The sequence below is a fragment of the Salmo salar genome, chromosome ssa09 (genome assembly GCF_905237065.1).
Source record: "Salmo salar chromosome ssa09, Ssal_v3.1, whole genome shotgun sequence".
Lineage (NCBI taxonomy): Eukaryota > Metazoa > Chordata > Actinopteri > Salmoniformes > Salmonidae > Salmo > Salmo salar.
The window spans coordinates 87,228,025-87,372,203 of NC_059450.1; the positions used below are offsets into that span (position 1 = coordinate 87,228,025).

Here is a 144,179-nt window from a genome sequence, read left to right on the forward strand (position 1 = left end):
GCCATTTTTCTCGTAGAAAAGCGATAATATTCCGACAGGGAATCTCCTTTTCGGCAAACAGAGGGAAAAATCCCAAAGGCGGGGGCGGTCGGGTCACGCGCCTAAGCCCAGTGTCCCTTGATCGGCCACTTGAGAAAGGCGATAATGTGTTTCAGCCTGGGGCTGGAATGACGACATTCTGTTTTTTCCCGGGCTCTGAGCGCCTATGGACGACGTGGGAAGTGTCACGTTAGAGCAGAGATCCTTAGTAAATGATAGAGATGGAAAAGAAGTTAAAGAAATGGTCAGACAGGCCACTTCCTGTAAAGGAATCTCTCAGGTTTTGACCTGCCATTTGAGTTCTGTTATACTCACAGACACCATTCAAACAGTTTTAGAAAATTTAGGGTGTTTTCTATCCATATGTAATAAGTATATGCATATTCTAGTTACTGGGTAGGAGTGGTAACCAGATTAAATCGGGTATGTTTTTTATCCAGCCGTGTCAATACTGCCCCCTAGCCCTAACAGGCTAGCAGTGGGGGTTGTGGATCTAGCAGTGAGGGTTGTGGATCTAGCAGTGGGTGTTGTGGATCTAGCAGTGGGGGTTGTGGATCTAGCAGTGGGGGTTGTGGATCTAGCAGTGGGGGGGTGAAGACCTCGACACCTGGGGTTGCGCTTGGCTTCCAAATGTTATCATCCTCATCATCAACATCCTCTCTGGGGAAAAAAATAAATGGATATAGAGATATCAATACTGCTGTCAGATACACATCATTACAGTTGAGTCATTTTACTAAACTACATTACAGAAATATACTAGAAGATAACACCCAGCTTAAAATGTATGTTAAAACCTCTTCAGCGTCTGATCCCGTTAGCGGGATCAAAATCCAGCGAAAAATCATATCACCAATTAGCATAAAAAAAAATCATAATTAAAAATAAAAAAAATGAATACTTTTTTTTTTTTTTTTATAGATACACCTCTCCTGAATCGACCCACGTCGTCCGATTTCAAAAAGGTTTTACAGGAAAAGCAAATCATTAGATTATGTTAGATGAGTCCATCGTAAAAAGCAGCAACATAGCCATTTTCCGACCAACCACTTGCATCACAAATAACCAAAAAACAGCTAAATGCAGCGCTAACCTTTTACAAACTTCATCAGATGACACACCTAGGACATCATGTTATACAATGCATGCATTCTTTTGTTCAATAAAGGTCAGATTCATATATAAAAACAGCATTTTACATCGGCGCGTAACGTTGACTGACTATTTTCCCCTCAAATGCGTCCCGGGAAACAGCGCATAATTCCATTTATTACTATTCGAAAACGATTTTTTAAATTTATATTGTCAATCTAACATTTATAGATGAATATCTCTTGAGAACACCTGTCATACCAGATTTTAAATTAACTTTACTGGGTAATCACACTTTGCGATAAAAGGAGATGCGATACACAGAAAATGAGCTAATAAACCGAGCTCGGCGCCATCTTGGAACAATCGCATGTCACATCTCATCTTGTATCATATTGTCAATAATCGCCTACCTTTAGTTGTCTTCATCAGAAAGCACTTCCAGGAATCCCAGGTCCACAACAGATGTATTTTCGGTCCAAAAAGTCCATCATTTATGTTCCATTAGCTTTCTGTTGTTAGCGCGTCTGAATGCTGTATCCAAATACTCTGCGGGGCCGTTTCGAAATAAAACGTTTTTTTCCCATTTAGGTTCGTTCAAACATGTCAAACGTTGTAAAACATTAATCTTCAGGGCCTGTAACACCAAGAGAGCCAATAAGATTCGAGGGGGATGATTTCATTGTGTTTCAAACCGTTTACAAAGGTGGGGGTAGACATGGCTGCCGGCGTCATAATGGTGATGGCCCATCCCCTGTGACCAATTTCCAACGCGTCTCATTCACTGAGTTTCGACTGTATAAGGCTCAAACCACTGTGAAAAGACTGGCGACATCTAGTGGAAGCAATAGGAAGTGCTCACTGAACCATTGTTAACGGTGTGATTAATAGGGAAAGATGAGAAGTCGAGTCCACAATTCTGAATTCCACTTCCTGTTTCAATCGGTCTCGGGGTTTTGACTGCCATAGGAGTTCTGTTATACTCACAGACACCATTCAAACAGTTTTAGAAACTTTAGGGTGTTTTCTATCCATATATAATAAGTATATGCATGTCCTAGCTTCTGAGTTTGATTAGTAGGCCGTTGAAAATGGGAACGAATTTTTTTCAAAATGCGCTGTGGCGCCCCCTATCCTAGGGTATCCTCATTAACCTGTCTGGGCAAGGTGGGACATTTGCATCCCACCCTAGTCAACAGCCAGTGGAATCGCGTCGTGCGAAATACAAAACCTCATGAATGCTATAACTTCAATTTCTCAAACATATGACTATTTTACACCATTTTACAGATACACCTCTCCTGAATCGGACCACGTTGTCCAATTTCAAAAAGGCTTTACAGCAAAAGCAAAACATTACATTTACATTTAAGTCATTTAGCAGACGCTCTTATCCAAATCAAATAAAATCAAATTTATTTATATAGCCCTTCGTACATCAGCTGATATCTCAAAGTGCTGTACAGAAACCCAGCCTAAAACCCCAAACAGCAAGCAATGCATGTGAAAGAAGCACGGTGGCTAGGAAAAACTCCCTAGGAAAAACTCCCTAGAAAGGCCAGAAACCTAGGAAGAAAGCTAGAGAGGAACCAGGCTATGATGGGTGGCCAGTCCTCTTCTGGCTGTGCCGGGTGGATATTATAACAGAACATGGTCAAGATGTTAAAATGTTCATAAATGACCAGCATGGTCAAATAATAATAATCATAGTAGTTGTCGAGGGTGCAACAAGCACGTCCGGTGAACAGGTCAGGGTTCCATAGCCGCAGGTAGAACAGTTGAAACTGGAGCAGCAGCACGGCCAGGTGGACTGGGAACAGCAAGGAGTCATCATGCCAGGTAGTCCTGAGGCATGGTCCTAGGGCTCAGGTCCTCCGAGAGAGAGAAAGAGAGAAAGAAAGAAAGAAAGAAAGAAAGAAAGAAAGAAAGAAAGAAAGAAAGAAAGAAAGAGAGAATTAGAGAGAGCATTCTTAAATTCACACAGGACACCGGATAAGACAAGAGAAATACTCCAGATGTAACAGACTGACCCTAGCCCCCCGACACAAACTACTGCAGCATAAATACTGGAGGCTGAGACAGGAGGGATCAGAAGACACTGTGGCCCCATCCGATGATACCCCCGTACAGGGCCAAACAGGCAGGATATAACCCCACCCACTTTGCCAAAGCACAGCCCCCACACCACTAGAGGGATGTCTCCAACCACCAACTTACCGTCCTAAGACAAGGCCGAGTATAGCCCACAAAGATCTCCGCCATGGCACAACCCAAGGGGGGGGGGCAACCCAGACAGGAAGACCACGTCAGTGACTCAACCCACTCAAGTGACGCACCCCTCCCATGGACGGCATGGAAGAACACCAGTAAGCCAGTGACTCAGCCCCTGTAATAGGGTTAGAGGCAGAGAATCCCAGTGGAGAGAGGGGAACCGGCAAGGCAGAGACAGCAAGGGCGGTTCGTTGCTCCAGCCTTTCCGTTCACCTTCACACTCCTGGGCCAGACCATACTTAATCATAGGACCTACTGAAGAGATAAGTCTTCAGTAAAGACTTAAAGGTTGAGACTGAGTCTGCGTCTCTCACATGGGTAGGCAGACCATTCCATAAAAATTGAGCTCTATTGGAGAAAGCCCTACCTCCAGCCGTTTGCTTAGAAATTCTAGGGACAATTAGGAGGCCTGCGTCTTGTGACCGTAGCGTACGTGTAGGTATGTACAGCAGGACCAAATCGGAAAGATAGGTAGGAGCAAGCCCATGTAATGCTTTGTAGGTTAGCAGTAAAACCTTGAAATCAGCCCTTGCCTTAACAGGAAGCCAGTGTAGGGAGGCTAGCACTGGAGTAATATGATCAAATTTTTTGGTTCTAGTCAGGATTCTAGCAGCCGTATTTAGCACTAACTGAAGTTTGTTTAGTGCTTTATCCGGGTAGCCGGAAAGTAGAGCATTGCAGTAGTCCAGCCTAGAAGTAACAAAAGCATGGATTAATTTTTCTGTATCATTTTTGGACAGAAAGTTTCTGATTTTTGCAATGTTACGTAGATGGAAAAAAGCTGTCCTTGAAACAGTCTTGATATGTTCTTCAAAAGAGAGATCAGGGTCCAGAGTAACGCCGAGGTCCTTCACAGTTTTATTTGAGACGACTGTACAACCATCCAGATTAATTGTCAGATTCAACAGAAGATATCTTTGTTTCTTGGGACCTAGAACAAGCATCTCTGTTTTGTCCGAGTTTAAAAGTAGAAAGTTTGCAGCCATCCACTTCTTTATGTCTGAAACCCAGGCTTCTAGCGAGGGCAATTTTGGGGCTTCACCATGTTTCATTGAAATGTACAGCTGTGTGTCATCCGCATAGCAGTGAAATTTAACATTATGTTTTCGAATGACATCCCCAAGAGGTAAAATATATAGTGAAAACAATAGTGGTCCTAAAACGGAACCTTGAGGAACACCGAAATTTACAGTTGATTTGTCAGAAGACAAACCATTCACAGAGACAAACTGATATCTTTCCGACAGATAAGATCTAAACCAGGCCAGAACTTGTCCATGTAGACCAATTTGGGTTTACAATCTCTCCAAAAGAATGTGGTGATCGATGGTATGAAAAGCAGCACTAAGATCTAGGAGCACGAGGACAGATGCAGAGACTCGGTCTGACGTCATTAAAAGGTCATTTACCACCTTCACAAGTGCAGTCTCAGTGCTATGATGGGGTCTAAAACTAGACTGAAGCGTTTCGTATACATTGTTTGTCTTCAGGAAGGCAGTGAGTTGCTGCGCAACAGCTTTTTCAAAAATGTTTGAGAGGAATGGAAGATTTGATATAGGCCGATAGTTTTTTATAATTTCTGGGTCAAGATTCGGCTTTTTCAAGAGAGGCTTTATTACTGCCACTTTTAGTGAGCTTGGCACACATCCGGTGGATAGAGAGCCGTTTATTATGTTCAACATAGGAGGGCCAAGCACAGGAAGCAGCTCTTTCAGTAGTTTAGTTGGAATAGGGTCCAGTATGCAGCTTGAGGGTTTAGAGGCCATGATTATTTTCATCATTGTGTCAAGAGATATAGTGCTAAAACACCTTAGTATCTCCCTTGATCCTAGGTCCTGGCAGAGTTGTGCGGACAATGGAGCTTTGGAGGAATATACAGATTTAAAGAGGAGTCTGTAATTTGCTTTCTAATGATCATGATCTTTTCCTCAAAGAAGTTCATAAATTTATTACTGCTGAAGTGAAAGCCATCCTCCATTTGCGAATGCTGCTTTTTAGTTAGCTTTGCGACAGTATCAAAAAGACATTTCGGATTGTTCTTATTTTCCTCAATTAAGTTGGAGAAATAGGATGATCGAGCAGCAGTGAGGGCTCTTCGATACTGCACGGTACTGTCTTTCCAAGCTAGTCGGAAGACTTCCAGTTGGGTGTGGCGCCATTTCCGCTCCAATTTTCTGGAAGCTTGCTTCAGAACTCGTGTATTTTCTGTATACCAGGGAGCTAGTTTCTTATGACAGATGTTTTTAGTTTTTAGGGGTGCAACTGCATCTAGGGTATTGCGCAAGGTTAAATTGAGTTCCTCGGTTAGGTGGTTAACTGATTTTTGTCCTCTGACGTCCTTGGGTAGGCAGAGGGAGTCTGGAAGGGCATCAAGGAATCTTTGGGTTGTCTGAGAATTTATAGCACGACTTTTAATGCTCCTTGGTTGGGGTCTGAGCAGATTATTTGTTGCAATTGCAAACGCAATAAAATGGTGGTCTGATAATCCAGGATTATGAGGGAAAACATTAAGATCCACAACATTTATTCCATGGGACAAAACTAGGTCCAGAGTATGACTGTGGCAGTGAGTAGGTCCAGAGACATGTTGGACAAAACCCACTGAGTCGATGATGGCTCCGAAAGCCTTTTGGAGTGGGTCTGTGGACTTTTCCATGTGAATGTTAAAGTTACCAAAAATTTGAATATTATCTGCTATGACTACAAGATCCGATAGGAATTCAGGGAACTCAGTGAGAAACACTGCATATGGCCCAGGAGGCCTGTAAACAGTAGCTATAAAAAGTGATTGAGTAGGCTGCATAGATTTCATGACTAGAAGCTCAAAAGACGAAAACGTCATTGTTTTCTTTTTTTGTAAATTGAAATTTGCTATCATAAATGTTTGCAACACCTCCGCCTTTGCCGGATGCACGGGGGGTATGGTCACTAGTGTAACCAGGGGGTGAGGCCTCATTTAACACAGTAAATTCATCAGGCTTAACTTACAATGAAAATGACTTTCTGACAAAATTAGAAACAAAAAATATCTGAAAATGTAGCTAGACTTGAACCTATATACACAGATTAACGCTTTTCCCTCTCTCTCACGGATGCCATAGTTGACCTTAGTTTGAAGATGTAATCCGGAGACAAGTGTTTTATGCAACAGCCTTCTGTGTTCTCTTTTCGACTCTTCACGTTTGGCAAGCATCTCTCTGCTTCCACCGGGCATTCCACTGATTTCAAAACTCGGTGGACTTTTTCTGTTGCAACAACAATGCTGATCACCGTTTCTTCCCCATTCACTGACATCAGAAGACTTTACAATGTCTAGTTCAATTAAAATGTTTTTACCTATATCAGGGATTTCCTCACCATCTGATTCATTTTCAGTGTCAGAGAGAGTCAGCATGGCACAATCATCCTCCAGAAAGTAGTCCATCAAAAAGTAGTTCTGAGGCTAAACCAACTGAGCTTGTAAATTATCAATTTTGTTAGTATTTACAGATGGCATACGCGTTTGTTATTTAGGCACATTAAAGTTCACATGTTCCAGAAGGCATTTCTGCCAAAACAAAGCATTTTGATAAAAATAAAAAAAAGTTAAAATGCCGCTCTTCTGAAGTAGTGACATGCGCCTAGCTTCTTGAATCGGGTCACAGTGTTGTGTAAGATTTATGCAGTTTTAGCTTCTCCAACCTAACGGACAGTGAGTGGCAGCCATCTTGAAATGGACTCATGGGTGTGGCCTGCCCTTTTATGGCCGTATGCCCATATATGGTACAAAGACGCACCAAAGATCTCTAGCTTTAAGCACCAGCTGTCAGAGCAGCTCACAGATCACTGCACCTGTACATAGCCCATCTATAATTTAGCCCAAACAACTCCCCTCATCCCTACTGTATTTATTTATTTATTTTGCTCCTTTGCACCCCATTATTTCTACTTTGCACTTTCTTCTACTACAAATCTACCATTCCAGTGTTTTACTTGCTATATTGTATTTACTTTGCCACCATGTCCTTTTTTTGCCTTTACCTCCCTTATCTCACCTAATTTGCTCACATTGTATATAGACTTATTTTTCTACTGTATTATTGACTGTATGTTTGTTTTACTCCATGTGTAACTCTGTGTTGTTGTATGTTGTCGAACTGCTTGCTTTATCTTGGCCAGGTCGCAATTGTAAATGAGAACTTGTTCTCAACTTGCCTACCTGGTTAAATAAAGGTGAAATAAATAAAACATTTTTAAAAAAAGATTGTATAGTACGGCTGGAAAGCCAAGATCCCCAAGATCCCCCAGTATTCACGGATAGGGGCTACCGTTTTCATTTTTGAACACATTGAATTAAACATTTACATCAAAGGGTGACATTTAAGGGGTTTTAACAGGGATTTTATTATCATGGTTTAGTATTAGTATTGTAATTATTAACTCAAAAAAGTGAAACAAAGATGTTCTCCATCGATTTTTGAACTTTTACTGTTAAAAAGCGATGTCCCAAGTATAAATACAGTCAACACACACAAAAGCGTAAAGATTTTTTGTTGTTGTTGTAAAATGTGGTTTTTTAGAGAACTGTAAACTTCAAGGAGTAGGGCATGAACTTGAATCATGCTGCTTTGTTTCTAAACCAAACTGACTTAAAATACAATTAATGTAAAAATGTTCACATGCTTCCAAAACAGGTGTAGATTAACAGTGAAATGCTTACTTACAGGTCCTTCCCAACAACGCAGAATACTATAAAATAATAATAATATAAAAATAAACATTGAATCAGTGCTCACTGTCATGCCCTCCCTCTACCTCTCCCTCTCCTACTACTACTCCCTCTCCCTCTCCTACTACTCCCTCTCCCTCTCCTACTACTCCCTCTACCTCTCCCTCTCCTACTACTACTCCCTCTACCTCTCCTACTACTCCCTCTACCTCTCCCTCTCCTACTACTACTCCCTCTCCCTCTCCTACTACTCCCTCTACCTCTCCATCTCCTACTACTACTCCCTCTCCCTCTCCTACTACTCCCTCTACCTCTCCCTCTCCTACTACTACTCCCTCTCCCTCTCCTACTACTCCCTCTACCTCTCCCTCTCCTACTACTACTCCCTCTCCCTCTCCTACTACTCCCTCTCCCTCTCCTACTACTCCCTCTACCTCTCCATCTCCTACGACTACTCCCTCTACCTCTCCATCTCCTACTACTACTCCCTCTCCCTCTCCTACTACTCCCTCTCCCTCTCCTACTACTCCCTCTACCTCTCCATCTCCTACGACTACTCCCTCTACCTCTCCATCTCCTACTACTACTCCCTCTCCCTCTCCTACTACTCCTCTCTACCTCTCCATCTCCTACGACTACTCCCTCTACCTCTCCCTCTCCTACTACTACTCCATCTCCCTCTCCTACTACTCCCTCTACCTCTCCATCTCCTACTACTACTCCCTCTCCCTCTCCTACTACTCCCTCCCCCTCTCCCTCTCCTACTACTACTCCCTCTACCTCTCCCTCTCCTACTACTACTCCATCTCCCTCTCCTACTACTCCCTCTACCTCTCCCTCTCCTACTACTACTCCATCTCCCTCTCCTACTACTACTCCATCTCCCTCTCCTACTACTCCCTCTACCTCTCCATCTCCTACTACTACTCCATCTCCCTCTCCTACTACTCCCTCTACCTCTCCCTCTCCTACTACTACTCCATCTCCCTCTCCTACTACTCCCTCCCCCTCTCCCTCTCCCTCTCCTACTCCCTCTCCCTCCCCCTCTCCCTCTCCCTCTCCTACTACGACTCCCTCTCCTACTCCCTCTCCCTCTCCTACTACTACTCCCTCTACCTCTCCCTCTCTTACTACTACTCGCTCTCCCTCTCCTACTACTCCCTCTACCTCTGCCACTCCTACTACTACTCCCTCTACCTCTCCCTCTCCTACTACGACTCCCTCTCCTACTCCCGCCCCCTCTCCCTCTCCCACTACTACTCCCTCTCCCACTCCCTCTCCCTCTCCTACTCCTACTCCTACTCCTACTCCTACTCCTACTCCCTCTCCCTCTCCCTCTCCCTCTCCTATTCCCTCTCCCTCTCCCTCTCCCTCTACCTCTCCCTCTCCTACTACTACTCCCTCTCCCTCTCCCTCTCCTACTACTACTCCCTCTCCCTTTCCCTCTCCTACAACTACTCCCTCTCCCTCTCCCTCTCCCTCTCCTACAACTACTCCCTCTCCCTCTCCCTCTCCTACTACTACTCCCTCTCCCTCTCCCTCTCCCTCTCCTACTCCTACTCCTACTCCCACTCCTACTACTACTCCTACTCATACTCCCTCTCCCTCTCCCTCTCCCTCTACTTCTACTTCTCCCTCTCCTACTACTACTCCCTCTCCCTCTCCTACTACTACTCCCTCTCCCTCTCCCTCTCCCTCTCCTACTCCTACTCCTACTCCCACTCCTACTACTACTCCTACTCATACTCCCTCTCCCTCTCCCTCTCCCTCTCCTACTACTACTCCCTCTCCCTCTCCCTCTCCCTCTCCTACTCCTACTCCTACTCCCACTCCTACTACTACTCCTACTCATACTCCCTCTCCCTCTCCCTCTCCCTCTACTTCTACTTCTCCCTCTCCTACTTCTACTCCCTCTACCTCTCCCTCTCCCATTCCCTCTCCCTCTCCCTCCCCCCAGCGCTCAACGTCACCGGTCTACTAACCACTGGTCCTGGCAACCATCATTACGCTACACCTGCTCCCCATCATTACACACACCTGCTCCCCATCATTACACACACCTGCTCCCCATCATTACACACACCTGGTCCCCATCATTACACTCACCTGCTCCCCATCATTACACACACCTGCTCCCCATCATTACACACACCTGCTCCTCATCATTACACATGCCTGGTCATCATTACACACACCTGCTCCCCATCATTACACACACCTGGTCATCGTTACACACACCTGGTCTCCATTTTCTCTGTGATTACTCCCCCTTTATTTAGCCCTCAGTTGACACCAGTCATTTGGGTAGTATTGTTTTCTCTCATGTTTTGTTCATCTGCACTGATCCATTATTAAACTTACCTTCTGCGCCTGCTTCCTGACACCCGGCATATTACATTACATTACAGTTACTTTCAAGCGTTTTACTCTTTGTGCATAACTTTGAAGCTGAGCATCAGGCAGCCATAATCAGATTAGTCACATTTCTGTCGCTTGAATAATAATTTGGACTTAGTTATTGATGAAAATAGTGAGCCATTTTGGTCCACTAAATGTCCTTTAATTTTAGTCACATCACATTTGGATAACCTCATTAACCTATAGTAAACACTGCCCTCCATGTGCACAAACAGACCTAGCCTTTTCCTACCAACATCTATTTCTGCATAACACCCTACTGTCTTCCCAACACCTGCTTGTTGAACATCTCATTCCAAAATCATGGGCATTAATATGGAGTTGCCCCCGTTATTTCCAGAGGATCAGTTCTTGTGCTGACGTTACTTCCAGAGGATCCGTTCTTGTGCTGACGTTACTTCCAGAGGATCAGTTCTTGTGCTGACGTTACTTCCAGAGGATCAGTTCTTGTGCTGACGTTACTTCCAGAGGATCAGTTCTTGTGCTGACGTTACTTCCAGAGGATCAGTTCTTGTGCTGCCGTTACTTCCAGAGGATCAGTTCTTGTGCTGATGTTACTTCCAGAGGAGGCAGTTTGGAACTCGGTAGTGAGTGTTGCAATCGAGGACAGACCATTTTTACACGCAACCCTCTTCAGCACTCGGTGGTCCTGTTCTGTGAGCTTGTGTGGCCTACCACTTAGCTGCTGAGCCTCTCCTCTCCTCTCCTCTCCTCCCCACCACCTCTCCTCTCCTCCCCATCACCTCCTACTACAAAATATTATCAAACCTACTCATGTGAAGCTGGAGCTGCATCAATGGCCTGTGAATGCCTCTGCAGGGTCTTCTTATCTGTTCAGACACCTGCAATGTCTATTTATCTCCCAGACACCTGCAATGTCTTTTTAACTCCCAGACAACCAAACACTTCCTGTACTAAGTGACATGTCTGTCATGGAATAATTTCTTGGATTGCTCCTTTGTGGTTATTATGAATTATTATTCAAATTGAATTATGATGAAGCCAATGTGGTCTGAGTAGCTACAGGATGTAAAAATCACTTCTATTGCATTGCTCTTTTTCTCCTTTCTAGTTTAACGTTTCAAAATACATCTGAGACGTGCTCTTAGGAGATGTTCTTACGCAGTCATCCCAAACGGTTAGCAATTCAAAGGACTGACTGATGCTTTCTGAAATATTATTTAGTTTGCTTCAAGATAACTGTTGGAGAAGATTAACTCACCGTTAGATGTGTGTGTGTGTGTGTGTGTGTGTGTGTGTGTGTGTGTGTGTGTGTGTGTGTGTGTGTGCGTGTGTGTGCGTGTGTGTGCGTGTGTGTGCGTGTGTGTGCGTGTGTGTGTGTGTGTGTGTGTGTGTGTGTGTGTGTGTGTGTGTGTGTGTGTGTGTGCTTACGTGAGGCGTGTGTGTAGTGGAGAGGACCTAATTTTCTTATTTTGTCTTCTCTGTTTCAGTCTGCTACTCAGAGTGTGAGGTTGGACTGTTGTCTGAGTAGTTGTCTTGGGATCTAACCAGGCTGATGGAGGTCATGATAATTTTAGTGTACGTTCTCCTGCTTGGAATGTTCTGGAATCAGAATGTAACACAGTTGTGGGAGTTCCAGTTCTCTCCAGACTCCATCCCTGGCATGCAGGGTTAAAGTTATGCTGAATATACAATATATCTTTCACCAGAATAAATCAAATGTAACATGTATGTTATTTTGATGTTGATGGAATGTTATGGCAATGGTATACACCCCTACCATATCCAGAACATCCCCAGGATTTCTGTTGTAACTAAAATGTATCTATTTATAAACCTACTGTACACATCTCCCTCCTCTCCCTTCTCCCCCTCCTTTCTCCATCCATCCTTCACAGTCATAACCCTCTCTTTCTTCTCCCCCTCCTTTCTCCATCCATCCTTCACAGTCATAACCCTCTCTTTCTTCTCCCCCTCCTTTTTCCATCTATCCTTCACAGTCATAACCCTCTTTCTTCTCCCTCTCCTTTCTACATCCATCCTTCACAGTCATAACCCTCTTTCTTCTCCCCCTCCTTTCTCCATCCATCCTTCACAGTCATAACCCTCTTTCTTCTCCCCCTCCTTTCTCCATCCATCCTTCACAGTCATAACCCTCTTTCTTCTCCCCCTCCTTTCTCCATCCATCCTTCACAGTCATAACCCTCTTTCTTCTCCCTCTCCTTTCTACATCCATCCTTCACAGTCATAACCCTCTTTCTTCTCCCCCTCCTTTCTCCATCCATCCTTCACAGTCATAACCCTCTTTCTTCTCCCCCTCCTTTCTCCATCCATCCTTCACAGTCATAACCCTCTTTCTTCTCCCCCTCCTTTCTCCATCCATCCTTCACAGTCATAACCCTCTTTCTTCTCCCCCTCCTTTCTCCATCCATCCTTCACAGTCATAACCCTCTTTCTTCTCCCCCTCCTTTCTCCATCCATCCTTCACAGTCATAACCCTCTCTTTCTTCTCCCCAGGGGGCTTTTAGCCCACATGGATGTCATACGTTCTGGATATTTTAATGAAATGCTTTGGCCCAGGCATCACGGCTTCAGCAACGTCAATCCTGGTAGTCAAAGACAGACATTGAGGCATTGTGGGACTGCCAAAGCTCTTGTTACATGTATGTGTGTGTGTGTGTGTGTGTGTGTGTGTTAGCGTGCGTGTGTGCTTGTTTGTATAAATATACAGTATGTGTGTGTGTGTGTGTGTGTGTGTGTGTGTGTGTGTGTGTGTGTGTTAGTGTGCGTGCGGGCTTGTTTGTATAAATATACCGTGTGTGTGTGTGTGTGTGTGTGTGTGTGTGTGTGTGTGTGTGTGTGTGTGTGTGTGTGTGTGTGTGTGTGTGTGTGTGTGTGTGTGTGTGTGTTAGCGTGCGTGCGTGCTTGTTTGTATAAATATACAGTAGTGTGTGTGTGTGTGTGTGTGTGTGTGTGTGTGTGTGTGTGTGTGTGTTAGCGTGCGTGCGTGCTTGTTTGTATAAATATACAGTATGTGTGTGTGTGTGTGTGTGTGTGTGTGTGTGTGTGTGTGTGTGTGTGTGTGTGTGTGTGTGTGTGTGTGTAGTGTGCGTGCGGGCTTGTTTGTATAAATATACTGTGTGTGTGTGTGTGTGTGTGTGTGTGTGTGTGTGTGTGTGTGTGTGTGTGTGTGTGTGTGTGTGTGTGCACATACTGCATCAGGCCCTGACTCAATCAGCATATAGCAGGTATGTCTCTGTGGTTCTGTGAACTCCTGTAGATCAGAAGAAGCTCTGAATGTATCCCAAATGGAGCCCTATTTAATTTACAGTGCACTACTTTGGTCCTGGGCCCCTAGGGTTCTGTATAGGGAATAGGGTGCCATTTGGGACACAGTTTCTGAAATCTATTTCCTGTCCCTGTCCACCTTCCTCTGCATATAACCTCTGGTTGTACTCCCTGTCTGCATTCAGAGTGGCATGGCATTTAAAACGTGTTCTCATTTTTTGATCTCTCTCTGTCTCTGCCTCTCTCTCTCTGCCTCTCTCTCTGTCTGCCTGCCTCTCTCTCTCTCTCTCTCTCTCTCTCTCTCTCTGCCTCTCTCTCTCTGCCTCTCTCTCTCTCTACCTGCCTCTCTCTCTCTCTGCCTCTCTCTCTCACTGCCTCTCTCTCTGCCTCTCTCTCTCTGCCCCTCTCTCTCTGCCCCTCTCTCTCTCTATCTCTCTATCGCTCTCTGCTTCTCTCTCTCTCTGTGGGGTGTGTTTGTGTTTGTGAACAGAGCCCAGGACCAGCTTGCTTAGGGGACTCTTCTCCAGCTTTGCTTTATCTTGGCCAGGTCGCAATTGTAAATGAGAACTTGTTCTCAACTTGCCTACCTGGTTAAATAGAGGTGAAATAAAATAAATAAATAAATAAAATAAATAAATAAAATAAAGGTTCATCTCTCTGTAGGTGATGGCTTAGTTATGGAATGTTTGGGAATCGATTCCTTTTAGGTGGTTGTAGAATTTAATGTCTCTTTTCTGGATTTTGAAAATTAGCGGGTATCAGCCTAATTCTGCTCTGCATGCGTTATTTGGTGTTGTACGTTGTACACTGAGGATATTTTTGCAGAATTCATCAAGCAGAGTCTCAATTTGGTGTTTGTCCCATTTTGTGAATTCTTGGTTGGTGAGCGGACCCAGGACCTCACAAGCATAAAGGGCAATTGGTTCTATAGCTGATTCAACAATTTTTTTGCCAGATCCTAATTGGTATGTCCAATTTTATGTTCCTTTTGATGGCATATAAGGCCCTTCTTGCCTTGTCTCTCAGATAGTTCACAGCTTTGTGGAAGTTACTACCTGTGGCGCTGATGTTTAGGCCGAGGTATGTATAGTTTTTTGTGTGCTCTAGGGCAACGGTGTCCAGATGGAATTTGTATTCGTGGTCCTGGGAACTGGACCTTTTATGGAACACCATTATTTTTGTCTTACTGAGATGTACTGTCAGGGCCCAGGTCTGACTGAACCTGTGCAGATGATCTAGGTGCTGCTGTAACTCCTCCTTACTGGGAGACAGTCGCACCAGGTCATCTGCGTACAGCAGACCCTCCTTAGTGGGAGGGTCATTCATTCATGTTGATGTTAAATAGTGTTGGACTTACTGAGCAGCCCTCTTTCACTCCACGTCCCTGAGAGAAGAAGTCTGTTTGCTTGTTGCCAATTTTTACCTCTCTTTCTGTCACGCCCTGATCTGTTTCACCTGTCCTTGTGCTTGTCTCCACCCCCCTCCAGTTGTTGCCCATCTTCCTCATTATCCCCTGTGTCTTTATACCTGTGTAATCTGTCTGTCTGTTGCCAGTTCATCTTGTTTGTTCAAGCTTACCAGCGGTTTGTCTCAGCTCCTGGTTTTCCCTAGTCTCTCTTTTTCTCATCCTTCTGGTTTTTGACCTTTCCCTGTCCTGACCCTGTACCCGCCCACCTGCCAACTGTTTCTGACCCTGAGCCTACCGCCCTGTACTTTTGCTCCATCTCTGGATTACCGACCTCTGCCTGACCTGAGACTGCCTGCCGTCCCATACCTTGGCCTCTACTCTGGATAATCAACCTCTGCCTGACCTGAGCCTGCCTGCCTGCCTGCCGTCCTGTACCTTGGCCTCTACTCTGGATTATCGACCTCTGTCTGCCTTGACCTGTCGTTTGCCTGCCCCTGTGGTTACAATAAACATTGTTACTTCACACAGTCTGTCTTACCTTGATTCCTAATACTTTCCCTATTTCTCTCTCTTTTCTCTCTCGCTCTCTCTTTTCTCTTCCCTCCATTTCCCTATTTCTCTCTCTCTCTTTGCTCTTTCCCTATTTACCTCTCTCTCTCTTTTCATTACTCCACATCCTTGGCCATTCTGCCAATTTGCAGTGTTCCCCTTTTCTCCTTACTACTTCCTGTGCTATGACAGGAAGCCCTAACATTTAGATGTGGTCCATTTCATTAACATAGGCTCTGGTCAACACAGGCTCTGGTCACCACAGGCTCTGGTCAACATAGGCTCTGGTCAACACAGGCTCTGGTCAACACAGGCTCTGATCAACACAGGCTCTGGTCAACACAGGCTCTGGTCAACACAGGCTCTGGTCAACACAGGCTCTGATCAACACAGGCTCTGATCAACACAGGCTCTGGTCAACACAGGCTCTGGTCAACACAGGCTCTGGTCAACACAGGCTCTGATCAACACAGGCTCTGGTCAACACAGGCTCTGATCAACATAGGCTCTGGTCAACACAAGCTCTGGTCAACACAGGCTCTGGTCAACACAGGCTCTGGTCAACACAGGCTCTGGTCAACACAGGCTCTGGTCAACATAGGGAACTATATATTGAATAGGCTGTCATTTTAGATGCAACCAAAATATGACCGAATTTGTTGGGCAGACTCGTCATGTGCAGAATATGCAAAATATTAGTGAGGTGAGTGAAATGGCTTTTATGGTAATGAAGACACCGTTTCATAGTCATATGGGAGATTTATAACTATCACAGTACTTCCTGTCTGATTCTCTCTTCAGGTGGTGACTGAGCATGACTTCTGTAGAATCAATGCAGGTCGACTGGAGAGGCGCACACACACGCACGAATTCACTCATGTGTGCGCGCACACACACACACACACACACACACACACACACACACACACACACACACACAGTGATACACACAAACATGTAGGAATGAGAGTGCACACATACACACACACACACACACATGCAGGGACACACATACTTGCAGGGATGTACACACACATGTACACGCAAAGATACACACATACACATACAGTGATACACACAAACATGTAGGAATGAGAGTACACACACACACACACACACACACACACACACACACTACCCTTCAAAAGTTTGGGGTCATTTAGAAATGTCCTTAGGCGTACAGAGGCCCATTATCAGCAACCATCACTCCTGTGTTCCAATGGCACGTTGTGTTAGCTAATCCAAGTTTATCATTTTAAAAGGCTAATTGATCATTAGAAAACAATTTGCAATTATGTTAGCACAGCTGAAAACTTGTACTGATTAAAGAAGCAATAAAACTGGCCTTCTTTAGACTAGTTGAATATCTGGAGCATCAGCATTTGTGGGTTCGATTGCAGGCTCAAAACTTTCTTCTGAAACACGTCACTCTATTCTTGTTCTGAGAAATGAATGCTGTTCCATGCGAGAAATTGCCAAGAAACTGAAGATCTCATACAACGCTGTGTACTACTCAAATCAAATCAAATTTATTGATATAGCCCTTCTTACATCAGCTGATATCTCAAAGTGCTCTACAGAAACCCAGCCTAAAACCCCAAACAGCAAGCAATGCAGGTGTAGAAGCATGGTGGCTAGGAAAAACTCCCTAGAAAGGCCAAAACCTAGGAAAAAACCTAGAGAGGAACCAGGCTATGAGGGGTGGCCAGTCCTCTTCTGGCTGTGCCGGGTGGAGATTATAACAGCACATGGCCTAGATGTTCAAATGTTCATAAATGACCAGCATGGTCAAATAATAATAATCATAGTAGTTGTCGAGGGTGCAACAAGTCAGTAACACAAGAGTAAGTGTCAGTTGGCTTTTTCATAGCCGATCTTTGAGAGTATCTCTACCGCTCCTGCTGTCTCTAGAGAGTTGAAAACAGCAGGTCTGGGACAGGTAGCACATCCAGTGAATAGGTCAGGGTTCCAGCAGGTCTGGGACAGCAGGTCTGGGACAGGTAGCACGTCCGGCGAACAGGTCAGGGTTCCATAGCTTCAGGCAGAGCAGTTGGAACTGGAGTCATCAAGCCAGGTAGTCCTGAGGCATGGTCCTAGGGCTCCCGAGAGAGAGAAAGAAAGAAAGAGAAAGAGAGAATTATATCGTGACAAAAAATTTCAAAATATTCCATTACCATACTTCGAAGCATGTCAAACGCTGTTTAAAATCAATTTTTATGCGATTTTTCTCGGAAAATAGCGATAATATTCCGACCGGGAGACGTCGTTTTCGTTCAAAGACTGAAAATGTAAAATGGACTCTTCACGTGCAGGCGCGCGCCCATCTCATTGTTCTCAGATCGACCACTATCCAAATGCGCTACTGTTTTTCAGCCAGGGACTGCAGAGTCATCATTCAACGTTCTGGCGCCTTCTGAGAGCCTATGGGAGCCTTAGAAAGTGTCACGTTACAGCAGAGATCCTCTGTTTTCAATAAAGAGGCTAAAGAAGGCCAAGAAATGGTCAGAGAGGGCAGTTCCTGTTTGGAATCTTCTCAGGTTTTGGCCTGCCATATGAGTTCTGTTATACTCACAGACACCATTCAAACAGTTTTAGAAACTTTAGGGTATTTTCTATCCAAATCATATGCATATATATGCATATTCTAGTTTCTGGGCAGGAGTAATAAACAGATTAAATCGAGTACGTTTTTTATCCGTCCGTGAAAATACTGCCCCCTATCCATAACAGGTTAACTGCCTTGTTCAGAGGCAGAACGACAGGTTTTTACCTTCTCAGCTCGGGGATTCGGTCTTGCAACCTTTCGGATAGTAGTGCAATGCTCTAACCACTAGGCTACTTGCTGCCCCGTCTATGGAGATTGCATGGCTGTGTGCTCAATTTTATACACCTGTCAGCAACGGGTGTGACTGAATTAGCCGAATCCACTCATTTGAAAAGGTGTAAACATACTTTTGTCCACGTAGTGTATTACTGAGGGCTTTGTCTCACACCATAGGGGGGCTCTTGTCAAAAGTAGTGCACTATATAGGAAGTAGGGTGCCATTTGGGACACTTCCAGAGAGACAACCAATGAATAATGATGGTGTGACCTTGCTTTCATAAAGGTCCTCTCTCTCTGTAACCAGCATGCAGCTGAAACCCAATGGCATGTTACTGTGGGAATATAAAAGGCCACCCCCCTCCGCTTGTTTAAGAGAAATTGCCTTTCAAAGTTACATTGCAGACAGTTCGCTTTCGATTGAATTCAAGCCTCTACTCTTAGTTGTAGCCTCTATCTGGGGCACAGAGGTTTTCCTAATCAGGACAACCTCCTGTCTCTCATTGTGATGCCAGTCCACCACTGGAGAGAAGATGTGAATAAACTATCAGAGCAGAAAAGTGAGGTAAAGTCATATAATTCACCCTCTGGGTACCACTTCTCTCTAGCTGTATCCTACATGACTCCCTGTTCCCTTTATAGTGCACCCTGTTTGGCTAGAAAGTAGTGCACTTTAAAGGGAATAGGGTGCCATTCAGTGGGATCCTCCAGCTAGGAGACTGAAAACCATCCCTGTTAAATATTGATGCTTTCTGTGCTGCAGTGTCTTTGTCTTTGACCACACTGTTATGGCTTATTGTAATGCTACCATAGTCAGGTTTCAACCCAGAGGCCTTTACATTGTTAACAGCCCACAGTCACACACACACACACACACACACACACACACACACACACACACACACACACACACACACACACACACACACACACACACACTCCCACGTGTCAGTCAGTATAATCAGATACAGGAGTATTTTTGTCCCCGTCACGTTGTGTTTGAAGCTTGCGGCCGGCTGATGAGGACCACTGGTTGACTGCTCAGAGTTGAAGTTGACAGACGTTTTACACTGTTTCACTATGGTTTTACTCATCAATCTAGCCAGAGGGGAATATTTTATTATTAATGTATTAATGTAGTAGTGGTTCCCCTCCTAAAGCTATGACCTTTGGCTTTCACCTGGATTTGTTTATTCATGTCTGAGTAAACACCCATAAGATCTAGTACACTATAAAATGTATTAAAACATATACAACTATGATGATTTGATGGGGAAAAAAAGGTGAATGAATAAACCTTTTCATACTTTATAATATGTCCATATATAGTTATACTCTGATTTAGGAACATCTACCCAAACTATTTCACCTTCTTATTTACTTTACCAAACATATCATGGCATTAGTTGCAAGCATTGCTTGCTGTTTGGGGTTTTAGGCTGGGTTTCTGTACAGCACTTTGAGATATCAGCTGATGTAAGAAGGGCTATATAAATACATTTGATTTGATTAGTGATAGTCAAAATCTGTTCCATTTGTGACCATCAACAGATATTCCTCCTATAGACAAGAGGAGAAGGGCTTTGTAATGGGCTCCATTTTTTTGTTCTGAAAATATGCAATGTTTCTGCCTCTGATGTAAAACAAATGTTTGACTTCCACAGAAAATTACTTCTTTACTTATTTTAGGTTTAAGGAAGTGTGTAGGTCGCATTCTTTATCGTAGAGCTATGCAAGTTATGTATTTAGATCTGCATGCTCGAGACAAATCCAGGGATTACTTTGCCATGTCTGTTCCGTGAAGCAGTCATGCTGGATAAATGTTTTCTAAGGAACCGCCCCTGACGTAACGTTGCAGTGACGTGATATAAATGGATGTAATGACGCAGCCGACCACTAGAGGGTTTTTTTCGACAGAGGACGTTGACATGGTCCTCCTGTCGGTCTGGTTGGCTGTCTTCTGACTTCTGAAATGGTGGGAAATCAATAAAATAAGTTATGTAAACATACATTTTTTTTTTAGGTAATTTTAGTGCCCCGAGAGATTTAATGCACCTTTCAATCAAAGAGACTGCTGCTGTCGGTTCATGATAAAACAAGACAGGTTTAATAACGTATATCTTGGTACTGGAGACATTCTGTTTCACTGTCAGTTAAGGAAAGATACTAGTCTTCACTCAAAAAATGGTTTCCAACTGTATCAGAAGACCAAGTTAGTCCTTCATATCACTTTAACTGTAGGAACCAGTAGAGCAGTTCTTTCTAACCCAACACAAACTTCCCAACATATAGCTTACCTATAATCGTACTTTATTGTACAGTCATTTTGTATTGTGTCTAACTGCATCGGTATTACATACAAACTTTGACCTTCGTTTGGCCTGGTAAGTTATTTGAAACAGATTAGATTTCCCAACACCCATACAGCTTATTGAAACTCTTTATGTAATACAGGATCATCATGACAAAGTCATTATGTCCAGGATGAGTTGAGTTCCCCATCAGCACATTGCTATCTGCTACAGACATGTTTTCACGGCCCATTGAACTTTTCCCCCGGCTTGACAGGTTCAGCAATACACTGATGCTGCTGGGGTGAGCTGGCACACACACACACACACACACACACACACACACACACACACACACACACACACACACACACACACACACACACACACACACACACAGATACACGGATGCCCACAGACACATACACAGGCACATGCAGGCACATGTAGGCACACACACACACACACAGTGGTGTAAAGTACTTAAGTAAAAATACATTGAAGTAGTACTTAAGTGGGGTTTTTTTAGTATCTGTACTTTACTTTACTATTTATATTTTTGTACAACTTTTACTTTTAGTTCACTACGTTCCTAAAGAAATGGATGTACTTTTTACTCAATACATTTTTCCTGACACCCAAAAGTACTCGTTACATTTTGAATGCTGAGCAGGACAGGAAAATGTCCAATTCACAACTTATCAAGAAAACATCCCCAGTCATCTCTACTGCCTCTGATCTGGTGGACTCACTAAACAGAGAACATCCCCAGTCATCTCTACTGCCTCTGATCTGGTGGACTCACTAAACAGAGAACATCCCCAGTCATCTCTACTGCCTCTGATCTGGTGGACTCACTAAACAGAGAACATCCCTGGTCATCTCTACTGCCTCTGATCTGGTGGACTCACTAAACAGAGAACATCCCTGGTCATCTCTACTGCCTCTGATCTGGTGGATTCACTAAACAGAGAACATCCCTGGTAATCTCTACTGCCTCTGATCTGGTGGACTCACTAAACAGAGAACATCCCTGGTCATCTCTACTGCCTCTGATCTGGTGGACTCACTAAACACAAATGTTTCGCTTGTAAATTATGTCTGGGTGTTTGAATGTGCCTCTGGCTATTTGTAAAAAAAAACATTTTTTTTAAATGGTGCTGTCTGGTTTGCTTAATATAATGAATTTTAAATTATTTATATTTTTATTTTTGATACTTAAGGCATATTTTAGCAATTACATGTACTTTTATAGTTAAGTCCCGTATATTTCAAACCAAATACTTGTTGACTTTTACTCAAGTAGTATTTTACTGGGTGACTCACTTTTACTGGAGTCATTTTCCATTAAGGTATCTTTACTTTTACTCAAGTACAACAGTGGGGTATTTTTTCCTCAACTGCACACACACACACCCACACCCACACACACACACACACACACACACACACACACACACACACACACACACACACACACACACACACACACACACACACACACACACACAATCTAAACCCCTTGGGAGATCTGGGCGGAGCTGGGCTGAACCAGGCAGGTACGCATGACCTCACTGTGAACCATAGTAATTGGCAGCTGTAAATCCTACCTCTCCCTTTCCATCTCTCCATCTCCCTTTCTCTTTATCGCTCTCTCTCTCTTTCGCTCCCTCTCTCTCTCTCTCTCTCTCTCCTTCTCTCTCTCCATCTCTTTCCCCATCTCTTTCCCCATTTCTCTCTACCTCTCTCTCTCTCCTTCTCTCTCTCCATCTCTTTCCCATCTCTCTCTACCTCTCTCTCTCTCTCTCCTTCTCTCTCTCCATCTCTTTCCCCATCTCTCTCCATCTCTCTTTCTCTCTCTCCATCTCTTTCTACATCTCTCTTTCTCTCTCTCCGTTAAACGTAGACCACCGTGAAAAGCATCCTCTCTATTTTTTCTCCTCCAACCCTGTCTGACATTGAACCGCACCAAGTGCTGCTGGATGCGCGTGGCTCGGTGGTCCACTATGCTTTGGGAGGTAGATGGACGTGATGGTGGAAATGTCAGACCGGAACAAGGTTGTGCACTATATAACACACTACCAGGGCCCATAGGCTTCTGGTCAAACATAGTGTACTATATAGGGAATATGGTGCTATTTGGGATGCTCCCCTTGCTATCTTTGCAAGATAGATCTTCCATGGAAACACGACAACACTAAATAAATCACGAGCAATAATGTTTTGAGACATTTAGTGCAGTGTGTGCTCACAACCACACACACACACACAGACACAAAGAGACACACATGTACATACACATACACACGCACACACGCACACACACACACACACACACACACACACACACACACACACACACACACACACACACACACACACACACACACACACACACACACACACACACACACACACACACACACACACACACACACACACTCTCTCTCTCAAGTGTGCACATACACACAAGCCTGCACACTCCTACTGTCCTCACACAACCCCTACTCCCTGACACATTACAGCCCAGAGTATGCATGACCAGTGTTGCCATTAAGTCTGTGGCAGAGATGACCTGAGTGTCAGTGTCTTGTCAGGGGAGTAGAGATTACCCAACCCACAGACGTGCATGCACACATGCACACACACACTCTCATTCTCTCTCTCTTTCTCTCAGATGTGGTAGAGCTCAGATGGGTGCCCTGGAATGAGTGTTAAATTTAGCCTCTACTAAAATGACAGTGGTGACGGTGGTGGATGTGAGGAGGGGGAATTAGGCCCTGAGTTATAGCTCTGCATATCAGCTTTTTAAAATGTGATGTGTTATCTCACTGTTCAGACCGTTACCAAGGAGGCCCTATTATCTCCTCTAATGACCTCATCATTCAAACCAGAACCAGCTTTATTATCTCCCCTTCTGGTTGACACGGAACAAAAGGAACCCTCCACATGAGATGAACTGAAGAGCCTTAACGAGTGTATTGATTCAACCTTAGTTACTTCCTGAGAACAGTTGATATGGAGGCTGAAGAGGCTCGCTGCTCAGTTGCATAATCTGCTTCTTTGTTAGGTTACCTTAATGACGGCCTATTCTCCTAGGATACAAAAGATGGTTACCCAAGGAAAACACAGGAGAACAACCTTCCACAAGAGGAGAGTGAGATGCATGGCCTCCACAACAGAGGACAGTAAACGTAATTACGTTCGTAATAGACATCTTAAAAGTTAGTCGTCGTGACAACGCGAGGGGTCATGACTGTTACATTTTAGTCATTTAGCAGATGCTCTTCTACAGAAGAGTGACTTACAGTAGTGCCTGCAAACATGTTCATACTTAATTCATACTGGTCCCCTGTGCGAATCAAACCCACAACCCTGGTATTGCATGTGCCATTCTCTACCAACTGAGCCAAACAGAACTATGTTCGTTGTTCCCACATACAATATTTCCCTGCGTACTGTAGAGTCATGGAAAGTCTGCCTTGTAGCCAAGCTGAACATTTGAACCAAAGCAAACAGAGACAGATTGAAATGTTTTCTTTGTCATTTTTATAGTCTCAGAAAACCCGTTGAACTATCAACCTGCTCAAGATGCTCAACGCATTTTGTATTGTATGGAGGAAATTCACCTCATCCGCTCACAACGTGGCATAGGATCCACCTGCCTATTGGGGCCTTCTGCCATGGGGACAGATCCATAGGAAGAGATGAGGAAATGAGAATGAATGAAGGTAACATGTTTTTATGGGAATTTACTGGCAGACAGTTAGATGAAGGTAACATGTTTCTATGGTAATTTACTGGCAGACAGTTAGATTGAAGTTACGGTAAAATTCCAAAGAAACCTTGGTTTAATAGTACAGTAATGCATACTGTGGTAATTCATCTGGTTAGTGTCTGTTAGGAGCAGGTAGAATTATACTGTGGTAATTCATCTGGTTAGTGTCTGTTAGGAGCAGGTAGAATTATACTGTGGTAATTCATCTGGTTAGTGTCTGTTAGGAGCAGGTAGAATTATACTGTGGAAATTCATCTGTTTAGTGTCTGTTAGGAGCAGGTAGAATTATACTGTGGTAATTCATCAGGTTAGTGTCTGTTAGGAGCAGGTAGAATTATATTGTGGTAATTCATCTGGTTAGTGTCTGTTAGGAGCAGGTAGAATTATACTGTGGTAATTCATCTGGTTAGTGTCTGTTAGGAGCAGGTAGAATTATACTTTGGTAATTCATCTGTTTAGTGTCTGTTAGGAGCAGGTAGAATTATACTGTGGTAATTCATCTGGTTAGTGTGTGTTAGGAGCAGGTAGAGGTATACTGTGGTAATTAATCTGGTTAGTGTCTGTTTGGAGCAGGTAGAGGTATACTGTGGTAATTCATCTGGTTAGTGTCTGTTAGGAGCAGGTAGAGGTATACTGTGGTAATTCATCTGGTTAGTGTCTGTTTGGAGCAGGTAGAGGTATACTGTGGTAATTCATATGGTTAGTGTCTGTTAGGAGCTGGTAGAGCTATACTGTGGTAATTCATCTGGTTAGTGTCTGTTAGGAGCAGGTAGAATTATACTGTGGTAATTCATCTGGTTAGTGTCTGTTAGGAGCAGGTAGAATTATACTGTGGTAATTCATCTGTTTAGTGTCTGTTAGGAGCAGGTAGAATTATACTGTGGTAATTCATCTGGTTAGTGTCTGTTAGGAGCAGGTAGAGCTATACTGTGGTAATTAATCTAGTTAGTGTCTGTTAGGAGCAGGTAGAATTATACTGTGGCAATTCATCTGGTTAGTGTCTGTTAGGAGCAGGTAGAGGTATACTGTGGTAATTCATCTGGTTAGTGTCTGTTAGGAGCAGGTAGAGGTATACTGTGGTAATTCATCTGGTTAGTGTCTGTTAGGAGCAGGTAGAAGTATACTGTGGTAATTCATCTGGTTAGTGTCTGTTTGTCAGGAACAGGTAATTATGTTTTATTGTCTCATACACCGGATAGGTGCCGTGAAATGTGTTGTTTTAAACTGTTCGGTCAGCCATAGTACTACGGCACCCCTGGAGCAAATAATGGTTAAGTGCCTTGATCAAGAGAACATCGGCAGATTTTTCCACCTTGTCAGTTCGGGTATTCGATTCAGTGACCTTTCAGTTACTGGCCAAACGCTTTAACCGCTAGACTTCCTGCTGCCAGGTGTGTTAATTCATCTGGTTCGTGGTTGTCTGTCATGGTGTTCTTCCCTGCTGTGTGATATATGACATGACAGAGACACTGCAGGCCCTCACGTCTCTCCATTAATCATAATGGTTGGTATTTACACTGCGGGAGAACATTCACCTCCCTTAACACATCCGCTTAGAGGATAGAGGAGAGGAGAGAGACGAGAGAGAAGGTGAGGGGGTAAGAGGGAGAACATTCACCTCCCTTAACACATCCGCTTAGAGGATAGAGGAGAGGACTAGGGAAGAAGAGGGAGGAAGAGGGAGGAAGAGGGAGGAAGAGGGAGGAAGCTAAATTAATAGAATAGAGAGAAAGGTAGATGGAGAAAAAGATCATCATGGAGAGGGAGGGAGGGAGGTGGAGGGAGAGGGAGAGGGAGAGGGAGAGGGAGAGAGAGAGAGAGAGAGAGGGGGACGGACGGATGGACGGAGAAATATTAATTGCATTCAGATTTTCTTGGTGGGTCCAGTGTGTTCTGAGAGTTGAGGGACACACAGCTTGACAGACTTAAGACACACACACACACTGTTATGAAATCCCACCAACAGACCCTCCTGGTCTCAGTAAAATATACTCTATGGCCTGCTGGATTCACTAACAGGTTAATGAGCAACTGTGTTCAAACCCCTTTTCTGCCGTAAGCAGTCTTTATAGCTGCATGGTACTGGTATTAACACTCTGTGTTAGTTAAAGACATTAACATGGTTACATATTCTAGTACAATGACAGAGGTTAAGTATAAGTAGACCATCACTATAAGCCGCAGTAGAGCTTCAGCGGTGTTTGTGTGGTCTGGCCTGGTCACCGTGGGTTTAGGGTTGGCAGTGCCCGTGGTCGTAAGGACACCGAGGTCCGGACCTCATTTATTTTTTCTAATTCGATTTTTTTTTGTACACAATATATTTTTTTTATTAAGGGTGAACATCTAAATATTACTCCCAGCGTTGATCAAACGAGTGGAATCATGAACAGTGGTTTGTTGGTTATATCCGCCTCCTTCACCCAGATTTGCCTTTTTAGCAGCACATTCACCGCTCTCTCAAACAGCTAACTCCGCCCTCTCGCGGCGCAGGCCGAATGCCTGAGACGTGAAATGAACTACCCCATCTCACAGTCGTCTCAATAGGCAACTACAGAGTCAGAGACATGGATGGCAGTGTTTGCTAGATGCCGGACAAAAGGCCCTTTTTAAAACCGTCCTGGGACTGCTGCGGTATCAACAGACATCCCCAAACAAAACAAAAAATGACTCTCGGGAAAATGAGTCCTGACAAATAGTTGCTTATAGACATGTCAGTCAGTCAGGTGGCTAGCTGCCAGCAGAGACTTCTATTGCAGTAGCCTAACTTTTAAGGGCTCTGGCTAGCGGTGGTGGAGAAAGTACCCAATTATCATACTTGAGTAAAAGTCACCCAGTAAAATATCACTTTAGTAAAAGTCTAAAAGTATTTGGTTTTAAATATGCTTAAGTATCAAAAGTAAAAGTATAAATCATTTAGAATTCCTTATATTAACCAAACTAGACACATCATTTCCTAGTGTTTTATCAGTTTACAGATAGCCAGGGGCACACTCCAACACTCAGGCATCATTTACAGATAGCCAGGGGCACACTCCAACACTCAGACACCATTTAAAGATAGCCAGGGGCACACTCCAACACTCAGACATCATTTAAAGATAGCCAGGGGCACACTCCAACACTCAGACATCATTTAAAGATAGCCAGGGGCACACTCCAACACTCAGACATCATTTAAAGATAGCCAGGGGCACACTCCAACACTCAGACATCATTTACAAGCGAAGCATGTGTTTAGAGAATTTGCAAGATCAGATGCAGTAGGGATGACCAGGGATGTTCTGTTGATAAGTGCATGAATTGGACAATTGTCCTGTCCTGCTATGCATTAAAAATGTAATGAGTACTTTGGGTGTCAGGGGACATGTATGGAGTACAAAGTACAGTATTTTCAGTGCAGTAAAAGTAGAAGTTGTCCAAAATATAAATAGTAAAGTACAGATACCCCCCAAAACTACATAAGTAGTACTTTCAACTATTTTTGCTTAAGTACTTTAAACCACTGCTGGCTAGTATTACGTAGCCAGCTTGAAGGATGAAGTAAGAAGCTAATGTTAAACAGAGCATACCTCAGCAGGAGCGAAAAATATGCAATGTTCTCATCATAACTTTACTTTACAGAGAGTTGGCTACAGAGACAAACAGTGATGCGGCACTCACTAGCGAGGCTGAGGCAGGCTTCAATTTATGCAGGAGGAAGCAGCAGAGAGAGAGGTTAGTACAGTGGTTCCCAAATGGGTCTGGGCTCAATGTGGGTTCCCCTGACAAACTCTGTACTAATCTTATCAAACAAGTTAAAAACGTTTAAAAAATAAGATATGTTTCAATATGAACATCTCCACAGGACCTATCTTCCCTATAGGCCTACATTACAATACAACCACTGTATGTTTCAATGTGGATATCTCCACAGGACCTGTCTTCCCTAAAGGCCTACATTACAATACAACCACTGTATGTTTCAATATGGATAACTCCACAGGACCTGTCTTCCCTATAGGCCTACTTTACAATACAACCACTGTATGTTTCAATATGGATATCTCCACAGGACCTGTCTTCGCTATAGGCCTACTTTACAATACAACCACTGTATGTTTCAATATGGATATCTCCACAGGACCTATCTTCCCTATAGGCCTACATTACAATACAACAACTGTATGTTTCAATATGGATATCTCCAGAGGACCTATCTTCCCTATAGGCCTACATTACAATACAACCACTGTATGTTTCAATATGGATAACTCCACAGGACCTGTCTTCCCTATAGGTCTACATTACAATACAACCACTGTATGTTTCAATGTGGATATCTCCACATGACCTGTCTTCCCTATAGGCCTACATTACAATACAACCACTGTATGTTTCAATATGGATAACTCCACAGGACCTGTCTTCCCTATAGGCCTACTTTACAATACAACCACTGTATGTTTCAATATGGATATCTCCACAGGACCTGTCTTCCCTATAGGCCTACTTTACAATACAACCACTGTATGTTTCAATATGGATATCTCCACAGGACCTATCTTTTCTATAGGCCTACATTACAATACAACCACTGTATGTTTCAATATGGATATCTCCACAAGACCTATCTTCCCTATAGGCCTACATTACAATACAACAACTGTATGTTTCAATATGGATATCTCCACAGGACCTATCTTCCCTATAGGCCTACATTACAATACAACAACTGTATGTTTCAATATGGATATCTCCACAGGACCTATCTTCCCTATAGGCCTACATTACAATACAACAACTGTATGTTTCAATATGGATATCTCCACAGGACCTATCTTCCCTATAGGCCTACATTAAAATGCAAACAAAGCAGTTGTCACAAGTATCTTCGTCTTCTGACGATAATGCGAAATCGTCATCAAAAAAGGTAGACCAATACGCAGCAGGTGTGCAGTTGTTCATTTTGAACATTTAATTAAATCAACAGGAATACAAAAACAACAAACAAGAAAACGAACGATAAACTGACAATCTGCAAAGCATAGGCTCAACACAGAACAATCACCCACCCCGAACCACATAAAACAAATACCCTCTGCCACGTCCTGACCAAACTACAAAACAATTAACCTTATACTGGCCAGGACGTGACAGTACCCCCCCCCCTTAAAGGTGCTACCCCAGAAGCACCTTAACAAAAAATAACCCCAAGCAACACCAACAAAAATTCCCCTTTTCTAAAGGGAGGGAAGGGAGGGTGGCTGCCGTCAACGACGGCACTGTGCTACACCCCCCCTCCCCAACCCACCTATTTCTGGAGTTGGCTCCGGCTCAGGCCGTTCCAGGCTGTCGGGGCAGTCTGGCAGCTCGGGACAGTCTGGGCAGTCTGGCAGCTTGGGACAGTCTGGCAACTCGGGGCAGTCTGGCAACTCGGGGCAGTCTGGGCAGTCTGGCAACTCGGGACAGTCTGGGCAGTCTGGCAACTCGGGACAGTCTGGGCAGTCTGGCCACTCCAGCAGTTCAGGGCAGTCTGGCCACTCCGGCAGTTCAGCGCAGTCTGGCCACTCCGGCAGTTCAGCGCAGTCTGGCCACTCCGGCAGTTCAGCGCAGTCTGGCCACTCCGGCAGTTCAGCGCAGTCTGGCCACTCCGGCAGTTCAGCGCAGTCTGACCTCTCTGGCGACTGTTGACTGGCGGGCAGCTCTGACGACTGTTGACTGGCGGGCAGCTCTGACGACTGTTGACTGGCGGGCAGCTCTGATGACTGTTGACTGGCGGGCAGCTCTGACGACTGTTGACTGGCGGGCAGCTCTGGTGATGACTGTTGACTGGCGGGCAGCTCTGGTGACGACTGTTGACTGGCGGGCAGCTCTGGTGACGACTGTTGACTGGCGGGCAGCTCTGGTGACGACTGTTGACTGGTGGGCAGCTCTGGTGACGACTGTTGACTGGCGGGCAGCTCTGGTGACGACTGTTGACTGGCGGGCAGCTCTGGTGACTGTTGACTGGCGTGGCTGGGTTGACGCACTTGTAGCCTGGTGAGTGGTGCTGGTACTAGGCTTACCAGATTATGTACACGCACCTCCAGGCTAGTGCGGGGAGCGGGAACAGGACGAGTCGGACTGGGTTGACGCACTTCCGGGTCCGCACGAGAGACAGGAGCTGGAAACCCAGGGCTATGGAGGCGCACAGTCGGTCTCGATCTTACCTCCTGCACAACCCGTCTTGGCTGGATGGAACTAGTAGCCCTGTACGAGCGGGGTGCTCGTACAGGGCAGACTGGGCTGTGCAGGGGCCTGATGGTAGCCGTGCGTAGAGTGGGAGTTGGGTAGCCTGGTCCTCGGAGGCGTACCGGCGACCAGATGCACTGCGCAGGCATCCTCCTACCAGGCTGGATGCCCGCTCTAGCACGGCACCTGCGAGGGGCTGGAATAACGCGCACCGGACTGTGTGTGCGTATGGGTGAGATAGTGCGCTCCACAGCGAAACATAGCGCTCTCCACCCCATACGCTCCTCCATATAACCACGGGTAGCTGGCTTCCGGCTCTTCTTACGCCTAGCCAAACTACCCGTGTGCCCCCCCCAAAAAAATTATTGGGGGTGCCTCTCGTGCTTCTCCCTCAGCGCGTACTTGGCCTCGTACCTCCGCCTCTCTGCCTTGGCTGCCTCAATTTCCCACTGCGGCGGCGATAATCCTCAGCCTGGTGCCAAGGTCCGGCCCCGTCCAGAACTTCCTCCCAGGTCCACTTCTCCCGCCAGTCCAACTCGAATTCCCTCTGCTCCTTCCTCTGCTGCTTGGTCCTTGAGTGGTGGGTGATTCTGTCACAAGTATCTTCGTCTTCTGACGATAATGCGAAATCGTCATCAGAAAAGGTAGACCAATACGCAGCAGGTGTGCAGTTGTTCATTTTGAACATTTAATTAAATCAACACGAATACAAAAACAACAAACAAGAAAACGAACGATAAACTGACAGTCTGCAAAGCATAGGCTCAACACAGAACAATCACCCACCCCGAACCACATAAAACAAATACCCTCTGCCACGTCCTGACCAAACTACAAAACAATTAACCTTATACTGGCCAGGACGTGACAGCAGTTCTAAAAAGCCATACATTTTCATTTTGTCACTGATGCTGTTTGTGAATCATTTCTCATATTTCAAGGGTCGAGCATTACAGCTTTATAGCTAAAAGGCTAGCAGTCAAAGTCATAGCATTTTATATTGTTTAAATTGTTTAGAAATGCAGTATATGAGCTTCAACTTTCCCCAAAAGGTTCTGGGGGTACAAACATACCAGACATCACTACAAATCAAACCCTAGTTACTGTACTGGCAGTGCCCTCCTGCTCCGCTGGGCAGAGGGGCTGAGAGGTAGAGGGGGAGAAGGCATCCTGCTCCGCTGGGCAGAGGGGCTGAGAGGTAGAGGGGGAGAAGTCATCCTGCTCTGCTGGGTAGAGGGGCTGAGAGGTAGAGGGGTAGAAGGATGGCAGCTGGCGAGGGGTCAATATGTGAAAGGGGACAACAGATGTGTCAGCACAGGCCAGATGAGTTTCTTCTGTGGAAATGAGTCAAGAGTCTTTTGAGCTCGTCACTAACAGATGTGCAAGGTCCACCTATGGTTCCACACACACACACAAACACACACACACACACACACACACACACACACACACACACACACACACACACACACACACACACACACACACACACACACACACACACACACACACACACACACACACACACATTTAAATTAGCTTTCTGTCTAGAGTGTAAGTGTATTGGAACCTTCGGAGCTAAGATGGCATCCGGTCCAAAATGCAACACATTGATATATAATGTCAATCCATATACACTTCGAATTCCTTCCCATTCTTGTCTTGCTGGGTTCAACTGCAGACTGTATCATGACGCCAGCGAACCCCGGCACTCCTCTGCTGTCTGTCCACATCCACCACCTTCACATTGACTGCACTCAACATCTGACTACTGGTATTATCCACGGTGCAGAACACATAGCGCTAGCTGATGCAACAGTGGTTACTGTCCGTGGTGCTGAACACACGGCGCAAAGCTGATGCAACAGTGGTTACTGTCCGTGGTGCTGAACACATTAAGGAAGCTGATGCAACAGTGGTTACTGTCCGTGGTGCTGAACACATTAAGGAAGCTGATGCAACAGTGGTTACTGTCCGTGGTGCTGAACACATTAAGGAAGCTGGTGAAAAAGTGGTTACTGTCCGTGGTGCTGAACACATTATGGAAGCTGATGCAACAGTGGGTACTGTCTGTGAAACTGAACAGATAACGCCAGCTTCTGCCACAGTTGGTACTGTAATCCAATCTCTCTCACACACACACACACACACACACACACACACACACACACACACACACACACACACACACACACACACACACACACACACACACACACACACACTCAAAAAGAGAGATAAACAAATAAAAACCTATAAAAAACCCTCTGTCCATCTGTCCACCTGCCCTTCTTTCCACCTGCCCTTCTGTCCACTTTCCCCCTCTGTCCATCTATCCACCTGACCCCTGTCCAACTGTCAACCTGCCCTTCTGTCCACCTTCCCCATCTGTCCATCTGTCCACCTGCCCACCTGTCCATCTGTCCACCTGCCCCTCTGTCCATCTGTCCCTCTGTGCACCTTTCCCTTCTGTCCACCTGCCCCTCTGTCCATTTGTCTACCTGCCTACCTGTCCCTCTGTCCACCTGCCCCTCTGTCCATCTGTCTACCTGCCACCTGTCCCTCTGTCCCCCTGTCCATCTGTCCACGTGCCCCTTTGTCCATCTGTCCACCTGCCCCTCTGTGCACTTTCCCCATCTGTCCACCTGCCCCTCTGTCCAATTGCCACTCTGTCCACCTGTCCCTATGTCCACCTGTTCCTATGTCCATCTGAATCTCTGTCCATCTGCCTCCCTGTCCACCTGTCCCTCTGTCCAAATACCCCTCTGTTCACCTGCCCCTCTGCCCCTCTGTTCACCTGCCCCTCTGTCCATCTGTCCACCTGCCCCTCTGTGTACCTTCCCCTTCTGTCCACCTGCCCTTCTGTCCATCTGTCCATTTATCCTTCTGTCCACCTGCCCCTCTGTCCATCTGTCTACCTGACCACCTGTCCCTCTGTTCACCTGTTCCTATGTCCATCTGAATCTCTGTCCCTCTGTCCACCTGTCCCTCTGTCCACCTCCCTCTTCTGTCCACCTGCCCCTCTGTCAATTTGTCTACCTGCCCACCTGTCTCTCTGTTCACCTGTTCCTATGTCCATCTGAATCTATGTACTTCTACCCCTCTGCCCACCTGCCCCTCTGTCCAATAGCCCTTCTGCACACCTGCCCACCTGCCCCTCTGTGCACCTTCCCCCTCTGCCCACCTGCCCCTCTGTCCACCTGCCCCTTTGTCCATCTGTCTACCTGCCCCTCTGTGCACCTTCCCCTCTGTCCACCTGCCTCTCTGTCCAACTGCCCCTCTTTTTACCTGTCCTTCTGTCCACCTGCCTCTCTGTCCATCTGTCCATCTGCCCCTCTGTCCACCTGTTCCTCTGTCCATCTGTCCATTTGCGACTCTGTCCACCTGCCCCTCTGTCCATCTGCCTCTCTGTCCAATTGCCCCTCTGTCCACCTGTCCCTCTGTTCTCCTGCCCCTCTGTCCATCTGCCCCTCTGTCCAATAGCCCCTCAGTCCACCTGCCCCTCTTTCCATCTGTCTACATGCCCACCTGTCCCTCAGTCCACCTGCCCCTCTCTCCATCTGTCTATTTGCCCCTCTGTCCATCTGTCGACCTGCCCACCTGCCCCTCAGTCCACCTTCCCCTCTCTCCATCTGTCTACATGTTTACCTGTCCCTCAGTCCACCTGCCCCTCTCTCCATCTGTCTACATGTCCACCTGTCCCTCAGTCCACCTGCCCCTCTGTCCATCTGCCCACCTGCCCCTCTGTCCATCTGTCTACCTGGCCACCTGTCCCTCTGTCCATGTGCCCCTTTGTCCATCTGTCCACCTGCCCCTCTGTGCACTTTCCCCATCTGTCCACCTGCCCCTCTGTCCAATTGCCACTCTGTCCACCTGTCCCTCTGTCCACGTGCCCCTCTGTCCATCTGTCTACCTGCCCACCTGCCCCTCAGTCCACCTTCCCCTCTCTCCATCTGTCTACATGCCCACCTGCCCCTCAGTCCACCTTCCCCTCTCTTCATCTGTCTACATGGCCACCTGTCCCTCAGTCCACCTGCCCCTCTCTCCATCTGTCTACATGGCCACCTGTCCCTCAGTCCACCTGCCCCTCTGTCCATCTGCCCACCTGCCCCTCTGTCCATCTGTCTACCTGCTCACCTGCCCCTCTGTCCAATAGACCCTCTGCCCACCTGCCCCTCAGTCCACCTTCCCCTCTCTCCATCTGTCTACATGTCCACCTGTCCCTCAGTCCACCTGCCCCTCTCTCCATCTGTCTACATGTCCACCTGTCCCTCAGTCCACCTGCCCCTCTGTCCATCTGCCCACCTGCCCCTCTGTCCATCTGTCTACCTGCTCACCTGCCCCTCTGTCCAATAGACCCTCTGTCCACCTGTCCATCTGTTCTCCTGCCCCTCTGTCCATCTGCCCCTCTGTCCAATAGCCCCTCTGCCCACCTGCCCCTCAGTCCATCTGTCTACATGTCTACCTGTCCCTCAGTCCACCTGCCCCTCTCTCCATCTGTCTATTTGCCCCTCTGTCCACCTGCCTCTCTGTCCAACTGCCCCTCTGTCCATCTGCCCCTCTGTCCAATTGCCCCTCTTTCCACCTGTCCTTCTGTCCACCTGCCTCTCTGTCCATCTGTACACCTACCCCTCTGTGCATCTTCCCCTTCTGTCCACCTGCCTCTCTGTCCATCTGTCCATCTGCCCCTCTGTTCACCTGTTCTTCTGTCCATCTGTCCATTTGCGACTCTGTCCACCTGCCCCTCTGTCCATCTGCCTCTCTGTCCAATTGCCCCTCTGTCCACCTGTCCCTCTGTTCTCCTGACCCTCTGTCCATCTGCCCCTCTGTCCAATAGCCCCTCTGTCCACCTGTCCATCTGTTCTCCTGCCCCTCTATCCATCTGCCCCTCTGTCCAATAGCCCCTCTGCCCACCTGCCCCTCAGTCCACCTGCCCCTCTTTCCATCTGTCTACATATCACCTGTCCCTCAGTCCACCTGCCCCTCTCTTCATCTGTCTATTTGCTCCTCTGTCCATCTGTCTACCTGTCCACCTGCCCCTCAGTCCACCTTCCCCTCTCTCCATCTGTCTACATGTCCACCTGTCCCTCAGTCCACCTGCCCCTCTCTCCATCTGTCTACATGTCACCTGTCCCTCAGTCCACCTGCCCCTCTCTCCATCTGTCTACATGTCCACCTGTCCCTCAGTCCACCTGCCCCTCTCTTCATCTGTCTACATGTCCACCTGTCCCTCAGTCCACCTGCCCCTCTGTCCATCTGTCTACCTGCTCACCTGTCCCTCTGTCCACCTGTCCCTCTGTCCGTCTGTCTATTTTCCCCTCTGTCCACCTGCCCCTCTGTCCACCTGCCCCTCTGTCCATCTGTCCGTCTTACTGTCTGTCTGTCCGTCTGTCCATCAGTAGAGTGCAGTTGGCCAACAGAGGGCACTAACTGGCCCCCACTGACATGTCCATTGCCTGCTGGGCATGCATACTGTACACACACACACACACACACACACACACACACACACACACACACACACACACACACACACACACACACACACACACACACACACACACACACACACACACACACACACACACACACCATCTATGACGGTGCCAATTAAATGCTGGGTTCACACACAGAGCACACGGGTAAAACAACACACACACACACACAGGTACAGAGGGAAGAGAGGTAGTTAGCTGGAAGTCTGTGTGTTTTTTTGCATGTGTACACGTGAGAGAAAAAGTAGCTTGTGAACATCACCTGCATGTAAACAGCTCTATCAGTCTGCATCTAAACAGCTCCATCAGTCTGCATGTAAATGTCTCTATCAGTCTGCATGTAAACAGCTCTATCAGTCTGCATCTAAACAGCTCCATCAGTCTGCATGTAAATGTCTCTATCAGACTGCATCTAAACAGCTCTATCAGTCTGCATGTAAATGTCTCTATCAGTCTGCATGTAAACAGCTCTATCAGTCTGCATCTAAACAGCTCTATCAGTCTGCATGTAAATGTCTCTATCAGTCTGCATCTAAACAGCTCCATCAGTCTGCATGTAAACAGCTCTATCAGTCTGCATCTAAACAGCTCTATCAGTCTGCATGTAAATGTCTCTATCAGTCTGCATGTAAACAGCTCTATCAGTCTGCATCTAAACATCAGTCTGCATCTAAACAGCTCCATCAGTCTGCATGTAAATGTCTCTATCAGTCTGCATCTAAACAGCTCTATCAGTCTGCATGTAAATGTCTCTATCAGTCTGCATGTAAACAGCTCTATCAGTCTGCATCTAAACAGCTCTATCAGTCTGCATGTAAATGTCTCTATCAGTCTGCATCTAAACAGCTCCATCAGTCTGCATGTAAACAGCTCTATCAGTCTGCATCTAAACAGCTCTATCAGTCTGCATGTAAATGTCTCTATCAGTCTGCATGTAAACAGCTCTATCAGTCTGCATCTAAACAGCTATATCAGTCTGCATCTAAACAGCACTATCAGTCTGCCTGTAAATGTCTCTATCAGTCTGCATGTAAACAGTTATATCAGTCTGCATGTAAACAGCTCTATCAGTCTGCATCTAAACAGCACTATCAGTCTGCCTGTATATGTCTCTATCAGTCTGCATGTAAACAGCTCTATCAGTCTGCATGTAAACAGCTCTATCAGTCTGCATGTAAACAGCTCTATCAGTCTGCATGTAAATGTCTCTATCAGTCTGCATGTAAACAGCTCTATCAGTCTGCATCTAAACAGCACTATCAGTCTGCATCTAAACAGCACTATCAGTCTGCATGTAAATGTCTCTATCAGTCTGCATGTAAACAGTTCTATCAGTCTGCATGTAAACAGCTCTATCAGTCTTCATGTAAACAGCTCTATCAGTATGCATGTAAACAGCTCTATCAGTCTGCATGTAAACAGCTCTATCAGTCTGCATGTAAACAGCTCTATCAGTCTGCATCTAAACAGCTCTATCAGTCTGCTATGACATATTCTGTTCTCTCCTCCTCAACCTCCACCTTCCAGACAAATAAATATGACACATGATGGTCATGTGACAGATTGTATTTACTATCAGTACATATACACCCCTCTGTTTCTTTCCCCTGGCCCAGAGACGAGGGTATAACCCAGACAGGGCTGGGGCTGGGTTCATGATAAAACGCTGCAGGGCTCTGGACTAATGCCCATTCACATTCCCCTGCTCGTTATCTTACTATTCAACCCTACACGTCATAATCACATTACTGTCAAAGGCCGGCTTTGTGCCCCTCTCAGTCACATGTTCTCATTTATCTCTGACAATGAAGACGGCAGTGAAATGAGCCTCCTTCCTGGCTGGCTCAGAGGAGAGGACAGGAGAGGAGAGGAGAGGAGAGGAGAGGAGAGGAGAGGAGAGGAGAGGAGAGGAGAGGAGAGGAGAGGAGAGGAGAGGAGAGGAGAGGAGAGGAGACGGAAGAGAAGAGAAAACGTAACCGTACTTGTAGGTGTTTAACCTCCTGATTCATTTAAGGTGTCCGGATTGTGTACAGACATCATGATCCTAGACATTACTCTGACAACATAGTCTATTTATATATGTAACCATCTTCTACAGGGTACATCCACAGACACTTGACCAGACACACGGAAAAATGCTGCAGGTGCAGGACATGACAAAAGATAGTTATGTTGAGAGATGGGTCTTATTAGCACTGATGTTCTGTTGAGAGATGGGTCTTACTAACACTGATGTTCTGTTGAGAGATGGGTCTTATTAACGCTATGGCCTCTGTTCCACCTGAGCTCAAATAAGCTACAATAACATTGTCCTACGATCAATAGTTTTCCCCCTCTATACACAGGACTGATGGAGTGGGTGTCACTAACACTCTAAAACGCTCTAAAAACACACACACACACACACACACACACACACACACACACACACACACACACACACACACACATTACAATGCTTGGGGTGCTGCTCAATCAAACACCATATCCAGGTTTCTGGGGAAAGGTAAAAAAAACAACAGAGATCATGTAGAGGTAGTGGTAGAGATAGACGTAGCGGTAGAGGTAGTGGCAGTGGTTGAGATAGAGGTAGAGATATTGGTAGAGGTAGAGGTAGAGGTAGAGGTAGTGGTAAAGGTAGAGGTAGTGATAGTGGTAGTGGTAGTGGTAGAGGTAGTGGTAGTGGTAGTGGTAGAGGTAATGGTAGAGGTTGAGGTAGAGGTAGAGGTAGAGGTAGTGGTAGTGGTAGAGGTAGAGGTAGTGGTAGTGGTAGAGGTAGAGGTAGTGGTAGTGGTAGAGGTAGAGGTGGAGGTAGTGGTAGAGGTAGTGGTAGTGGTAGAGGTAGTGGTAGAGGTTGAGTTAGTGGTTAAGGTAGAGGTAGAGGTAGAGGTAGTGGTAGTGGTAGAGGTAGAGGTAGTGGTAGTGGTAGAGGTAGAGGTAGTGGTAGTGGTAGAGGTAGAAGTAGTGGTAGTGGTAGAGGTAGAGGTAGTGGTAGCGGTAGAGGTAGTGGTAGTGGTAGAGGCAGAGGTAGAGGTAGTGGTAGTGGTAGAGGTAGAGATATTGGTTGTGGTAGTGGTAGAGATAGTGGTAGTTTTAGAGGTAGAGGTAGTGGTAGTAGTAGAGGTAGAGGTAGGTGTAGAGGTAGAAGCAGTGGTAAAGGCAGTGGTAGTGGTAGTGGTAGAGGTGGTGGTAGAGGTGGAGGTAGTGGTAGTAGTAGAGGTAATGGTAGAGGTAGAGGTAGTGGTAGAGGTAGAGGTAGTGGTAGTTGTAGTGGTAATGGTAGAGGTAGAGGTAGAGGTAGTGGTAGTGGTAGAGGTAGAGGTAGTGGTAGTGGTAGAGGTAGAGGTAGTGGTTGAGGTAGTGGTAGAGGTAGAGGTAGTGGTAGTGGCAGAGGTAGTGGTAGAGGTAGTGGTAGTGGTAGTGGTAGAGGTAGAGGTGGAGGTAGTGGTAGTGGTAGAGGTAGAGGTAGAGGTAGTGGTAGTGGTAGAGGTAGAGGTAGTGGTAGTGGTAGAGGTAGTGGTAGTGGTAGTGGTAGAGGTAGAGGTAGTGGTAGTGGTAGAGGTAGAGGTAGTGGTAGTGGTAGAGGTAGAGGTAGAGGTAGTGGTAGAGGTGGAGGTAGAGATATTGGTTGTGGTTGTGGTAGTGGTAGAGATAGTGGTAGTTTTAGAGGTAGTGGTAGAGGTAGAGGTAGGTGTAGAGGTAGAAGCAGTGGTAAAGGCGGTGGTAGTGGTAGTGGTAGAGGTGGTGGTAGAGGTGGAGGTAGTGGTAGTAGTAGAGGTAATGGTAGAGGTAGAGATAGTGGTAGTTGTAGTGGTAGTGGTAGAGGTAGAGGTAGAGGTAGGGGTAGTGGTAGTGGTAGAGGTAGAGGTAGAGGTAGTGGTAAAGGTAGTGGTAGTGGTAGTGGTAGAGGTAGAGGTAGTGGTAGAGGTAGTGGTTGAGGTAGAGGTAGAGGTAGTGGTAGTGGTAGAGGTGGAGGTAGAGGTAGAGGTAGGGGTAGTGGTAGTGGTAGAGGTAGAGGTAGTGGTAGTGGTAGAGGTAGTGGTTGAGGTAGAGGTAGAGGTAGAGGTAGTGGTAGTGGTAGAGGTAGAGGTAGAGGTAGAGGTAGAGGTAGGGGTAGAGGTAGAGGTAGGGGTAGTGGTAGAGGTAGAGGTATTGGTAGATTTAGAGGTAGAGGTAGGGGTAGTGGTAGTGGTAGAGGTTGAGGTAGTGGTAGAGGTAGAGGTCGTTGTAGTGGTTGAGGTAGAGGTAATGGTGTATTTGGCTTCAGAAAGGAAACGTTTTGCTGTTTTATTGCATTCTCCAGGGAGATGTCATGTTTCTGTGTTTGAGAGAGAGAGGAGAGAGAGAGAGAGAGAGAGAGAGAGAGAGAGAGAGAGAGGTCATCCAAATAGGGTAGGCAGCGGAGGGTCAAAGTGTTAGATGTGACGTTATTTGTTGTTTTGGGAGCCTGATATTTTGGGGGTTTTGTTGTCTTCATCTACAATGGTGAGGAGGAAGTGGACAGGGGAGAGGTGCTGTGCACAGATAGGTGTGTGTGTGTGTGTGTGTGTGTGTGTGTGTGTGTGTGTGTGTGTGTGTGTGTGTGTGTGTGTGTGTGTGTGTTTTCAAAGTCAAATCAAATCAAACTTTATTTGTCACATGCGCCGAATACAGCAAGTGTAGACTTTACCGTGAAATGCTTACTTACAAGCCCTTAACCAACAGTGCAGTTCAAGAAGAGTTGAGAAAATATTTACCAAACTAAAGTAAAAAATAATACAAATTAACACAATAACATAACAATAACGAGGCTATATACAGGGGGTACCGGTACCAAGTCAGTGTGTAGAGGTACAGGTTAGTGGAGGTAATTTGTACATGTACAGTAAGTACCGGTGAAGTGACTATGCATAGATAATAAACAGCGAGTAGCAGCAGTGTAAAAAACAAATGGAGGGAGGTGGGGGTCAATGTAATAGTCAGGTAGCCATTTGATTAATTGTTCAGCAGTCTTATGGATTGGGGGTAGAAGCTGTTAAGGAGCCTTTTTGTCTTAGACTTGGAGCTCCTGTACCGCTTGCCGTGCGGTAGCAGAGGAAACAGTCTATAAGAGAGAGAGAGAGACAGCGAGAGAGAGAGAGAGAGAGAGAGAGAGAGAGAGAGAGAGAGAGAGAGAGAGAGAGAGAGAGAGAGAGAGAGAGAGAGAGAGAGAGAGAGAGAGGCAGAGAGAGAGAGGCAGAGAGAGAGGCAGAGGCAGAGAGAGAGAGAGAAAGGCAGAGAGAGAGAGAGAGAAAGGCAGAGCGAGAGAGAGAGAGAGAGAGAGAGAGAGAGAGAGAGAGAGAAATAGAGAGGGTAGGGTATATCCTTCCTCCTGAGAACCAATGTTCTTGCCAGCCAGTGTTAGAGCTTTATCTCCCTCAACGATAATTGAATGTCCCCCAAAAGTATTTTCCTCCCAACAGAGAAGAGTGGAGAAATATGTTATTAAGTTGAAGGTGACTGTAGGGTAATGGGGAAATACATGCTATAATTAGTAGGAGTATTAGTTGTAATTTGGATGGTGTTTTACAGTACTCCTGCGGGGCCTAAGGGAGGTATTGAGGGTTAATGACGACAAACACCTGTAGCCATCTGAGTCTTCTCAGAATCAGGGATGCCTCCCAAATGGTATGCACTACTTCTGACCAGGTTCCATAGGTCTGTGGTCAAAAGTAGTGTACTACATAGTAAATAGAGTGCTGTTTGGGTCACAGCCCTGGACCACTCTCCTGTAGACCTCTGCCACTGCTGTCTGCCACTGTTAGTTGTGTACTGTGAAGGATACAGAGAAGAACCAAAATCAAAATGACATTGGGAAGGGTAGCTGGGAAGGGAAGGTCAGAGGTTGAACCAGCCAATTATGCTAGCTAGAGCAAGTAAGGCTACCTACATTAGTTTATTCTGGCCATGCAATCTGACCTTCAGCTGAACATTAGAATGTATCTTAAATGACACCCTATCCCCTATATAGTGCACTACTTTTGACAAGGGCTGGGGTAGAAAGTCGTGCACTATATAGTGAATACAGTAGGGTTACATTTTGGATACACTCTTAGAAATAATCTGTCTATTCATTCTCTACTGCTGTTCTAACAGTGGAAAAAGTCCACAAACACCAGGAACACTACTTGGAAATGTGCACTTTCACTGTCTCAACGCCACAAACAACTCCAACATGAGTAAGCATCAAGCCAGCCGATCGCTAACGGGCAATATGTTTTACTGAGTCTGAAAAGACATGTCAGAGCAGCAATGAGACATGCTAGAGGGGGAAAGAAATATGTCTATGGGAAGATGTAGTGATAGACGATGACAGCAGCCCCACCAGGAAATAGGCTTAAAGGACAGAGTGGTTCTGATGATACAGGTAAATGTGGCTGTTATTGTGCATTTTTTCCTCTTCCAGTCAATGTCCAACTGCTTTGTTTTTGGTACAATCACAACCAGATGGAACCAGTCTGAGCCAATCAGAGCCAGATAGAACCAGCCTGGGCCAATCACAACCAGATAGAACCTGTCTGAGCTGATCAGAGTTAGATAGAACCAGTCTGAGCCAATCAGAGCCAGATAGAACCAGCCTGGGCCAATCAGAACCAGATAGAACCAGTTGTCTAGCAGCGTATATTTAGACCTGAAGACTGTTAACTCTGCTATGGATTTTCTGTCTCTAGAAGGATCCATGGTGGACGTGATACTATTGGTTGATGCCTGTGAAGAAAATAGCACAGTATCGAGTTGATATGACTTAAAAGCTGTGAAAAGGAGAAGAGTGGAAAGGTCTCTGAGGAAACTAAGGTTTTGATAGATGTTGTAGCGACTTGTGTAAATGATCGGATATCGAACCCTAATATAATCCCACTGAGCTAAAGCCTAAATATAATCTCTGGGAGCTAACGTGGGTCTTCAGACAAGGTACCTCATCACTCTGATCATGTTGTCTCATCTTAATATAGCATGAATAAAAACACACATTTTGGCCCATTTTAATACTCAAGGCCAATTATGATATTGTGAATCCACATTCCCAACATGATACAGAATTCACAATTAACAAACTGTTTAATTGGTAGCATAACATCAGCCTTTTGACAACAGAATAAACCACTTGGAACACATTTCTTCAGATTTTTTTATCCAGACAGTTTTACAGGAGCAATTAGGGTTAAGTGCATTGCTCAAAGAAACATTGACAGATTTTTCACTTAGTAGGTTTAGGGGTTCAAACCAGCAACATTTTGGTTACTGGCCCAACACTCTGAACCTCTAGGCTACCTGCTGTCCACACTGCCGAGGAGACTTTACTGGCCATACACTCTGAACCTCTAGGCTACCTACTGCCCACACTGCCGAGGAGACTTTACTGGCCCAACACGCTGAACCTCTAGGCTACCTGCTGCCCACACTGCCGAGGAGACTTTACTGGCCCAACACGCTGAACCTCTAGGCTACCTGCTGCCCACACTGCCGAGGAGACTTTACTGGCCCAACACGCTGAACCTCTAGGCTACCTGCTGCCCACACTGCCGAGGAGACTTTACTGGCCCAACACTCTGAACCTCTAGGCTACCTGCTGCCCACACTGCCGAGGAGACTTTACTGGCCCAACACTCTGAACCTCTAGGCTACCTACTGCCCACACTGCCGAGGAGACTTTACTGGCCCAACACCCTGAACCTCTAGGCTACCTGCTGCCCACACTGCCGAGGAGACTTTACTGGCCCAACACCCTGAACCTCTAGGCTACCTGCTGCCCACACTGCCGAGGAGACTTTACTGGCCCAACGCTCTGAACCTCTAGGCTACCTACTGCCCACACTGCCGAGGAGACTTTACTGGCCCAACACTCTGAACCTCTAGGCTACCTGCTGTCCACACTGCCGAGGAGACTTTACTGGCCATACACTCTGAACCTCTAGGCTACCTACTGCCCACACTGCCGAGGAGACTTTACTGGCCCAACGCTCTGAACCTCTAGGCTACCTGCTGCCCACACTGCCGAGGAGACTTTACTGGCCCAACGCTCTGAACCTCTAGGCTACCTGCTGCCCACACTGCCGAGGAGACTTTACTGGCCCAACGCTCTGAACCTCTAGGCTACCTGCTGCCCACACTGCCGAGGAGACTTTACTGGCCCAACGCTCTGAACCTCTAGGCTACCTGCTGCCCACACTGCCGAGGAGACTTTACTGGCCCAACGCTCTGAACCTCTAGGCTACCTGCTGCCCACACTGCCGAGGAGACTTTACTGGCCCAACGCTCTGAACCTCTAGGCTACCTGCTGCCCACACTGCCGAGGAGACTTTACTGGCCCAACGCTCTGAACCTCTAGGCTACCTGCTGCCCACACTGCCGAGGAGACTTTACTGGCCCAACGCTCTGAACCTCTAGGCTACCTGCTGCCCACACTGCCGAGGAGACTTTACTGGCCCAACGCTCCGAACCACTAGGCTACCTGCTGCCCACACTGCCGAGGAGACTTTACTGGCCCAACACTCTGAACCTCTAGGCTACCTGCTGCCCACACTGCCGAGGAGACTTTACTGGCCCAACGCTCTGAACCTCTAGGCTACCTGCTGCCCACACTGCCGAGGAGACTTTACTGGCCCAACACCCTGAACCTCTAGGCTACCTACTGCCCACACTGCCGAGGAGACTTTACTGGCCCAACACTCTGAACCTCTAGGCTACCTACTGCCCACACTGCCGAGGAGACTTTACTGGCCCAACACCCTGAACCTCTAGGCTACCTACTGCCCACACCACCAAGGAGACTTTTCTTGCAACAAAAAACAGAACAGGCAGGATGATAAAGCTGTAATCCCAGTAACAGGGAACAGGCAGGATAATACAACTGTAATCCCATTAGCAGGGAACAGGCAGGATGATAAAATCGAAATCCCATTAACAGTGAACAGGCAAGATAATACAACTGTAATCCCATTAACAGGGAACAGGCAGGATGATAGAGCTGTAATCCCATTAACAGGGAAGAGGCAGGATGATTTAGCTGTAATCCCATTAACAGGGAACAGGCAGGATGATATAGCTGTAATCCCATTAACAGGGAACAGGCAGGATGATAAAATTGTAATCCCATTAACAGGAAACAGGCAGGATGATAAAATGGTAATCCCATTAACAGGGAACAGGCAGGATGATAAAATCAAAATCCCATTAACAGGGAACAGGCAAGATGACACAACTGTAATCCCATTAACAGGGAACAGGCAGGATGATAGAGCTGTAATCCCATTAACAGGGAACAGGCAGGATGATAGAGCTGTAATCCCATTAACAGGGAACAGGCAGGATGATAGAGTTGTAACCCCATTAACAGGGAACAGGCAGGATGATATAGCTGTAATCCCATTAACAGGGAACAGGCAGGATGATAATATGGTAATCCCATTAACAGGTGACAGGCAGGATGATATATCTGTAATCCCATTAACAGGTGACAGGCAGGATGATAAAATGGTAATCCCATTAACAGGTGACAGGCAGGATGATATAGCTGTAATCCCATTAACAGGTGACAGGCAGGATGATATAGCTATAAACCCTTTAACAGGGCACAGGCAGGATAATACAACTGTAATCCCATTAACAGGGAACAGGCAGGATGATAAAATCGAAATCCCATTAACAGGGAACAGGCAAGATGATACAACTGTAATCCCATTAACAGGGAACAGGCAGGATGATAGAGCTGTATTCCCATTAGCAGGGAACAGGCAGGATGATATAGCTGTAATCCCATTAACAGGGAACAGGCAGGATGATATAGCTGTAATCCCATTAACAGGGAACAGGCAGGATGATAAAATGGTAATCCCATTAACAGGGAACAGGCAGGATGATAAAATGGTAATCCCATTAACAGGGAACAGGCAAGATGATACAACTGTAATCCCATTAACAGGGAACAGGCAGGATGATAGAGCTGTAATCCCATTAGCAGGGAACAGGCAGGATGATATAGCTGTAATCCCATTAACAGGGAACAGGCAGGATGATATAGCTGTAATCCCATTAAGGGAACAGGCAGGATGATAAAATGGTAATCCCATTAACAGGGAAAAGGCAGGATGATAAAATGGCAATCCCATTAACAGGGAACAGGCAGGATGATAAAATCAAAATCCCATTAACAAGGAACAGGCAAGATGATTCAACTGTAATCCCATTAACAGGGAACAGGCAGGATGATAGAGCTGTAATCCCATTAACAGGGAACAGGTAGGATGATAGAGCTGTAACCCCATTAACAGGGAACAGGCAGGATGATAGAGCTGTAATCCCATTAACAGGGAACAGGCAGGATGATAAAATCAAAATCCCATTAACAGGGAACAGGCAGGATGATAAAATCAAAATCCCATTAACAGGGAACAGGCAGGATGATATAGCTGTAATCCCATTAACAGGGAACAGGCAGGATGATAGAGCTGTAATCCCATTAACAGGGAACAGGCAGGATGATAGAGCTGTAATCCCATTAACAGGGAACAGGCAGGATGATACAACTGTAATTCCATTAACAGGGAACAGGCAGGATGATAGAGCTGTAATCCCATTAACAGGGAACAGGCAGGATGATACAACTGTAATTCCATTAACAGGGAACAGGCAGGATGACACAGGCTCTAGTGTTTGATGACTGACCGTTTTGTGCATTCCACCATTTCTGTTGGGAATTTCTGCTGGTAAGAGACTGACAATCAGAGTGAATGGATCCAATTGCAGACGCAGAGGAGTGAACAGACATCTGTGTGACGCACACACACACACACACACACACACACACACACACACACACACACACACACACACACACACACACACACACACACACACACACACACACACACACACACACACACACACACACACACATCTAGGGAGAAGTTGCCCTTAACCACTGATATAGCATCAGATATAGTTCCTTCCATCTAATGCTTTAGGTAAGGAATCAGGTTAGGATGAACTGATCCTAGATCTGTGGTTATTGTTGTTATGCGACAGTGACTGGTCAGCCTGGGCTGTCATGTCACCTCCCCTACTCTATACCATTCCACACAGAGTTGCTATTCATACCAACAACACTGTACATCCTCTCATACTCAGGATGCTCCTGCTGCTTTTCCCCTTCTGTGTGTACTGTATCATTATATATGTAGTTTTGTGTAGTGTATAATTATATATGTAGTATTGTGTGTAGTGTGTCATTATATATGTAGTATTGTGTGTACTGTATCATTATATATGTAGTTTTGTGTAGTGTATAATTATATATGTAGTATTGTGTGTAGTGTGTCATTATATATGTAGTATTGTGTGTAGTATATCATTATATCTGTAGTAGTGTGTTTACTGTATCAGTATATATGTAGTACTGTGTAGTGTATAATTATATATGTAGTATTGTGTGTAGTGTATCATTATATATGTCATTTTGTGTGTAGTGTATCATTATATATGTAGTATTGTGTGTAGTGTATCATTATATATGTAGTATTGTCTGTAGCGTATCACTATATCTGTAGCAGTGTGTGCACTGTATCACTATATATGTAGTATTGTGTGTAGTGTATCATATATCTGCAGAAGTGTGTGTAGTGTATCAATATATCTGTAGTTGTGTGTGTACTATATCATTACATTTGTAGAATTGTGTAGTGTATAATTATATATGTAGTATTGTGTGTAGTGTATCATTATATATGTAGTTTTGTGTGTATTTTATCATTATAAATGTAGCATTGTGTGAAGTATATCCCTATATATGTAGTATTGTGTGTAGTGTATCATTATATATGTAGTATTGTGTGTAGTGTGTCATTAAATATGTAGTAGTGTGTGTAGTGTATCTTTATCTATGTAGTATTGTGTGTAGTGGATCATTATATCTGTAGTTCTGTGTGTAGTGTGTAATTTTATATTTTTAGTGAAATGTGTAGTGTGTCATTTTACATGTCGTATTGTGTGTAGTGTCTCATTATATAAGTAGTATTGTGTGCAGTGTGTCATTATGTCTGTAGTATTGTGTAGTGTACCATTATATATGTAGTAGTGTGTGTGGTTTATTATTATATATGTAGTAGTGTGTTTACTGTATCATTATATATGTAGTATTGTGTAGTGTGTAATTATATATGCGGTATTGTGTGTAGTGTATCATTATATTAGTTGTATTGTGTGTAGTGTATCATCATATCTGTAGTATTGTGTGTAATGTATAATTATATATGTAGTATTGTGTGTAGTGTATCATTACATCTGTAGTACTGTGTGTAGTGAATCATCATGTATGTAGTATTGTGTGTAGTGTATGCTTATATCTGTGATATTGTGTACAGTGTATTATTGTATCTGTAGTACTGTGTGTAGTGTTTCATTGCATCTGTAGTACTATGTGTAGTGTATCATTATATCTGTATTATTGTGTGTAGTATATCATTACATTTTTAGTGGTCTGAGTAGTGTATCATTATACATGTAGTGTTGTGTGTAGTGTATCATTATATATGTAGTATTGTGTGTAGTGTATCAATATATCTGTAGTAATGTGTGTAGTGTATCTTTATATATGTAGTATTGTGTGTAGTGTATCATTACATTTTTAGTGGTTTGTGTAGTGTATCATTATACATGTAGTATTGTGTGTAGTGAATCATTATATCTGTAGTAGTATGTGTACTTTATCATTATATATGTAGTTTTGTGTAGTGTATAATTATATATGTCGTTTTGTGTGTAGTGTGTAACGACGGTCGTCAGGAATGGACCAAGGCGCAGCGGGTTGAGAGCTCATAATTAACTTTAATGAAAACACTTTTACAAACAAAACAAAACGATGGACGACGAAGACAGACTTGAAGGCACAAGACAGCAATTCAAGTGACAACCTCCCACAAATCACAAACACACCCTAATATATAGGACTCTCAATCAAAGGCAACTAGACAACAACTGCCTTCAATTGAGAGTCCAAACCCCAATTAACTAAACATAGAAACAGACTAACTAGAAAGAACATAGAAATAGACTAACATAGAGCAGTGACCAAAAAACCCCGGAATACATAAATCAACTTCCCTCTACATAATACACACACCCCGAACCACATAAACCAAATGTCCTCTGCCACGTCCTGACCAGCCTACACTAACAAAATAACCCTCATACTGGTCAGAACGTGACAGTAGTGTATCATTATATATGTAGTATTGTGTGTAGTGTATCATTATATATGTAGTATTGTCTGTATTGTATCATTAAATATGTAGCAGTGTGTGTAGTGTGTAATTTATCTTTTTAGTGGAATGTGAAGTGTATCATTATACATGTCGTATTGTGTGTAGTGTCTCATTATATATGTAGTATTGTGATCAGTGTGTCATTATATCTGTAGTATTGTGTGTGGTGTATTATTATAGCTGTAGTAGTGTGTTTACTGTATCATTATATATGTAGTATTGTGTGTAGTGTATCAATATATTTAGTATTGTGTGTAGTGTATCATTATATATGTAGCATTGTGTGTAGTGTATCATTACATCTGTAGTACTATGTGTAGTGTATCATTATATTTTTAGTGGTCTGTGTAGTGTATCATTATATTTGTTGTATTGTGTGTAGTGTATCATAATATCTGCAGTACTGTGTGTTGTGTATCACTATATCTGTAGTAGTGTGTGTACTGTATCATTATATATATAGTATTGTGTAGTGTATTATTATATATGTACTACAGTGTGTAGTGTATCATGATATATGTAGTTTTGTGTGTAGTGTATCATGATATCTGTAGTAGTATGTGTACTGTATCATTATATATGTAGTATTGTGTAGTGTATAAATATGTATGTAGTTTTGTGTGTAGTGTATCATTACATTTTTAGTGGTGTGTAGTGTATCATGATATCTGTAGTAGTATGTGTACTGTACCATTATATATGTAGTATTGTGTAGTGTATAATTATGTATGTAGTTTTGTGTGTAGTGTATAATTATAATTGTAGTATTGTGTGTAGTGTGTAATTATATATGTAGTATTTAGTGTACTGTATCATTATATCTGTAGTATTGTGCATAGTGTATCATTATATATGTAGTAGTGAGTGTAGTGTATCATTATATCTGTAGTATTGTGTGTAGAGTGTCATTATATCAGGGATGGGACTGTAATACGTCTTCAGAGGGAGGACTGCTTGTTCAGCAGATATACTCTGTATGTAAACACACAGCTATGTGGCCACGAATGGGCCTGTTTGTCCTCACACTGACACCTGCTGACATGAACATTCTCTACCATTAACATCAACACACACACACACACACACACACACACACACACACACACACACACACACACACACACACACACACACACACACACACACACACACACACACACACACACACACACACACACACACACACACACACACACAAACTGATCAATGATGTACCCACACACACACACACACACACACACACACACACACACACACAAACACATTAATGATGTACCACACACACACACACACACATTTACATGCATGGCAGAAAGTGGACAGATCTATTGAGCTGCGGCATCTATGGTTGATGTGACTTGATTTCTCGTTATTGGCTTATAGGGTTATGAGCATGCATGGCAACCAATGATGAGCCTCTTACCAGTGGTTGAATTAGTTTGATAAGCCTCCTGAATATCCTGTTTGTGGTTGGGAACCAATCACACAGCAGACCAGGGGAACATTATGGCTGGAAATCAAATTTTTCACTTCAGTGTGCAAAGCTATCATCAAGGCAAAGGGTGGCTATTTGAAGAATCTCAAATATAAAATATACTGCTCCAAAAAATAAAGGGAACACTTAAACAACACAATGTAACTCCAAGTCAATCACACTTCTGTGAAATCAAACTGTCCACTTAGGAAGCAACACTGATTGACAATACATTTCACATGCTGTTGTGCAAATGGTATAGACAACAGGTGGAAATTATAGGCAATTAGCAAGACACCCCCAATAAAGGAGTGGTTCTGCAGGTGGTAACCACAGACCACTTCTCAGTTCCTATGCTTCCTGGCTGATGTTTTGGTCACTTTTGAATGCTGGCGGTGCTTTCACTCTAGTGGTAGCATGAGACGGAGTCTACAACCCACACAAGTGGCTCAGGTAGTGCAGCTCATCCAGGATGGCACATCAATGCGAGCTGTGGCAAGAAGGTTTGCTGTGTCTGTCAGCGTAGTGTCCAGAGCATGGAGGCGCTACCAGGAGAAAGGCCAGTACATCAGGAGACGAGGAGGAGGCCCTAGGAGGGCAACAACCCAGCAGCAGGACCGCTACCTCCGCCTTTGTGCAAAGAGGAGCAGGAGGAGCACTGCCAGAGCCCTGCAAAATGACCTCCAGCAGGCCACAAATGTGCATGTGTCTGCTCAAACGGTCAGAAACAGACTCCATGAGGGTGGTATGAGGGCCCGACGTCCACAGGTGGGGGTTGTGCTTACAGCCCAACACCGTGCAGGACGTTTGGCATTTGCCAGAGAACACCAAGACTGGCAAATTCGCCACTGGCGCCCTGTGCTCTTCACAGATGAAAGCAGGTTCACACTGAGCACATGTGACAGACGTGACAGTCTGGAGACGCCGTGGAGAATGTTCTGCTGCCTGCAACATCCTCCAGCATGACCGGTTTGGCGGTGGGTCAGTCATGGTGTGGGGTGGCATTTCTTTGGGGGGCCGCACAGCCCTCCATGTGCTCGCCAGAGGTAGCCTGACTGCCATTAGGTACCGAGATGAGATCCTCAGATCCCTTGTGAGACCATATGCTGGTGCGGTTGGCCCTGGGCTCCTCCTAATGCAAGACAATGCTAGACCTCATGTGGCTGGAGTGTGTCAGCAGTTCCTGCAAGAGGAAGGCGTTGATGCTATGGACTGGCCCGCCCGTTCCCCAGACCTGAATCCAATTGAGCACATCTGGGACATCATGTCTCGCTCCATCCACCAACGCCACGTTGCACCACAGACTGTCCAGGAGTTGGCAGATGCTTTAGTCCAGGTCTGGGAGGAGATCCCTCAGGAGACCATCCGCCACCTCATCAGGAGCATGCCCAGGCATTGTAGGGAGGTCATACAGGCACGTGGAGGCCACACACACTACTGAGCCTTATTTTGACTTGTTTTAAGGACATTACATCAAAGTTGGATCAGCCTGTAGTGTGGTTTTCCACTTTAATTTTGAGTGTGACTCCAAATCCAGACCTCCATGGGTTGATAAATTGGATTTCCATTGATTATTTTGTGTGATTTTGTTGTCAGCACATTCAACTATGTAAAGAAAAAAGTATTTAATAAGATTATTTCATTAATTCAGATCTACGATGTGTTATTTTAGTGTTCCCTTTATTTTTTTGAGCAGTGTATATTTTGATTTGTTTAACACTTTTTTCGTTACTACATGATTCCATTTGTGCTATTTCATCATTTTGATGTCTTCACTATCGTTCTACAGTGTAGAAAATATAAAAAATAAAGAAAAACTCTTAAATGAGTCCAAACTTTTGACTGGTACTGTACGTTCATTAAAGCCGGTAATTAGCTGACATTAGTCCTCAAGTTCACTCATATAAATAAGGAATTCACTTTAAACACAGAACCATTGTCACCAAGCAGGGAATTTCTTGAGGGCTTGAGGACGTAACTCTCCTTCCGTGGCCTCCAACTGCTCTTAAATGCTAGTAAAACTAAATGCATGCTCTTCAACCAATCGCTGCCCACACCCGCCCCTCCAGTATCACTACTCTGGACGGTTCTGACTTAGAATATGTGGACAACTACAAATACCTAGGTGTCTGGCTAGACTGTAAACTCTCCTTCCAGACTCATATTAAACATCTCCAATTGAAAATTATTATTTATTTTACTAGGCAAGTCAGTTAAGAACAAATTCTTATTTACAATGACAGCCGAGGAAGAGTGGGTTAACTGCCTTGTTCAGGGGCAGAACGACAGATTTGTACCTTGTCAGCTCAGTGATTTGAACTTGCAACCTTTTGGTTACTAGTCCAACACTCTAACCACTAGGCTACGCTGCCACCCCAAACCTAGAATCGGCTCCCTATTTCGCAACAAAGCATCCTTCACTCATGCTGCCAAACATACCCTCTTAAAACTGACTATCCTACCGATCCTTGACTTCGGCAATGTAATTTACAAAATAGTCTCCAACACTCTACTCAGCAAATTGGATGCAGTCTATCACAGTGCCATCCATTTTGTCACCAAAGCCCCATATACTACCCACAACTGCGACCCGTATGCTCTCGTTGGCTGGCCCTCACTTCATATTCGTGGCCAAACACACTGGCTCCTCTTTGCTAGGTAAAGCCCCGCCTTATCTCAGCTCACTGGTCACCATTGCAGCACCCACCCGTAGCACAAGCTCCAGCAGGTATATCTCACTGGTCACCCCCAAAGCCAATTCTTCCTTTGGCCGCATTTCGTTCCAGTTCTCTGCTGCCAATGACTGGAACGAACTGCAAAAATCACTGAAGCTGGATTCTCATATCTCCCTCATTAACTTTAAGCACCAGCTGTCAGAGCAGCTCACAGATCACTGCACCTGTACATAGCCCATCTGTAAATAGCCCATCCAACTACCTCATCCCCCATACTTTTATTTATTTAATTTATTTTGCTCCTTTGCACCCCAGTATCTCTACCTGCACACTCATCTTCTGCACATCTATCAATCCAATGTATAATTGCTATATTGTAATTATTTCACCACTATGGCCTATTTATTCCCTTACCTCCCTTATCCTACCTCATTTGCACACACTGTATATAGACTTTTTCTATTGTATTATTGACTGTATGTTTGTTTATTCCATGTGTAACTCTGTGTTGTTGTTTTTGTCGAACTGCGTTACTTTATCTTGGCCAGGTCGCAGTTGTAAATGAGAACATGTTCTCAACTAGCCTACCTGGTTAAATAAAGGTGAAATAAATAAAAAAAATGATATGATCACATAGAATTAGGAGGAAATGTTTTTTTATAGGTCATATCAGCATGTTTTAGAGTTTAGGCTTTAATGTTGGTTTCTCCCTTGGTAATTAGCGTCTGTTTCTGCTAATGAAGTAATTCTAATGGAAAGATCCAGTCCATCTGGCACGCTATTCCCTAGTGCACTACCCTTATGGCTCTGGTCAAAAGCAGGACACTATATAGGGAATAGGTTCCCATTTGGGACACAGACCCTGAAAATAATGTCCCTTTCATCATTTTAAACACTGCACAGCACACGGCTGTTTTGCACAACACATTTCCAGAGTAACATGAGGAATAAACCATTCTTATTGTGTAGAGCTGTAGCTTCTGTAATTGTGGTTATTATGCCATTCTTTTCATCAGTTAATATGGGAGTGTGGAGACAATTTCTGTTGATTCCAATCCCATTCAGTATAGTTAAGATACGTTTTTGTTAACAGATACTGAAACAAGGTCCCCTCCGACCTTGAACAATCCAAACTCCTCCAGCAACATCACTATTTTACAGTTTTTTTGTAACATTTTATACAACATCACTTAGGACCCGATGCTTCGTGCAGGTCAGGGATTATGGTTTGGTGCAGGTCAGGGATTAGGGCTTGGTGCAGGTCAGGGATTAGGGCTTGGTGCAGGTCAGGGATTAAGGTTTGGTGCAGGTCAGGGATTAAGGTTTGGTGCAGGTCAGGGATTAAGGTTTGGTGCAGGTCAGGGATTAGGTTTTGGTGCAGGTCAGGGATTAGGTTTGGTGCAGGTCAGGGATTAAGGTTTGGTGCAGGTCAGGGATTAAGGTTTGGTGCAGGTCAGGGATTAGGGTTTGGTGCAGGTCAGGGATTAAGGTTTGGTGCAGGTCAGGGATTAGGGCTTGGTGCAGGTCAGGGATTAGGGTTTGGTGCAGGTCAGGGATTAAGGTTTGGTGCAGGTCAGGGATTAAGGTTTGGTGCAGGTCAGGGATTAGGGCTTGGTGCAGGTCAGGGATTAGGGCTTGGTGCAGGTCAGGGATTAGGGCTTGGTGCAGGTCAGGGATTAGGGCTTGGTGCAGGTCAGGGATTAAGGTTTGGTGCAGGTCAGGGATTAGGGTTTGGTGCAGGTCAGGGATTAGGAATTTGTGCAAATGAGAGATTAGGACTTTACCTCATAAATCATACACAAAGAAAACTAAAACCCAATAGGTCTCTCTCTCTCTCTCTCCCACTCTCCTTTCCTCCATTCCCCTATGTGTGAATGATAATCCTTATTTTGTAACTGGAGGTGAAAATGTGCCTGACAGGCACCATAATCATCCATGTTCTCTCTCTGAGAGGAGCCAAGAGGAAACTCAAAGCAGAGGCAGGCAGGGTATTGATAAGGTACTTTCTCTTGTAATTCCCACCACAGCCATTTACAGTCCCTGGAAGTCAATGGGAGGTTTCTGTATTACATGAAAGACCATGTTTAAGGCCAGAGTGCTGTTTGTTAGTCTACAAACCTTTCATCTAGGCAGCTCCCTAGAGCACAATTGCTTTGGAATAAAAAGTGATCCTCCTCTCTGCCCTTTTCTCTTGTTTACACTGTCTATCAAATGTGTGTGTGTGTGTGTGTGTGTGTGTGTGTGTGTGTGTGTGTGTGTGTGTGTGTGTGTGTGTGTGTGTGTGCGTTCATGCATGTGTGCATCACACAAATTAGCCCTATACTCTGTGTGATTTGCAGGGCAGTCATTAGTGTGTAGAATGCACGATCAGCTAGGAGTGAATCCCTAGTAAATTTTATCAACCTGTTACAGGAGAACTTTCCTACAGTGCAGGAAATGTAAAAATGGTAGTGTGTTTGTGTCATAAGGGTCGGTGAACGGTGACCAAAACGCAGCGGGTAACGTGCTCATCTTCTTATTTTATTAACCTGTTAGGGCTAGGGGGCAGTATTTACACGGCCGGATAAAAAACGTACCCGATTTAATCTGGTTATTACTACTGCCCAGAAACTAGAATATGCATATAATTATTGGCTTTGGATAGAAAACACCCTAAAGTTTCTAAAACTGTTTGAATGGTGTCTGTGAGTATAACAGAACTCATATGGCAGGCAAAAACCTGAGAAGATTCTGTACAGGAAGTGCCCTGTCTGACCATTCCTTGGGCTTCTTGACTCTTTTTATTGAAAACTTAGGATCTTTGCTGTAACGTGACACTTCCTACGGCTCCCATAGGCTCTCAGAACCCGGGAAAAAGCTGAATGATGTTGAGGCAGCCCCTGGCTGAAAAACATTAGCGCCTTTGGTAAGTGGTCTATCAGAGGACAATGACACTGAGGCGCGTGCACGAGGCGACCCCATGTTTTTATTTTCTCTTTCTTTGTACTAAAACACAGATTCCCGGTCGGAATATTATCGCTTTTTTACGAGAAAAATTGCATAAAAATGTATTTTAAACAGCGGTTGACATGCTTCGAAGTACGGTAATGGAATATTTCGATTTTTTTTGTCACGAAACGCGTCGGGCGCGTCACCCTTCTTTACCCTTTCGGATAGTGTCTTGAACGCACGAACAAAACGCCGCTATTTGGATATAACTATGGATTATTTTGAACCAAACCAACATTTGTTATTGAAGTAGAAGTCCTGGGAGTGCATTCTGACGAAGAACAGCAAAGGTAATAACATTTTTCTTATAGTAAATCTGACTTTGGTGAGGGCTAAACTTGGTGGGTGTCTAAATAGCTAGCCCTGTGATGCCGGGCTATCTACTTAGAATATTGCAAAATGTGCTTTCACCGAAAAGCTATTTTAAAATCGGACATAGCGAGTGCATAGAGGAGTTCTGTATCTATAATTCTTAAAATAATTGTTATTTTTTTTGTGAACGTTTATTGTGAGTAATTTAGTAAATTCACCGGAAGTATGCTAGTTCTGAACGTCACATGCTAATGTAAAAAGCTGGTTTTTGATATAAATATGAACTTGATTGAACAAAACATGCATGTATTGTATAACATAATGTCCTAGGGGTGTCATCTGATGAAGATCATCAAAGGGTAGTGCTGCATTTAGCTGTGGTTTGGATTTATGTGACATTATATGCTAGCTTGAAAAATGGGTGTCTGATTATTTCTGGCTGGGTACTCAGGACGTGACAGTTTAAGGTTTAAAAAGGCTTCTGAAGTACAGTACAAGTCAAAAGTTTGGATAAAGCAAGTCATTCAATGTTTTTTCTTTATTTTTACTATTTTCTACATTGTAGAATAATAGTGAAGATATCAAAACTAGGAAATAGCACATATGGAATCATGTAGTAACCAAAAACGTGTTCAAAAAAAATCTAAATATATTTCATATTTGAGATTCTTTAAAGTAACCACCCTTTGCCTTGATGACAGCTTTGCACACTCTTGGTATTCTGTCAACCAGCTTCGTGAGGAATGCTTTATCCAACAGTCTTGACGGAGTTCCCAAATATGCTGAGCACTTGTTGGCTCCTTTTCCTTCACTCCATGGTCCAACTCGTCCAAAACCATCTCAATTGGGTTGAGGTCAGGTGATTGTGGAGGCCAGGTCATCTGATGCAGCACCATCACTCTCCTTCTTTGTCAAATAACCCTTACACAGCCTGGAGGTGTTTTGGGTCATTGTCCTGTTTAAAAACAAATGATAGTCCCACTATGCCCAAACCAGATGGGATGGTGTTACGCTGCAGAATGCGTTCACCTACTCTGCGTCTCACAAAGACATGGCGGTTGGAACCAAAAATCTCAAATTTGGACTCATCAGACCAAAGGTCCACCGGTCTAATGTCAATTGCTCATGTTTCTTGGCCCAAGCAAGTCTCTTCTTATTATTGGTGTCCTTTAGTAGTGGTTTAGTCCTTTAGTCTCCTCTGAACAGTTGATGTTGAGATGTGTCTGTTACTTGAACTCTGTGGAGCATTTATTTGGGCTGCAGTTAACTCTAATGAACTTATCCTCTGCAGTAGAGGTAACTCTGGGTCTTCTTTTCCTGTGGTGGTTGTTGTGGAACTGTGGAATTGTTAGGTTATATTACTTGTTAGATATTACTGCATGGTCGGAACTAGAAGCACAAGCATTTCGCTACACTTGCATTAACACCTGCTAACCATGTGTATGAGATCCTGTTAAATCACAGCGCTTGATGGTTTTTGCGACTGCACAAATGTTCCAGATTGACGGACCTTCATGTCTTAAAGTAATGATGGTCTGTCATTTATCTTTGCTTATTTGAGCTGTTCTTGCCATAATATGGACTTGGTCTTTTACCAAATAGGGCTATATTCTGTATACCACCCCTACCTTGTCACAACATAACTGATTGGCTCAAATGCATTAAGAAGGAAAGAAATTCCACAAATTAGCTTATTACAAGGCACACCTGTTAATTGAAATGCATTCCAGGGGACTACTTCATGAAGCTGGTTGAGAGAATGCCAAGCGTGTGCAAATCTGTCATCAAGGCAAAGGGTGGCTACTTTGAATAATGTAAAATATAAAATATATTTTGATTTGTTTAACACTTTTTTGGATATTGCATGATTCCATATGTGTTATTTCATAGTTTTGATGTATACACTATTATTCTACAATGTAGAAAATAGTAAAAAGAACAAAATACCCTTGAATGAGTAGGTGTGTCCAAACTTTTGACTTGTACTGTATATAATGTCCACTTTGAAAATGTCAGACTTGATTTTCCCTTAAGCAAAATGTATCAACCCCTACAAAAATGTCCATTAATTATGATCCGCATAATAAGTCTCATTTCTTGATAGTGCAGGATTATTTTTCTGCTGAATCAAACTGGCTCAAATTAAGATCCTACATCTGCAAGCACACACAGGTCGTGGCCCACGTCAGAGAAGTCTATAACCCTCAGAGCTGCTGTGGGCAGACAACTAGAGCATGATGGAGGTGTCACAGCTAGACTGGATACATGCCCCCTGGCATTGATGTATTTATTCTATACACACATTACATTCAATCATATCTAAAGCCTAGAATAGACACCTAACAGATGTGTCTTATGAAACCGATTGGCCTCACTAAGATGTGTAGGTGAGAGTAGAGATAGAGAGGGGTTGTCATTGTGTGTTGACAGAGAATAGAGAACTTGGATGGTTCCATGCTCTCTCCTTCCTTCCTTCCTTCCTTCCTTCCTTCCTTCCTTCCTTCCTTCCTTCCTTCCTTCCTTCCTTCCTTCCTTCCTTCCTTCCTTCCTTCCTTCCTTCCTTCCTTCCTTCCTTCCTTCCTTCCTTCCTTCCTTTGCATAGAGTGCACAGTGTTTCAGCGATCCCACAGGGAACACACACACACACACACAGACACACACAGACACACACAGACAGACAGACAGACAGACAGACAGACAGACAGACAGACAGACAGACAGACAGACAGACAGACAGACAGACAGACAGACAGACAGACAGACAGACAGACAGACAGACAGACAGACAGACAGACAGACAGACAGACACAAACACACAAACAGGTGTCCTCCTTCCTCTCTGGGAGACAGAGACCTTGAGACAGCTGCTCTGAATGGTAGAAAAACAATGAGGCTCTTTGCTGCTCTGGTAAGGAGGTGTTGCCTAGCAGCAGATTCGCTGCTTCATCTCTGTAGCCGAGGGGAGGGGCAGGACTGGGAGAGGAGGGGAGGGGAGGGGCTGGACTGGGAAAGGGAGAGGAGGGGAGGGGCAGGACTGGGAGAGGAGGGGAGGGGAGGGGCTGGACTGGGAAAGGGAGAGGAGGGGAGGGGCTGGACTGGGAGAGGAGGGGAGGGGAGGGGCTGGACTGGGAAAGGGAGAGGAGGGGAGGGGCTGGACTGGGAGAGGAGGGGAGGGGAGGGGCTGGACTGGGAAAGGGAGAGGAGGGGAGGGGCTGGACTGGGAGAGGAGGGGAGGGGAGGGGCTGGACTGGGAAAGGGAGAGGAGGGGAGGGGCTGGACTGGGAGAGGAGGGGAGGGGAGGGGCTGGACTGGGAAAGGGAGAGGGAGAGGAGGGGAGGGGCTGGACTGGACTGGGAAAGGGGGAGGGGCTGGACTGGGAAAGGGAGAGGAGAGGAGGGGAGGGGAGGGGCTGGACTGGGAAAGGGAGAGGGAGAGGAGGGGAGGGGCTGGACTGGGACAGGGAGAGGAGGGGAGGGGCTGGACTGGGACAGGGAGAGGAGGGGAGGGGCTGGACTGGGACAGGGAGAGGGGGCGAGGGGAGTGTGAATGTGTGTCTGTGTGTGTGGTGGCCCCTGTCTATAAATCCAGCCCCAAGCAGAAGGCTAGGGACAGGAGCTCTATGGGACTCAACACTGGAGACCTGCAGCACTTTTAATGAAGACTACAATTACCGCAGCTTGGCAATTACTATCCCTGAATCTTGCCCTGGATAAAGCTCTGCAGAGTGGTCACCAGCTGGCACAGCCACAAAGTCAGAAAATCTGATTTTAAACCTAAACCTAAACCTAATGCCTAACCCTAACCTTAACCACACTGCTAACCCTGATGCCTGACCCTAACCTTAACCACACTGCTAACCCTGATGCCTAACCCTAACCTTAACCACACTGCTAACCCTGATGCCTAACCCTAACCTTAACCACACTGCTAACCCTGATGCCTAACCCTAACCTTAACCACACTGCTAACCCTGATGCCTAACACTAACCTTAACCACACTGCTAACCCTGATGCCTAACACTAACCTTAACCACACTGCTAACCCTGATGCCTAACCTTAACCTTAACCACACTGCTAACTCTGATGCCTGACCCTAACCTTAACCACACTGCTAACCCTGATGCCTAACACTAACCTTAACCACACTGCTAACCCTGATGCCTAACCCTAACCTTAACCACACTGCTAACTCTGATGCCTGACCCTAACCTTAACCACACTGCTAACCCTGATGCCTGACCCTAAACTTAACCACACTGCTAGCCCTGATGCCTAACCTTAACCTTAACCACACTGGTAACCCTGATGCCTGACCCTAACCTTAAATTAAGATCAAAAAGCTTTTTGTTTTCATGAATTTTTACGATATAGCCAATTTTGACTTTGCAGCTGTCCCATCTAATAGAAATGGCTCAGTTCTGCCTCCAGGGCAAGATTCATGACAATACACGTCAACCTGCACAATTACCCATTCTACATTCTATTTCTATAACTGGTCATTGATTACGGAGGAGTGAGGGAATGAGAGAGGACAGAAAGAGTGAGAGAGAAGGTAGTAGAGGTGAGAGAGGAGGTAGTAGAGGTGAGAGAGGAGGTAGTAAAGGTGAGAGAGGAGATAGTAGTGGTGAGAGAGGAGGTAGTAGAGGTGAGAGAGGAGGTAGTAGAAGTGAGAGAGGAGGTAGTAGAGGTGAGAGAGGAGGTAGTAGAGGTGAGAGAGGAGGTAGTAGAGGTGAGAGAGGAGGTAGTAGATGTGAGAGAGGAGGTAGTAGATGTGAGAGAGGAGGTAGTAGTGGTGAGAGAGGAGGTAGTAGAGGTGAGAGAGGAGGTAGTAGAAGTGAGAGAGGAGGTAGTAGAGGTGAGAGAGGAGGTAGTAGAGGTGAGAGAGGAGGTAGTAGAAGTGAGAGAGGAAGTAGTAGAGGTGAGAGAGGAGGTAGTAGAAGTGAGAGAGGAGGTAGTAGAGGTGAGAGCGGACGAAGCCGAGGTGAGAGAGGGGAAAGCCGAAGTGAGAGAGGAGGAAGCCGAGGTGAGAGAAGTTTGAAGTGAGATGTGTGAAAAACTCTTGAGCCCAATAACGGCAGCAGAGTTTCACAGCCCCCCCCCCATCCAAATGCAGACGCTTTGAAGCCCCCTGCGCCATGGAGTTTCCCTGTGCAGATGTCATCACAGCACAGTACCCCTTGGATATTTAAAATAACACTGCACGTAATAAGTACAAAAAGAAGCTCCCCAAGGACAATCCAGAAACACTATTTGATGACTGCTACAAAGAGGGGAACGTAGGCAACTTAATTTTCCACACAGACCATCCCCTGGCATGGCACAGTGCTATATTAACCAGACCATCCCCTGGCATGGCACAGTGCTATATTAACCAGACCATCCCCTGGCATGGCACAGTGCTATATTAACCAGACCATCCCCTGGCATGGCACAGTGTTATATCAACACAGACCATCCCCTGGCATGGCACAGTGCTATATTAACCAGACCATCCCTGGCACAGTGCTATATTAACCAGACGATCCCCTGGCATGGCACAGTGCTATATTAACCAGACCATCCCCTGACATGACACAGTGCTATATTAACCAGACCATCCCCTGGCATGGCACAGTGCTATATTAACCAGACCATCCCCTGGCATGGCACAGTGTTATATCAACACAGACCATCCCCTGGCATGGCACAGTGCTATATTAACCAGACCATCCCCTGGCACAGTGCTATATTAACACAGACCATCCCCTGGCATGGCACAGTGCTATATTAACCAGACCATCCCCTGGCATGGCACAGTGCTATATTAACCAGACCATCCCCTGGCATGGCACAGTGCTATATTAACCAGACCATCCCCTGGTATAGCACAGTGCTATATTAACCAGACCATCCCCTGGCATGACACAGTGCTACATTAACCAGACCATCCCCTGGCATGGCACAGTGCTATATTAACCAGACCATCCCCTGGCATGGCACAGTGTTATATCAACACAGACCATCCCCTGACATGGCACAGTGCTATATTAACCAGACCATCCCCTGGAATGGCACAGTGCTATATTAACCAGACCATCCCCTGGCATGGCACAGTGCTATATTAACCAGACCATCGCCTGACATGACACAGTGCTATATTAACCAGACCATCCCCTGGCATGACACAGTGTTATATCAACACAGACCATCCCCTGACATGGCACAGTGCTATATTAACCAGATCATCCCCTGGCATGGCACAGTGCTATATTAACCAGACCATCCCCTGACATGGCACAGTGCTATATTAACCAGACCATCCCCTGACATGGCACAGTGCTATATTAACCAGACCATCCCCTGGCACAGTGCTATATTAACCAGACCATCCCCTGGCATGGCACAGTGCTATATTAACCAGACCATCCCCTGGCACAGTGCTATATTAACCAGACCATCCCCTGGCATGACACAGTGCTATATTAACCAGACCATCCCCTGGCATGACACAGTGCTATATTAACCAGACCATCCCCTGGCATGACACAGTGCTACATCAACACAGACCATCCCCTGGCATGACACAGTGCTATATTAACCAGACCATCCCCTGTCATGGCACAGTGCTATATTAACCAGATCATCCCCTGGAATGGCACAGTGCTATATTAACCAGACCACCCCCTGGCATGACACAGTGCTATAATAACCAGACCATCCCCTGGCATGACACAGTGCTATATTAACCAGACCATCCCCTGGCACAGTGCTATATTAACCAGACCATCCCCTGGCATGACACAGTGCTATATTAACCAGACCATCCCCTGGCATGGCACAGTGTTATATTAACCAGACCATCCCCTGGCATGACACAGTGCTATATTAACCAGACCATCCCCTGGCATGGCACAGTGCTATATTAACCAGACCATCCCCTGGCATGACACAGTGCTATATTAACCAGACCATCCCCTGGCATGACACAGTGCTATATTAACCAGACCATCCCCTGGCATGACACAGTGCTATATTAACCAGACCATCCCCTGGCATGACACAGTGCTATATTAACCAGAGCATCACCTGGCATGACACAGTGCTATATTAACCAGACCATCCCCTGGCATGACACAGTGCTATATTAACCAGACCATCCCCTGGCATGACACAGTGCTATATTAACACAGACCATCCCCTGGCATGACACAGTGCTATAATAACCAGACCATCCCCTGGCATGACACAGTGCTATATTAACCAGACCATCCCCTGGCACAGTGCTATATTAACCAGACCATCCCCTGACATGACACAGTGCTATATTAACCAGACCATCCCCTGGCATGGCACAGTGCTATATTAACCAGACCATCCCCTGGCATGACACAGTGCTATATTAACACAGACCATCCCCTGGCATGTCACAGTGCTATATTAACCAGACCATCACCTGGCATGACACAGTGCTATATTAACCAGACCATCCCCTGGCATGACACAGTGCTATATTAACCAGACCATCCCCTGGCATGACACAGTGCTATATTAACACAGACCATCCCCTGGCATGACACAGTGCTATATTAACCAGACCATCCCCTGGCATGACACAGTGCTATATTAACCAGACCATCCCCTGGCATGACACAGTGCTATATTAACCAGACCATCACCTGGCATGACACACTGCTACATTAACCAGACCATCACCTGAAATGACACAGTGCTATATTAACCAGACCATCCCCTGGCACAGTGCTATATTAACCAGACCATCCCCTGGCACAGTGCTATATTAACCAGACCATCCCCTGGCATGGCACAGTGCTATATTAACACAGACCATCCCCTAGCATGGCACAGTGCTATATTAACACAGACCATCTCCTGGCATGGCACAGTGCTATATTAACCAGACCATCCCCTGGCATGACACAGTGCTATATTAACCAGACCATCCCCTGGCACAGTGCTATATTAACCAGACCATCCCCTGGCATGACACAGTGCTATATTAACCAGACCATCCCCTGGCATGACACAGTGCTATATTAACCAGACCATCTCCTGGCATGACACAGTGCTATATTAACCAGACCATCCCCTGGCATGACACAGTGCTATATTAACACAGACCATCCCCTGGCATGACACAGTGCTATATTAACACAGACCATCCCCTGACATGGCACAGTGCTATATTAACCAGACCATCCCCTGACATGGCACAGTGCTATATTAACCAGACCCTCCCCTGGCATGGCACAGTGCTATATTAACCAGACCATCCCATGGCATGACACAGTGCTATATTAACCAGACCATCCCCTGACATGGCACAGTGTTATATCAACACAGACCATCCCCTGACATGGCACAGTGCTATATTAACCAGATCATCCACTGGCATGGCACAGTGCTATTGTAACCAGACCATCCCCTGGCATGGCACAGTGCTATATTAACCAGACCATCCCCTGGCATGGCGCAGTGCTATATTAACCAGACCATCCCCTGACATGGCACAGCGCTATATTAACCAGACCATCCCCTGGCACAGTGCTATATTAACCAGACCATCCCCTGGCATGGCACAGTGCTATATTAACCAGACCATCCCCTGGCATGACACAGTGCTATATTAACCAGACCATCCCCTGGCACAGTGCTATATTAACCAGACCATCCCCTGGCATGGCACAGTGCTATATTAACACAGACCATCCCCTGGCATGACACAGTGTTATATTAACCAGACCATCTCCTGGCACAGTGCTATATTAACCAGACCATCCCCTGGCATGGCACAGTGCTATAATAACCAGACCATCCCCTGGCATGACACAGTGCTATATTAACCAGACCATCCCCTGGCATGGCACAGTGCTATATTAACCAGACCATCCCCTGGCATGACACAGTGCTATATTAACCAGACCATCCCCTGGCATGGCACAGTGCTATATTAACCAGACCATCCCCTGGCATGACACAGTGCTATATTAACACAGACCATCCCCTGGCATGGCACAGTGCTATAATAACCAGACCATCCCCTGGCATGGCACAGTGCTATATTAACCAGACCATCCCCTGGCACAGTGCTATATTAACCAGACCAATCCCTGGCATGGTACAGTGCTATAATAACCTGACCATCCCCTGGCATGACACAGTGCTATATTAACCAGACCATCCCCTGGCATGACACAGTGCTATATTAACCAGACCATCCCCTGGCATGACACAGTGCTATATTAACCAGACCATCCCCTGGCATGCCACAGTGTTATATTAACCAGACCATCCCCTGGCATGGCACAGTGCTATATTAACCCAGACCATCCCCTGGCATGACACAGTGCTATATTAACCAGACCATCCCCTGGCATGACACAGTGCTATATTAACACAGACCATCCCCTGGCATGACACAGTGCTATATTAACCAGACCATCCCCTGGCATGGCACAGTGCTATATTAACACAGACCATCCCCTGGCATGACACAGTGCTATATTAACACAGACCATCCCCTGGCATGACACAGTGCAATATTAACCAGACCATCCCCTGGCATGGCACAGTGCAGTATTAACACAGACCATCCCCTGGCATGACACAGTGCTATATTAACCAGACCATCCCCTCGCATGACAAGGTGCTATATTAACACAGACCATCCCCTGGCATGACACAGTGCTATATTAACCAGACCATCCCCTGGCATGACACAGTGCTATATTAACCAGACCATCCCCTGGCATGGCACAGTGCTATATTAACCAGACCATCCCCTGGCATGACACAGTGCTATATTAACCAGACCATCCCCTGGCATGACACAGTGCTATATTAACCAGACCATCCCCTGGCACAGTGCTATATTAACCAGACCATCCCCTGGCATGGCACAGTGCTATATTAACACAGACCATCCCCTGGCATGACACAGTGTTATATTAACCAGACCATCTCCTGGCACAGTGCTATATTAACCAGACCATCCCCTGGCATGGCACAGTGCTATAATAACCAGACCATCCCCTGGCAGGGCACAGTGCTATATTAACACAGACCATCCCCTGGCATGACACAGTGCTATATTAACCAGACCATCCCCTCGCATGACAAGGTGCTATATTAACACAGACCATCCCCTGGCATGACACAGTGCTATATCAACCAGACCATCCCCTCGCATGACAAGGTGCTATATTAACACAGACCATCCCCTGGCATGACACAGTGCTATATCAACCAGACCATCCCCTGGCATGACACAGTGCTATATTAACCAGACCATCCCCTCGCATGACAAGGTGCTATAATAACCAGACCATCCCCTGGCATGACACAGTGCTATATCAACCAGACCATCCCCTGGCATGACACAGTGCTATATTAACCAGACCATCCCCTGGCATGGCACAGTGCTATATTAACCCAGACCATCCCCTGGCATGACACAGTGCTATATTAACCAGACCATCCCCTGGCATGGTACAATGCTATATTAACCAGACCATCCCCTGGCAGGGCACAGTGCTATATTAACCAGACCATCCCCTGGCATGGCACAGTGCTATATTAACCAGACCATCCCCTGGCATGACACAGTGCTATATTAACCAGACCATCCCCTGGCATGGTACAATGCTATATTAACCAGACCATCCCCTGGCAGGGCACAGTGCTATATTAACCAGACCATCCCCTGGCATGGCACAGTGCTATATTAACCAGACCATCCCCTGGCATGACACAGTGCTATATTAACCAGACCATCCCCTGGCTTGACACAGTGCTATATTAACACAGGCCATCCCCTGGCATGGTACAGTGCTATATTAACCAGACCATCCCCTGGCATGGCACAGTGCTATATTAACCAGACCATCCCCTGGCAGGGCACAGTGCTATATTAACCAGACCATCCCCTGGCATGACACAGTGCTATATTAACCAGACCATCCCCTGGCATGGCACATTGCTATAATAACACAGTCAATCCCCTGGCATGACACAGTGCTATATTAACCAGACCATCCCGTGGCATGACACAGTGCTATATTAACACAGACCATCCCCTGGCATGACACAGTGCTATATTAACCAGACCATCCCCTGGCATGACACAGTGCTATATTAACCAGACCATCCCCTGGCATGACACAGTGCTATATTAACCAGACCATCCCCTCACATGACAAGGTGCTATATTAACACAGACCATCCCCTGGCATGGCACAGTGCTATATTAACCAGACCATCCCCTGGCATGACACAGTGCTATATTAACCAGACTATCCCCTGGCATGGTACAGTGCTATATTAACCAGACCATCCCCTGGCATGACACAGTGCTATATTAACACAGACCATCCCCTGGCATGACACAGTGCTATATTAACCAGAACATCCCCCTGGCCGGGCACAGTGCTATATTAACACAGACCATCCCCTGGCCGGGCACAGTGCTATATTAACCAGACCATCCCCTGGCTTGACACAGTGCTATATTAACACAGGCCATCCCCTGGCATGGTACAGTGCTATATTAACACAGACCATCCCCTGGCATGACACAGTGCTATATTAACCAGACCATCCCCTGGCAGGGCACAGTGCTATATTAACCAGACCATCCCCTGGCATGACACAGTGCTATATTAACCAGACCATCCCCTTGCATGACACAGTGCTATATTAACACAGACCATCCCCTGGCATGACACAGTGCTATATTAACCAGACCATCCCCTGGCAGGGCACAGTGCTATATTAACCAGACCATCCCCTGGCATGACACAGTGCTATATTAACCAGACCATCCCCTGGCATGACACAGTGCTATATTAACACAGACCATCCCCTGGCATGACACAGTGCTATATTAACCAGACCATCCCCTGGCATGGCACAGTGCTATATTAACAAGACAATCCCCAGGCATGTCACAGTGCTATATTAACCAGACCATCCCCTGGCATAGCACAGTGCTATATTAACCAGACCATCCCCTGGCATGGCACAGTGTTATATTAACCAGACCATCCCCTGGCATGACACAGTGCTATATTAACACAGACCATCCCTGGCATGACACAGTGCTATATTAACACAGACCATCCCCTGGCATGACACAGTGCTATATTAACAAGACCATCCCCTGACATGGTACAGTGCTATATTAACACAGACCATCCCCTGGCATGGCACAGTGCTATATTAACCCAGACCATCCCCTGGCATGACACAGTGCTATATTAACCAGACCATCCCCTGGCATGGCACAGTGTTATATTAACCAGACCATCCCCTGGCATGACACAGTGCTATATTAACACAGACCATCCCTGGCATGACACAGTGCTATATTAACACAGACCATCCCTTGGCATGACACAGTGCTATATTAACAAGACCATCCCCTGACATGGTACAGTGCTATATTAACACAGACCATCCCCTGGCATGGCACAGTGCTATATTAACCCAGACCATCCCCTGGCATGACACAGTGCTATATTAACCAGACCATCCCCTGGCATGACACAGTGCTATATTAACCAGACCATCCCCTGGCATGGCACAGTGCTATATTAACCAGACCATCCCCTGGCATGACACAGTGCTATATTAACACAGACCATCCCCTGGCATGGCACAGTGTTATATCAACACAGACCATCCCCTGGCAGGGCACAGTGCTATATTAACCAGACCATCCCCTGGCATGACACAGTGCTATATTAACACAGACCATCCCCTGGCATGGCACAGTGTTATATCAACACAGACCATCCCCTGGCAGGGCACAGTGCTATATTAACCAGACCATCCCCTGGCATGACACAGTGCTATATTAACCAGACCATCCCCTGGCATGACACAGTGTTATATTAACCAGACCATCCCCTGGCTTGACACAGTGCTATATTAACACAGGCCATCCCCTGGCATGGTACAGTGCTATATTAACACAGACCATCCCCTGGCATGACACAGTGCTATATTAACCAGACCATCCCCTGGCAGGGCACAGTGCTATATTAACACAGACCATCCCCTGGCATGGCACAGTGCTATATTAACCAGACCATCCCCCTGGCCGGGCACAGTGCTATATTAACCAGACCATCCCCTGGCATGACACAGTGCTATATTAACCAGACCATCCCGTGGCATGCACAGTGTTATATTAACCAGACCATCCCCTGGCATGACACAGTGCTATATTAACACAGACCATCCCCTGGCATGACACAGTGCTATATTAACACAGACCATCCCCTGGCATGACACAGTGCTATATTAACCAGACCATCCCCTGACATGGTACAGTGCTATATTAACACAGACCATCCCCTGGCATGACACAGTGCTATATTAACCAGACCATCCCCTGACATGACACAGTGCTATATTAACCAGACCATCCCCTGGCAGGGCACAGTGCTATATTAACCAGACCATCCCCTGACAAGACACAGTGCTATATTAACCAGACCATCCCCTGGCAGGGCACAGTGCTATATTAACCAGACCATCCCCTGGCATGACACAGTGCTATATTAACCAGACCATCCCCTGGCATGACACAGTGCTATATTAACCAGACCATCCCCTGGCATGGCACAGTGCTATAATAACACAGTCAATCCCCTGGCATGACACAGTGCTATATTAACCAGACCATCCCGTGGCATGACACAGTGCTATATTAACACAGACCATCCCCTGGCATGACACAGTGCTATATTAACCAGACCATCCCCTGGCATGGCACAGTGCTATATTAACACAGACCATCCCCTGGCATGACACAGTGCTATATTAACCAGACCATCCCCTGGCATGACACAGTGCTATATTAACCAGACTATCCCCTGGCATGGTACAGTGCTATATTAACCAGACCATCCCCTGGCAGGGCACAGTGCTATATTAACCAGACCATCCCCTGGCATGACACAGTGCTATATTAACCAGAACATCCCCCTGGCCGGGCACAGTGCTATATTAACACAGGCCATCCCCTGGCATGGTACAGTGCTATATTAACACAGACCATCCCCTGGCATGACACAGTGCTATATTAACACAGGCCATCCCCTGGCATGGTACAGTGCTATATTAACACAGACCATCCCCTGGCATGACACAGTGCTATATTAACACAGACCATCCCCTGGCATGACACAGTGCTATATTAACCAGACCATCCCCTGGCAGGGCACAGTGCTATATTAACCAGACCATCCCCTGGCATGACACAGTGCTATATTAACCAGACCATCCCCTGGCAGGGCACAGTGCTATATTAACCAGACCATCCCCTGGCATGACACAGTGCTACATTAACACAGACCATCCCCTGGCATGACACAGTGCTATATTAACCAGACCATCCCCTGGCAGGGCACAGTGCTATATTAACCAGACCATCCCCTGGCATGGTACAGTGTTATATTAACCAGACCATCCCCTGGCATGACACAGTGCTATATTAACACAGACCATCCCCTGGCATGACACAGTGCTATATTAACACAGACCATCCCCTGGCATGACACAGTGCTATATTAACCAGACCATCCCCTGACATGGTACAGTGCTATATTAACACAGACCATCCCCTGGCTTGACACAGTGCTATATTAACCAGACCATCCCCTGGCATGACACAGTGCTATATTAACCATACCATCCCCCTGGCCGGGCACAGTGCTATATTAACCAGACCATCCCCTGGCATGACACAGTGCTATATTAACCAGACCATCCCCTGGCATGACACAGTGCTATATTAACCAGACCATCCCCTGGCATGGCACAGTGCTATAATAACACAGTCCATCCCCTGGCATGACACAGTGCTATATTAACCAGACCATCCCCTGGCATGGCACAGTGCTATATTAACCAGACAATCCCCAGGCATGTCACAGTGCTATATTAACCAGACCATCCCCTGGCATAGCACAGTGCTATATTAACCAGACCATCCCCTGGCATAGCACAGTGCTATATTAACCAGACCATCCCCTGGCACAGTGTTATATTAACCAGACCATCCCCTGGCATGACACAGTGCTATATTAACACAGACCATCCCTGGCATGACACAGTGCTATATTAACACAGACCATCCCCTGGCATGGCACAGTGCTATATTAACCAGACCATCCCCTGGCATGACACAGTGCTATATTAACCAGACCATCCCCTGGCACAGTGCTATATTAACACAGACCATCCCCTGGCATGGTACAGTGCTATATTAACACAGACCATCCCCTGGCATGACACAGTGCTATATTAACCAGACCATCCCCTGGCATGACACAGTGCTATATTAACCAGACCATCCCCTGGCATGACACAGTGCTATATTAACACAGACCATCCCCTGACATGACACAGTGCTATATTAACCAGACCATCCCCTGGCAGGGCACAGTGCTATATTAACCAGACCATCCCCTGGCATGGCACAGTGCTATATTAACCAGACCATCCCCCTGGCCGGGCACAGTGCTATATTAACCCAGACCATCCCCTGGCATGACACAGTGCTATATTAACCAGACCATCCCCTGGCATGACACAGTGCTATATTAACACAGACCATCCCCTGGCATGACACAGTGCAATATTAACCAGACCATCCCCTGGCATGGCACAGTGCTATATTAACACAGACCATCCCCTGGCATGACACAGTGCTATATTAACCAGACCATCCCCTCGCATGACAAGGTGCTATATTAACACAGACCATCCCCTGGCATGACACAGTGCTATATTAACCAGACCATCCCCTGGCATGACACAGTGCTATATTAACCAGACCATCCCCTGGCATGGCACAGTGCTATATTAACCCAGACCATCCCCTGGCATGACACAGTGCTATATTAACCAGACCATCCCCTGGCATGGTACAGTGCTATATTAACCAGACCATCCCCTGGCAGGGCACAGTGCTATATTAACCAGACCATCCCCTGGCATGGCACAGTGCTATATTAACCAGACCATCCCCTGGCATGACACAGTGCTATATTAACACAGACCATCCCCTGGCATGACACAGTGCTATATTAACCAGACCATCCGCTGGCAGGGCACAGTGCTATATTAACCAGACCATCCCCTGGCATGGCACAGTGTGATATTAACCAGACCATCCCCTGGCATGACACAGTGCTATATTAACACAGACCATCCCCTGGCATGACACAGTGCTATATTAACACAGACCATCCCCTGGCATGACACAGTGCTATATTAACCAGACCATCCCCTGACATGGTACAGTGCTATATTAACACAGACCATCCCCTGGCATGACACAGTGCTATATTAACCAGACCATCCCGTGGCATGACACAGTGCTATATTAACCAGACCATCCCCTGGCACAGTGCTATATTAACCAGACCATCCCCTGGCATGACACAGTGCTATATTAACACAGACCATCCCCTGGCATGACACAGTGCTATATTAACCAGACCATCCCGTGGCATGACACAGTGCTATATTAACACAGACCATCCCCTGGCATGACACAGTGCTATATTAACCAGACCATCCCCTGGCATGGCACAGTGCTATATTAACCAGACCATCCCCTGGCATGACACAGTGCTATATTAACACAGACCATCCCCTGGCATGGCACAGTGCTATATTAACCAGACCATCCTGAGTGAGTCTAATGACACCTCATCCTCAAACTGCCCTGCAGACGAGCAGCCCCAAGAGGACAGTCACCCTTCAGCTCTGAAAAGACGCAGGTCCCACAACTACAATGCTCCTCCATTGTTGAGAGAGGTACATTCACAGAGCTTTCACAGAGCTGGAGAGAGAGATGGTAGAGCTCAGAGAGCTAGTCAACACACTCCACACAGAACAGACCCACAAAACAGAGCAGCACACTCAGTGGCTACACTCCGGACTTAGGTGAGATAACTTGAGGAGAGAGAGGAACACATGGAACAGATCACAGCAGTGAAGGAGGAGATGAGTTAGCTGAGGTGTGACAGAGAGCAGGACACTCCCCCAGAGAAGCCAGCAGAACAGCCCACCTCAAACCCGGACCACAACCTCAACACCACAATGGGACAGACAACACAGGACCCAGAAAACCAACAGACCCCACCCCCAACACCCCCTCCGAAAGCCCTCCTGAAAACCCCCACACGTCAACTGAGGAGACAAAAGCCAGAAATTGTCCTCCTCACTGACTCAAATGGCAAATACATTCAGGAGAATAAACCTTTTTCACAAACACAAAGTGGCTAAACTCTGTTGCCAAAACACTAGGCATGTCCTGGAGCTGTTGTCAGAATACAAACACTAGGTATGTCCTGGAGCTGTAGTCAGAGGACAGACACTAGGTATGTCCTGGAGCTGTAGTCAGAGGACAAACACTAGGTATGTCCTGGAGCTGTAGTCAGAGGACAAACACTAGGTATGTCCTGGAGCTGTAGTCAGAGGACAAACACTAGGTATGTCCTGGAGCTGTTGTCAGAGGACAGACACTAGGTATGTCCTGGAGCTGTAGTCAGAGGACAGACACTAGGTATGTCCTGGAGCTGTAGTCAGAGGACAAACACTAGGTATGTCCTGGAGCTGTAGTCAGAGGACAAACACTAGGTATGTCCTGGAGCTGTAGTCAGAGGACAAACACTAGGTATGTCCTGGAGCTGTTGTCAGAGGACAGACACTAGGTATGTCCTGGAGCTGTAGTCAGAGGACAGACACTAGGTATGTCCTGGAGCTGTAGTCAGAGGACAGACACTAGGTATGTCCTGGAGCTGTAGTCAGAGGACAGACACTAGGTATGTCCTGGAGCTGTAGTCAGAGGACAAACACTAGGTATGTCCTGGAGCTGTAGTCAGAGGACAAACACTAGGTATGTCCTGGAGCTGTAGTCAGAGGACAAACACTAGGTATGTCCTGGAGCTGTTGTCAGAGGACAGACTAGGGTCCCCCAGCCACATCATAATTCACACGGGCCAAACGACCTGAGGGCCCAGCAGAAAAGGGTGGCCATAGCACTCAAAGGAGTGATTGAAAAAGCTTCTTCCACTTTCCTCAACGCACAAGTGGTTATCTGTTATCTCCACCCTGCTACCACAAAAACCCACTATATAAACAGGCGAATTAAGCATTTCCCGGGACTTGCCCACCCCTCCACCCGGGACTGTGCCTCAAAACCTAATGTCTACCTGGCCCACCCCCCCACCCGGGACTGTGCCTCAAAACCTAATGTCTACTTGGCCCACCCCTCCACCCGGGACTGTGCCTCAAAACCTAATGTCTACCTGGCCCACCCCTCCACCCGGGACTGTGCCTCAAAACCTAATGTCTACCTGGCCCACCCCTCCACCTGGGACTGTGCCTCAAAACCTAATGTCGACCTGGCCCACCCCTCCACCCGGGACTGTGCCTCAAAACCTAATGTCTACCTGGCCCACCCCTCCACCCAGGACTGTGCCTCAAAACCTAATGTCTACTTGGCCCACCCCTCCACCCGGGACTGTGCCTCAAAACCTAATGTCTACTTGGCCCACCCCTCCACCCAGGACTGTGCCTCAAAACCTAATGTCTACTTGGCCCACCCCTCCACCCGGGACTGTGCCTCAAAACCTAATGTCTACCTGGCCCACCCCTCCACCCGGGACTGTGCCTCAAAACCTAATGTCTACCTGGCCCACCCCTCCACCCAGGACAGTGCCTCAAAAGCTAATGTCTACTTGGCCCACCCCTCCACCTGGGACTGTGCCTCAAAATCGAATGTCTACCTGGCCCACCCCTCCACCCGGGACTTGAACAGATTTTATGACCAGGTCCACCTCTGCAGGGCAGCAATCCCAACTTTTGCCAGGACCCTGAAGGACGTCACCCTCAACCACAACCCCAGCACGTCACACAGGAGCAACAGAGTAACGGACCCCCCACCCAGACCAGCGAGACACCCTCCCAGACCTGTAAGACCCCCTCCTGAAGGACCTGCACTGAGAGAACCCACGCCAAGAGGACCTACACCCAGACCACAGCATCACCAACCACACCCCAACCAGATAAAACCACCCCAAGCAAACCCTGGCCACACTCTATATAGGCCCCACCATATCAGACCCATTCACCTTCTTCCCACCCCTTAGCCCCGCCCCTGAGAAGAGCAACAGGCCCAACCCCCATCCTGAGGCGTAAGAGCTCAACAATATCAGCTGCTCAACATGCTCTGCTGGCACCGACTGTGATGGTCCGGGCCTAAATCATACGAAAACACTAGAAACTATGAAACAACATTTTTACTATCTTATCCAGTAATATACAAGGTCAGAGGTCATCTGCCTTTGGCCTTAAGAGCAGGAACCCAGACTTGATCAATGTCACGAACCGGCTCGAAGCCCGTAACTAAAAGGGAGACAAATTATATACTAATAAACAATGGTGTGTGTAGTCAGTCGTGTAAGTGACTGGTTGCGTGATGTGATAATGAGGTGTTGAAAGATGCCAAAACGAGCCACAAAAATGACACAACCAAAATCAAACAGTGTCTGTATGGAAAGAGTCTCCTCAATGAATGGGGAAGAGGTGTATTTATCCCAGGACACGCCCAGGTGTTTCCCATGTCCCTCCCAGGGAACACTGACACTGGAGCGCACGTGCACGAGAGGACTCCATTTTTTTCTTTCTCTCTTTGAACGAATACAATGTCGCCCGATTGGAATATTATTGCTATTTTACGAGAAAAATCGCATAAAAATTGATTTTAAACAGGGTTTGACATGCTTCGAAGTACGGTAATGGAATATTTTGTTTTTTTTTGTCACGAAATGCGCCCGCGCGTCACCCTTCGGATACTGACCTCAACGCACAAACAAAACGGAGCTATTTCAATATAACTATGGATTATTTCGAACCAAAACAACAATTGTTGTTGAAGTAGAAGTCCTGGGAGTGCATTCTGACGAAGAACAGCAAAGGTAATCCAATTTTTCTAATAGTAAATATGAGTTTGGTGAGGGCCAAACTTGGTGGGTGTCAAATTAGCTAGCCGTGATGGCCGGGCTATCTACTCAGAATATTGCAAAATGTGCTTTCGCCGAAAAGCTATTTTAAAATCTGACACCGCGATTGCATAAAGGAGTTCTGTATCTATAATTCTTAAAATAATTGTTATGTATTTTGTGAACGTTAATCGTGAGTAATTAAGTAAATTCACCGGAAGTTTGCGGTGGGTATGCTAGTTCTGAACATCACATGCTAATGTAAAAAGCTGTTTTTTGATATAAATATGAACTTGATTGAACAAAACATGCATGTATTGTATAACATAATGTCCTAGGAGTGTCATCTGATGAAGATCATCAAAGGTTAGTGCTGTGTTTTTGGTTTTTGTGACATATATGCATGCTTTGAAAATGGCTGCGTGATTATTTTTGGCAGGATACTCTCCTGACATAATCTAATGTTTTGCTTTCGCTGTCAAGCCTTTTTGAAATCGGACAGTGTGGTTAGATTAACCTCTTGGGGCTAGGTGGGACGCTAGCGTGCCACCCGTGGTGCACTCCATCAACAGCAGGTGCATTTCAAGAGCGGCAAATTTGAATCCAAATAAATGTCAAAATTCAAATTTTTCAAAAATACAACTATGTTACACCATTTGAAAGATAAACATCTCCTTAATCTAACCACGTTTTACGATTTCAAAAAGGTTTTACGGCGAAAGCATAAATTTAGAGTATGTTAGGACAGTACATTTACAAGAGTTGTGTGTAATGTTTTGTCAAGTCAAAGACAGGGTCACCAAAACCATAAAACCAGCTAAAATGATGCACTAACCTTTTACAATCTCCATCAGATGACACTCCTAGGACATTATGTTAGACAATGCATGCATTTTTAGTTCTATCAAGTTCATATTTATATCCAAAAACAGCGTTTTACTATGGCATTGATGTTGAGGAAATCGTTTCCCTCCAATAACCGGCAGTCAAGTCAGCGTCACAAATTAAATAATTAAAATTAGAAAACATTGGTAAAATATTATATTGTCATTTAAAGAATTATAGATTTACATCTTTTGAACGCAATCAACTTGCCAGATTTAAAAATAACCTTACTGGGAAATCACACTTTGCAATAATCTGAGCACTGCGCCCAGAAAAATACGGCGTTGCGATACAGACTAGACGTCATGTTGGGGAGATCTAAAATCGAAAATACTATGTAAATAATCCATTACCTTTGATTCTCTTCATCAGATGTCACTTCCAGGTATCACAGGTCCATAACGAATGTAGTTTTGTTCAAAAAAGCTCATCATTTATGTCCAAAAATCTCCGTCTCGTTAGCACATGATGTAAGCCAGCCGGACTTCTCGTCATGAACGAGGGGAAAAAATATATTTCCGTTCGTTCAAACATGTCAAACGTTGTATAGCATAAATCATTAGGGCCTTTTTAACCAGAACATGAATAATATTCAAGGTGGACGAATGCATACTCTTTTATAACGTATTGGAACGAGGGTACCCAACATGAACTAGCGCGCCAGGTGTCTAAAGGGACATCAACGTTCCATGGCTCTTGTTCGGTCAGATCTCCCTCCAGAAGACTCAAAACACTTTGTAAAGGCTGGTGACATCTAGTGGAAGCAATAGGAAGTGCCAAAATATTCCTAAACCCCTGTGTTTTTCAATGGGATAGGTTTAAAGTCAATACAACACATCAGGTATCCACTTCCTGTCAGAAAATGTCTCAGGGTTTTGCCTGCCAAATGAGTTCTGTTATACTCACAGACACCATTCAAACAGTTTTGGAAACTTTAGAGTGTTTTCTATCCATATATAATAAGTATATGCATATTCTAGTTACTGGGTAGGATTAGTAACCAGATTAAATCGGGTACATTTTTTTTATCCAGACGTGCAAATGCTGCCCCCTAGACCCAACAGGTTAACGAGAGTCTTGTCTTTAAAATGGTGTAAAATAGTCATATGTTTGAGAAATTGAAGTTATAGCATTTATGAGGTATTTGTATTTCGCGCCACACGATTCCACTGGCTGTTGACTAGGTGGGACGCAAACGTCCCACCTTGCCCAGGGAGGTTAAATGACAATTATTATAGCTTCTCACGATCAGGCTCTAGTTGTAACAGAAACAGTTCAAAAGACACACTACTAGGTCTAACAGATTGGGTGGCCATTGTAACGAAACTGTCAGACGGTTGCTAGGAGTGGTGGTAGGAGTCAGGCGCAGAGAGCAGAGGTACGGAACTTTGTGTTTATTTAAATAAAAACACAACACGATCGACGCCAACACAAACGGCGTGGGAAAAAAGTGCCCAAAACAGGTGCACAGCATGCATACAATATTACAGTAGTAAATCGCCAGCACATCCAACTACAAAAACACAACCTGACGCAAAATAATCCCGCACAACACTGGGCGGGCTAACCAGGCTTAAATAACCCAAATCAAAAGACCAAATGAGGAACAGGTGCAAACAATAAGACATACCAAACGAAAAGGAAAAAGGGATCAGTGGCGGCTAGTAGGTCGGTGACGACGACCGCCGAGCGCCGCCCGAGCAGGCAGGGGAGCCACCTTCGGTGGGATTCGTGACAGTACCCCCCTCCTGACGCGCGGCTCCCGCAGCGCGCCGCCACCGACCTCGAGGGCGACCCGGAGGATGAGGCGCAGGGCGATCCCCATGAAGGCGGTGGAACTCCCTCAGTAGTGGGGGTCCAAAATGTCCCTCCTGGGTACCCAGCACCTCTCCTCTGCGCCGTACCCCTCCCAGTCGATGAGGTACTGTAGGCCCCCCCCCCCCCGAAGTCTGGAGTCCAGAATGGCGCGTATCTTATACGCCGGGGACCCCCCAATGTCCAGCGGGGGGGGGAGGAACCTCCGGCACCTCACCTTCCTGCATGGGACCAGCCACCACCGGCCTGAGGAGAGACACATGAAACGAGGGGTTAATACGGTAGTAAGATGGAAGTTGTAACCGGTAACACACCTCGTTTATCCTCCTCAGGACTTTAAACGGCCCTACACACTGCGGGCCCAGCTTCCGGCAGGGCAAGCGGAGGGGCAGGTTTCTAGCCGAGAGCCAGACTCGATCCCCTGGTGCAAACACAGGGGTCTCACTGCGGTGCTGGTCAGCGCTCTTCTTCTGCCGTCCACTCGCCTTTGTGAGTGCGTCTTGGACGGCTCTCCAGGTGTCCTTCGAGCGCTGCACCCAATCCTCCACCGCTGGAGCCTCAGTCTGGCTCTGGTGCCATGGAGCCAGGACCGGCTGGTAGCCCAACACGCACTAGAATGGTGACATGTTGGTTGATGAGTGCCGTAGAAAATGTTGGGCTATTTCTGCCCATGGCACGTATCTCGCCCATTCTCTGGGCCGGTCCTGGCAATACGTCCTTAGAAACCTACCCACCTCTTGGTTCACCCTCTCCACCTGCCCATTACTCTCGGGGTGGAAACCCGAGGTCAGGCTGACCGAGACCCCCAAACGTTCCATGAACGCCCTCCAAACTCTGGACGTGAACTGGGGACCCCGATCAGAAACGATGTCCTCGGGCACCCCGTAGTGCCGGAAGACATGGGTAAACAGGGCCTCCGCAGTCTGCAGAGCCGTAGGGAGACCGGGCAACGGGATGAGACGACAGAACTTCGAGAACCGATCCACAACGACCAGGATAGTGGTGTTCCCCTGAGATACGGGAAGGTCAGTGAGGAAGTCCACTGACAAGTGTGACCACGGCCGCTGTGGAACGGGGAGGGGGTGTAATTTCCCTCTAGGCAGGTGTCGAGGAGCCTTGCTCTGAGCGCACACTGAGCAGGAGGAAACATAAAACCGCACGTCCTTACCCAAGGTGGGCCACCAGTACTTCCCCCTCAGGTTCCGCACTGTCCTCTCGATCCCAGGGTGACCCGAAGAGGGGAGATTATGGGCCCATCGAATCAATCGATCACGGAGACCAAGCGGTACGTACTGAACACCTGCCGGACACTGCGATGGTGCAGGTTCGGACCGTAACACCCGCTCGATCTCCGCGTCCAACTCCCATACCACCGGAGCTACCAAACACGACGCCGGAAGAATGGGAGCCGGATCGATGGCCCTCTCCTCGGTGTCATATAGGCGGGACAGTGCGTCGGCCTTCGTGTTCTGTGAACCTGGCCGATAAGAGATCGTGAACCGGAAACGGGTAAAGAACATGGCCCACCTGGCCTGACGCGGATTCAGTCTCCTAGCTGCCCGGATGTACTCGAGATTACGGTGGTCAGTCCAGATGAGGAAAGGGTGCTTAGCCCCCTCAAGCCAATGTCTCCACACCTTCAGAGCCTTGACCACAGCTAACAACTCCCTGTCCCCCACGTCATAGTTCTGCTCGCCCGGCCCTAGCTTCCTAGAAAAGAAAGCGCACGGGCGGAGTTTGGGTGGCGTGCCCGAGCGCTGTGATAGCACGGCCCCCACCCCAGTCTCGGACGCGTCCACCTCCACTATGAATGCCAAAGAGGGATCAGGATGAGCCAGCACTGGAGCGACGGTAAACAGCTCCTTCAGGCGACTGAACGCTCTGTTCGCCTCTGCTGACCAGCGCAAGCGCGCCGGACCCCCCTTCAGCAGTGAGGTAATGGGAGCAGCAACTTGACCAAAGCCCCGGATAAACCTCCGGTAGTAATTGGCAAACCCTAAAAACCGCTGCACCTCCTTTACCGTGGTCGGAGTCGGCCAATTACTCACGGCTTTAACGCGGTCATCCTCCAATACCACCCCCGAGGTGGAAATGCGATACCCCAGGTAGGAAACGGCTCGTTTGAAAAACTCACATTTCTCAGCCTTGACGTACAGGTCATTCTCCAGCAGTCGCCCAAGCACCTTGCGCACCAGGGAGACATGCGCGGCGCGGGTGGCGGAATAAATCAGGATGTCGTCAATATACACCACCACCCCCTGCCCGTGCAGGTCCCTGAGAATCTCGTCAACAAAGGATTGAAAGACGGCTGGAGCATTCTTTAACCCGTACGGCATGACGAGGTACTCATAGTGGCCCGATGTGGTACTGAATGCGGTTTTCCACTCGTCTCCTCCCCGGATACGCACCAGATTGTAAGCGCTCCTGAGGTCCAGTTTCGTGAAAAAACGCGCGCCGTGAAATGATTCCACCGCCGTAGCGATGAGAGGTAGTGGGTAACTGAACCCTACTGTGATGGAATTTAGACCTCGATAATCAATGCACGGACGCAACCCTCCATCCTTTTTCTTCACGAAAAAGAAACTCGAGGAGACGGGTGACATGGAGGGCCGAATATACCCCTGTCTCAGAGATTCCGTGACATATGTCTCCATAGCCAACGTCTCCTCCTGTGACAATGGGTACACGTGACTCCTGAGAAGTGCAGCGTTTACCTGGAGATTTATCACGCAATCCCCTCGTCGATGAGGTGGTAATCGGGTCGCCCTCTTTTTACAGAAGGCGATAGCCAAATCGGCATATTCTGAGGGAATGCGCACAGTGGAAACCTGGTCTGGACTCTCCACCGTCGTCGCACCGATGGAAACTCCCTTACACCTGCCTGAGCACTCCTCTGACCACCCTCTGAGAGCCCCCTGTCTCCACGAAATATTGGGATTGTGATTGGCCAGCCAGGGAATCCCCAGCACCACCGGAAACGCAGGAGAATCAATGAGGAAGAGACTAATCCGTTCCCCATGATCCCCCTGCGTTACCATGTCCAGTGGCACCGTGGCCTCCCTGACCAGCCCCGACCCTAATGGTCGGCTATCTAAGGAGTGCACGGGGAAAGGTTGGTCCAACGACACCAGGGGAATCCCTAGCCTTAATGCGAGCCCACGATCCATAAAGTTTCCAGCTGCGCCTGAATCGACTAGCGCCTTATGCTAGAAAGAGGGAGAAAACAAGGGGAAAGTTACTAAAACGAACATGTGACCAACAGGGAGCTCTGGGTGAGGTTGGTGCTTACTTACCTGAGATGGACGAGGAGTGCTCCGCCTGCCATCCCGATTCCCAGAGGAGCTCCCCCAGCACCGGTCGGTAGTGTGTCCTCTCCGACCACACTGGGTACAAGGGGAGCCTCCTCCTCTGGTTCCCCTGGACGCGGCCCCCCCTAGCTCCATAGGTATGGGAGCTGGAGGACCTGGAGGTGGAACCAACAGGGCCCCGTCTGGATGCCCGCGCGCAGCCAGCAGATTGTCGAGACGAATGGACATGTCGATTAGTTCATCTAGTGACAGGGTAGTGTCCCGACAGGCTAGCTCACGGCGGACGTCCTCCCGGAGGCTACACCGATAGTGGTCCATCAGGGCCCTGTCGTTCCACCCCGCTCCAGCAGCCAAGGTCCGGAACTCCAGAGCAAAGTCCTGTACGCTCCTCGTCTCCTGACGCAGGTGGAACAGCCGTTCACCCGCCGCCCGGCCTTCTGCTGGGTGGTCGAACACGTGATCCCTTGCCGAGTCTGGGCCATACCACACTGCGTTGGCGCACTCCAGGGCACGTCCCGTTAAGCAGGAGACGAGGACGCTTACGCTCTCCTCTCCCGAGGGAGCTGGATGAACGGTAGCCAGGTACAAATCCAACTGTAGCAGGAACCCCTGGCACCCAGCCGCCGCTCCATCGTACTCCCTGGGGAGAGCCAGGCGTAGGGCTCCGGGTCCGGACGTCGGTGGAGGGGTAGATGGTGGAGGGGGATTTGGTGCTGGGGATGCGGTAGGGAGGCCACTCCTCTCCCATCGGTCCATCCTCTCCATCATCTGCTCCATCGCTGAGCCGATTCAGTGTAGGATGGTGGTATGGTGAAGGACCCGTTCCTCCATCGATGGGAGAGGAGGGGAGGCTGCTCCTGCTGACTTCATAGCTGGTGCGGGATTCTGTCAGACGGTTGCAGGGAGTGGTCGTAGGAGTCAGGCGCAGAGAGCAGAGGTACGGAACTTTGTGTTTATTTAAATAAAAACACAACACGATCGACGCCATCACAAACGGCGTGGGAAAAATGGCAAGTGCCCAAAACAGGTGCACAGCATGCATACAACATTACAGTAGTAAATCGCCAGCACATCCAACTACAAAAACACAACCTGACGCAAAATAATCCCGCACAACACTGGGCGGGCTAACCAGGCTTAAATAACCCAAATCAAAAGACCAAATGAGGAACAGGTGCAAACAATAAGACATACCAAACGAAAAGGAAAAAGGGATCAGCGGCGGCTAGTAGGTCGGTGACGACGACCGCCAGGCGCCGCCCGAGCAGGCAGGGGAGCCACCTTCGGTGGGATTCGTGACAGAAACGGGGAGACGGCTGAGGTGGCGAGTGTGAGGGGAAAATTATGCATTCACCTTATTTGTTGGCTATGTAACAAGGACATGGGTTCTACTAGAGATAGCTTGAAGCTGACAATTGATTTGTGTTGGTGATAAAAATCTAAAAGCTAGCATTCTATAGACAAGATGTGGTGTGTGTGACTTGAGATAAAGAAAGCCTGCAAGAGTTAAGAACAATGTCTCATTGTCTTATCTTCCTGGCATCTGGGAAACTAAGTAAAATACCATCCTGTGTAGATAACCAAGGCGTCTTATGGGAAGGTTAGAAGTGACTGACTAAGCAATCTTGGTATCAGCAATATAAAAATTGTGCATTGTCTGTAAAGGCTAAACTCTCAGCCTAACAGTCAGTTAAGACTGGTGGGCTGACGGTCTCATTATTGCAATAATTTATCAATATTAAATAAAGATGATTGTTTGAAGAAATGACCAAGACCAAGTCTCCCTCAGTTCTGAATTTCCACAACATTTTTGGCAATGAGGAGGTGATCTGCAACTTCACCTGTTGACCGCTCCTGAAGATCTGGGTAAACTGTGCACAGGGGATCAGAAATTGAGATCTCAGGGTAAACTAGGCTTATTATTGAGCAGCTGGACCCACCTATGATCTGAGAGGTAGCGGGCACGGGTGGATGCCAGATCTCGGACAGAGTACTGAGAGAGGTAGGCTTGGACAATCTATCGTTACGTGATGAAACTATAAAGAAAAATAATTTAAAAAATGAAAGCCCCTGTTTGAGTGTAAGCTCACAGCGAGGTCTTCCTCAAGAGGACCACAGCTGAGGTCACTAGCAGGACTGAGTTGAGTTGATAAGAGTATTCTTTAGTGAGGCATCCTTGGGCATGATTGTTAATTAGCGAACCAAAAGTCCAATCCGTGGTACTGACTTGATCGCAGTAGGATGGTGAGGTTTGTGGGAACGAGGGACCAGAGCCTGGTGACACCCTGCGGGGGCACTAGTCCTGGCAAAGTTCTATTAGACGAGGGACCTGCGCCCGGTGACACCTGAAAGGACACTGGTCCTGGTGAAGTTCTATTAGATGAGGGACCTGCGCCCAGTGACACCTGAAAGGACACTGGTCCTGGTGAAGTTCTATTAGATGAGGGACCTGCGCCCAGTGACACCTGAAAGGACACTGGTCCTGGTGAAGTTCTATTAGATGAGGGACCTGTGCCCGGTGACACCTGAAAGGACACTGGTCCTGGTGAAGTTCTATTAGACGAGGGACCTGCGCCCGGTGACACCTGAAAGGACACTGGTCCTGGTGAAGTTCTATTAGACGAGGGACCTGCGCCCGGTGACACCTGAAAGGACACTGGTCCTGGTGAAGTTCTATTAGAAGAGGGACCTGCGCCCGGTGACACCTAAAAGGACACTGGTCCTGGTGAAGTTCTATTAGACGAGGGACCTGCGCCCGGTGACACCTGAAAGGACACTGGTCCTGGTGAAGTTCTATTAGACGAGGGACCTGCGCCCGGTGACACCTGAAAGGACACTGGTCCTGGTGAAGTTCTATTAGACGAGGGACCTGCGCCCGGTGACACCTGAAAGGACACTGGTCCTGGTGAAGTTCTATTAGAAGAGGGACCCGCGCCCGGTGACACCTGAAAGGACACTGGTCCTGGTGAAGTTCTATTAGACGAGGGACCTGCGCCCGGTGACACCTGAAAGGACACTGGCCCTGGTGAAGTTCTATTAGACGAGGGACCTGCGCCCGGTGACACCTGAAAGGACACTGGTCCTGGTGAAGTTCTATTAGACGAGGGACCTGCGCCCGGTGACACCTGAAAGGACACTGGTCCTGGTGAAGTTCTATTAGACGAGGGACCCGCGCCCGGTGACACCTGAAAGGACACTGGTCCTGGTGAAGTTCTATTAGATGAGGGACCTGCGCCCGGTGACACCTGAAAGGACACTGGCCCTGGCTAAGTCTAATTATAACGTGTTGTGTTAGTTATATGTTTTGTTAAATTAGGTTAACAGGTTACTATTGTTAGGTGTTATTGTAAGTGTTTGGTTATTCCTGATACTTCAAGAATACCACTCTCCATTAGATTGACTTTAGATTGACTAACATTATTTTTTTGACTTTTGACGTTTAACACTCATTTCAACCTGTTAGTTGTTGTGGTCTGGTGTGCTCAGCAGAGGGCAAGAGTGCAATCCTTTTTTTAGTATTTACTTGTGACTATGGCGTCTAATTCAGAACGAGTTAATTCAACTCCACGTTTTCTCCCAAACACCATACCTTCAAGATTCTGGATAAGACCCCACTTGTCACGAACCGACTCAAAGCCCATAACAAAAAGGAGACAACGTGGAGATAAGGAATAACAAAAATATATTTATTAACTGAGGTAACCTATATACTAATAAACAATGGTGTATGTAATCAGTCGTGTAAGTGACTGGTTGCGTGATGTGATAATGAGGAGTGTTGAAAGATGCCAAAACGAGCCACAAAAATGACTCAAGAGATTCTCCTCAAGGAATAGGGAAGAGGTGTATTTATCCCAAGACAGACCCAGGTGTGTCCCATTTCGCTGTCGACTCTCCCAGCTCTGTCCACGGACATCCTAATAAGAAAAACAAGAGCAAAGAGACAGAGTGGGAGGGTTGTCACATCAAAGAAATCAGAAATACAGACATTGTCATCCTACAAGAAACATGGAATAGAGGAGACGGACCCACTGGTTGCCCTCTAGGTTACAGAGAGCTGGTAGTCCCATCCACCAAACTACCAGGTGTGAAACAGGGAAGGGACTCAGGGGGTATGCTAATTTGATATAGAGCAGACCTAACCCACTCTATTAAATTAATCAAAACAGGAACATTTTATATCTGACTAGAAATTAATAAGGAAATTATCTCAATAGAGAAAAATGTCCTCATGTGTGCCACCTATATCCCCCCACTAGAATCCCCATACTTTAACGATGACAGCTTCTCCATCCTAGAGGGGGAGATCAACAATTTCTTGGCCCAGGGACATGTACTAGTCTGTGGCAACCTAAATGCCAGAACTGGACAAGAACCTGACAGTCTCAGCACAACAGGGGACAAACACCTACCTGGAGGTGACAGTATTCCCACCCAAATATGCCCCACTAGATACAACTATGACAAAACATCCAACAAAAACGGGTCACAACTCCTGCAGCTCTGTGACGTGCTGGGTCTGTACATAGTCAGTGTTAGGCTTCGAGGGGACTCCTCGGTAGGTACAACTATAGCTCATCTCTTGGCAGTAGTACTGTAGACTACTTTATCACTGACCTCAACCCAGAGTCTCTCAGAGCATTCACAGTCAGCCCACTGACACCACTATCAGACCACAGCAAAATCACAGTCTACTTGAACAGAGCAATACTCAATCATGAAGCATCAAAGCCAAAGGAACTGCACAGTATTCATTTTATTTTATTTAACCTTTATTTAACTAGGCAAGTCAGTTAAGAAAAAAATCTTATTTACAATGACGGCCTACCAAAAGGAAAAAGATCTCCTGCGGGACGGGGGCTGGGATTTAAAAAATAATAAAATGTTTAAAAAATAATGTATAAATATAGGACAAAAAATAAATGCTATAGATAGAAGGAAAGTAATGTAGAAACCTACGAAAAAAAATTAGGCAACAACAAATTAATTCCGTTTTAGACAACTTCCTGGAGAAAACATTCACAGTATTAGTGAAGCTGTAAACTTGGCAGTAGAAAACCTAAATAGTATATTTGACCTTTTAGCTTCCCTATTAAATCTAAAGTCAAGCAGACAAAATGTCAAGCAGACAACCTAAGAAAATTAACAACAATGACAAATGGTTTGATGGAGAATGCAAAATCCTAAGAAAGAAATTGAGAAACCCATCCAACCAAAAACATAGAGACCCAGAAAACCTGAGCCTACGCCTTCACTGTCATGAATCACAAAAACAATACAGAAATATACTACGGAAAAAGAAGGAACAGCATGTCAGAAATCAGCTCAATGTTATTGAAGAATCCGTAGACTCTAAACACTTCTGGGAAAATTGGAACACAATAAACAAACAACAACATGAAAAGTTATCTATCCAAAACGGAGATGTATGGATAAATGACTTCTCCAATATTTTTTGCTCTATAACAAAGAACAAACAGCAAAAACATATACATGATCAATTACACATCTTAGCTATCAGCTACTAAAGACTACCAGAACCCACTGGATTCTCTAATTACATTGACTGAACTACAGGACAAAATACAAACCTCCAAAGAACTGTGGTGTTCACGGTATCCTAAATGAAATGATAAAATATAAAGATCACAAATTCTAATTGGCTATACTTAAACTCTTTAACATCATCCTCAGCTCTGGCATCTTCCCAAATATTTGGAACCAAGGACTGATCACCCCAATCCACAAAAGTGGAGACAATTTTGACCCCAATAACTCCCATGGGATATGCATCAACAGCAACCTAGGGAAAATATTCTACATTATCTTTAACATCAGATTTTTACATTTACTCAGTGAAAACAATGTCATATTGGCTTTTTACCAATTTTCAGTACGACAGACCACGTATTCACCCAGCACACCCTAATTGACAAACAAACCAATCAAAACAAAGGCAAAGACTTCTGATGCTTTGTTGATTTCAAAAAAGCTTTGGACTCAATTTTGCATCATGGTCTGCTATACAAAGTGATGGAAAGCGGTGTTGGGGGAAAAACATACAACATTATTAAACCCATATACACAAACAACAAGTGTGCAGTTAAAATTGGCAAAAAACACACATTTCTTTCCACAAGGCCGTGGGGTGAGACACGGATGCAGCTTGAGCCCCACCCTCTTCAAAATTGATATCAAAGAATTAGTGAGGGCACTAGAACAGTCTGCTGCACCCGGCCTCACTCTGCTAAAATCTGAAGTCAAATGTCTACTGTTTGCTGATGATCTGGTGCCTCTGTCACCAACCAAGGAGGGCCTAGATCTTCTGCACAGATTCTGTCAGACCTGGTCCCTGACAGTAAATCTCAGTAAATCAAAATAATGGTGTTCCAAAAAAGGTCCAGTTACAAATTCCATTTAGACACCATTGCTCTACTGCACACAAAACAACTATACATACCTTGGCCTAAACATCAGTGCCACAGGTAACTTCCACAAAGCTCTGAACGATCTGAGAGACAAGGCAAGAAGGGCCTTCTATGCCATCAAAAGGAACATAAAATTTGACATCCCAATTAGGATCTGCCTAAAAATACTTTAATCAGCTATAGTACCCATTGCCCATCATAATTGTGTGGTCTGGGGTCCGCTCACCAACCAAGAATTCACAAAATGGGACAAACCCCAAATTGAGACTCTGCATGCAGAATTCTGCAAAACATCCTCTGCGTATAATGTAAAACACAAAATAATGAATGCAGAGCAGAATTAGGCCGATACCCACTAATTATCAAAATCCAGAAAGAGCTAAACCACCTAAAAGCAAGCGATTCCCAAACCTTCCATTACAAAGCCATCACCTACAGAGAGATGAACCTGGAAAAGAGCCCCCTAAGCAAGCTGGTCCTGGGGCTCTGTTCACAAACACAAACAGACCCCACAGAGCCCCAGGACAGCAACACAATTAGACCCAACCAAATCATGAGAAAACAAAAAGATAATTACTTGACACATTGGAAAGAATTAACAAAAAAACAAAGCAAACTGGAATTCTATTTGGCCCTAAACAGAGAGTACACAGTGGCAGAATACCTCACCACTGTGACTGACCCAAAATGAAGGAAAGCTTTGACTATGTACAGACTCAGTGAGCATGGCCTTGCTATTGAGAGATGCAGGTGTAGGCAGACCTGGCTCTCAAGAGAAGACAGGCTATGTGCACACTGCCCACAAAATTAGCTGGAAACTGAGCTGCACTTCCTAACTTCCTGCCAAATGTATAACCATATTAGAGTCACATATTTCCCTCAGATTACACAGACCCACAAAGAATTCCAAAACAAATACAATTTTGATAAACTCCCACATCTATTGGGTGAAATACCACAGTGTGCCATCACAGCAGCAAGATTTGTGATCTGTTGCCACAGGAAAAGGGCAACCGGTGAAGAACAAACACCATTGTAAATACAACCAATTTTTATGTTTATTTTATTTTCCCTTTTATACTTTAACTATTTGCATATCATTGTAACCCTACATAGCCGTAATATGACATTTTGAATGTGTCTATTCCTTTGACACTTGTGAGTGTAATGTTTACTGTTAATTTTTTATTGTTTATTTCACATTTGTTTATTATCTATTTCACTTGCTTTGGCAATGTTAACATATGTTTCCCATGCCAATAAAGCCCTTAATTTGAATTGAATTGATAGAGAGGCAGAGACAGAGGGGGATATTGACAGAGAGAGGGAGAACAGGAGAGGGTGGGAGAGGCAGAGAGAGAGACAGAGAGACAGGGAGACAGAGAGGGAGGGAAAAAGGAAGATCGAGAGGGGCAACAGTGGCAGAGAGAGAGGGAGAGGCAGAGAGAGAGGGGGATATTGACAGAGAGAAGGAGAACAGGAGAGAGGGGGAGAGGTAGAGAGAGAGAGACAGAGAGGGAGGGAGAAAGGAAGATCGAGAGGGGTGGGAGTGGCAGAGAGAAAGGGAGAGGCAGAGAGAGAGAAGGAGAGGTTTATGGTAATGTGAACTAATCGCATCGCTCCCTCATGAATTTTCATTCACGAGACCCCACTTTTCCAATGTCATTGCATCAAAACACAATTGATTTGTGTAGCTAAATCTCTCTCTCTCTTATCTGCCTCCCAGCCACCCTCGCTGTCTGTTTCTGTCTCTCTCCTTCTGTCCCTCTCTCTCTCTCTCCCCCCTCTATCCATCTCATTATCTCCCCGCTCTCTCCCGTTACTCGCTCTCTCTTGCTCCCCCTCAATCACTCTCAATCTCTACCCTCTCTCTCCACTCTCCCTCCTTCTCTCTCCCCTCTCCCTCCCTCTCTCTTCCCTCTCCCTCCATATCTCATTTAACTGCATAACCTGCTGTTAAATCCTAAACCAACAAGGTTGAATGAGAGTGATCATGCTAGGAGGTTTATTGTGATTCATACTGTCTAAATATAGGGATAAATGATGATGACACAATGCCAGTCTAAGGCTACGTCTCAAATGGCATCCTATTCCATATGTAGTGCGCAATTTTTGTTCACGTCCCATTGGGCTCTGGTCAAATGTAGTGCACTACGTAGGGAATAGGGGCGGCAGGTAGCCTAGTGGTTTGACCGTTAAGCCATTAACAGAAACGTTGCTAGATCATATCCCCAAGCTGACAAGGTAAAAATCTGTCGTTCTGCCACTGAACAAGGCTTAACCCACTTTTCCTAGGCCGTAATTGTAAATAAGAATTTGTTCTTAACTGACTTGCCTAGTTAAATAAGGGTTAAACAAATAAAAAATGAAAATAGGGTGCCATTAGAGACGTAGCCTGAAAACCTCAGACACAGCAGTAATGGCAGACGCTACTCAGATGAACCACGGCAAGATGGGACAGGGTACACACATACCTCAGCCCTGTGTATCTGTGTTCTGCTAAAGACCAGTCTAATCCAGCCAATGTAGAGACACTAAGCCAGCTCAGCACAGACCTGCTGGAGCAACACTAGCATTCCTTGTTACTTTTCAAACCCTGTTACTCTCTCTCATCTATCTGGTTCCCTGTCAATTAATCTCTCCCATCTTTCTGGTTCTCTGTCTATTAGTCTCTCTCATCTCTCTGGATCTCTGTCCATTCCTCTCTCCCATCTGTCTGATTCTCTGTTCATTCCTCTCTCCTGTTCTCTGTTCATTCCTCTCTGTCATCTCTCCGTTTCTCTGTGCCTTCCTCTTCTCATCTTTCTGGTTCTCTGTCCTATCCTCTCTCCCATCTCCCTGGTTCTGTCCATTCCTCTCTCTCATATCTCTGGTTCTCTGTCCTTTCCTTTCTCACTTCATTCTGGTTCTCTTTCCGTTCCTCTCTCACATCTAACTGGTTCTCTGTCCATTGCTCTCTCATCGCTCTGGTTCTCTGTCCAATTCTCTCTCCTATCTATCTAGTTCTCTGTTCATTTCTCTCACTCATCTCTGTGGTTCTCTATCCATTCCACTCTCATCCCTGGTTCTCTCTCCATTAGTTTTTCTCATCTTTCTGGTTCTCTATCCATTCCACTCTCTCATCCCTGGTTCTCTCTCCATTAGTCTTTCTCATCTTTCTGGTTCTCTGTCCATTCCTCTCTCTCATCTCTTTGACTCTCTGTCCATTCCTTTCTCCCATCTTTCTGTTTCTCTGTCAATTCCTCTCTCTCATCTCTTTGACTCTCTGTCCATTCCACTCTCTCATCTCCCTGGTTCTCTGTTCATTCCCCTCTCCTGTTCTCTGTTCATTCCTCTCTCTCATCTCTCTGGTACTCTGTCCATTCCTCTCCCTGGATCTCTGTCCATTCCTATCTCCTATCTTTCTGTTTTTCTGTCAATTCCCCTCTCTCATCTCTGTGACTCTCTGTCAATTCCGCTCTCTAATCTCTCTGGTTCTCTGTCCATTCCTCTCTCCCATCTTTCTGTTTCTCTGTCCAGTCCTCTCTCTCATCTCTATGGTTCACTGTCCATAACTCTCTCTTGTTCTCTGTCCATTCCTCTCCCGTCTTTCTGTTTCTCTGTCCATTCCTCTCTCTCATATCTCTGTTTCTCTGTCCATTCCTTTCTCTCATCTCTCTGGTACTCTGTCCATTCCTCTCTCTCATCTTTCTGTTTCTCTGTCCAGTCCTCTCTCTCATATCTCTGGTACGCTGTCCATTCCTCTCCCTGGATATCTGTTCATTCCTCTCTCTAATCTCTCTGGTTCTCTGTCCATTCCTCTCTCTGGTTCTCTGTCCATTCCTCTACCTCATCTTTCTGGATCTCTGTCCATTTCTCTCTCTCATCTCTCTGGTTCCCTGTTCATTCCTCTCTCCTGTTCTCTGTTCATTCCTCTCTGTCATCTCTCCGTTTCTCTGTGCCTTCCTCTTCTCATCTTTCTGGTTCTCTGTCTTATCCTCTCTCCCATCTCCCTGGTTCTGTCCATTCCTCTCTCTCATATCTCTGGTTCTCTGTCCATTCCTTTCTCACTTCATTCTGGTTCTCTTTCCATTCCTCTGTCACATCTAACTAGTTCTCTGTCCATTGTTCTCTCTGGTTCTCTGTCCATTCCTCTCTCTCATCTTTCTGGTACTCTGTCCATTCCTCTCCCTGGATCTCTGTCCATTCCTCTCTCCCATCTCTCTGGTTCTCTGTCTGTTCCCAGTCCCTTCTTTCTAGTTCTCTATCCATTCCACTATCTCATCTCTCTGGTACTCTGTCCATTCCTCTCTCATGTCTTTCTGTTTCTCTGTCCAGTCCTCTATCTCATCTCTATGGTTCTCTGTCCATAACTCTCTCTTGTTCTCTGTCCATTCCTCTCTCCCATCTTTCTGTTTCTCTGTCCATTCCTCTCTCTCATCGCTCTGTTACTCTGTCCATTCCTCTCCCTGGATCTCTGTCCATTCCTCTCTCTAATCTCTCTGGTTCTCTGTCCATTCCACTCTCTAATCTCTCTGCTTCTCTGTCCTTTCCTCTCTCTCATCTCTCTGGTTCTCTGTCCGTTCCTCGATCTCACCTCTCTGGTTCTCTTTCCATTCCTCTCTCCCATCTCTCTGGTTCTCTGTCTGTTCCCAGTCCCTTCTTTCTAGTTCTCTGTCCATTCCACTATCTCATCTCTCTGGTACTCTGTCCATTCCTCTCTCTGGTTCTCTGTCCATTACTCTCTCATATCTTTCTGTTTCTCTGTCCAGTCCTCTATCTCATCTCTATGGTTCTCTGTCCATTCCTCTCCCTGGATCTCTGTCCATTCCTCTCTCTAATCTCTCTGGTTCTCTGTCCATTCCACTCTCCCATCTCTCTGGTTCTCTGTCCATTCCTCTCTTTCATCTCTCTGGTCCTCTGTCCATTCCTCTCTCTCTTCTCTCTGGTTCTCTGTCCATTCCTCTCTCTCATCTCTCTGGTTCTCTGTCCATTCCACTCTCCCATCTTTCTGGTTCTGTCCATTCCTCTCTCCCATCTCTCTGTTTCTCTGACCATTCCTCTCTCTCATCTCTCTGGTTCTCTCTCTATTTGCTACGGATACAGGTATCCTGTGTGTATCCTGTGTGTTTATTTTCTCTCCTTCTCCCCTCACAGGTGACAATCATCAATCCCCAATCAGTCATCAATCAGTCGCTAATCTTTTTTTTTTTAACCCTTGTCTAAATACCCTAGTTAGAACTGGGCGGACCACCCACTGTATTTTTGGTTAATTAGCTAGCTGTTCTTGAAGTAGGCTAGTCTAGCTTAGTGGTGTTTTGGATTATTGTTTCTTTCCTAGGGTCCAGCTCAGCCCCTTTTCCCTCCCCCCTTTACGTGTGTTCTAAAATAAACCAGTAGTGTTTGACGGTAGATTTAAGTTGTCTGTGGTTTTTGTTCTCACTGTTCTTTATCACTATTATAATTTGCATGAGTTATGTTAAGGGTCTCGTTTCCATCCCCCCCCTAGACTGCAGGGCCAAAGGGATTCGTAACACTATTCCTCTCGCTGGTTCTCTGTCCATTCTACTCTCTCATCTGTCTGGTTCTCTGTCCAATCCTCTCTCCCATCTGTCTGGTTCTCTGTCCAATCCTCTCTCCCATCTGTCTGGTTCTCTGTCCAATCCTCTCTCCCATCTGTCTGGTTCTCTGTCCAATCCTCTCTCCCATCTGTCTGGTTCTCTGTCCAATCCTCTCTCCCATCTGTCTGGTTCTCAGTCCAATCCTCTCTCCCATCTGTCTGGTTCTCTGTCCAATCCTCTCTCCCATCTGTCTGGTTCTCTGTCCAACCTTCTCTCTCTCTCTCTCTCTCTCTCTCTCTCTCTCTCTCTCTTTTCTCTGGATATCTGTCCATTTCTCTCTCTCTCTCTCTCTCTCTCTCTCTCTCTCTCTCTCTCTCTCTCTCTCTCTCTCTCTCTGGTTCTCTGTCCACTTCTCTCTCTCTCTCTCTTCTCTCTGGTTCTCTGTCCATTTCTCTCTCTCTCTCTCTCTCTCTCTCTCTCTCTCTCTCTCTCTCTCTCTTCTCTCTGGTTCTCTGTCCATTTCTCTCTCTCTCTCTCTCTCTCTCTCTTCTCTCTGGTCCTCTGTCCATTTCTCTCTCTGTCTCTCTCTCTCTCTCTTCTCTCTGGTTCTCTGTCCATTTCTCTCTCTCTCTCTCTCTCTCTCTCTTCTCTCTGGTTCTCTGTCCATTTCTCTCTCCCTCTCTCTCTCTCTCTCTTCTCTCTGGTTCTCTGTCCATTTCTCTCTCTCTCTCTTCTCTCTGGTTCTCTGTCCATTTCTCTCTCTCTCTCTCTCTCTCTCTCTCTCTCTCTCTCTCTTCTCTCTGGTTCTCTGTCCATTTCTCTCTCTCTCTCTCGCTCTCTCTCTCTTCTCTCTGGTTCTCTGTCCATTTCTCTCTCTCTCTCTCTCTCTCTCTCTCTCTCTCTCTCTCTCTCTCTCTCTCTCTCTTCTCTCTGGTTCTCTGTCCATTTCTCTCTCTCTCTCTCTCTCTCTCTCTCTTCTCTCTGGTTCTCTGTCCATTTCTCTCTCTCTCTCTCTCTCTCTCTCTCTCTCTCTGGTTCTCTGTCCATTTCTCTCTCTCCTCTCTCTCTCTCTCTCTTCTCTCTGGTTCTCTGTCCATTTCTCTCTCTCTCTCTCTCTCTCTCTCTCTCTCTCTCTCTCTCTCTCTCTTCTCTCTGGTTCTCTGTCCATTTCTCTCTCTCTCTCTCTTCTCTCTGTTCTCTGTCCATTTCTCTCTTCTCTCTGGTTCTCTGTCCATTTCTCTCTCTCTCTCTCTCTCTCTCTCTCTCTCTTCTCTCTGGTTCTCTGTCCATTTCTCTCTCTCTCTCTCTCTCTCTCTCTTCTCTCTGGTTCTCTGTCCATTTCTCTCTCTCTCTCTCTCTCTCTCTCTCTCTCTCTCTCTCTCTTTCTCTCTGGTTCTCTGTTCATTTCTCTCTCTCTCTCTCTTCTCTCTCTCTCTCTCTCTCTCTCTCTCTTTCTCTCTGGTTCTCTGTTCATTTCTCTCTCTCTTTCTCTCTGGTTCTCTGTTCATTTCTCTCTCTCTCTCTTTCTCTCTGGTTCTCTGTTCATTTCTCTCTCTCTCTCTCTCTTTCTCTCTGGTTCTCTGTTCATTTCTCTCTCTCTCTCTTTCTCTCTGGTTCTCTGTTCATTTCTCTCTCTCTCTCTCTCTCTCTCTCTTTCTCTCTGGTTCTCTGTTCATTTCTCTCTCTCTTTCTCTCTGGTTCTCTGTTCATTTCTCTCTCTCTCTCTCTCTCTCTCTCTCTCTCTCTCTCTCTCTCTCTCTCTTTCTCTCTGGTTCTCTGTTCATTTCTCTCTCTCTCTCTTTCTCTCTTTCTCTCTGGTTTTCTGTCCATTTCTCTCTCTCTCTCTCTCTTTCTCCCTGGATCTCTGTCCATTTCTCTCTCTCTCTCTCTCTCTCTCTCTGGTTCTCTGATCATTTCTCTCTCTCTCTTTCTCTCTCTCTCCCTTTCTCTCTGGTTCTCTGTCCATTTCTTTCTCTCTCTCTCTTTCTCTCTGGGTCTCTGTCCATTTCTCTCTCTCTCTTTCTCTCTGGTTCTCTGTTCATTTCTCTCTCTCTTTCTCTCTGGTTCTCTGTTCATTTCTCTCTCTCTCTTTCTCTCTGGTTCTCTGTTCATTTCTCTCTCTCTCTCTCTCTCTCTCTCTCTCTCTTTTTCTCTCTGGTTCTCTGTTCATTTCTCTCTCTCTCTCCCATCTCTCTGGTTCTGTACATTCATCTCTCTCATATCTGTGGTTCACTGTCCATTCCTCTCTCTTATTGCTCTGGTTCTGTTCCCATTCCTCTCTCTCATCTCTCTTGTTCTCTGTCCATTCCTCTCTCTCATATATCTGGTTCTTATTCCATCCCTCTCTCTCATCTCTCTGGTTTTGTCCATTCCTCTCCCTCATATATCTGGTTCTCTTTCCATTCCTCTATCTCATCTCTCTGGTTCTCTGTCCATTCCTCTCTCTAATATCTATGGTTCTCTGTCTATTCCTCTCTCTCACCTCTCTGATACTCTGTCCATTCCTGTCTCTAATCTCTCTGGTTCTCTGTGCATTCCTCTCTCTCATCTTTGTGGTTCTCTGTCCAATGCTCTCTCCCGTCTTTCTGGTTCTGTCTATTCCTCTCTCTCATTTCTCTACATATTTTTCCATTCCTCTCTCCCATCTTACTGGTTCTGTCCTATCCTCTATCTCATCTCTCTGGTTCTCTGTCCTTACCTTTCTCTAATCTCTCTGGTTCTCTGTGCATTCCTCTCTCTCATCTTTGTGGTTCTCTGTCCAATGCTCTCTCCCGTCTTTCTGGTTCTGTCTATTCCTCTCTCTCATTTCTCTACATATTTTTCCATTCCTCTCTCCCATCTTACTGGTTCTGTCCTATCCTCTATCTCATCTCTCTGGTTCTCTGTCCTTACCTTTCTCTAATATCTCTGGTTCTCTGTCCATGCCTCTCTCTCATCTCTCTGTTTCTCTTTTCATTCCTCTCCATGATTTATCGGGTTCTCTGTCCATTCCTCTCTCTGGTTCTCTTTCCATTCCTCTCTATCATCTCTCTTGTTCTTTCCTCTCTCTCATATATCTGCTTCTCTGTCCATTCCTCTCTATCATCTCTGCTTCTCTGTCCATCCTCTGTCCAATCTTTTTGTTTATGTCTATTAATCTCTGTCATCTCTCTGGATATCTGTCCATTCCTCTCACCCGTCTTACTGGTTCTCTATCAGTTCCTCTATCTGATCTCTCTGGTTCTCTGTCCATTCCTCTCTAGGGTTCTCTGTCCATTCCTCTCTCTCATCTCTCTTGTTCTCTGTCCATTCCTATCTCTCCTGTTCTGTATATTTCTCTCTCTCACTTCTCTGGTTCGCTGTCCATTCCTCTCTCTAATATCTCTGGTTCGCTGTCCATTCCTCTCTCTAATATCTCTGGTTCTCTTTCCATTCCTCTCTCTCATATCTGTGGTTCGCTGTCCATTCCTCTCTCTCTCATATATCTGGTTCTTATTCCATTCCTCTCACTCATCTCTCTGAACATTCCTCTCTCTCTCATCTTTCTGGTTACTTGGCCATTCCTCTCTCTGGTTCTCTTTCCATTCCTCTCTCTCATCTCTCTGGTTGTCTGTCCATTCTTCTCTCTGGTTCGCTGTTCAAACCTCTCTCTCATCTTTCTGGTTCTTTGTCCATTCCTCTCTCTGATATCTATGGTTCTCTGTCTATTCCTCTCTTTCATCTTTCTGGTTCTCTGTGCAATCCTCTGTCACCTCTCTGGTTCTCTGTCCATTCCTCTTTCTCATCCTTCCAGTTCTCTGTCCAATCCTCTCTCCCAGCTTTCTGGTTCTGTCTATTCCTCTTTCATTTCTCTACATATCTGTCCATTCCTTTCTCTGGTTCTCCTTCCATTCCTCTCTATCATCTCTGGTTCTCTGTCCATCCCTCTCTCTCATCTCTCTGGTTTTGTCCATTCCTCTCTCTCATCTCTCTGGTTCTCTGTAGATGCCTCTCTCTTGTTCTCTGTTCATGCCTCTCTATCATCTCTGGTTCTCTGTCCATTCCTCTCTCTCATCTCTCTGGATCTCTGTCCATTCCTCTCTCTCATCTCACTGGTTCTCTGTCCATTCATCTCTCTGAACATTCCTTTCTCTCTCATCTTTCTGGTTACTTGGCCATTCCTCTCTCTCGTCTCTCTGGTTCTCTGTTCAATCCTGTATCTCATCTTTCCGGTTCTCTGTCTATTCCTCTATGGATCTCTGTCCATTCCTCTCTCTCAACTTTCTGGTTCTCTGTCTATTCCTCTTTTTCATCTTTCTGGTTCTCTGTGCAATCCTCTCTGGTTCTCTGTCCATCCTCTCTCCCATCTTTCTGTTTCTCTGTCCATTACCCCCTCCCATCTTTCTGGTTCTCTGTCCATTCCGCTCTCTGTTTCACTGTCTATTCCTCTCTCTAATCTCTCTGGTTCGCTGTCAATTCCTCTTTCTGATCTCTCAGGTTCTCCGTCCATTCCTCTCTCTCATCTTTCTTATTCTCTGTCTATTCCTCTCTCCAATCTCTCTGGTTCGCTGTCAATTCCTCTTTCTGATCTCTCAGGTTCTCCGTCCATTCCTCTCTCTCATCTTTCTTATTCTCTGTCTATTCCTCTCTCCAATCTCTCTGGTTTGCTGTCAATTCCTCTCTCTGATCTCTCAGGTTCTCCGTCCATTCCTCTCTCTCATCTTTCTTATTCTCTGTCTATTCCTCTCTCCAATCTCTCTGGTTTGCTGTCAATTCCTCTCTCTGATCTCTCAGGTTCTCCGTCCATTCCTCTCTCATCTTTCTTATTCTCTGTCTATACCTAGCTCTCATCTCACTGGTCCTCTGTCCAATCCTCTCCCATATTTCTGGTTCTCTGTCCATTCCTCTCTCTCTTCTCTCTGGTTCTCTGACCAATCCTCTCTCTCATCTCTCTGGCTCTCTGTCTACTCCTCTCTCTCTCATCTCTCTTGTTATCTTTCCATTCATCTCTCTCATCTCTCTGGATATTTTTCCTTTCATCTCTCTCTTCTCTCTGGTTCTCTGACCAATCCTCTCTCTCATCTCTCTGGTTCTCTGACCAATCCTCTCTCTCATCTCTCTGGTTCTCTGTCCATTCCTCTCTCTGTGCTCTCACTACATCTCTCTCTCCTTTCTTTACCCTCTATCTCCCGTTCCCTCTCTCCCAGGCTAAATACAGGCTTACCCTGGACCCATTCCTGACCAGGGGCCATACTGTGTGTATTAAGCGTCTCAGGGTAAGAGTTCTGATCTTGGATCACGTATCAACTTTCACATTTTAGTGTCACGTGCACATGTACATTTAAATGCCTTTCTTGCAAGCTCTAAACCCAACAATGCATTAATCAATATCAATGTGGTACTAAAAATAACAAAGTAGAACAAAAACACATGACAAATAAAAAATAAGATCTTGAGAAAGTAAGTTAGCATACCATATACAGTCCCCCTGTCCACATAATCATATTCATGATGATCTAAAAGACTACACTGTTCCTAAATCAGCACTGGTACTCTTAGACAGATGCTTGATAAATGGGCACAGAACAGGAGCCAAATCAGGATGTGTGTGTGTCATGATTTTCCACTAGGTGGTGGTACTGATCTAGGCTCAGCATATCCTGCCTAAAACCTAACCTTTATTATCAGGGAAGACCTTAGATCAGTGTTTAGGGAGAACTTCATTCTAGTCCTAGCAACCTCAGCTCCTGAGATAGACCAGGGCCCTGTATTAGAGTAGGGAGACCAGGGCCCTGTATTAGAGTAGGGAGACCAGGGCCCTGTATTAGAGTAGGGAGACCAGGGCCCTGTATGAGTGTAGGGGGACCAAATCAAATGTATTTATATAGCCCTTCTTACATTAGCTGATATCTCAAAGTGCTGTACAGAAACCCAGCCTAAAACCCCAAACAGAGAGCAATGCAGGTGTAGAAGCACGGTGGCTAGGAAAAACTCCCTAGAAAGGCCAAAACCTAGAGAGGAACCAGGCTATGAGGGGTGGCCAGTCCTCTTCTGGCTGTTCCGGGTGGAGATTATAACAGCACATGGCCTAGATGTTCAAATGTTCATAAATGACCAGCATTGTCAAATAATAATAATCATAGTAGTTGCCGAGGGTGCAACAAGTCAGCAACACAAGAATAAGTGTCAGTTGGCTTTTTCATAGCCGATCTTTGAGAGTATCTCTACAGCTCCTGCTGTCTCTAGAGAGTTGAAAACAGCAGGTCTGGGACAGGTAGCACGTCCGGTGAACAGGTCAGGGTTCCATAGCTGCAGGCAGAACAGTTGGAACTGGAGCAGCAGCACGGCCAGGTGAACTGGGGACAGCAAGGAGTCATCAAGCCAGGTAGTCCTGAGGCATGGTCCTAGGGCTCAGGTCCTCCGAGAGAGAGAGAGAGAAAGAAAGAAAGAGAGAAAGAGAGAATTAGAGAGAGCATATTTAAATTCACACAGGACACTGGAAAAGACAAGAGAAATACTCCAGATGTGACAGACTGACCCTAGCCCCCCGACACATAAACTACTGCAGCATAAATACTGGAGGCTGAGACAGGAGGGGTCAGGAGACACTGTGGCCCCATCCGATGAAACCCTCGGACAGGGCCAAACAGGTAGGATATAACCCCACCCACTTTGCCAAAGCACAGCCTCCACACCACTCCACACCACTCATACAGGACCAGGGCCCTGTATGAGAGTAGGGGGACCAGGGCCCTGTATTATTAGGGCCCTGTATGAGAGTAGAGGACCAGGGCCCTGTATTAGAGTAGGAAAGGTTTTCCCAACTCCTTGAGTTGCCGCCAACAGATGCACCACACACATTACCATGTAATACACACACACACACAGTACACACACTTGAAATAACTTATATTATCTATCCTGATACCTAGCGACTTTACCCTACCTTCATGTATATATCTACCTCAAATAACGTATTATTATCTATCCTGATGCCTAGTCACTTTACCCTGCCTTCATGTACATACAGTTGAAGTCGGAAGTTTATATACACCTTCCTGTTGCTCCTTCCTCCTCCGCTGCTTGGTCCTTTTGTGGTGGGTAATTCTGTAAGGGCTGTCGTCATGGAGAGAAATGGACCAAAATGCAGCGGAGTTCGTGTTCGTCATCTTTAATGCAAAACGGAACACTATGCACTTACAAAACAAGAAAACACCGACAGCTCAACAGTACTGACAGCATAACACACTGAACAGAAACAATTACCCACAACCACAAGGAAAAACACACAGTACTATATAGGACTCCCAATTAAAGGCAACTCAACACACCTGCCTTCAATTGGGAGTCCAACCACCAACTCACACGTAACATAAAAATCTCTGCCACGTCCTGACCAAAACTACTACAATTTCTCCCTCTGCTGGTCAGGACGTGACAGAATGATTTATTTCAGCTTTTATTTCTTTCATCACATTCCCAGTGGGTCAGAAGTTTACGTACACTCAATTAGTATTTGGTAGCATTGCCTTTAAATTGTTTAACCTGTTGGGGATAGGGGGCAGTATTTACACGGCCGGATAAAAAACGTACCCGATTTAATCTGGTTACTACTCCTGCCCAGTAACTAGAATATGCATATAATTATTGGCTTTGGATAGAAAACACCCTAAAGTTTCTAAAACTGTTTGAATGGTGTCTGTGAGTATAACAGAACTCATATGGCAGGCAAAAACCTGAGAAGATTCCATACAGGAAGTGACCTGTCTGACAAGTTCTTGTTCATTTTGGCTCTTTTTATTGAAGACTGAGGATCTTTGCTGTAACGTGACACTTCCTACGGCTCCCATAGGCTCTCAGAACCTGGGAAAAAGCTGAATGATATCGAGGCAGCCCCAGGCTGAAACACATTATCGCCTTTGGCCAGTGGCCGATCAGAGGACAATGGGCTTAGGCGCGTGCACGAATCGACCCGATGCTTTATTTTCTTTCGTCTTTTTACCTAAACGCAGATTCCCGGTCGGAATATTATCGCTTTTTTACGAGAAAAATGGCATAAAAATTGATTTTAAACAGCGGTTGACATGCTTCGAAGTACGGTAATGGAATATTTAGACATTTTTTGTCACAAAATGCGTCGTGCTCGTCACCCTTCTTTACCATTCGGATAGTGTCTTGAACGCACGAACAAAACGGCGCTATTTGGATATAACAATGGATTATTTGGGACCAAACCAACATTTGTTATTGAAGTAGAAGTCCTGGGAGTGCATTCTGACGAAGAACACCAAAGGTAATAAAATGTTTCTTACATATCGAGTGCATAGAGGAGTTCTGTATCAAAAATTCTTAAAATAATTGTTATGCTTTTTGTGAACGTTTATCGTGAGTAATTTAGTACATTTTTAGTAAATTCACCGGAAGTTTGCGGGGGGTATGCTAGTTCTGAACGTCACATGCTAATGTAAAAAGCTTGTTTTTGATATAAATATGAACTTGATTGAACAAAACATGCATGTATTGTATAACATAATGTCCTAGGGTTGTCATCTGATGAAGATCATCAAAGGTTAGTGCTGCAGTTAGCTGTCTTCTGGGTTTATGTGACATTATATGCTAGCTTGAAAAATGGGTGTCTGATTATTTCTGGCTGGGTACTCTGCTGACATAATCTAATGTTTTGCTTTCGTTGTAAAGTCTTTTTGAAATCGGACAGTGTGGTTAGATTAACGAGAGTCTTGTCTTTAAAATGGTGTAAAATAGTCATATGTTTGAGAAATTGAAGTAATAGCATTTCTAAGGTATTTGAATAACGCGCCACAGGATTCCACTGGCTGTTACGTAGGTGGGACGATTTCGTCCCGCCGACCCTAGAGAGGTTAACTTGGGTCAAACATTTCGGGTAGCCTTCCACAAGCTTCCCACAATAAATTGGGTGAATTTTGGCCCATTCATCCTGACAGAGCTGCTGTAACTGAGTCAGGTTTGTAGGCCTCCTTGCTTGCACACTCTTTTTCAGTTCTGCCCACAAATGTTCTATAGGATTGAGGTCAGGGCTTTGTGGTGGCCACTTCAATACCTTGACTTTGTTGTCCTTAAAACCTCTTACATCTAGACGTTCCGCTAGAACTAGCATTCCCACCGAACACTTCCGGTGAATTTACTAAATTACTCATGATAAACGTTCACAAAAAACATAATTATTTTCAGAATTATAGATACAGAACTCCTTTATGCATTCGCGGTGTTCGATTTTAAAATAGCTTTTCGGTGAAAGCACATTTTGCAATATTCTGAGTAGATAGCCCGGCCATCATGGCTAGCTATTTTGACACCCACCAAGTTTGGTACTCACCAAACTCAGATTTACTATAAGAAAAATTGGATTACCTTTGCTGTTCTTCGTCAGAATGCACTCCCAGGACTTCTACTTCATCACCCAATGTTGTTTTGGTTCCAAATAATACATAGTTATATCCAAATAGCGGTGTTTTGTTGTGCGTTCAAGACACTATCCGAAGGGTAACGAAGGGTGACGCGCCCGGCGCATTTCATGACAAAGAAATTCAAAATATTCCATTACCGTACTTCGAAGCATGTCAAACGCTGTTTAAAATCAATTTTTATGTGATTTTTCTCGTAAAAAAGCGATAATATTCCGACCGGGAGTCGTTGTTTTCGTTCAAAGACAGAGAAAGTAAAATGGACTCTTCTCGTGCACGCGTGAGCCAGTCTCATTGTTCTCAGATCGACCACTATCCAAATGCGCTACTGTTTTTCAGCCATGGCCTGCAAAGCCATCATTCAACGTTCTGGCGCCTTCTGAGAGCCTATGGGAGCGTTAGAAAATGTCACGTTACAGCAGAGATCCCCTGTTTTGGATAGAGATGATCAAGAAGGCCAAGATATGGTCAGAGAGGGCGCTTCCTGTTTGGAATCTTCTCAGGTTTTGGCCTGCCAAATGAGTTCTGTTATACTCACAGACACCATTCAAACAGTTTTAGAAACTTTGGGGTATTTTCTATCCAAAGCTAATAATTATATGCATATTCTAGTTTCTGGGCAGGAGTAATCATCAGATTAAATCGGGTACGTTTTTTATCCGGCCGTGAAAATACTGCCCCCTATCCATAACAAGTTAAGCCATTTTGTCACAACTTTGTAAGTATGCTTGGGGTCATTGTCCATTTGGAAGACCCATTTGCAACCAAGCTTTAACTTCCTGACTGATGTCTTGAGATGTTGCTTCAATATATCCACATAATTTCCCTTCCTCATGATGCCATCTATTTTGTGAAGTGCACCAAGTCCCTCCTGCAGCAAAGCACCCCCACAACATGATGCTGCCAGCCCGGTACTTCACGGTTGGGATGGTGTTCTTCGGCTTGCAAGCCTCCCCCTTTTTCCTCCAAACATAACGACGGTCATTATGGCCAAACAGTTCTATTTTTGCTTCATCAGACCAGAGGACATTTCTCCAAAAAGTACGATTTTTGTCCCCATGTGCAGTTGCAAACCGTAGACTGGCTTTTTTTATGGCAGTTTTTGGAGCAGTGGCTTTGAAATACATCCACAGGTACACCTCCAATTGACTCAAATGATGTCAATTAGACTATCAGAAGCTTCTAAAGCCTTGACATAATTTTCTGTAATTTTCCAAGCTGTTTAAAGGCCCAGTCAACTTAGTGTATGTAAACTTCTGACCCAGTGGAATTGTGATACAGTGAATTATAAGTGAAATAATCTGTCTGTAAACAATTGTTGGAAAAATTACTTGTCATGCACAAAGTAGATGTCCTAACCGAAACTATAGTTTGTTAATAAGAAATTTGTGGAGTGGTTGAAAAACGAGTTTTAATGACTCCAACCTAAGTGTATGTAAACTTCTGCCTTCAACTGTATCTACCGCAAATACCTTATTAGTATCTATCCTGATGCCTAGTCACTTTAATAACCTGCCTTCATGTACATATCTACAGTGGAAAGTAATGAGACCCCTTGACTCCACATTTTGTTAGATTACAGACGTGTTCTAAAATGTATTAAATAGCTTTTTTCCTCATAAATATCCACACACTACCCTATAATGACAGAGTAAAAACAGGTTTACATTTTTTTTTGCTAATTTAGAAAATATATATTTTTTAAATATGACATTTACGGAAGTATTCAGACCCTTTACTCAATACTTTGTTGAAGCACCTTTGGTAGCGATTACAGCCTTGAGTCTTCTTGGGTATGATGCTACAAGCTTTGGAGTTCATCCCATTCTTTTCTGCAGATCCTCTCAAGTTCTGTCTGGTTGGATGGGGAGCGTTGCTGCACAGCTATTTTCAGATCTCTCCAGAGATGTTCAATCAGGTTTAAGTGCGAGCTCTGGCTGGGCCACTCAAGGACATTCAGAGACTTGTCAAGAAGTCACTCCTGCGTTGTCTTGGCTGTGTGCTTAGGTTCGTTGTCCTGTTGGAAAGTGAAACGTCACCCCAGTCTGAGGTCGTGAGCACTCTGGAGCAGGTTTTCATCAAGGATCTCTCTGTACTTTCCCTCGAACCTGACTACTCCCAGTCCCTGCTGCTGAAAAACATTCCCACAACATGATGCTGCCACCACCATGCTTCACCGTAGGGATGGTGCCAGTTGTCCTCCAGAAGTGACGCTTGGCAATCAGGCCAAAGAGTTCAATCTTGGTTTCATCAGACCAGAGAATCTTGTTTATCATGGTCTGAGTCTTCAGGTGCCTTTTGGCAAACTTTTTACTGAGGAGTGTCTTCCATCTGGCCATACTACCATAAAGGCCTGATTGGTGGAGTTCTGTAGAGCTGCTTGTCCTTATGGAAGGTTTCCCCATCTCTCGGTCACCTCCCTGAATAAGGCCCTTCTCCCCCGATTTTTTTCAGTTTGGCCGAGCGGCCAGCTCTAGGAAGAGTCTTGGTGGTTCAAAACATCCTCCATTTAAGAATGATGGAGGCCACTGTGTTCTTGGGAACCTTCAATGCTGTAGAAATGTTTTGGTACCCTTCCCCAGATCTGTGCCTCGACACAATCCTGTCTCAGAGCTCTATGGACAATTCCTTCGACCTCATGGCTTGGTGTGACCATATATATATATATATATATATATATATATATATATATATATATATATATATATATATATACTGCTCAAAAAAATAAAGGGAACACTTAAACAACACAATGTAACTCCAAGTCAATCACACTTCTGTGAAATCAAACTGTCCACTTAGGAAGCAACACTGATTGACAATAGATTTCACATGCTGTTGTGCAAATGGAATAGACAACAGGTGGAAATTATAGGCAATAAGCAAGACACCCCCAATAAAGGACTGGTTCTGCAGGGGGTGACCACAGACCACTTCTCAGTTCCTATGCTTCCTGGCTGATGTTTTGGTCACTTTTGAATGCTGGCGGTGCTTTCACTCAAGTGGTAGCATGAGACGGTGTCTACAACCCACACAAGTGGCTCAGGTAGTGCAGCTCATCCAGGATGGCACATCAATGCGAGCTGTGGCAAGAAGGTTTGCTGTGTCTGTCAGCGTAGTGTCCGAGCATGGAGGCGCTACCAGGAGACAGTCCAGTACATCAGGAGACGTGGAGGAGGCTGTAGGAGGGCAACAACCCAGCAGCAGGACCGTTACCTCCGCCTTTGTGCAAGGAGGAGCAGGAGGAGCACTGCCAGGGCCCTGCAAAATGACCTCCAGCAGGCCACAAATGTGCATGTGTCTGCTCAAACGGTCAGAAACAGACTCCACGAGGGTGGTATGAGGGTCCGACGTCCACAGGTGGGGGTTGTGCTTACAGCCCAACACCGTGCAGGACGTTTGGCATTTGCCAGAGAACACCAAGATTGGCAAATTCGCCACTGGCGCCCTGTGCTCTTCACAGATGAAAGCAGGTTCACACTGAGCACGTGACAGACGTGACAGAGTCTGGAGACGCCGTGGAGAACGTTCTGCTGCCTGCAACATCCTACAGCATGACCGGTTTGGCGGTGGGTCAGTCATGGTGTGGGGTGGCATTTCTTTGGGGGGCCGCACAGCTGTCCATGTGCTCACCAGCGGTAGCCTGACTGTCATTAGGTACCGAGATGAGATCCTCAGACCCCTTGTGAGACCATATGCTGGTGCGGTTGGCCCTGGGTTCCTCCTAATGCAAGACAAGGCTAGACCTCATGTGGCTGGAGTGTGTCAGCAGTTCCTGCAAGAGGAAGGCATTGATGCTATGGACTGGCCTGCCCGTTCTCCAGACCTGAATCCAATTGAGCACATCTGGGACATCATGTCTCGCTCCATCCACCAACGCCACGTTGCACCACAGACTGTTCAGGAGTTGGCGGATGCTTTAGTCCAGGTCTGGGAGGAGATCCCTCAGGAGATCATCCGCCACCTCATCAGGAGCATGCCCAGGCGTTGTAGGGAGGTCATACAGGCACGTGGAGGCCACACACACTACTGAGCCTCATTTTGACTTGTTTTAACCTCTATGGGCTAGGTGGGACGCAGGCGTCCCCCCCGTGGTGCACTCCATCAACAGCAGGTGCATTTCAAGAGCGGCAAATTTGAATCCAAATAAATGTCAAAATTCAAAATTTTCAAACATACAACTATTTTACACCCTTTGAAAGATAAACATCTCCTTAATCTAACCACGTTTTACGATTTCAAAAAGGTTTTACGGCGAAAGCATAAATTTAGAGTATGTTAGGACAGTACATTTACAAGAGTTGTATGTAATGTTTTGTCAATTCAAAGACAGGGTCACCAAAACCATAAAACCAGCTAAAATGATGCACTAACCTTTTACAATCTCCATCAGATGACACTCCTAGGACATTATGTTAGACAATGCATGCATTTTTAGTTCTATCAAATTCATATTTATATCCAAAAACAGCGTTTTACTATGGCATTGATGTTGAGAAAATCGTTTCCCTCCAATAACCGGCAGTCAAGTCAGCATCACAAATTAAATAATTAAAATTAGAAAACATTGGTAAAATATTATATTGTCATTTAAAGAATTATAGATTTACATCTCTTGAACGCAATCAATTTGCCAGATTTAAAAATAACCTTACTGGGAAATCACACTTTGCAATAATCTGAGCACTGCGCCCAGAAAAATACGCGTTGCGATACAGACTAGTCGTCATGTTGGGGAGATCTAAAATCGAAAATACTATGTAAATAATCCATTACCTTTGATTCTCTTCATCAGATGTCACTTCCAGGTATCACAGGTCCATAACGAATGTAGTTTTGTTCAAAAAAGCTCATCATTTATGTCCAAAAATCTCCGTCTTGTTAGCACATGATCTAAGCCAGCCGGACTTCTCGTCATGAACGAGGGGAAAAAAATATTTACGTTCGTTCAAACATGTCAAACGTTGTATAGCATAAATCATTAGGGCCTTTTTTAACCAGAACATGAATAATATTCAAGGTGGACGAATGCATACTCTTTTATAACGTATTGGAACGAGGGTACCCAACATGAACTCGCGCGCCAGGTGTCTAATGGGCCATCATCGTTCCATGGCTCTTGTTCGGTCAGATCTCCCTCCAGAAGACTCAAAACACTTTGTAAAGGCTGGTGACATCTAGTGGAAGCAATAGGAAGTGCCAAAATATTCCTCAGCCCCTGTGTTTTTCAATGGGATAGGTTTAAAGGTAATACAACACATCAGGTATCCACTTCCTGTCAGAAAATGTCTCAGGGTTTTGCCTGCCAAATGAGTTCTGTTATACTCACAGACACCATTCAAACAGTTTTAGAAACGTTAGAGTGTTTTCTATCCATATATAATAAGTATATGCATATTCTAGTTACTGGGTAGGATTAGTAACCAGATTAAATCGGGTAAAACATTTTTATCCAGCCGTGCAAATACTGCCCCCTAGCCCTAACAGGCTAAATAGCGAGCCCGTGATGCCTGGGCTATGTACTTAGAATATTGCAAAATGTGCTTTCACCAAAAAGCTATTTTAAAATCGGACATATCGAGTGCATAGAGGAGGTCTGTATCTATAATTCTTAAAATAATTGTTATGCTTTTTGTGAACGTTTATCGTGAGTAATTTAGTAAAATGTTAGCGAATTCCCCGGAAGTTTGCGGGGGGTATGCTAGTTCTGAACGTCACATGCTAATGTAAAAAGCTGGTTTTTGATATAAATATGAACTTGATTGAACAAAACATGCATGTATTGTATAACATAATGTCCTAGGGTTGTCATCTGATGAAGATTATCAAAGGTGAGTGCTGCATTTAGCTGTCTTCTGGGTTTTGGTGACATTATATGCTGGCTTGAAAAATGGGTGTCTGATTATTTCTGGCTTGGTACTCTGCTGACATAATCTAATGTTTTGCTTTCGTTGTAAAGCCTTTTTGAAATCGGACAGTGTGGTTAGATTAACGAGAGTCTTGTCTTTAAATGGCTGTAAAATAGTCATATGTTTGAGAAATTGAAGTAATACGATTTTTAAGGTTTTGAAAATCGCGCCACAGGATAGCAGTGGCTGTTACGTAGGTGGGACGAATTCGTCCCGCCTAGCCTAGAGAGGTTAGACACCCGGCAAGTTTAGCACTCACCATAATCATATTTACTATTATAAAAGTTTGATTACCTTTTGTTGTCTTCGTCAGAATACACACCCAGGACTGCTACTTCAATAACAAATGTTGGTTTGGTCCAAAATAATCCATCGTTATATCCGAATAGCGGCGTTTTGTTCGTGCGTTCCAGACACTATCCGAAATAGTAAAGAAGTGTCGCGCGCATGGCGCAATTCGTGACAATAAAATTCTAAGTATTCCATTACCGTACTTCGAAGCATGTCAACCGCTGTTTAAAATCAATTTTTACGACATTTTTCTCGTAGAAAAGCGATAATATTCCGACAGGGAATCTCCTTTTCGGCAAACAGAGGAAAAAAATCCCAAAGGCGGGGGCGGTCGGGGTCACGCGCATAAGCCAGTGTCCCTTGATCGGCCACTTGAGAAAGGCGATAATGTGTTTCAGCCTGGGGCTGGAATGACGACATTCTGTTTTTTCCCGGGCTCTGAGAGCCTATGGAAGACGTGGGAAGTGTCACGTTAGAGCAGAGATCCTTAGTAAATGATAGAGATGGAAAACAAGTTCAAGAAATGGTCAGACAGGCCACTTCCTGTAAAGGAATCTCTCAGGTTTTGACCTGCCATTTGAGTTCTGTTATACTCACAGACACCATTCAAACAGTTTTAGAAAATTTAGGGTGTTTTCTATCCATATGTAATAAGTATATGCATATTCTAGTTACTGGGTAGGAGTGGTAACCAGATTAAATCGGGTATGTTTTTTATCCAGCCGTGTCAATACTGCCCCCTATCCTAAACAGGTTAATGACTTTACCCTGCCTTCTGGAAAATATCTACCTCAAATACCTTATCTATCCTGATGTCTTGTCACTTTAGTCCACTGACTGCAGTTGGGGATACTGGAGGACTGGAGTTGTAAACCACTGGAGTATGGGACCAGTTTTGGACCTGGTCCTAGATTACCACTCCTACTTAAAAGACACTGTGAATCCAGGGACTGGACTTTTACTGAAGGAATTACTTGGGGGAGAAAAAAAAACACATTTTATGCAAATCTACCATTTAGCAGCAGCCCTCCTGCAGTAGGTATTCAAGTGTTTTTTTTTATTAGAAATAGTTTAGATAACTGAAAGGTGTAATAAAATGATTGATATTAATTGAATTCATGGTCAAATGAAACGACTTTTATCAAGATCCAGAGTTACGCAACTGGTCAGTTCCTTGACCATTCCTGCTCAGTTAATAAGTGTTGGCGGGCTGAAGAGGGGCTTCTAGTACCTGAAGACTATTAAACATGGATCATCAAAGTTGAAATGTACTTATAGAATGCAAACCATCATCATCAACAGGAAATCAACAGTGAATTCATGGAATGATAAGGATGAAGGAGATGAGTGAATCCTCTGGGTGAGTTGTTAATATCTGACACTAAATACACAAGATGGACACCAGAGTAAAGAAATACTTTTTATTATTACATAAAAATGGATTAAAACCTTGTCATGTTTCTAACTTGAGAAGTATTCATTTCAGTTTAAAAAATACTTTTCTTAATAGTTCATGTTTATATACATACATTTATGTAAGATTTCATTGTTTTCCTACTATAAAATACGATTCATACATTTATGCGTATTCTATTACAATGACACAGTACTTTGAGACAATTAAAAGTGTTGACAGTTTTATGAATATCATTGCAACTCCCCTCCAAGTCTCCGACGACTACCTTGTATCCTTTTCCCTCTCGCTCTCATCCAACACTTCTCACTCTGCCCCTACTTGGATGGTATTGCGCCGTCCCAACCTTCGCTCTCTCTCTCCCGCTACTCTCTCCTCTTCCATCCTATCATCTCTTCCCTCTGCTCAAACCTTCTCCAACCTATCTCCTGATTCTGCCTCCTCAATCCTCCTCTCCTCCCTTTCTGCATCCTTTGACTCTCTATGTCTCCTATCCTCCAGGCCGGCTCGGTCCTCCCCTCCTGCTCCGTGGCTCGACGACTCACTGCGAGCTCACAGAACAGGGCTCCGGGCAGCCGAGCGGAAATGGACGAAAACTCGCCTCCCTGCGGACCTGGCATCCTTTCACTCCCTCCTCTCTACATTTTCCTCTTCTGTCTCTGCTGCTAAAGCCACTTTCTACCACTCTAAATTCCAAGCATCTGCCTCTAACCCTAGGAAGCCCTTTGCCACCTTCTCCTCCCTCCTGAATCTCCCCCCCCCCCCTCTGCAGATGACTTCGTCAACCATTTTGAAAAGAAGGTCGACGACATCCGATCCTCGTTTGCTAAGTCAAACGACACCGCGGGTCCTGCTCACACTGCCCTACCCTGTGCTTTGACCTCTTTCTCCCCTCTCTCTCCAGATGAAATCTCGCGTCTTGTGACGGCCGGCCGCCCAACAACCTGCCCGCTTGACCCTATCCCCTCCTCTCTTCTCCAGACCATTTCCGGAGACCTTCTCCCTTACCTCACCTCGCTCATCAACTCATCCTTGACCGCTGGCTACGTCCCTTCCGTCTTCAAGAGAGCGAGAGTTGCACCCCTTCTGAAAAAACCTACACTCGATCCCTCCGATGTCAACAACTACAGACCAGTATCCCTTCTTTCTTTTCTCTCCAAAACTCTTGAACGTGCCGTCCTTGGCCAGCTCTCCTGCTATCTCTCTCAGAATGACCTTCTTGATCCAAATCAGTCAGGTTTCAAGACTGGTCATTCAACTGAGACAGCTCTTTTCTCTGTGTCACGGAGGCTCTCCGCACTGCTAAACCATCAGATCCTCCTCTCCACCCTCTCCGAGTTGGGCATCTCCGGCGCGGCCCACGCTTGGATTGCGTCCTACCTGACAGGTCGCTCCTACCAGGTGGTGTGGCGAGAATCTGTCTCCGCACCACGTGCTCTCACCACTGGTGTCCCCCAGGGCTCTGTTCTAGGCCCTCTCCTATTCTCGCTATACACCAAGTCACTTGGCTCTGTCATATCCTCACATGGTCTCTCCTATCATTGCTATGCAGACGACACACAATTCATCTTCTCCTTTCCCCCTTCTGATAACCAGGTGGCGAATCGCATCTCTGCATGTCTGGCAGACATATCAGTGTGGATGACGGATCACCACCTCAAGCTGAACCTCGGCAAGACGGAGCTGCTCTTCCTCCCGGGGAAGGACTGCCCGTTCCTTGATCTCGCCATCACGGTTGACACCTCCATTGTGTCCTCCTCCCAGAGTGCTAAGAACCTTGACGTGACCCTGGACAACACCCTGTCATTCTCCACTAACATCAAGGCGGTGACCCGATCCTGTAGGTTCATGCTCTACAACATTCGCAGAGTACGACCCTGCCTCACACAGGAAGCGGAGCAGGTCCTAATCCAGGCACTTGTCATCTCCCGTCTGGATTACTGCAACTCGCTGTTGGCTGGGCTCCCTGCCTGTGCCATTAAACCCCTACAACTCATCCAGAACGCCGCAGCCCGTCTGGTGTTCAACCTTCCCAAGTTCTCTCACGTCACCCCGCTCTCTCCACTGGCTTCCAGTTGAAGCTCGCATCCGCTACAAGACCATGGTGCTTGCCTACGGAGCTGTGAGGGGAACGGCCCCTCCGTACCTTCAGGCACTGATCAGGCCCTACACCCAAACAAGGGCACTGCGTTCATCCACCTCTGGCCTGCTCACCTCCCTACCTCTGAGGAAGCACAGTTCCCGCTCAGCCCAGTCAAAATTGTTCGCTGCTCTGGCACCCCTATGGTGGAACAAGCTCCATCACGACGCCAGGACAGCGGAGTCAATCACCACCTTCCGGAGACACCTGAAACCCCACCTCTTTAAGGAATACCTAGGATAGGATAAAGTAATCCTTCTAACCCCCCCCCCTTAAAATATTTAGATGCACTATTGTAAAGTGGTTGTTCCACTGGATATCATAAGGTGAATGCACCAATTTGTAAGTCGCTCTGGATAAGAGCGTCTGCTAAATGACTTAAATGTAAATGTAAACAGTGTCTATATAAAGATGCATCAGTCATGTTTCTTGATGAAACATTACACTTTTATTAAATCACTGTCCCAATGTCAAGAGAATCAAAAGTTCCACTTCTTCACTCTTTTTACAACACTGGTGTCTCTTTAGATGTCCTGACCAACTGAAACACTTCCCACACTAGGAGCAGTGGAACTGCTTCTCTCCTGTGTGAGTGAGCTGGTGTGTTCTGAGATGACTCCCTGTAGTGAAACTCTTCCCACACTGAGAGCAGTGGAACGGCTTCTCTCCCGAGTGAGTGAGCTGGTGTGTTCTGAGATGACTCCCTGTAGTGAAACTCTTCCCACACTGGGAGCAGTGTTTTGATCGTGGCTTGTCTGTCTCCCTCTGTTTCCTGGTGGGAGCTGGGTTAGAGGAACTTAATGAGGTTCCATGGTGCTGTGAGCTGCTGGAGGAGATGAGATTCTCTGATCTGATCTCTCCACTCCTCAACAGTCTGACATACTCATCATGGTGACATCTCTTTATGTGCTTGTGGAAGAAGATCTGAGAGGTGATGGAGAACGGACAGCCAGAGCATGAGAAGACCTGGAACTGGGACGACTCAGCGTTCACATCTGAGAGAGATGAAGGGGAGAGAGAAGGAGCGAGTAATTAAAAGAAGAGAAACCAAGATCACAACATTCATGATCATTATTGTTCCAGACAACTTGACATGAACAGAGAAAACTCAGGACCAGTGTGATAATACATATATTTAAAATCAATGATGAGTGTATTAGTAATAATGAGTATTAATGAGTATTAATGAGAAATAATTAAGCAATAATGAGTATTATTGAGTGATACTGGCATAATAATGAGTATTGATGGTAATAATGAAGTAATAATGAGTAATAGGGAGTATTAATGGGTATTACTGAGTATAAATGAAGTAATAGGAGGTAAAAAGAAAATGAATGTAAGAGGAGTGAACAGAGGAGGACAAAGTAAGGGCAGAGATAGAGGGATGAGAGAGGAGGAAGAGGGGAGAAATGACCTTTAGCAGAGCTCTTTTTGTCCCAGAGGTAGTCGAAGACAATGCCCAGGTCTCTGGCGTAGTCCTCTCCGTACCAAACCAACAACTCCTCTCCAACAGCTATGGGCTTACAGCAGCGGTACAGAATCCCTCCTCTGTACTGGAAGGACACCAGATTCTGTTCTTCACGACGAGCACAGTTCACATATCTGAGAGAAAGAGAGGGAGAGACAGAGAAAGAGAGAGGGCAGTAGGGGCTTAATTATGTACAAGAGATTGAGGTCATCAACTATCAAATATAGTATGAAACAGGTAGGTGCAGCGGTTCCTCGCAATGTCGGAATGATGCAATTTACCACAATCTGCCAACAGCTACCACAAAGTGTTGCGGCATAAAGCTCAAAACTTTTAATTGAGGAACCACTGTAGGTACAGAGAGAAACAGAAGGAGGAAGAGGACTGTTAGACTTCCTCTGTACTTCAGTGCTGCTCACCTCATCCAGTTGGAGTGAGTGTCTCTCCCAGCATTGATGTAGTGGTCCCAGTGTCTCCTCTTGTAGATCTGAGGAAAACAACTATTCATATTTACAGTTTTGATCAGGTTGAAAAAAATGTAAGCACAGCCCACACACACACACACCTCTCACCACCCAGGAGTAGCCACTCTCCATGGCTTGGTCCTTGTCTGAGAGCTCTCCTTAGTGGGTTCCTGCAGGCACAGTGTTTACTTGGTTGAACACCCCCAGTCCTGCTTCAGGGATGCTTGATGTCCTGATCTCCAGGCCGGACGGCAGGGTGAGTCTGGCCCTGTCAGAGGCTCCTAGAGGGACAGGGATGTCAGGGACGAAGAGGGGAGGACCATGGATCTCACACTCCTCCATGAAGAAAGACTTGCAGTCCTCACAGTCTGGGAGAGAGAAAGAGAAACAGAACATGTTAATAAACGTCAGTTATTATGATGATGAAGACATGCATTCAAAATGTAAAAAACCTGCGTGGTTGAGCGAAAGAGAGCACACAAACTATACATACTTCAGCTTAAACATCAGCGCCACAGGTAACTTCCACAAAGGGGTGAACGGTCTGAGACACAAGGCAAAAAGGGCCTTCCACACCATTAAAAGGAACATAAAATTCGACATACCAATTAGGATCTGGCAAAAAAATATTTGAATCAGTAATAGAGCCCATTGTCCTTTACGGTTGTGAGGTCTGGGTTCGCTCACCAACCAAGAATTCATAAAATGGGACAAACACCAAACTGAGACTGCATGCAGAATTCTGCAAAAAAAATTCAATACAGAGTAAAACACCAAATAATGCGGAGCAGAATTAGGCAGATACCCGCTAATTATCAAAATCCAGAAAATAGGCGTTAAATTCTACAACCACCTACAGAGATGAACCCTAAGCAAGCTGGTCCTAGGGCTCTGTTCACAAACACAATTGTATTTTTATTTAACTAGGTAAGTCAGTTAAGAACAAATTCTTATTTACAATGACTGCCTACCGGGGAACAGTTAACTGCCTTGTTCAGGGGGAGAACAACAGATTTTTACCTTGTCAGCTCGGGGATTCAGTTACTTGCCCAATGCTCTAACCCCTAGGCTACCTGCATCCCCACAAACAGACTCCACAGAGCCCAAGGACAGCAACACAATTAGACCCAACCAAATCATGAGAAAACAAAAATAAAAAAAACTGAGCAAACTAGAATGCTATTTGGTCTTAAACAGAGAGTACACAGTGGCAGAATACCTGAACACTGACTGACTATGTACAGACTTTTGGGAAAGGCCACCGTATGCAAACCTGGCTCTCAAGAGAAGACAGGCTATGTGCACACTGCCCACAAAATGAGGTGGAAACTGAGTTGCACTTCCTAACCTCCTGCCAAATGTATGACCATATTAGAGACATATTTCCTTCAGATTACACAGACCCACAAAGAATTTGAAAACAAATCCAATTTTGATAAACTCCCATATCTATTGGGTGAAATACCACAGTGTGCCATCACAGCAGCAAGATGTGTGACCTGTTGCCACAAGAAAAGGGCAACCAGAGAAGAACAAACACCATTGTAAATACACCCCATATTTATGTTGATTTACTTTCCCTTTGGTACTTTAACTATTTGCACATCATTACAACACTGTATATAGACATAATGACATTTGAAATGTCTCTATTCCTTGAGAGAGAGACTCGCAGAGGTAGTGATCATCTTTGGGGACCTCCTCCTCTGTAAGTGATTCTTGGTCTGTCTCTCAGGTTTCTGCTGCGCTTGTATGTGTTCAGCTCTGCTTTCTGCCTTTCCAGCCACTCTCTCTTAGACAGGCCTGGTACACACAAACACAAAATAAGCTATTTTCTGAAGCCAAATGAAACAAATGGGTTTTAAATCACCATATAAAACTCTAACAGTCTATTCTTGTCTGTCTCTGTTACCTGAGGTTGATGGTTTGGGGTGCAACAAACGAGCCCCTTGCTGAGTGGAACTCCCTGCCTCCCCTCCACTGGTGCTGGGGGTCGCTTCACTCTGACCCTCCTGGAAAGAGACAAGAGGAGAGTTCAAACTGACCACTGGGTCTGTGTGTCATCATCACTTGACCTTTGATTTGAAGCAACATTAATGAAAATATACTGTGTGTTGTGTTATGTGTATGACAGTAATACACACATTTACATTACATCCCAACGGAGAAGGGTGGGGGGGGGGGGACAGAGTGTTATATGACAAATATGACAATGATGAACAGACAGAGTTGTCAGCCCTCTTTATCTACAGTAGAGCAATTACATAGCGAACATGATATACATTTTGAATTCAGGCTGTAACACAACAAAATAAGGAATAAGTCAAGGGGTATGAATACTTTCTGAAGACACTGTATAACCATAATTTCATTAATTGGTTCACACTTCACAGCTCCAGTCCTTGAGAGGACTAGTATCTGCTAGTGAAGAGAAACAAAAACTCACAAGATGTATAACATGCACCTGTGCAGGTGCTTTAAAAAACAGTTACCTGTACTGTAAGTGTAGCAGGTTTGTCTGGCTGAGGGATTCCCTGAGATGCTGCTGGTTTCCTGGTTGGGCGTCGGAAGCTCCGGGATGCTGTGGGGAAAGATCAGAGAATTAATATAAGTTCTACCTAGCTACTAACAGACCTCTTCTATTAGGGACGTCAAACGTTCAGCCTGCTGCACAGACCCTAGCCTAGAGCGACTGGTTAAATTGTCCTTAGGACCATTTTTTATTCATCTCTAAAATGGTTAAACTAGTGAGAAATATATGTGATTATATTAAAAAAATTGTGAGTTTGCTTCATTTACTATCATCCTAAATTAAGATATTTAATTTGAATTAATGTATTTTACACTACTTTCCATTAATGGACAGTATGTGTTACTACTTTAAACAACCCCATGTTTTGACCACATCGAATTGGGGAAAATAACCTCCTTTTGACCACATATTGATGATGTTAGTATAAAGGTTTATAGTCAAAATGGCACAGAATGGATCAATTACATATAACAGATTAATATTTTTGGTTTTGTACTGTTGATTTTGTTATACAGTGCATTCAGAAAGTATTAAGATCCCTTTCCTTTTTCCACATTTTGTTATGTTACAGCCTTATTCTAAAACAGATTAAATAAAAAATGTCCACACCAATCTACACAAAATACCCCATAATGACAAAAGCAGGTTTTTAGAAATGTTTGCACATTTATTAAAAATGAAAAACAAATACCTTACTTACATAAGTATTCAGACCCTTTGCTATGAGACTGGAACAAGTGTATCCTGTTTCCATTGATCATCCTTGAGATATTTCTACAACTTGATTGGAGTCCACATGTGGTAAATTCAATTCATTGGACATGATTTGGAAAGGCACACACACATCTATATAAGGTCTCACAGTTGACAGTGCATGTCAGAGCAAAAACCAAGCCATGAGGTCGAAGGAAATGTCCGTAGAGCTCAGAGGCAGGATTGTGTCTTGGCACAGATCTGGGGAAGGGTACCAAAAAAATGTCTGCAGCATTGAAGGTCCCCAAGAACACAGTGGCCTCCATCATTCTTAAATGGAAGAAGTTTGGAACCACCAATACTCTTCCTAGAGCTGGCCGCCTGGCCAAACTGAGCAATCGGGGGAGAAGGGCCTTGGTTAGGGAGGTGACCAAGAACCCGATGGTCACTCTGACAGAGCTCTAGAGTTCCTCTGTGGAGATGGGAGGAGCTTCCAGAAGGACAACCATCTCTGCAGCACTCCACCAATCAAGCCTTTATGGTAGAGTGGCCAGACGGAAGCCACTCCTCAATAAATGGCACATGACAGCCCATTTGGAGTGTTCCAAAAGGACTCTCAGACCATGCGAAACAAGATTCTCTGGTTTGATGAAACCAAGATTGAACTCCTTGGCCTGAATGCCAAGTGTCACGTCTGGAGGAAACCTGGCACCATCCCTACGGTGAAGCAGGGTGGTGGCAGCATCACGCTGTGGGGATGTTTTTCAGCGGCAGGGACTGGGAGACTAGTCAGGATCGAGGGAAAGATGAACGGAGCAAAGTACAGAGAGATCCTTGATGAAAACCTGCTCCAAATTGCTCAGGACCTCAGACTGGGGCAATGGCTTACCTTCCAACAGTATCTGGTATCTGGGTAGGTCCTACCAGTCTAGTGGTATCTGGGTAGGTCCTACCAGTCTAGTGGTATCTGGGTAGGTCCTACCAGTCTAGTGGTATCTGGGTAGGTCCTACCAGTCTACTTGTCCAGTGGTATTTGGGTAGGTCCTACCAGTCTACTAGCTTAGCGGTATCTGGGTAGGTCCTACCAGTCTACCTGTCCAGTGGCATCTGGGTAGGTCCTACCAGTCTACTAGCTTAGCGGTATCTGGGTAGGTCCTACCAGTCTACCTGTCCAGTGGCATCTGGGTAGGTCCTACCAGTCTACTAGCATAGTGGAATCTGGGTAGGTCCTACCAGTCTACTAGTATCTGGGTAGGTCCTACCAGTCTACTAGCCTAGTGGTATGAGGGTAGGTCCTACCAGTCTACTAGCATAGTGGTATATGGGTAGGTCCTACCAGTCTACTAGCTTAGCGGCATCTGGGTAGGTCCTACCAGTCTACTAGCCTAGGTCATACCAGTCTACTAGCATAGTGGAATCTGGGTAGGTCCTACCAGTCTATTAGTATCTGGGTAGGTCCTACCAGTCTACTAGCCTAGTGGTATCTGGGTAGGTCCTACCAGTCTAGTGGTATCAAATCAAATGTATTTATATAGCCCTTCTTACATCAGCTGATATCTCAAAGTGCTGTACAGAAACCCAGCCTAAAACCCCAAACAGCAAGCAATGCAGGTGTAGAAGCACAGTGGCTAGGAAAAACTCCCTAGAAAGGCCAAAACCTAGGAAGAAACCTAGAGAGGAACCAGGCTATGAGGGGTGGCCAGTCCTCTTCTGGCTGTGCCGGGTGGAGATTATAACAGCACATCGCCTAGATGTTCAAATGTTCATAAATGACCAGCATGGTCAAATGATAATAATCATAGTAGTTGTCGAGGGTGCAACAAGTCAGTAACACAAGAGTAAGTGTCAGTTGGCTTTTTCATAGCCGATCTTTGAGAGTATCTCTACCGCTCCTGCTGTCTCTAGAGAGTTGAAAACAGCAGGTCTGGGACAGGTAGCACGTCCGGTGTATAGGTCAGGGACAGCAGGTCTGGGACAGGTTGCACGTCCGGTGAACAAGTCAGGGTTCCATAGCTGCAGGCAGAACAGTTGGAACTGGAGCAGCAGCACGGCCAGGTAAACTGGGGACAGCAAGGAGTCATCAAGCCAGGTAGTCCTGAGGCATGGTCCTAGGGCTCAGGTCCTCCGAGAGAGAGAAAGAAAGAGAGAGAGAATTAGAGTGAGCATATTTAAATTCACACAGGACACCAGAAAAGACAAGAGAAATACTCCAGATGTGACAGACTGACCCTAGCCCCCCGACACATAAACTACTGCAGCATAAATACTGGAGGCTGAGACAGGAGGGGTCAGGAGACACTGTGGCCCCATCCGATGAAACCCCCGGACAGGGCCAAACAGGTAGGATATAACCCCACCCACTTTGCCAAAGCACAGCCTCCACACCACTGGAGGGATATCTCCAACCACCAACATACCATCCCGGGACAAGGCCGAGTATAGCCCAAAGTAGGGCTGGGAGATATAAAAAAATATATCGATATATTTTAAATGTGTTATGAAATTAGACCATTTCGCATATATCGATATAGTTCAAATTTGCGCTTTGATCCTTGCTCCAAGCAAGCTGCAGACCCGGAGCTCTCTGCGCTGCTCCCCGCGCCCCGCCCCTCCTCTTTCATGCACAGAAGGGGGAGTGGCAGGAACAGACACTTCAACAAACATGGAGGAAGCAACAGCGTCTGTGGAGCATTTTGAGGAGGAATTAGTTAGTAAAAGAAAAAGCATTGGCTCAGTAATTTGGAGATGGTTCGGATTCAAAGTATCAGATGAGCAACAAAATCACGTTATATGTAGGCAGTGCCATAAAAAAGTTACAGCCAGGGGTGGAAGCACTACAAATCTTTTTCCCCACCTAAAACAGTGGCACAAACTGCAATACGAAGAGTGTGTGAAACTGCGCGCTGCAGAAGCCCCAGCCGCAAGCCATCGACAACCCGAAAAAGCTCCAGCCCCGAAACAAAGCTCACTGCAAACTTCATTTTCCCACAGTGTGCCTTATGAAAAGAAAATTGGCAAGTGGTGTACTATAACTAAAGCGGTGTCCTATCACATTGCTAAAGATATGGTCCCTGTTGCAACTGTGGAACAAGTCGGATTCAAAAGCTACTGAAAACTATGGACCCGAGATATGAGCTTCCCAGTCGCAACTACTTTGCACGAGAAGCACTGCCACAAATGTACACTGAAGTCAGGCACCTTACGGAGCTTTGATTTCAAAAAAGGTACTCCTGTTGTTATACAGTGTTTATGTTTACATGTTATTGTTATTTGAACAGCTAAGCATTTAATCTGAACCAGGTGAAGAGCACTGTTTATTATTTATTCATTTGATTTTTCAACTGTTCACTGAAATAGCCGGTTTCAATAAAACTACTTGAGACATGTCATATCTGGCTTTGACTGAACATTTGCTCTCACTTTGCGGAAAAAATATCGGGATATATATCTTATATCGATATTCAGCCTAAATATATCGGGATATGACTTTTGGTCCATATCGCTAAGCCCTAGCCCAAAGATCTCCGCCACGGCACAGCCCAAGGGGGGGCGCCAACCCAGACAGGAAGACCACGTCAGTGACTCAACCCACTCAAGTGACGCACCCCTCCCAGGGACGGCATGGAAGAACACCAGTAAGCCAGTGACTCAGCCCCCGTAATAGGGGTAGAGGCAGAGAATCCCAGTGGAAAGAGGGGAACCGGCCAGGCAGAGTCAGCAAGGGCGGTTCGTTGCTCCAGCCTTTCCGTTCACCTTCACACCCCTGGGCCAGACTACACTCAATCATAGTACCTACTGAAGAGATAAGTCTTCAGTAAAGACTTAAAGGTTGAGACCGAGTCTGCATCTTTCACATGGGTAGGCAGACAATTCAATAAAAATGGAGCTCTATAGGAGAAAGCCCTGCCTCCAGCTGTTTGCTTAGAAATTCTAGGAACAATTAGGAGGCCCGTGTCTTGTGACCGTAGCGTACGTGTAGGTATGTACGGCAGGATCAAATCGGAAAGATAGGTAGGAGCAAGCCCATGTAATGCTTTGTAGGTTAGCAGTAAAACCTTGAAATCAGCCCTTGCCTTAACAGGAAGCCAGTGTAGGGAGGCTAGCACTGGAGTAATATGATCAAATTTTTTGGTTCTAGTCAGGATTCTAGCAGCTGTATTTAGCACTAACTGAAGTTTATTTAGTGCTTTATCCGGGTAGCCGGAAAGTAGAGCATTACAGTAGTCCAACCTAGAAGTAACGAAGGCATGGATTAATTTTTCTGCGTCATTTTTGGACAGAAAGTTTCTGATTTTTGCAATGTTACGTAGATGGAAACAAGCTGTCCTTGAAACAGTCTTGATATGTTCTTCAAAAGAGAGATCAGGGTCCAGAGTAACGCCGAGGTCCTTCACAGTTTTATTTGAGACGACTGTACAACCATCCAGATTAATTGTCAGATTCAACAGATCTCTTTGTTTCTTGGGACCTAGAACAAGCATCTCTGTTTTGTCCGAGTTTAAAAGTAGAAAGTTTGCAGCCATCCACTTCCTTATGTCTGAGACACAGGCTTCTAGCGAGGGCAATTTTGGGGCTTCACCATGTTTCATTGAAATGTACAGCTGTGTGTCATCCGCATAGCAGTGAAATTTAACATTATGTTTTCGAATGACATCCCCAAGAGGTAAAATATATAGTGAAAACAATAGTGGTCCTAAAACAGAACCTTGAGGAACACCAACATTTACAGTTGATTTGTCAGAGGACAAACCATTCACAGAGACAAACTGATATCTTTCCGACAGATAAGACCTAAACCAGGCCAGAACTTGTCCATGTAGACCAATTTGGGTTTCCAATCTCTCCAAAAGAATGTGTTGATCGATGGTATCAAAAGCAGCACTAAGATCTAGGAGCACGAGGACAGACGCAGAGCCTCGGTCTGACGTCATTTAAAGGTCATTTACCACCTTCACAAGTGCAGTCTCAGTGCTATGATGGGGTCTAAAACCAGACTGAAGCGTTTCGTATACATTGTTTGTCTTCAGGAAGTCAGTGAGTTGCTGTGCAAGAGCTTTTTCTCAAATTTGAGAGGAATGGAAGATTAGATATAGGCCGATAGTTTTTTATAATTTCTGGGTCAAGATTTGGCTTTTTCAAGAGAGGCTTTATTACTGCCACTTTTAGTGAGTTTGGTACACATCCGGTGGATAGAGAGCCGTTTATTATGTTCAACATAGGAGGGCCAAGCACAGACAGCTGCTCTTTCAGTAGTTTAGTTGGAATAGGGTCCAGTATGCAGCTTGAAGGTTTAGAGGCCATGATTATTTTCATCATTGTGTCAAGAGATATAGTACTAAAACACTTTAGTGTCTCCCTTGATCCTACGGTTGTGCAGACTCAGGACAACAGAGCATTGGAGGAATACGCAGATTTAAAGAGGAGTCCGTAATTTGCTTTCTAATGATCATGATCTTTTCCTCAAAGAAGTTCATGAATTCATTACTGCTGAAGTGAGAGCCATCCTCTCTTGGGGAATGCTGCTTTTTAGTTAACTTTGCGACAGTATCAAGAAGAAATTTCGGATTGTTCTTATTTTCCTCAATTAATTGGAAAAATAGGATGATCGAGCAGCAGTGAGGGCTCTTCGATACTGCACGGTACTGTCTTTCCAAGCTAGTCGGAAGACTTCCAGTTTGGTGTGGCGCCATTTCCGTTCCAATTTTCTGGAAGCTTGCTTCAGAGCTCGTGTATTTTCTGTATACCAGGGAGCTAGTTTCTTATGACAAATGTTTTTAGTTTTTAGGGGTGCAACTGCATCTAGGGTATTGCGCAAGGTTAAATTGAGTTCCTCGGTTAGGTGGTTAACTGATTTTTGTCCTCTGACATCCTTGGGTAGACAGAGGGAGTCTGGAAGGGCATCAAGGAATCTTTGGGTTGTCTGAGAATTTATAGCACGACTTTTAATGCTTCTTGTTTGGGGTCTGAGCAGATAATTTGTTGTGATTGCGAACATAATAAAATGGTGGTCCGATAGTCCAGGATTATGAGGAAAAACATTAAGATCCACAACATTTATTCCATGGGACAAAACTAGGTCCAGAGTATGACTGTGGCAGTGAGTAGGTACAGAGACATGTTGGACAAAACCCACTGAGTTGATGATGGCTCCGAAAGCCTTTTGGAGTGGGTCTGTGAACTTTTCCATGTGAATATTAAAGTCACCAAAAATTGGAATATTATCTGCGATGACTACAAGGTCCAATAGGAATTCAGGGAACTCAGTGAGGAACGCTGCATATGGCCCAGGAGGCCTGTAAACAGTAGCTATAAAAAGTGATTGAGTAGGCTGCATAGATTTCATGACTAGAAGCTCAAAAGACGAAAACGTCGTTTTTTTTGTTGGTAAATTTAAATTTGCTATCGTAAATGTTAGCAACACCTCCGCTTTTGCGGGATGCGCGGGGGATATGGTCACTAGTGTAACCAGGGGGTGAGGCCTCATTTAACACAGTAAATTCATCAGGCTTAAGCCATGTTTCAGTCAGGCCAATCACATCAAGATTATGATCAGTGATTAGTTCATTGACTATAACTGCCTTGGAAGTGAGGGATCTAACATTAAGTAGTCCTATTTTGAGATGTGAGGTATCACAATCTCTTTCAATAATGGCAGGGATGGAGGAGGTCTTTATACTAGTGAGATTGCTAAGGCGAACACCGCCATCTTTATTTTGCCCAACCTAGGTCGAGGCACAGACACGGTCTCAATGGGGATAGCTGGGCTGACTACACCGACTGTGCTAGTGGCAGACTCCACTAAGCTGGCAGGTTGGCTAACAGCCAGTCTACCGCTATCTGGGTAGGTCCTACCAGTCTACTAGTCTAGTGCTATCTGGGTAGGTCCTACCAGTCTACTAGTCTAGTGCTATCTGGGTAGGTCCTACCAGTCTACTAGTCTAGTGCTATCTGGGTAGGTCCTACCAGTCTACTAGTCTAGTGCTATCTGGGTAGGTCCTACCAGTCTACTAGTCTAGTGCTATCTGGGTAGGTCCTACCAGTCTACTAGTCTAGTGCTATCTGGGTAGGTCCTACCAGTCTACTAGTCTAGTGCTATCTGGGTAGGTCCTACCAGTCTACTAGTCTAGTGCTATCTGGGTAGGTCCTACCAGTCTACTAGTCTAGTGCTATCTGGGTAGGTCCTACCAGTCTACTAGTCTAGTGCTATCTGGGTAGGTCCTACCAGTCTACTAGTCTAGTGCTATCTGGGTAGGTCCTACCAGTCTACTGCGATCTGGGTAGGTCCTACCAGTCTACTGCGATCTGGGTAGGTCCTACCAGTCTGCTAGTCTAGTGCTATCTGGGTAGGTCCTACCTACTATTCATACTGAGTCGAGTCATACTGAGTTAGGTTCCTGTTTCTCTCTTGATATTCAATAAGCATCATAGACTGGTACTAACAGGCCTTCTCTTAGCACTCCCTTTCTACTAACATGATACGTCTTATAACATCCTCGTTTATTACTACTGCTCTACCTGGTGGGCATCTCTCCAGTCGAGGGGTCCACTCATCCTCCTCTGAGTCACTGGGTGCAAAAAGCGGAGCAGTGTTCAAAAATGTAGGCCTGCCTCTCCTCATAAACGAAGGTACTGGGGAGTTCAGCCCTGAGGGACACATTAGCACACACAGTAGAGACACTGATCAATACAACACACAGTAGAGAGTGGTGTAGAGCAGTTTTGCGGGGACCAGCAAGGTCTGAGCAAAAATTTGACATTTTACAGTGAATTTCCTGCAATTCTAAAAAAAACAAATGCTAGGGATTTATTGTGTTCATATGCTATATGGGGAGGGGGAGGTAACCTCCAGGGTATTTTGGGGGGGGGCCCTAAGAGAAACCAGGCCTTGCGGGAACTGCTGGTTGGGTATGTGGTATGCCATTGAGTAGACATATCCCAATACAACAAAGGCAGAGAGACTCCTCTATGACAGGAGTAAAAAAAAAACGAAAGTAATACTGATGAATCTAAAATGTCCTTTTGTCTCTGTTCAAATCTAGGATACTTACCTATAGTAAGCATAGCCAGGTGGTTCCTCTTCAAGTTTCTGTACCGCACTTTCTCACATTTCACTAGATGGGTCCATTCCATCTTTGAGAAATAGGTCTTCAAATCATGGAAATCATCCTAGTGGGAGTCCACAGGTGTATGACGTTGGTTCAGGTATAAATGCCACAAGCAGTAATCTCTTAAACATCTCAGATAACTACATAGCTAGATAGATGGCTAAATGTTAATGTTGGGTTGCGTCAATCGAATCTGGTATTGGGATATAAACAAACCATGCAACTTAGTTTTGCAATGATTATTTAATTCATCTTTAAGTAAATAGAATGATAGTACAAATGGAAAATAAGATGTTCGTATATACGGGCTCACTGCACCACCTCGCAGGGTATACAGAGAACTGAACGACACATCCTTTGTTCTTCCTTTAATACTCTGACAGAGATAGTTCCTGCTCACTGCTGGCCTGTCAGAGGGAGGATGAGCATGGTTAAAACTTACTCATCCTATCGTTGGCGTGCAGGCTGGTCCCAGCCTCGTGACGCACTTCCTGTACACTCTGAGCCTATTGACAACAGGCTCAGTTCTTGTTATTGTATTTCAGTATCAATTGGTTTCTCATGTTACTTTAGTTTGTGAAACAGCCTTCTTCATGCCTCAACAGTTTTACCCCCTAATTAGCCACAGCTCAGCAGTTAGTCACATACACGGTCCCTTAGGACATAATAATCACACAAGCATGTAGCTTAATAAAACAATAGAACATATTGATACATGTGCTGATGTAAAAAGATAATTATACCTTACAATAGTAAAGTTAAGTTACCTCTCCATCATCAGTATATTTGATTATGCTAGTTAGTTACCGTTAGCTGATAGGATAGCTAGGCATTTTTCAACTCATCTCATCCGAAGAACTCATCCTTGCTTGCTGTTGTCTTCCCTGAAGTCCTTTGACCCTGAACTTGTAGCTACAGTACACTTATTGCTAGTCAATTTCGAAACATAGGAAAATTGTTAGCCAATATGATTATCAACTGTTAATTTGTCAGCAAGTTGCTAATTTAACTATTTTGGTAAACTAGCTAACGTTACCCTTTTAGGTAGATCGCTACCACTAGCTAGACATTTATTTCAGTACAGTAATGTTGCTGTAGCTAGCTAATTTAGCACTGGCGAACTTGTTGATGGTAATTTAGCTAGCTACATTACCGAGCTAACATATTATTCTCAATATAACCGATAACATAGCAATGTTGTACAATGTTGAGCCTGTTATTCTTGCTAGCTAAATTTACCTGCCTTTTGAAACCGTTGTTTGAAAAAACTTTAAACTGAGGTAAATTGTGAGAACAACTGAGCAAGTCCAATGGACCGCGAGACAACTTCTGGCGCCAAACATACAACCGCGGGAAAGAGGGTTGAAAATCACTGACTAAACTCTGCCCAGTTTCCCCTAGTGGTGCACGACGCCGGGATTTCTGGAGTCGACTCCGACTTCAGTGGTTGGATTCATTGGTCTTGACTCTCGTTCGACTCTCAGAACATGCTGAAGCGAATGCCCACACACACGCACAACCACCCCAACATTGCAGAGTCCTACTAGGAATACTGCGTTTACGTTCTTGAGGACTGACATGGGCATGATGCTGACCATTTGCCTATAAAATGTGTATTTTGTTTGAATATAGGGGGTGAAATGTAGGAACTATAATTTTTCATGGATATTTCTGCTGTGCTCTGCTTTGACAGCTCCCATGAGATGATGCTGTGGTAAACCTATTATTTGTTACGTTATAGCCCTATTCGGACGGATATTACTAGAGACGTTGGTTTTGTAATTATTATCCAAGCATGTGCGTTATTCCAGATGATTTTCACAGTTTTAGTTTTCCAAACTGCCCCCTGTAATTCTTAATTTGTTGTAAGTCAATGCTTGTGTTCCTATCTCCAACAATTGAATTGACTCTTACGACGGAACCCTGGAGGATTTTATTGTAGGTGTGAATATATTTTCAACATCATGTCTAGACGATTATAGGCTACACTGATAACTCGTGCTTGGCAGCCAAAGGTCTCCCCATAATATTTAAATTGATGATGTGATGAAGTGTGATCATAATCATTATTTTAGCGATCCATCCATGGTAGACGTCCTTCCTAATAACAATGCCCCCCATCCTAACGCTAGTGTGTTTGGTCTTCGGTCTGTTGCATGTAGAATAGCTCAGCCTACTCATTGATAGCCCTTACTTTAGTGAACTTGAACGAGACATTGCAAGCCAAGATATTGCGAAATACAGCATTGCATATAGCTTATATCTTTTGATTACCGATGCACGGTTCTGACTGTGCCTGGTGGCCGAGATGCCTGGCTAATGCCCCTTCCATCTTTCTCTCTCATGCTAGCTCGCTCTTCCTTTGTTGTAAAATGCAAGTGTTTGTTTTGTCTAAATAGACTACAGAAAATAGTTTCCTTCCTAAAGGAATCGAAGCTTGACACCCAGAAATGGGAGTTGACACCCTGGTGTCGACTGGCAAGGAATCTATTATTTTGGAGTTGACTCCCCACCTCTAGTTGCAACTTGCCAGTGTTGCTGTTGTTGCTGTCCATGGCGCTGACAGTCCAGCCAGTCTGTCTCTTCATGTTTCTATGTAGAATTATTAGCTATACCCACAATGGTCTAAAATAGGTTTCTGAAATGAATGACTATTCAGACATAAATCCATTGCTTTTAGGCTACAGGACAGAGGGGAGGGAAAGGGGATACCTGGTCCATTGCGCAACTGAACTCATTCAACCAAAATGTGTCTTGTGCATTTATTCCAACTCTGAATCAGAGAGGTGAGAGGACTGCTTTAATGGATGTCATCAGTTGTTAACTGTCTTGCTCAAGGGCAGAACAGCAGATTTTCCCACATTGCCTGCTCAGGGATTTGAACCAGAGACCTTCTGGTTACTGACCCAACACTCTTAAAACCACTTGGCTACCTGCCGTACCCAGACAAACACAGGGAGAGAGAGACAGAGACAGAGACACACAGAGACACAGAGAGAGAGAGAGGGAGATAGAGAGAGAGGGGGGGGGGGCCTGTACAGGGTGTATCCATCAGGTGTGGCAGTAGGTTGGAAGGCTGGATGGATAGCTCTTGTCTTCACTCCCACAGCGCCCACCTACCACACACAGGCACAAAAACATACAAAATGAGGGATAGAGAGAAAGGTAGAGAGCAAGGAGAGTCAGAGAGAGAAAGTGATGAGAAGTTGGTGTAAGAGCCCAGCCCTGTAGGCAAAAAAGGCTATATCCGTCAGCATGGCATTAATTATAGTCTGTATTCATTAGAGTGTCCCCCGGGGGCCCGGGTTATGATACAGGCCCCAATTAAGCCTGCGGTGAGCTAATGACGCCAGAGCCTCAGCCTGGGTCGGACAGGGAGCGATGGGAGGAATACGGAAGTATACAGGGATGAAATGCCTTCATCAGCCCTTTTCTTACCTATGCATAGTCACTTCGCCCCCACCTACATGTACAGATTACCTCAACCCCTGCACACTGACTTGGTACCGGTGCCCCTTGTATAAAGCCTCATTATTGTTATTCTTATTGTGTTACTTTTATTATTACTTTTTATTTTAGTCTACCTGGAAAATATTTTCTTCTTGAACTGCACTGTTGGTTAAGGGCTTGTAAATTAACATTTCACGGTAAAGTCTACACTTGTTGTATTCGGCGCATGTGACAAATACAATTAGATTTGATTGGGGGGGGCGTGTAATCTGGTGCTGTGATGTGAATTGGGGCAGTGTAATCTGGTGATCTATAAATCTTTGCTAGGTAAAGCTCCGCCTTATCTCAGCTCACTGGTCACCATAGCAATACCCACCCGTAGCACGCGCTCAAGCAGGTATATTTCACTGGTCATCCCCAAAGCTAACACCTCCTTTGGCCGCCTCTCCTTCCAGTTCTCTGCTGCCAATGACTGGAACGAATTGCAAAAATCACTGAAGTTGGAGACTTATATCTCCCTCACTAACTTCAAGCGTCGGCTGTCAGAGCAGCTTACCGATTGCTGCAGCTGTACACAGCCCATCTGTAAATAGCCCATCTGTCACGCCCTGACCTTAGAGATCCCTTTTATTCTCTATTTGGTTAGGTCAGGGTGTGACTAGGGTGGGCAATCTATGTTTTCTATTTCTTTGTTGGCCGGGTATGGTTCTCAATCAGAGGCAGCTGTCTATCGTTGTCTCTGATTGGGGATCATACTTTAGGCAGCCTTTTTCCACCTTTAGTTTGTGGGATCTTGTTTTTGGTACTGTGCTGCATGCCCTACTGAACGTTACGTTTTTATGTGTTTTTGTTTCGGTGTTCATTTAATAAATTAAAATGTATGGCTACCACGCTGCACTTTGGTCCAATCCTTCCATCAATGAACGTAACACCATCCAACCTAATACCTACCTCATCCCCATATTTGTTTTTTCTGCACACCAGTGTCTCTACTTGCACATCCTCATCTGCACATCTATCACTCCAGTGTTAATTGCTAAATTGTAATTACTTTGCCACTATGGCCTATTTATTGCCTTACCTCCTTAATTTGCACACACTGTATACAGATTTTCTATTGTGTTATTGACTGTACGTTTGTTTATCCCATGTGTAACTCTGTGTTGTTGTTTTTGTCGAACTGCGTTGCTTTATTTTGGCCAGGTCGCAGTTGTAAATGAGAACTTGTTCTCAACTGGCCTACCTGGTTAGATAAAGGTGAAATAATAATAAATAAAATGTGAATGGGGTAGCGTTTTCTTGTGCTGTGCCACCCCCTCTGGTAGGCTGAGGTACTACAGGGAGGAAGGGTGTTAGTGTGAGAAAGATTGTCAGGGAAGGTGCTTCTGTGGACAGGTGTCTTTTATACAGGCAACAAGCTGCGGTTAGGAGCACACCGTTTAAGAGTGTGCTCCTAATCGCAGCTCGTTACCTGTATAAAAGACACCTGGGAAGCAGAAATCTTTCTGATTGAGAGGGGGTCAAATACTTATTTCCCTCATTAAAATGCAAATCAATTTATAACATTTTTGAGATGCGTTTTTCTGGATTTTTTTGTTGTTATTCTGTCTCTCACTGTTCAAATAAACCTACCATTAAAATTATAGACGGATCATTTCTTTGTCAGTGGGCAAACGTACAAAATAAGCAGGGGATCAAATACTTTTTTCCCCTCACTGAATATTAGGCAAACCAGATGGCACCATTTTATTGTATTTTTTATTTACGGATAGCCAGGGGGCACGCTCCAACACTCAAACATAATTTACAAACAAAACATTTGTTTAATGAGTCCGCCAGATCAGAGACAGTAGTGATGACCAGGGATGTTCTCTTGATAAGTGTGTGAATTGGACCATTTTCCTGTCCTGCTAAGCATTTGAAATGTACCAAGTACTTTTGGGTGTCAGAGAAAATGTATGGAGTAAAAAGTACATTATTTTCTTTAGGAATATAGTGGAGTAAAGTAAATATAAATAGTAAAGTAAAGTACAGATACCCCCGAAAATACTTTAGTGGTTCAAATTATGTTTATTTTACACCACTAGATGCCACTAAATAGCCCGATTGGCTCTGGGTGAGTGGATACTGAAAGGCTAGAAAGCATCCATCCAAAACTACAGATGACATCACCCCTGTATAACAGCCCTCGTCAGAACTACAGATGATATCACCCCTGTATAACAGCCCTCGTCAGAACTACAGATGATATCACCCCTGTATAACAGCCCTCGTCAGAACTACAGATGATATCACCCCTGTATAACAGCCCTCGTCAGAACTACAGATGATATCACCCCTGTATAACAGCCCTCGTCAGAACTACAGATGATATCACCCCTGTATAACAGCCCTCGTCAGAACTACAGATGATATCACCCCTGTATAACAGCCCTCGTCAGAACTACAGATGATATCACCCCTGTATAACAGCCCTCGTCAGAACTACAGATGATATCACCCCTGTATAACAGCCCTCGTCAGAACTACAGATGATATCACCCCTGTATAACAGCCCTCGTCAGAACTACAGATGATATCACCCCTGTTTAAAACCTGTTAGGGACAGACGTTCCGCTAGCGGAACGCCTCACCAATATCCAATGGTATAGAGTGGCGCGAATTACAAATACCTCAAAAATGCAAAAACTTCCATTTTTCAAACATATGACTGTTTTACACCATTTTAAAGACAAGACTCTCCTTTATCTAACCACATTGTCCGATTTCAAAAAGGCTTTACAACGAAAACAAAACATTAGATTATGTCAGGAGAGTACCCAGCCAGAAATAGTCACACACCCATTTTTCAAGCTAGCATATAATGTCACAAAAAACCAAAACCACAGCTAAATGCAGCACTAACCTTTGATGATCTTCATCAGATGACACTCCTAGGACTTTATGTTATACAATACATGCATGTTTTGTTCAATCAAGTTCATATTTATATCAAAAAACAGCTTTTTACATTAGCATGTTTTGTTCAGAACTAGCATACCCACCGAAAACTTCCGGTGAATTTAATAAATTACTCACGATAAACGTTGACAAAAAACATAACAATTATTTTAAGAATTATAGATACAGAACTCCTTTATGCAATCGCGGTGTCCGATTTTAAAATAGCTTTTCGGTGAAAGCACATTTTGCAATATTCTGAGTAGATAGCCCGGCCATCATGGCTAGCTATTTTGACACCTACCAACTTTGGCACTCACCAAACTCAGATTTACTATAAGAAAAAATGGATTACCTTTGCTGTTCTTCGTCAGAATGCACTCCCAGGACTTCTACTTGTAACGGCTGTCTTTAGAGAGAGTGGACCAAAATGCAGCGGAGTTAGTGTTCATCATATATTTAATGATCAAACGGACACTATACAATACAAAACAATAAACAGACAACCAAAACAGTCCTGTCACATTTAACACAGTAACAAGAACAATTACCCACAAACCCCAAAGGAAAAGTAGGCTACTTATGTGTGACTCCCAATCAGCAACAACCCTCTACAGCTGTGCCTGATTGGAAGCCACACGGCCAAAATAAACGAAACAAATCAACCTACACACTTCTCTTCTGCCACGTCCTGACCCAACTACACCCTCTACTGGTCAGGAAGTGACACTACTTCAACACCCAATGTTGTTTTGGTTCCAAATAATCCATAGTTATATCCAAATACCGCCGTTTTGTTCGTGCGTTCAAGACACTATCCGAAGGGTGACGCGCCGGCGCGTTTCGTGACAAAAAAATTCAAAATATTCCTTTACCGTACTTCGAAGCATGTCAAACACTGTTTAAAATCAATTTTTATGCGATTTTTCTCGTAAAATAGCGATAATATTCCAACCGGGAGACGTTGTATCCATTCAAACACTGAAATAAGAAAATGGAGTCATCACATGCACGTGCGCATCAGTGTCATTGTTCTCAGAAGTACCACTCACCAAAACCCCTACTGTTTTTCGCCCAGAGACTGCAGAGTTATCATTCAACATTCTGGCGCCTTCTGAGAGCCAATGAAAGCCTTAGAAAATGTCACGTTACAGCAGAGATCCTGTATTTTCGATAAAGAGGCTACAGAAGGCCAAGAAATGGTCAGACAGGGCACTTCCCATATAGAATCTTCTCAGGTTTTGGCCTGCCATATGAGTTCTGTTATACTCACAGACACCATTGAAATAGTTTTAGAAAATTTAGGGTGTTATCTATCCAAATCAACTAATTATATGCATATTCTAGTTTCTGGGCAGGAGTAATAACCAGATTAAATCGGGTACGTTTTTTTATCCGGACGTGAAAATACTGCCCCCGATCCCAAACAGGATAACAGCCCTTATCAGAACTATAGATGATATTACCCCTGTATAACAGCCCCAATCAGAACTACAGATGATATCACCCCTGTATAACAGCCCTCATCAGAATTACAGATGATATCAAGGCTGTATAACAGCCCTACCAGAACCCACTGGATTCTCCAATTACATTGAGTGAACTACAGGACAAAATACAAAACCTCCAACCCAAAAAGGCCTCTGGTATTGATGGTATCCTGAATGAAATGATAAAATATACAGACCACAAATTCCAATTGCTTATACTTAAACTCTTTAACATCATCCTTAGCTCTGGCATATTCCCCAATATTTGGAACCAAGGACTGATCCCAATAACTATCGTGGGATATGCATCAACAGCAACCTTGGGAAAATCCTCTGATTTTCATTAACAGCAGACTCGTACATTTCCTCAGTGAAAACAATGTACTGAGCAAATGTCAAATTGGCTTCTTACCAAATTATTTTACGACAGACCATGTACTCACCCTGAACACCCTAATTCACAAACAAACAAACCAAAACTAAGGCAAAGTCTTCTCATGCTTTGTTGATTTATAAAGAAAGCTTTTGACTCAATTTGGCATGAGGGTCCGTAGTGTATTTCTGTATTGTTTTAGAGATTCACCATAGTGAAGGCGTAGGTTCAGGTTTTCTGGGTCTCTATGTTTTTGGTTGGACAGGTTTCTCAATTTCTTTCTTAGGTTTTTGCATTCTTCATCTAACCATTTGTCATTGTTTTTTATTTTCTTAGGTTGTCTGCTTGAAATGTTTACATTTGATAGGGAAGCTGAGAGGTCAAATATACTGTTTAGGTTGTCTACTGCCAAGTTTACCCCTTCACTATTACAGTGAAAGGTTTTGTCCAGGAAGTTGTCTAGAAGGGATTGAATTTGTTGTTGCCTAATTGTTTTTTGGTAGGTTTCTACACTATTTTCCTTCCATCTAAAGCATTACAGTTCTTTTGGCTTTGATGCCTCATGATTAATTATTGCTCTGTTCAAGTAGACTGTGATTTTGCTGTGATCTGATAGGGGAGTCAGTGGGCTGACTGTGAATGCTCTGAGAGATTCTGGGTTGAGGTCAGTGATAAAGTAGTCTACAGTACTACTGCCAAGAGATGAGCTGTAGGTGTACCTACCATAGAAGTCCCCTCGAAGCCTATCAGTGACTATGTACATACCCAGGAGTTGTGAGCTGCAGGAGTTGTGACCCGTTTTTGTTGGTTGTTTTGTCATAGTTGTGTCTAGTGGGGCATATTTGGGTGGGAATACTGTCACCTCCAGGTAGGTGTTTGTCCCCCTTTGTGCTGAGACTGTCAGGTTCTTGTCCAGTTCTGGCATTTAGGTCACCACAGACTAGTACATGTCCCTGGGCCTGGAAATGCTTGATCTCCCCCTCTTGGATGGAGAAGCAGTCATCGTTAAAGTATGGGGATTCTAGTGGGGGGATATAGGTAGCACACATGAGGACATTTTTCTCTGTTGAGATAATTTCCTTATTACAGTTTTTTAAGATTGCTTACACACTAAAATGTAACTTTTCCCACAATTAGCAAAACCTTACACTCAAGGAGCAAAACACAAGGCTAGATTTGCACAACTGTAAGCACATTGTCAGCTTCACACTATTCACAAAACATTACACACAGTGATTTGCAAAACACTAAACACACTTGTATACATCAGACACAGAAGTATATCATGATGTCACTTCCTTGCAATTCCAAAGTACTGACTGTCAAATTACCACACCTATGAGGCAATCTGTTAAACACAGCCATCAGGTGCACAAACACATGATTGCTAAATTGTAGACACACCAATCAGGTTTAAGCACTATAAAAATGCAGCAGGTTGGTTCACCTGTCTTCAACCAAAATGGAAGGAGTCAGAAGAAGAGTGAGGGTGAGAGGAGGAGTACACAGAGAAGGAGGTAGAGGTAGAGGAAGAGGAAGAGGCAGAGGCCGAGCCAGAGGTCGAGGAAGACCTGAAGCAGGAGGAGAACAAGCACAAAGAAGAAGAGGACCAAACTTATCAAATGACATTCATGCAACACTAGTGGACCATGTTGTGAACCATGGATTGACGATGAGGGAGGCTGGACTGAGAGTTCAGCCAAATCTTAGCAGATATACAGTGGCATCTGTCATAAGGACTTTTCGACAGGAAAACAGGTAAAAGAAGATCTGTCTACAGTTACAGTAATCAGCCGCTTATTGTATGCACCATATCAGCACTTGTGATACCCCTTCCTGTGACATTGTACAGTAAGTTACATGTATTATTCTCTACATAGGATTGAGGGTCGGGAACAACAAGGAGGAAGGGGGCCCATACTCACGCAAGAACAAGAGAGAGATAATAAACATGGTTTTGGCCAATAATGCTATCAGGCTCAGAGAACTACAAGCCAACATTATCGGTGACCATGCCATTTTCAATAATGTCCATCAGGTCTCTGTCAACACTGGCACGCATCCTGAAAAGACATCAGGTTCAAATGAAACAACTTTATCGAGTGCCTTTTGAGCGGAATTCAGAGAGGGTCAAACGGCTGCGGCATGAGTATGTGGAGGTTTGTATTGTTCACTTTAGCACTGTGATGTTGCATACTGCACACATTACTTTTTTACATTGACTGTATACTAGACCTATCCTGAACTACACAATCTTGTCTTTCACTGTATTTCAGGGAGTTTTGCAGATGGATGCTGAGGAAATCCTGCATGAATTCATATATATTGATGACGCAGGGTTCAACCTCACAAAAGCAAGAAGGAGAGGCAGAAATATCATTGGCCACAGGGCTATAATCAATGTCCGAGGGCAACGTGGGGGTAACATCACCCTTTGCGCTGCCATTTCACAGCATGGGGTTCTCCTCCGTCATGTCAAAATGGGCCCTTACAACACACCTCACATTCTCACATTTTTGGACCGATTGCACCACATCGTCACAGCAGGTAATGAAATGCACCAGATGCAATACACTGTCATCTGGGACAATGTGTCATTCCACCGCTCTGCTTTGGTCCAGAACTGGTTTCAACACCATCCACAGTTGACAGTACTATACCTTCCACCATACTCTCCGTTTCTAAACCCTATCGAAGAGTTTTTCTCTGCATGGCGGTGGAAGGTTTACAATCTCCAGCCCCAGGCGCAGGTACCCCTCATTCAGGCCATGGAGGACGCCTGTGACCAAGTCGACGCCGCAGCTGTGCAAGGATGGATTCGACATTCAAGACGGTTATTCCCGCGTTGTCTTGCTAATGAGGATATTGTTTGATGTTGATGAAATTCTCTGGCCAGATCCAGCTAGGCGAAGAGATAATGTATAGTATGTTTACTGTAGTATTTTCTGTACAATATTGTCTTTTTATTTTTTTATTTTTAGGTTTGTTGTTATTTACTGTAATTGTAACCTGTACTGGATACAGTATTTTACGTTTGTCTGTTTGCTGAGCTAACAGTGTTATGCACACTACTGTAGTAGCATGAAAACTGGGACATGTTTTGTTGTGATTCTCCATGTTGACATGTTGACTGATTTGGGTATATGGAGAGAAATAAATGAGATTTTCTTCAGTCTGCAGCATTGGTCTTGTGTAGTGTTTGTATAGTTGCACTTTCTCTGTGTACTTCATTTACAGTACTCTAATTACTGACAATTAGGCTTGCTAAAAGTGTTTTAGGTTAGCAACAGCAGTGTGTAACTGGTTCATAAAGATTGAAGTCATATGAAATGTGTGTGTTTCGTATGGTAACAAAATATTGTTTTTATGAAGTCGTGTGTAGTTTTGACAAGTGTTCCATTTTGCAAATGATCTGAAGTGTTGTGCTACTTTGGTGTAGGGTTGTGCTAATTGTGTGTAGTGTTTTGACAAACCGGGCCGTTTTCAAAACTGTGCTTGAACAATTGAAAAAAACTCATTTCTAGCCAGGTGTAAAATGTTCCTGTGTTGACTAATTTAATAGAGTGGGTTAGGTCTGCTCTTTACCAAATTAGCATACCCCCTTAGTCCCTTCCCTGTTTCACACCTGGTAGTTTGGTGGATGGGACTACCAGCTCTCTGTAACCTAGAGGGCAGCCAGTGGGTCAGTTTCTTTTATACCATGTTTCTTGTAGGATGACAATGTCTCGCTCTTGTTTTGGGCCTGGTCTGCACAACAATTGATCCCATTGATTCTGTCAGACTGACCCAAAGTACACAGGCCAAAGCCATAGCTGTCTTGTCTGGATGTATAATCCTCCTACAGGGCTCAGGTCAGATCCCTGCGCCACACAGCAACATACACAATGCAGGCACATACACACGAGCGTGCGCATGTGCACACCACACATATGCACACAACCACGCACAAACACACGTCACGGAATCCAGTTCCGCTCACAGGAATAGCCACACGCTGTTCTGAAAATGACTGGAATGGTAATTTCTGTTGTTTTAGCATGTACTCCCTCGTGCTATCAAGGCACAAGGTGAGACACAAATGCAGACACAGGACGCAGAAGGTTGGAGTCTTACAATGTTTATTAATCCAAAGGGATAGGCAAGAGAATGGTTGTGGACAGGCAAAAAGGTCAAAACCAGAACAGAGTCCAGGAGGTACAGAGTGGCAGACAGGCTCGTGGTCAAGGCGAACTGGCACAGAGAGACCGTAGACACAGGGATAAATACATTGGGGAAAATAAGCAACCCCTGGAGGGGGTGGAGACAATCACAAGGACAGGTGAAACTGATCAGGGTGTGACACGTGCGGGCGATCAGGGAGCAGAAAGAGGCAGCCAGTGGACATGATGTATGATAATTTCACCACCACAAAGATTACCTCTAAGATGGAAGGCTTGGGAAGAAAAAGTAGGAGGGGTTGGAAGCAGGAGAGGAGGGGTCATGTTAACTGGATCAAATCTGTGATTGACCCCTTTGATGACCAGTAACGGTCAGTTTGTGATCTATAGATCTGCCTGAGAATGTCTGTGTAACCCTTGACCTCTATGGTTGATAATGTCAGGTCTTTCCAAATCCATTTGATCCATGAGGCGTGTTTAATGACATCCATTGTATAGTATGTGCCTGGACCCAGCCACCTGCAGATTATTGTATATAAAACCATACTTCCTGGACATGCATCAATGTATGGAGCAACCTCATGAAGAGAGTGTACTGCCTGTATGGAGCAACCTCATGAAGAGAGTGTACTGCCTGTATGGCGCAACCTCATGAAGAGAGTGTACTTCCTGTATGGAGCAACCTCATGACGAGAGTGTACTTCCTGTATGGAGCAACCTCATGAAGAGACTGTACTTCCTGTATGGAGCAACCTCATGAGGAGAGTGTACTGCCTGTATGGAGCAACCTTATGGAGAGTGTACTTCCTGTATGGAGCAACCTCATTAAGAATGTGTACACACCACCTTTCCTAACCTCCATGATGACTAAAGCTTACACCAATCTGATCCATTTACATGTGTTCTCTTTAAAACCAGCCCCATTGTTCATCCTGTAAACACTGGCCTGATGTCTTCCATACTGATCCCACCTGCTGGGAGCATCACACTCAGATTAGCATCATGTTCTATCAGACTCTTAATTAAAAAGCCTTATTACTATTGACCGGTCAGGCCTTGCATTTCCAATCACCTTCAGCTGTGTGTGTGTGTGTGTGAGAGAGACAGAGACAATACATTAACCTGTCAATCTAGCCAGAGAGGGAGAGGGGTGAGTTGTCTATTTGGCCCTTAACAGAGAGCACACCGTGACAGAATACTTGACCACTGTGACTGACACAAAATGAAGGAAAGCTTTGTCTATGTAAAGACTCAGTGAGCATTGCTATTGAAAGAGGCCGCCGTAGGCAGAGGAGTAGAGTGTGGAGGAGAGGGGGGAGGAGAAGGAGAGGAGAGAGTGGAGGAGAGAGAGTGGAGGAGAGAGAGTGGAGGAGAGAGAGTGGAGGAGAGAGGGAGGACACATGCCAGCTCTGTCATTCACACATAGAGAGGCCAGGGCCATATGATCAGGAGAGGGGGAGACAGAAAGGGAAAAGGGAGAGAGGGGGAGACAGAGGCAGGGAGGGAGGGAGAGAGGGCACAGATGTCAATTCAATGTCTATTCCACGTTGGATCAAGGTAATTTCATTGAAATTACGTGGAAACAGCGTTGATTTAAACAGTGTGTGCCCAGTGGGGAGGGAGAGGATTATATGAACTAATTAGTTTCTCCCTCATTCCTTTTCATTCAAGAGACGCAACTTCCAATGTCATCACTTCCAATGTCATTGCATCAAAACGCATTTGATTTGTGTTGCTAATTTCTCTCTGCCTTATGTCTCGCAGCCACCCTTTCTGTCGGTTTCTATCGCTCTGTCACAGTCTAACCTCTACATATCTCTCTCTCTCCCTTCCTTCTCTCTCCCCTTTACCTCCCTGTATCCTTTCATTGCATAACTTGCTGTTAAATCCAAAACGATCAAGGTCGAATGTGATGGATCATGCTAAGAGGTTACTAGGATTCATAGTGTAAATATAGGGATAATGATGTTGACCTAATGCTAGTCTGTATGGGTTCTAAATGGTGCCCAGCCATTGCGGAATAAATTCCTAACCTTTTCAGACTGATGGTTTCATACTCATGAAATATCCTATAGGCCTACAAAACGTTTTTATTTAACATTTACGTCATTTAGCAGACGCTCTTATCCAGGGCGACTTACAAATTGGTGCATTCACCTTATGATATCCAGTGGAACAACCACTTTACAATAGTACATCTATATCTTTTTGGGGGGGGGGGGGGGGGGGGTTAGAAGGATTACTTAATCCTATCCCAGGTATTCCTTAAAGAGGTGGGGTTTCAGGTGTCTCCGGAAGGTGGTGATTGACTCCGCTGTCCTGGCATCGTGAGAGAGCTTGTTCCACCATTGGGGTGCCAGAGCAGTGAACAGTTTTGACTGGGCTGAGCGGGAACTGTGCTTCTGCAGAGGTAGGGAGGCGAGCAGGCCAGAGGTGGATGAACGCAGTGCCCTTCTTTGGGTGTAGGGACAGATCAGAGCCTGAAGGTACGGAGGTGCCGTTCCCCTCACAGCTCCGTAGGCAAGCACCATGGTCTTGTAGCAGATGCGAGCTTCAACTGGAAGCCAGTGGAGTGTGTGGAGGAGCGGGGTGACGTGAGAGAACTTGGGAAGGTTGAACACCAGACGGGCTGCGGCGTTCTGGATGAGTTGTAGGGGTTTGATGGCACAGGCAGGGAGCCACGCCAACAGCGAGTTGCAGTAATCCAGACGGGAGATGACAAGTGCCTGGATTAGGACCTGCGCCGCTTCCTGTGTGAGGCAGGGTCGTACTCTGCGAATGTTGTAGAGCATGAACCTACAGGATCGGGTCACCGCCTTGATGTTAGCGGAGAACAACAGGGTGTTGTCCAGGGTCACGCCGAGGCTCTTAGCACTCTGGGAGGAGGACACAATGGAGTTGTCAACCGTGATGGCGAGATCATGGAACGGGCAGTCCTTCCCCGGGAGGAAGAGCAGCTCCGTCTTGCCGAGGTTCAGCTTGAGGTGGTGATCCGTCATCCACACTGATATGTCTGCCAGACATGCAGAGATGCGATTCGCCACCTGGTTATCAGAAGGGGGAAAGGAGAAGATTAATTGTGTGTCGTCTGCGTAGCAATGATAGGAGAGACCATGTGAGGATATGACAGAGCCAAGTGACTTGGTGTATAGCGAGAATAGGAGAGGGCCTAGAACTGAGCCCTGGGGGACACCAGTGGTGAGAGCACGTGGTGCGGAGACGGATTCTCGCCATGCCACCTGGTAGGAGCAACCTGTCAGGTAGGACGCAATCCAAGAGTGAGCCGCGCCGGAGATGCCCAACTCGGAGAGGGTGGAGAGGAGGATCTGATGGTTCACAGTATCAAAGGCAGCAGATAGGTCTAGAAGGATGAGAACATAGGGGAGAGAGTTAGCTTTAGCAGTGCGGAGAGTCTCTGTGACACAGAGAAGAGCAGTCTCAGTTGAATGACCAGTCTTGAAACCTGACTGATTTGGATCAAGAAGGTCATTCTGAGAGAGATAGCAAGAGAGCAGGCCAAGGACGGCACGCTCAAGAGTTTTGGAGAGGAAAGAAAGAAGGGATACTGGTCTGTAGTTGTTGACATCGGAGGGATCGAGTGTAGGTTTTTTGAGAAGGGTGCAACTCTCGCTCTCTTGAAGACGGAAGGGACGTAGCCAGCGGTCAGGGATGAGTTGAGCGAGGTGAGGTAAGGGAGATGGTCTCCGGAAACGGTCTGGAGAAGAGAGGAGGGGATAGGGTCAAGTTGGGCGGCCGGCCGTCACAAGTTGCAAGATTTCATCTGGAGAGAGAGGGGAGAAAGAGGTCAAAGCATAGGGTAGGGCAAGGTGAGCAGGACCAGCGGTGTCGTTTGACTTAACCCATTTTAAAGACAAGACTCTCGTTAATCTAACCACACTGTCCAATTTCAAAAAGGCTTTACAACGAAAGCAAAACATTAGATTATGTCAGCAGAGTACCCAGCCAGAAATAATCAGACACCCATTTTTCAAGCTAGCATATAATGTCACATAAACCCAAACCACAGCTAAATGCAGCACTAACCTTTGATGATCTTCATCAGATGACAACCCTAGGACATTATGTTATACAATACATGCATGTTTTGTTCAATCAAGTTCATATTTATATCAAAAACCAGCTTTTTACATTAGCATGTGACTAGCATGTGACTAGCATTCCCACCGAACACTGCCGGTGAATTTACTAAATTACTCACGATAAACGTTCACAAAAAACATAACAATTATTTTAAGAATTATAGATACAGAACTCCTCTATGCACTCGATATGTCCGA

At 45.4% G+C, this 144,179-nt stretch overlaps 1 protein-coding gene across 1 annotated transcript; it reads left to right on the forward strand.

The window, feature by feature from the left end:
• Positions 1–8,398: 8,398 nt before the first annotated feature.
• On the forward strand, positions 8,399–76,062 carry LOC123744801 (cell surface glycoprotein 1-like; the record flags this gene model as incomplete). The annotated part of the gene is made up of 4 exons (XM_045724988.1): positions 8,399–8,612; positions 8,731–9,977; positions 75,641–75,904; positions 75,979–76,062. Coding segments are annotated over 4 exons (1,809 nt in total), but the record flags the coding sequence as incomplete, so codon positions are not given.
• Between the last annotated feature and the right edge of the window lie 68,117 nt (positions 76,063–144,179).